General features: G+C 43.3%; 8 protein-coding genes across 11 annotated transcripts in view; 1 reads left to right on the forward strand and 7 right to left on the reverse strand.

Moving 5' to 3' along the window:
- Positions 1 to 6,033: 6,033 nt before the first annotated feature.
- Positions 6,034 to 10,534, reverse strand: nr4a1 (nuclear receptor subfamily 4, group A, member 1). Its single transcript, XM_086159733.1, has 7 exons — positions 10,450 to 10,534; positions 8,817 to 9,618; positions 8,601 to 8,730; positions 7,735 to 7,898; positions 7,456 to 7,658; positions 6,763 to 6,941; positions 6,034 to 6,429 (listed from the first exon to the last, which is right to left on the reverse strand). Exons 2-7 carry the CDS (start codon positions 9,606 to 9,608, stop codon positions 6,173 to 6,175), a joined length of 1,725 nt encoding a protein of 574 aa, XP_086015859.1. The 5' UTR covers positions 9,609 to 9,618; positions 10,450 to 10,534; the 3' UTR covers positions 6,034 to 6,172.
- Positions 10,535 to 33,850: 23,316 nt separating this feature from the next.
- tamalin (trafficking regulator and scaffold protein tamalin) lies at positions 33,851 to 44,874 on the reverse strand. Its single transcript, XM_086159734.1, has 8 exons — positions 44,488 to 44,874; positions 42,208 to 42,260; positions 40,896 to 40,950; positions 38,509 to 38,611; positions 37,288 to 37,381; positions 36,034 to 36,100; positions 35,256 to 35,322; positions 33,851 to 34,782 (listed from the first exon to the last, which is right to left on the reverse strand). The coding sequence occupies exons 1-8, from the start codon at positions 44,689 to 44,691 to the stop codon at positions 34,292 to 34,294; spliced, it is 1,134 nt and encodes a 377-aa protein (XP_086015860.1). The 5' UTR covers positions 44,692 to 44,874; the 3' UTR covers positions 33,851 to 34,291.
- A 2,012-nt stretch (positions 44,875 to 46,886) lies between these two features.
- On the reverse strand, positions 46,887 to 73,904 carry dgkaa (diacylglycerol kinase, alpha a). The gene is made up of 24 exons (XM_086159434.1): positions 73,779 to 73,904; positions 61,114 to 61,213; positions 60,720 to 60,796; positions 57,355 to 57,484; positions 57,106 to 57,180; positions 56,978 to 57,027; positions 56,822 to 56,896; positions 55,632 to 55,748; positions 54,454 to 54,571; positions 54,246 to 54,334; positions 54,036 to 54,155; positions 53,560 to 53,658; positions 53,324 to 53,410; positions 53,111 to 53,184; positions 52,960 to 53,034; positions 52,475 to 52,560; positions 52,223 to 52,312; positions 51,067 to 51,227; positions 50,911 to 50,975; positions 49,610 to 49,700; positions 49,336 to 49,522; positions 48,088 to 48,205; positions 47,884 to 47,944; positions 46,887 to 47,778 (listed from the first exon to the last, which is right to left on the reverse strand). The coding sequence occupies exons 2-24, from the start codon at positions 61,187 to 61,189 to the stop codon at positions 47,698 to 47,700; spliced, it is 2,202 nt and encodes a 733-aa protein (XP_086015560.1). The 5' UTR covers positions 61,190 to 61,213; positions 73,779 to 73,904; the 3' UTR covers positions 46,887 to 47,697.
- Positions 73,905 to 78,469: 4,565 nt separating this feature from the next.
- Positions 78,470 to 85,009, reverse strand: rnf41 (ring finger protein 41). 2 transcript variants are annotated; one of them, XM_086159805.1, is made up of 7 exons: positions 84,911 to 85,009; positions 83,334 to 83,435; positions 83,111 to 83,226; positions 82,295 to 82,566; positions 82,039 to 82,174; positions 80,903 to 81,006; positions 78,470 to 80,793 (listed from the first exon to the last, which is right to left on the reverse strand). In XM_086159805.1, exons 3-7 carry the CDS (start codon positions 83,198 to 83,200, stop codon positions 80,439 to 80,441), a joined length of 957 nt encoding a protein of 318 aa, XP_086015931.1. In that variant the 5' UTR covers positions 83,201 to 83,226; positions 83,334 to 83,435; positions 84,911 to 85,009; the 3' UTR covers positions 78,470 to 80,438. The 2 variants fall into 2 exon arrangements, with proteins under 2 accessions (XP_086015931.1, XP_086015933.1); XM_086159807.1 differs by having other exon boundaries at positions 84,935 to 84,995.
- Positions 85,010 to 96,855: 11,846 nt separating this feature from the next.
- Positions 96,856 to 111,415, reverse strand: ankrd52a (ankyrin repeat domain 52a). Its single transcript, XM_086159808.1, has 28 exons — positions 111,225 to 111,415; positions 110,537 to 110,620; positions 110,335 to 110,413; positions 109,501 to 109,571; positions 109,089 to 109,289; positions 108,914 to 109,001; positions 107,496 to 107,638; positions 107,190 to 107,402; positions 106,303 to 106,381; positions 106,094 to 106,208; positions 105,452 to 105,534; positions 105,221 to 105,338; positions 105,033 to 105,101; positions 104,144 to 104,284; positions 103,400 to 103,462; positions 103,198 to 103,309; positions 102,717 to 102,788; positions 102,427 to 102,628; positions 102,228 to 102,315; positions 101,942 to 102,059; positions 100,064 to 100,283; positions 99,870 to 99,957; positions 99,714 to 99,797; positions 98,883 to 99,028; positions 98,682 to 98,764; positions 98,499 to 98,581; positions 98,033 to 98,124; positions 96,856 to 97,416 (listed from the first exon to the last, which is right to left on the reverse strand). The coding sequence occupies exons 1-28, from the start codon at positions 111,249 to 111,251 to the stop codon at positions 97,145 to 97,147; spliced, it is 3,234 nt and encodes a 1,077-aa protein (XP_086015934.1). The 5' UTR covers positions 111,252 to 111,415; the 3' UTR covers positions 96,856 to 97,144.
- A 1,539-nt stretch (positions 111,416 to 112,954) lies between these two features.
- Positions 112,955 to 117,355, forward strand: coq10a (coenzyme Q10A). Its single transcript, XM_086159810.1, has 5 exons — positions 112,955 to 113,459; positions 114,612 to 114,761; positions 114,853 to 115,045; positions 115,856 to 115,957; positions 116,051 to 117,355. The coding sequence occupies exons 1-5, from the start codon at positions 113,323 to 113,325 to the stop codon at positions 116,216 to 116,218; spliced, it is 750 nt and encodes a 249-aa protein (XP_086015936.1). The 5' UTR covers positions 112,955 to 113,322; the 3' UTR covers positions 116,219 to 117,355.
- A 3,596-nt stretch (positions 117,356 to 120,951) lies between these two features.
- cs (citrate synthase) lies at positions 120,952 to 133,501 on the reverse strand. The gene is made up of 11 exons (XM_086159809.1): positions 133,343 to 133,501; positions 129,419 to 129,469; positions 129,030 to 129,137; positions 128,510 to 128,575; positions 126,927 to 127,058; positions 125,966 to 126,154; positions 125,628 to 125,827; positions 125,282 to 125,411; positions 124,459 to 124,560; positions 123,486 to 123,695; positions 120,952 to 123,026 (listed from the first exon to the last, which is right to left on the reverse strand). Exons 1-11 carry the CDS (start codon positions 133,391 to 133,393, stop codon positions 122,856 to 122,858), a joined length of 1,410 nt encoding a protein of 469 aa, XP_086015935.1. The 5' UTR covers positions 133,394 to 133,501; the 3' UTR covers positions 120,952 to 122,855.
- Positions 133,502 to 135,602: 2,101 nt separating this feature from the next.
- LOC147227080 (inactive dipeptidyl peptidase 10) overlaps positions 135,603 to 142,146 on the reverse strand; it is a 40,204-nt gene continuing 33,660 nt past the window's right edge. For all 3 annotated transcript variants that reach the window (XM_086159812.1, XM_086159811.1, XM_086159813.1), the window contains 10 exons: positions 140,115 to 140,233; positions 139,950 to 139,997; positions 139,531 to 139,629; positions 138,672 to 138,738; positions 138,399 to 138,593; positions 138,253 to 138,307; positions 138,049 to 138,148; positions 137,882 to 137,940; positions 136,806 to 136,878; positions 135,603 to 136,688 (listed from right to left, as the gene is read on the reverse strand). In XM_086159812.1, the coding sequence (XP_086015938.1) occupies positions 136,471 to 136,688; positions 136,806 to 136,878; positions 137,882 to 137,940; positions 138,049 to 138,148; positions 138,253 to 138,307; positions 138,399 to 138,593; positions 138,672 to 138,738; positions 139,531 to 139,629; positions 139,950 to 139,997; positions 140,115 to 140,233 (1,033 nt within the window). In that variant the 3' untranslated portion in view covers positions 135,603 to 136,470. The remainder of the gene's footprint in view (positions 136,689 to 136,805; positions 136,879 to 137,881; positions 137,941 to 138,048; positions 138,149 to 138,252; positions 138,308 to 138,398; positions 138,594 to 138,671; positions 138,739 to 139,530; positions 139,630 to 139,949; positions 139,998 to 140,114; positions 140,234 to 142,146) is intronic.

The raw sequence follows: 142,146 nt of genomic DNA on the forward strand, positions 1-142,146 counted from the left end.
GGGCCGTGAGGGTTGGAGGGAGCTAAATATAAAAGAAATCAATGTCTATAAGAAATAAATGAATAAACGTAAATAAATAAATGTATTAGTAGCCACTTATCAGCTTACTGAGGCTCCGGTTACTTCTCGTTTAGCTGTGAAATAATAAAAAAAAAGGATTGAAAATAAATTGATTTAATATATGTTATTTTCTCAAAAAGGACCTAATTGATTTGTGATTGAGATATATTTTTTAAAATTGTATTGAATTTCTAAGAAAACAAAGTTGGGCAAACGAAAAGGTTTCATTCTTAATGTCAAAACGCAATGTTTTGAGCATTTGTTTGTTTAGTTTTCCATTTTATCAATGTAATATAACAAATGTTATGTTGATGGCATTCATTATTTCCGAGACCTCAGCTCTATAAGAAAACCAGAATGAAAACGATCACAGCCATGGCACATTGACAGGGACGACATTTATATGTATTTCTATTAAAATTTACTCAATAACAAACTGAATGACCTCGGAGCATCAGTTGAAAGAGACTTTTGAAGAGGCGGTCTGTTTAGTGTTCGGTAATAATTAAAAATACAGTAAAAAAAATAAAACTGTTTGATGCAATTAAATGCTGAGGCTCTCTTTGGAAATGATGAGGATGGATAACATCAACACTGAGATGGTTCGGCCAAATAAAGAGGAGGGATAGTGAATATATTGGTAGAAGGATGCTGGGATTGGAGGTGCCAGGCAGGAGGTCGAGAGGAAGACCAAAGATGAAGATTTATGGACGTAGTGAGAGAGGATATGAAGTTGGTGTGAGAAAAGAGGATACGGAGAATAGTGTGAGATGAAGGCGGTTGATGTGCTGAGTGACCCCTGAAGGGAAAAACCAAAAGGGAGGAAAGAAGATGTCTTAATGCAAAAGGATAGAATGAGACTGTTAAAATGAAACACGAGCAGTTCAACTCAAGTGACCTGATGTGTTCTCTAGATATTAAAAGTTTACAACAGCTAATCAGAGCTGCTGTTAAACGGCGTCATAAATAAAAGGAATACATTCAAATAAACCACAGGGGCTCTAAATCAAGCAAATACAATTTCCACCGTTGGCAAAGTCCGTATTTTCGTGTCCAATCAAATTAGAGGCCCATACTGCTTTTTCTTTCTATTTTGTAAGGCATTAAACAATTTCCTGCCCAGATGCCCAAATAAAACCACTTTCCCCCCCTGGATCATTTCAATGCAGCTATTGATTGCAATGAAACATTGATTGAAAAAAGCTTTTCCCCTCATTTGGCTGGAAATCCAAGGCCAAGTCCATATTTGCACTCCAGCGACATAAAAAGAAACCAAATAGCTTTAGAAGGCCTTGTGCCCAGTTCAAGGCACTGCCAGGGAGAAAAGTACTGTAATTCTACTTGACAAGTCACAAGAGGAACTTTTTTTCTGCCTCTCTTAATACAACAGTTTCACTAATTTTATCATTTGGCATGCCAAGGTGTTTAGTCCCGTCTTCAGAATGCATGTATCGCAGCATGATAATAGCAAACATCCCAATCTCCGTTTCGATCCCGATCAACACACGCTGACGTGATTTTTTTCTTTTTAATCATCCAGTATTGGCCTCTGACATATTTCTCAGGTAGGCTGACAATATCGGCAACTCGTGTGTTCAAGATTCGATCAGTTTGCTGCATCTAAACTGCCGCCTGTACATGAGTTATTTTCAGTAATAATATCTGATTTGGAGGTCCGTGTCGGCAATTGATAGCGACACCCAACAATTTCTCGGATGATTGGCGTTTAATATATATATCGCATTTATATATATGTATATCTATACAGTATAAAGGCTGTGTTGACAAACGTGACTATTGTGGAAGAATTTGTTTCACCAGAGGCACCAAGGGAAAGGCTTGGTGGCACCCCAGAAAAAAAAAAGCTTTTATTTCGGTGACTGAATTTTGGAGAACTCAATTTTATGTTTCCCTCCACGAAGCTTGCAAAGAATTGCGGTAGGAAAGTTTTTTGTTCCCTCTCCTTTTTTTGTGCAATTGCAAGAGGCACCACGACTTTTGTCATGCTGTTTTTGTCATTTCCAAACATCCAATCCCTTGTCAGCTTTTATCAAAAGCTGTAGGTGGCAGGAAACAAACTGATAGGCATGAAAAGTAAACCGACAACAGGCAAATCCATTTCCTGTGTGAGAGCTGTTTTGATTTGAAACACAGAGACGTCATGCCTCTTTCCACCTCCATTCGCCCCCCATGACAACGTATATGTACTTATATTACAATGCTGTTATGAACCCTGTGAAGAATATAGATACTTTTGAGCAGACATCATGCTTATTGACTCAAAAGAGACAAGGACTCAAAATAACAAGAGAGACACCTTTTAAAAGTGATCAATGCACCAGTTTTCTGATCATTAAGGGTATGCTAAAGTGCTAAGCTACAATGCTAACACCCCTGCAGATTTGGTTGATGATCAGCGGCAGCATAAAATAACTCCTAAATGCTCATTTTCGTTTTTGTGCAAACGCCGTGAAAAAGGTTGGATGACCTACGACATTTTCTGGTTTTCCACCAATCCTTTTTGATTTCAAACGTTCGTCTGATTAAATAATTCATAGAGAAGAGCTTTGAATTTTAGAGAGGGAAACTTTCTTTTATCCACGTCCTGTAGCTTTTTCACAGATAGCTGAATAAAGTGAATTGTGTCTTTTTTTGCGAATGACGCGCTTAATGGTTTCGCTGCGCGCCACCTTTTGGCGCTGGTTCAGGACGTGTCAGCGGACTTTTAATGTCCTTGTTCGTTTGTCACATTGCAGGACCCGCCGAAGTGTGACCCTCCTGAAACTCGTCACGCTCTCTCTGTCCGCTGAACAGTCTGCAAACAAGTCTCAGGCACGCGTCCCTGGCTTGTCGCCTTCAAGAGAAACCCAAGCCTCTCTGTTGGTCTTATTTTATGAATGTGACATTCTCATATTCTCGCAGACAGAGGAGTCCGGTACAATGTGTGGTGGGCGGTACGGCCTGTAATCCTGTAAGTCTATCTGGAGCTTGTGATCCTCCATTATCACTGACATTTCATTTTTAAGTTGCTCTGGCTCTCCCAGTTTCCACTGCAGCACGGTGGGTACATCATAACCGGGTCACAACACAGGTTCTGTAATCAGAGTGATTCTGACTTTGTCCAGTTGTCATTGTTGCATAAGTTCCACATTTGTGAGGTGTATATTAGGCTGCATGACAGCACCGGACAGAGGCTTTCAGAATTTGTAACTCAAGAGAAGCTGCTCACTGCCTCAGAACATTGGTTGTGTAGACTCTCCTAATTCAATATCAAAGTCCATTTGATATGACCTTGGATCCAATCAGAATAATGTCGAGCCAAGAGTAATACATCTACTGGATTTCATCTGAATGCCACCGAGCATATTGGGGGAAACCACGTGTGGAACTGCAGCAGCGTCTTGGTTACAAGCGGGGGATGTGTGAGCGGAGGCGCTGATGATCGGGAAAAATTCTCCTTCCAAAACCACCTTGATCACATAACTGCTCATGGAGCCATGGAGAATCTTATCTAACCTTCCCTCGGCCTCTATCTATCAACCGAGCAAACAAAAAGGGGCTAAGAGAGGATCCCTGATGCACTCCCACCTCCACCATGAACTCTTGTCACGCCTGCAGCAAACCTCACCCCAGTCTCACAGCTCTCATACATGACCTGCACCAGCATAAGCACAACATACTTCTCTGCCACGCCAGACTTCCCCATACTGTACCACAGTTCCTCTTTCTGCACCATGTCGCTTTTTTTTCTTCTCCCAAATCTACAAAGGTGCAGTTCGGCAAATTGTAAATCTGTAGTACTTTTTCTTTGCATGAAACCATACTGTGAATAGTCACTTCTACTCTGAGTCTAGTTTCAATTACTCTTTCCCATACCTTAAATACATAGCTCGGCTCAACTCTGCACGTCACCCTTGTTCTTTGAAAATGGACACACTTCTCCATACCGCATACTCCTCCAGATTCGCGTGTTTATTTGTCGGATGACCTTCCTGCAGCAATACCTCCACGTTTATCCCGTCTTGGGGAGAACACTGACTCGAGCATCTCACATTTCTCAATTAACAGGCCCGTCTCATCTAATAAACCGATCGGCTCGAGCAAACATTGATTTCAAACTCTTCTGCAAACAGAGCAGGTTGTGAAAAAGCAAGTATGAATAGCAATCATCTTATGACATATCCCCTCGTCCCAACCTGTGTCTGGAAACCCCCAGCAAGGATCTTGACCCTCGTCTTTGGTGTACAATCAAGACAGAATGTTCTGCCCCTACCATATGCTCCTGGGTGATCTGCAGCCAGCCTCCCATCTCCATAATTCATAAATAGTCCCCTGCCCAGTTTTATGGCAGCATTTTTGGTATTATTTACTTGGACCAGAACACGGTACTGGCACATGTGGTACTGACACATGCATGGCAGGGTGCCACCGTACAATGATGAAGTAGTCTGAGTCACTTGAGACCCGGCAGGGAATTCCACTGGTTTCTAAAAAGGAATCAGCACATAACTGGGAGGGAGGTGGACAGAGATACAGTTGGGTTTCTTTTTTGTCAGCGCCAGTTTCTCATGTGTTGCCAGGAGAATAATTTACATTTGACTCCGGCTTCCAGTATGCTAGCACAGCAGGACACTGAGCGCCGCTGCAGATAAACAGTACACCGGCCTGCTTAATCTAAAAAAAGAGTCAGTTTGTGTCACCGTACAAGAAAATAGAAGTGCACTTGTAAACGCTTCATGTAATTATAGATCAGCTTTAACTGCATGTGCTCCTCTGAATAATCACCACAAACAAGTGGTAATAACTATAAAACAGCTGGAAGTTGCAGCTCTCCATTTTATTCCGTGTTTACCTGCAGTAAAAGATCATATGAAAAAAATAACAGCCCACAAAGAGATTTACATTTCTCTGGACGGTCGGATACAGCCGATATGGCAACGATAAGAGATTCAATGTCATTTACAAACCAGTGTATAAGACTGAACTAGATGATACACAGTATGTAGCTGCTCAATATCTGTTCATGATACATGAAGGATGCTTTTCTGTTGTCTTGTAGGTTTAACCTAATACTAATATATCATTTGGAGCCCAACCGATCTATTGACCCACCTATGAAATAGTATAAAATCATTTTAATGGATTTGTCAGCAAGGATTGCAAAACAAGTTTACGCATTAATTTAAACTTTTAAAAGGCTAATTTATATGTAAAATACATGAGTTCTTTTTTCATGTAGTACACTCCCAGCAGGTACCAGAAATCGATGGTTGGATTTACGGACCGGGAAATAAAAATTCAATGCCAGTGGGCCCCCACAGCAGCCTAAAATAAGGTTTGATGCATTTTCTGTTATTTTTGCATATCGAAATTTCACTGATATTCATAAAGTCACTCTGGTTTTCATTTTCAACCAAGATAACACTAACTACCACAGGGAGAGATAAGTCAATATCAGAATGTTTTACTTACAAATAATTGACACCGGTTGTGTCAGTGGGGTGTCGATCGGGCTCTATCGAAATGATGCAAGGGGTCAAGCTCGTGATGCTGAAGGAGTCAGCGAGCGTCTCTTTGGAGGCAGGAACAACTAGATGACCGATGTCTGGTGACATCATGACATCATTCTTTTTTTTGGGGGGAAAATGCTGAATCACATTCAGATTTGAAATGTAATGTACCATCTGCCACTATAATAAGTTGTATCACAATAATGCTTTGCAAAAAAGAAAAAAAAAAAGTGCAATTTACCATCATTCAAAAAATAGAAACAAATGAAGACCGTTGATCTTAAATTGTTGGAGACATGATTTGGGTTGAGTTTGAAAAAAAAAAAAAAATCTTCCCTTAATCAGAACCATTTCCATTCATGGCATCTCGTATGTAAACAGTCATCATTTGGTCCATGAGCTGGCCTGTCTGGTTTCATCTGGAGACGTCACACACTCCTGGGGAATGCATATGATTCTCCCTTATTGTGTTCACAAGTTCAAAGATGTTTTTTTTTTTTTTTGGTTTTGTTTTCCTGTGGCGCTCTATGATCCTCCACTGTCCTCTTTGGTTCTCACATATCAAGTTCAGAGTTTATACCAAAGCCTAACGTTCCGGGCGATCAAAAAGGGAGCGTATCCATGAAGATTTTCTCCACGAGCGGCGGCGGGGGCACTAGATCTTCTAGTTTAAGATAGAAGATGCGCTGGAGACCCTGAGTGCACAGTGTCCGGAGCTCGGGCAGCTTCCCCAGCAGTTTGGACAAGTAATTAGGACCCAAGGAGGTAGAGGCGCAGCCGGAGACATGATCCTTCAGGCTGGTTATCAGCTGACTCTGCATGTCCTCCACCCGTTTTGTATCCTTGAGACCGTGTCGATCTAGGAGGGTAAGCAATATGTTCAGGGTCTAACAATAATCATATACAGTATATATATATATATATAGAGAGAGAGAGCCCATAAACTAATGTTGCCCACGTTAACATCCCAATAGCATTTAGCTGGCTGTTACAGGTTGTATTCTCTAGATGAGCTCACATTGCATTCAGTTATACACCTGTTGTGTCACTCCCTCTGTTGCATAACTGTCTTCATATGTCCACACTAGTGAAACTGGATTCCCCCGTTTAAAAACCGTTGCCCGGCTGGATGAAAGAGCTGCTGCCGCCTCACCTCGCCTTAATGTGTGTGAGCAATGTTAAAAGCCCTTACCGGCGATGATCACCAAGGCCGCCAGGCAGGAGAAGGAGGAGACGTCGAGCTTCATGCGGTGGAGTCCCTGGGAAAACTCCATGATGGAGCTGATCCACTCCCCGAAGCCTCGGACGCACTGTGTCTTGTGAAGGACGGCACCGTTACAGAAAATGAGCTTGTCGGTTTCAGGATTTGATCTTAAACGGGAAAAAAGAACATTTTAATTGAGATTTATGGCGGCACAGCGGTTCCTGCAAGAAGGTCCCTGGTTTGATTCCGACAGCGGTCCTTTGTGCAGAGCCTCCATTAAGGTTTTCAAAAGTCATACAACAAGCCATTTAACTGTAATATTGTGTGACATGATACTATGGTCCAGACAAACAAAGTCTTAGTTTTTCATTAACATGCTTCTCAGGAAAATTGCTGTAGAAACCGCATTTTTATTGACTCACATTTAAATACAAGCACTGAAGTACAGCACCTTAACAGTCAGCAATTAATTTATATGAGAAAAAAAAAAAAGAAAAATCAACCAAGGATAACTTTGGTTGATTAACTATTGTGTAAGAAAATAAAAAAAAAAAGCATTTCTTTCATTTAGAATTGTCTGAAATGTAATATTTAAGCGATGACTTTGCGCCAGTTTTGAATCTTTTTACCGTGACTTTATGTTTTTAGTAGCCTGGCCTGAATGTCTTGTCCTTTACTCACCGATACGCAAGACGCAGGATGAAGAGTTCCACAAAGGCCGACTCCAGCAGCAGCTCTTGGTCTTCTGAGCAGAAGTCGCAGAAGCCCGGGATGTTCTTCGCCCACTTCCTGATGACCTCCATGGAAGACGTGAGTAATTCGTAGAACCGTTTGATGTCGCTGGCGTCCTCTTTCTGGTTCGGACTGACCTCTGCGTCGTCGTACTGCAATAAAGACCATCGGATAAGCTCCAACTGGGTCGACTCTTTACTTGGCGCAAAGAGGTTTTTCTTTTCTTACCTTGGAATAATCCATTTGCCCAACGCTGGGGTTGGAGTCTATGTGGGCCCTCACGAGGGAGGCGATCATGCTCACTGGAGACACGCTGGACGCCACGTCCTGGACGACCTTTGGCTTGGAGGGCAGGCGACCCCGTCGACCTTTCAGGCTGTCCGTCCTCACAACTGGGAAAAGCGCGACATGAGAACTGAGTAACCAGACAGCAAACCACCTGTCAGAACGCTCGATGTCCTTTTTGGGGGGGAAGCATCCAGTAGCACCAGCCGGCGCGGGACAACAAAGACTGAGATTAGCGAAAAACTCCGTATGCTATTTATTGCACTTCAATTGAAATTTACCATAAAGGGATGCAACCCGATGCTGAATTAATAGACTATTAAGAGGAGAAGGAGGAAAATAAAATACCTACAATTCTGAATTTTAAAAAGATTCGAGCAAAAATACTCAAAAGAAATTGATGATCCGGATGTCAGCCATAAATTTTACAACAGCCATTATGAAAGTCTCCCGCGTCCGCTCATCCTGCCGCATGCCGATAATCATCGGTGGGATTCGCTGGAGTCGTCACCACATTCAAACTGTTATTTGTGGCCCGATCGGACTGCTCGTTTTAGGAGTAGGGGGTCTCTGATCTGAACCTCGGACCCCGACTACTAACAGGAGCAAAGACAGGGTTGATTTATGGCATCGGTCACTACTTCCAAAGCTCTTCAAGACACGGCATGACAATATTTATCTTGCTTGTTGTCCGACAACCAACGAGCACGAACCCCCGTCTTTTCTTAATATAGCAGAACATCAGAAACCCACCTTTCACATTTTCCCTTCACTCAAACGCCTCTTTCATTTAATTCCCTCTGACTCACCTTCCCGCACCATGCCCACAGCGAGACACTTCTGGAAACGGCAGAACTGACAGCGATTCCTCCTCCTCTTGTCCACAGGACAGTCCTTATTGGCGAGGCAAACATACTTGGAATTCTTTTGTACTGTGCGCTGCAGGAGAAAAAGAAGAAATTGCTTTAAAAACACGGGTCCTCAGACACCTGAATTGGGCAAAACCGAAAGCCAGATTTGATTACCTTGAAAAATCCTTTGCATCCCTCACAGGTCCGAACCCCGTAGTGCTGACAGGAGGCATTGTCCCCGCACACGGCGCAGCAACCCTCATTTCCGCACGGGCTTTTCAGTTTGGGCGATAATCTCCCGTCCAGCTGCTCGTTGCTGTCTTGGCTACACGTCTGATCGATAACCAGGGTGGGAAAGGTGAGCGCAGACACGCCGGGATCACTCAAGGTGAACGGGTCCTGCTCTTGCACGTGCGGTTGACCCAAATGGGACACGTCTTCCCCGGAGCCCGAACCAAATGTGAAGAAAGATGGCACGTGAGGGACCGAGGTCTCGTCGGCGGCCCAGTATCCGGGACTGGGTGAGAATGCGCCGTAGGCCGAGTCCCAGGCGGACACATGCGGAGTCTGGAACCCGGGAGCTGAGGGGGACGGGGCGGAAGCGGAGCTGCCAAAATAATCGGACCCACTCGGGGAAACGGCCTCGTCCGAGTAGCTCAGCATGAACCCCCCCTGGTAGCAGCCGTAAACCTGGAGATCGTCCAGCTTGAACGGGGTCTCCTGGCCCGAGGACGGGGCGATGTGGGCCGGGGTCGCGGTGAACTGGCAGGAGTAGCTGTCAAAGTTGCTCGCCGGGGTCCCGACCAGGGAGCCGATGCTGGGCAGGGAGGGGGCGGAGAGGTGGTGGTCCAGAGGGCTACTCATATCCATAACCATCCTGGAAATAAGGTCTGTGTTTTGAAGCTCAGAGCTGCCGAGGACGTTCTCGTAGGGCTGAGATCCATGCTGGGGGTGAATGCAAGTCATAGCTGCTGGACTGTAAGACACAGAGACAGAGACATTAGCATGTGGGTGGAGTTTCGGGTTTGGTCCAGAGTGGATCAGCAACTGGCACGGATCTCAGTGTTCTTCACTCTCTGTTTCTTCCCGACCGGTCGAGGCAGAGGGTCGCCCGACCAAAGTTTCTGCACGGGAAAGGGTAGCTTTTCCTCATCCTAGCTTTCTGTCAGTCATTTTAAAGAGCGGTAGTTACAGATCTGCTGCTCCATGTGGAAAACCTCAACACATCACAGCTTTTTGATTTGGCATCACATAAATAAATCTGACTTCACATTATGACACATAATATACTTAATTCAGCAAAGAATTCGGTGCATAGATATTTGTAAGTCATTTATTTTCTATATGAACTTTGGATCAAATTTGAGTCACTGAAACACCAGCAGTAGTATAAGGGTCAGGTATTTACCTGGTAACCCACAATAACAGTTCCATGTTATCTGTTTTAATTTTTTTAGTTGTTTTTTTTGGGGGGGCGATGCCATCATGCACACCGGTGTGCACATCTGGCCCACCAGGTGTGGAGAACCCTCGGTCCAAATGGTGCCAAAACAAGGTGCACATGGCGCAGCTGTACTGGGGGAGGGGGGACACCTTTCCCAACTCAACTTCTACAAACTTCTCTCCTTAAGAACTTAAAACACTTTTCTCCTCGCACCTTTGCATTTTATTTCACAACCCAAACAAACAAATATGCAAGGCGCGTCGCTTCTTGGACTCACCGAAGCGACTTGCGTTAAAAAAATAAATAGAAAAATAGAAAATAAATTTTTGAACATTAGATGAAATCATAAAAATACTCGCTTACCTGCGTGGCCCGGGTACGAGTGTGTGAAGCTGCTGAGGTCCACGAGGCGATATTTTCCCCTCAGTGTTCCCCAGCTGAGCAGCAGCCTCCTGGAGCGGCACCTCCGCTTTATATAGCGGCTGCCGCTACCCATGACGTCACGAAAGGTTTCCGTACAAGAACGTTGGGTGGGCGGGGAGATTTCCACTCATCAGCCAATCAGAGCGCCGCTTCCTAAGAAAACTCGGCCGGTGACGCACTACGGGATTCCGTTGACGCGCGTCGAGTGAAGAACCGTAGCATTGTCCTATCGACTGTCCCTCTCTCTCTCTCACACACACACACACACACGCTCACGCACACACGCACACATGCACATTTTAAATATGACAGAGATGAGAGAACATGATAATTCGAGCAGGAAGAAGTCTGCCCCCGAACAAAAAAAAAAAAAAATCTACTGTCTCACTTGCAGCTTCGTTCCTTTTTTTCTTTTCTGTTTCTTTTTTTTTAAGTTGCCTTAGCATCGTTGAACGATCCCAGAGCCCTGGTTAATCACCGTGGAGCTGTTTTACATTTATAAAATGTGCTTGTAATTAAGCTTTGCTGCTTTTATTTTTCCATTCACCACTCCAGTGCAACGTTGCACACGGTACACACTACTGTACCCCCCCCCAGCGCGCACACATACACACACACACACACACACACACAAAAAGGGAATCATTCATTATCACAATTACATATCAGAATCAGAAATACTTTATAAAGGCCCAAGAGGAAATTGCTTTTTGTTACAGTGGCAGCGCCGACTCAAAGGGTACAAGATGAAAAATATAAGCATCAATATAAAAACACATAAAATACGAATACATATATCTTATATAAAAGTTTGTACAAGTATATTTACAAAGTAAGTAAAAATAGAGATGGTTATAGATACATGAATTATAGATGGTTGTGTTGATGCGTCTATCTGTGCAAGATCAATTTCACCAGGGAGCATCTGTAGTGCATGCTGTGAATAGTATAAATTTTAAAGTTAAAATGGGCCTAAAAACAACAGGGATCAAAATCAAGCAGGGAAAGTAATTCCATATGCATTCCACTATTTCAAAATATGCACATAAATAATTAAAAAAAATATATATACACTTGTGATGGCTTTTCTTTTGCGTATCCCAGATCAAACAACGTCAAAGTATAATTACTGTCACACATTTCGTAGCGAAACGCGTGGCTTTGAATGACACCCGAAACAAAACGCCTACTCGAAAGGTATAGCTTGTGGTTTCACGGCGAGAGGCGGCTTTGAGACCAGTAGGTCGAGGGATGGTGACGTTCTGATAGTTTCAGCTGTGGCAAAAACAAAAACCGCCACCTTTTCTTTTGGTGAAATAAGCATAGTATTGTTCAAGGTACATTTGAACCAGAAAAGGCTCAGCTGGCCAGAGGCACTATGGCACATATCCAAAAAGTCGCCAAAAAACTCATTAATTCTTTAAAAATTTGAGAGAATCTTATCAAATGAAACAATGATGCATCAGATATAAACACATTATCGGTAACTCTGCATTAATTTAACATTTCACCCAGAATTTTTTCAAATTTATGCTTTGAACATGGTGACATATTTATGACTATCTGTGCATATCTAGGGAGAAATACGGGTATACTTTATTGCAAGACAGTGTTTGCTAACTAATAGAAAGCAAACTCTGGTTCCCAAAGGGGTGGAATGCTATTTGGTTGGGAAAAAAAGAACAAATACATATAAAGGAACATCTATAATCGTGTTTAAAAATGAAAAAAAAAACAAAAAAAAAAACTTGCGGGTAGGAAAGATAATTTACATGCACACACACACACACCTAAAAACATCCAGAAAACAAAAACACAGGCCCCCCTTCCCAGAGAGCTCCCTGAATATCTCCGACCCAAGCCACGTCCCTTGCCATTCTCTATACGCGCGTTGGGCACCGGGTGAATGCCAAGAGGGCCCGCCGTGACATATTTCCCCTCCCCGAGTGTAAAACGGATCCTTTTACAAGAGTGGAAACCATTGCTCTGGGATCCAGAGCCCATCGGTGTAATTGATTTCCCCTCTAGTCGACTTCGGAAGAGACAAATGATGGCGTGTTTGCATCTGCGCGAGGGGAAATTCTGCTCCGGTGACTATGGCAGGCGGCGGTTCATGTTTTTAATGCGGTTTTGGTGTGCGTTCACCAATATGCCGGCCAGCCAGATCTTCATCTCTCCCCCCACAGGGATTTCTCCGAGCCCGCCAAACCCCCGTCGGAGGGCCGCTCATCCATGAACGTCGCCAGTGACCTCTTTCTGACCCCCTCCGGGAGGAAGAGCTCGTCCAGAGAAAGCAGGCCTCTGAATTACTGGAGACATTCAAGTGTGGAGCTGTGATTATGGAAAAAGTGAATGTTTTAATAGGAACAAATCAGCAGCAGCACTGGGATCTTTGTGCTCGCTGCCTGTTCAATGATGATCCTCCTCTTAGTTGCCATCTGCTTCCAAAAAAAAAAAAAAAAAAAAAAAAAAAAAGGCTTCTAAGCCGCCGGTTGCCGACTGGAAACTAATCACCCTCTCATTGAAGGTTTTTTTTTTTCCTCCCCTCGTGAATGACTGTGTCTCTGTGATGTCATGCCAACACTAGATGGGCCTCCCCGCTACACAGAAACTGATTTCACTGGTTATCTGATCTGGATTATCAGATACAGCCTCTTCCTGCCGAAAAAGAATCACTGTGTGACATCAGCCGGCCCTTTCTTTAAAGGGACTCTTTGGATTCACGTTGTTTTGTGGGAGGACATCGCTAGAATGCTAATTAAATGGCGACTTTGTGTGGAAACAGGCTGATTTGACTCAGTGCGTGTGTGTGTTATACACTGATATGAAAGATTTGAGCCCTTTGTGTACATCTGTTCCCACACACACACACACACACACACACACACACACACACACACACACACACACATTGGCACATCATGTACTTGTTATGTATTATCACATGTGCCATGCCAGGGCTCCACCCACCACCTGTTGCTCTGTCACTGTGCTATTTTTGAGCTGAGAAGATGTTTGTCATTGTGGAGAAATCCTCTAGTTCTTCTGTCCGGACGCGTCCTGCCGAGGAGGCATGCCTGCGTTTCACCCGGAGGTCCATTAGAGCTCAGCGCCGCGATTGAGCTGATAATGGATATCACGCGCCAACTGCACTACATGCAAAAAAAAAAAAAAAAAGATTATAAATAAAGGCCCGTGGGTGTTTTCTGGATGATTTTATTGTCTGATAATGGCTTTTCCTTGACGTGCGACCTTATCCTGCGATGATTTGCTACCCAGAACCATCTGGGAAGGACTTGTGGAACCTGTTTGCAGAGATATGGACGCCGTTCTCGTCTCTGCCTTTGTCCATACTTCGGCCTGATATTTTTGATGCAGCAAAGCTAAACTGCGCAGCCTGCCATTCTTCAGGTCGCCCGAAAACACTCGTGGTAGATATTTTTCGACACAAATTGTATACAATCGGCTTTTTGCGCACACTTTGACATCAGACCCCAAGATGGACATTTGTCATGTTTGGTTGGACGTAAGTTGGGGCATCGGGTTACCATGTTATTGTCACGGTATCTCGGGTTTCCCATTTAATTTAGAAAACCGACAACAGCTGACGCTGATAGCTCATTGTTTTTCATTTCTGGCATCTCTCATGCATTCACCCGTCATACTGCTCCTATTCCGAGTTGCCCTGAATTACAGTGCTTCACCATGTCGGATTGGCCCCTCACCAGGGGTCAACCTCTCATTGGGGTTGTCCAAACAGCTTACACACCAGGCATACCTCTGGTGGCCTCACAACAGGCCATCAACCTTCTGACACCGCGTGGGCAACCTGTCTTTAACCAAGAACTGAGGGGTAAAACAAATAAGCACCATGACGGCAACAGCCATAAAGTCGACCTCGTTGGAACGGCGCTCAGAGATATTGGAAGAGGTGCCAGATTATTTTAAGATTAATTCAAGTGTCATCACCCGATGCAATTAAAAGTCAGTGAAATAAAGTCTGTGACGCATCATTTTGCAAACTGAGCGCTTTATCTTTTGGTACCTTTCGTATAAGCTGATGCCCACAGGCTACACGCCGGCTTCCCATTACAAGAGCCCCCGGTTGTTTCCCGGTCCACTTGGGATGCCTCTTCGGGCATCTTGGCGCCGCTGGTAACAGTAACATGAGCGAGGGCAGGTGACTCGTGACGCGACAAGAGGTGGAACTGTCCTTGCGGGGGGACGAGTGATGTTACAGCGATAAAGCTGTCAGTGTCTTACGTCTAGGTGTTAAAGCCTTTTGAAGGAAACCCAAAAGTACAGACCGCGATTACAAATCTGCACTCGTGTCCCTTTATCAGTGCACGATATTAACCCGGTATCCTCGCGAGTTCTCTCATTTCGCTAAGTCCCAGGGGGCACGTCCTAATCTACAGCGGCGGTCCTGCCAGGCGCCCACCATTGTTATTTCCTTATGAATATCAAAGCTACTATAATCGCGTCAGCTATCACCATATAACTGTTAGCGCGACTGCTATTATTGGCATGAAATCATTGGTGTCTGTCCCTCCCAACACTCATACCCCCCTGTCTCTGTCACACTCTCGCTGTCTATCTGGCCTTCCTTCTCCCTCGCTCTCTCTTTCTCTCTATCCCAACCGGTCGAGGCAGAAGGCCCCCCCGCGTTGAGATAGGAACTGTCCAGGTTACCCTGTAAAAATTTAAATCATTTTAAAGAGAGTTGGTCCAAACCTTCTCTACATAGAAAGGGTCATGAGACAACTGTTTTGCGGTTTGGTGCCAAACAAATTAAATCTGACCAGACTTAGAAATGCAAACTAGAATATTGCTCCTCTAGCAAGGTGACAAAAATTGCGAAAAACAAAACAAAACAATTCCAGGCAAGCCTCTTTTGTCGCCGCAAGATCAAATATCAGCCGCAGCCCTCGTAATCTGCACCTGCATTCAAATAAAGCAGAACCCACGCTATCGGTGTCCCCAGAGGAATTACCTGATTTCATTCCTGATGAGATACAAAAACCGTGTCAGGCTCATCACACCTACTTTTTTTTCTTTTTCCAGCTTCGCCGCTTTGGTTAATGCAAAGTGTCATTCTCTTGTATGGTTGCCGTCCCTCCTTCGGCATCGCCTTGGTAACTTCACAAAGATGACGCAACGACGGGATCTCTCTGGAGGTGCTACCCGCTCACGCCGACACGTCGAGGAAAAACAGCGAAAATGGGCCGCCGAGTGCGCAGAAAAAATGAGAGACGGAGGGCACAAAGTGAATTTATAGTGTCGATGGGGGTGTTGAGGGTGAGAAGAGCGGCCTTTGAACTGCACACACTGGGTTTTTTTTCTATTTCTACCCAGGTCTGGTATCTGTGTGATAATATATACATGAGATCCAGCTGCACAAGGCAATATTGGCCTCTACGAACGGACCGTGGCAGGACAGATAAATTTGAGACCGCACATATTATGTGCGTGAAATATCAGCCCCGGCCTGCGGGAGGGCCGTCGGGAATTCCTCGGCAAGGTGACCGGGTTCAGCCTCGGCTCCCCCCCGCTCCCCGGCGAGGATTGAAGACGCAGGTGGTCTAAGTGTGAAAACTGTGCATTGTTTTCAATTCTGCAACATGTCGTTCAGTCACGCTCGCGTGCTTGTGTGAAGCTGTATTTGATTCCACTTGTGTTTTATTTATATCTGCACTTTATCTAATATTTACTGTTTACAGCGTCAAATGTATACACTGAAATATGGAAACCACTGCGTGATGTAATGTAGCGCAACGGTGCAACAGCATGCTGGAAAACTCTATCCTAATTGAAAAAGTTGAGCTTTTCTCAGGGATTCTTGATTTAGATATCGCTATATGATGTTTGAATGACAGTATAAACGGTTGCATGTACCTGTAGAGTACAATATGCCTCTGTTTGTCCCACAGTGGGACAGTTTCACATTTGCACAGCGGAAAATGGACGGTGCAGAAGACGTAGTTAAACAGTAGCATAAAAAAAAATCTGAAAATCTGAAAAATATAAACACTCGTGCAAAAATGGAAACTGGCAGCGAACAGCAGCCGCAACAGCAGCAACATCTATGATGTTAAATGAATAAATGGATGAATAAATACAAACACCTGAAAACTAGGGGGGTAAAATGCCCCTTTTAGACATATATTTATCACATGGGGCAACAGAGCAATTAATATTTGGTATTAATAATTAATATTTACATGGTTGAATTACCCCATATCAGACTCTGGCATATTAAGGCTCGTGAGTGACATCCGACCCATTTGCTTTTTTGTCAGGCCCGCCAAACTATTTTCTTTTAATATTTTAATAAGTATTTTCAATTAATATTGAATTTAGAAACTTCTTATTTTTTCCCTTTGTTTATTTTTGTATGGATGATTACATACAAAATAATGTCTGTACACTTATATGATAGTTATTGATTCTAAAGTTGAAGTAAAATGCCAAAATATCTCAATTGCAATTTTCATTTTGGTTCAATTTACATGATACGTATTTGGCCCGCAGAAAAATCTTTTTTTTAAAAGAAATGTGACTCGCCAGCCAAAATAATTGCCCACCCCTGGGCTATACGGTGTGAACGAGAGGGTGAATGGTTGAACATCTCAATATGTATGCGATTGACTGGCAAGCAGTCCAGGGTGAACACCGGCCTTTGTCCGTTGCCAGGATAGGCTCCAACATCCCAGCGTGCCCGAGTGCAGGATCAGCGGACTGGATAATGAATGGATGAGTGAATTAATTCTCACATTATAAAGTAAACTCCATTGCATTTGTCTTGGTTCACAATTAAAACGTAAGAAAAAATATAGTGCTAGCGTGAAGAATGTATGATATATCTAAAAAGCTGCTTTCTAGGTGACCGTTTGGATGGTATTCCAGGCTTGGAGAAGACGACTCGAAAACCCGAACGTACCAAAGCTGGAGACGCCGATCCATCAGACGCACTGGAGCGGATTAAAAAATCTGGGTAAAACCTATCAGGACCAGGAGGGCAAACCAGGCAAGGAGCTACTAAACGAAAAAACGGGGAGTCACTCTTGCAGAAATACAGATGGACCATATGAAAGGAATGCAAAGTCGCAGGAAGCACGGCGGCAGGAAGAGGAAAGGCACACACAACCTGAGAACAGGAGTAAAAGTCCAGAAATCGGGAGAGAATGGTTTCAGGATTGTGTGTTTTGTTTTGCGTCCCCTCCCGGAGGCCTCGGCTCTCCCGCCCTCCCCGCACCTGCTCCTCATCTTCAGCCGAACCCTCCTGGATGCCATGCGCGAATCACCACTTGGCTATAAGGAGCCAGCTCTGACGGGCCGCCTGCCAGGTTGTTGTGCCACGCCAGTTTTGGATTATGAGCCAGATTTCCAGCCTAGTTAAGGTATCGGCCACACATGTAGGGATATTTTTGCACCCCTTGGTTTGAAACAAAAACTCCTGTTCACATGATCCCGGTTCTTAAAAATATCTCTGTACACATGTGAGTCTAACAAGTAGTGCAAGTACAATGACCGGCCAGTAGGGGGCGATGTGTGTGATTTCGGACAAGAAATTGACGGGGGGGGGGTTAGTACCTGTTACGCCGCGTCCTGGATCCTCCACCTGTTAACCAGCCTCACCTGTTATCACATCCGCCTGCCAGACCCCGTTCCGGAAAACTCCCCCCCTTGCCAAGCTTCGTCCCCTGGAAATCCTCCCTCCCTAACCCCCCGCTTCGCTGCCAGACTGCAGCCAACTGTCGGTGAACTAATAAAAGACGTTCTGTTGTCACCCTACCTGCCGCCTCCTTGTCTGTTTCTGCTCGCTGGCTTCTACGTGAAACGATAACACGCTTTCAATATTTTCTGTAGGGGTTATTTGTTTTTCAATTTGTTGGGAATGAAGGCCTCCAAACTATTAGAGGCAGCTGAATTGAAATGTCATTTTTTTTTTACAGTGCAGTAATCCCTCTCTCTCTCACACACACACACACACACACCCATAGTTGGGTGTTAGTTGAAACCCTAGACCCCCCCAACACCAACCGCTCACACTCAGCCCGGAGCCACGTCTTTCCAACAATGAAGCCACAAATCGAATGTTTGATTTGTTTTCTAATTCATCAATGAAAAGTCCGTTCTGCTGACGGCGGGGAAACTCCGCCGCCGCCAGAAAGCAAGAGTGGTCTGCCACCCGCTGGCGAGGAGGGTTAAAACCTTTGGGCCGCAACTCCCCGTTTACAAATACTTGTCCTAATGCCTGGTGATGTCCCCGCTGAATATAGACTTTATTTTGTTAGCTGCGACCGCGGGCGGGCTGCGACGGACCCTCACATCACTGCACCTGCCCTGGGAGTGTAAAATGACCAAAGACTGTAAATCTGTCCCACAGGGGGGCCCTCGTGACGCAGCCTCCGGATGCTGATCGCAAGAATTCGTTTTCTCGCGTGTGAAATCGGTGTCATGAAGCAGGGCTCCGACTTCTTTTGAGTTTGAGCTCATACACATCTGCTGACGCTGCCAGAGATAACCGAAGTCTTGCACCCCCGATCGTAAACAAAATATCACCGACTTAGACGGGGCCTTGACATCAGCGAATGCATGCATGCATGGAATACATTTGGGAGGCTTAATCGCACCCGTGGCCATTATAGACGATCACATGGCTGGATCTGAATGAGCAACTGAAACTTCTGTCAAAGGTCAGATTTACGAGCGCTCGTAAAAAGAGGATTGGATGGCTCGGGGAGGCAAAAGCAAAACCCCCAGGAAGCGATCGTACGTCGCGTCTGCATTGACTGAAGCCTGCGAGACGGGGTTTTTGCCATCTGTCAGCAGAGTTAATGCTAATTTAGCCCGACTTAATCCAACCCCGATGAATGGCCCCGTCCTTGCTGTGTGTTCACAACTTGTTTCTGTCGCCCTCGAGTGGAGAAAAGGTCTGGTTTACCGTTTACCGGCTCATCACTTGCTGAGACAACTCCCCCTGCCTTCTGATATCACCATGGTAACATCAAGTTTAAAAAAAATAATAAAAAAAGAAGTCACTAGATCAGGAAACCCGGAGGGGAATATTTTCCGGGAATGTCTGCAGACATTTTGGACCGGATTTGTACCGAAACGTGGCTCCGATCTGAAGGTCTTAATAAGCCTGAAACATTCTTAAGTGAATTTCTTCTGTCTGATCTCTGTAAATTTAGCAAAAATGGTCCCAAAAAAGGAATTCACAGAAAAAAGGGGGAGTTTAAATGAAAGGCTAAAATGGTCCCAGCCACCTACGAGTCCCACTTGTGACACTCAGTGTGTTCCGGTCTGGTTGTTCATATTTACGTCTCAATGTTTAATTGCGAAAAGGGAGAGTTGAGTTGGCGAGGACATTTATAGCGCTTTCTTTTGTTGTTTGCCTTTTTTTTTTTACCCCCAAAGTTGCCAAATAACAGGAAGTGGAGGCCGTGGAATGTATCCGGAGGCGCTGTCCTGCCATGATGAAAGCATGACTGGGTCTAATGTGACTCTTCCCCTTTTTTTGACCTGACGCGTGACACAGTTTTGTATCACTCTCACATTCCGCCGGGAAGCTTAAGTCCCCGCTGTCCTTATCGGGTTCCGCTCTCCGGCCCGGCGGATCAGACGTCGTACGTTTATCACATCTTGTACCTAAAACACATAAAAATACGAGATCCCGTTTCAAAATTCCAAGGCAGGTGCAAACTTTTTTCAGAGCAACCACTTCGGCGATGTTTCGGATCAAACTCTTAGGCAACTTAAATGTGAGGCCGGAGGGCCGGTGGCCCGGAGGGCCGGAGGGCCGGAACAAGTGATACTTTATGTCGCATGCTTGCGGTGACTTCAGTGCTCCAAGATTTCTGCTGACCAGTGCAGAAACAGGAGGAGGTCACGCACTTGGCGCCACTTGGGACCGGGCCATTAAAATTGACTTTTGATCCCCTCCCCACCCCTCCGGAACAGAATGCACAAAACATGAAGAAGACGGTTCCGAACAGTACGCGAGAGTCTTACACGGCAAACGAGGCTTCGACATTATTGAGTTTGGCGATTTCACCCAAGGGGTCGCTGGAAGTACGCACCTACCAAAAGGAACACCAAAATAAGTCGGCCGCTACCTGAAACGAATGGAAAAAGACGGACCGGGGAAATGCTATCAGTTTTAGGCCGTAGCAGAGTCGGCCCTGCATTCTGACTGGTGTTCAGATGTCGATATTTGACACTTAGTGGTCGTGCACAAAGAAAGTACTTTGTTAGGTTGTCAACGGCGAATGCTTGGTAAGCTCTAGGCAACGGGGCTTCCGGATAAACAGAAACAGATTGAATCAACCCTAACGCAGCATTTGTTTTCATCATTTCTTACAAAACAGAACAACTCTGGGCGGCAAAAGGCTTGCATTTTATGGAAAAAGAGAAAACGAGGATGTGGAAATGAGGTCCTGAAACTGGTATTCGTGTTGTTGTTGGAAAATGCTGCTCACTACTGGACGGCCCGGGGCCGTTGCGCAAGACGAGGTGCACGAAGTTACATCTGGATGTACATCGTAAATAGGAAAGTGGTGGTAACCTTGTTTGGTCTGGACGACCGGGGCAGGTTCGTACTTGGGGAAAGAGCCGGTTTATTTACGTGTTTCGGCCAAAACGCCAATGAAAAGCAGCCACAGCAACTGACGTCCCAGCCATCACATCCTACTCTGTCTCTATCACACGCTTTCTTTTCTATCGCTCCATCCTTCTCTCTCTTCCTAAACAAGCCAGTCAAGGCAGAAGGCTGCCCACATTTAGGTGGGATATTAATGATAAGAATAAGAATGAGAATGAGAATGAGAATGAGAATGAGAATGAGAATGAGAATGAGAATGAGAACAATTTTATTTATCCTGAAGGAAATTGTTGTGCCGGAAAAATATAACAATAATAAATAATAGTACAAAAGTGTATAAACAGTAAAGAAAAGGGAGAATAAGAAATACAAATAAACTATAAAGGGTCTTAAGTAAAAAGTGAAAACTATAAAGTGTCTTAAGGTCTTGAGTACCAAGTGAAAGATAAAGAGTGCACAAGAGTATGAAAAAATATTGTACATGTAGCTGTTATGGAATGCTGCGCAGTTATGAACATATACACAGATAAATTATTACAATTTACAGTAAGTGGGTGATATTTTTTTTTTTTTTTAAGGTTCAAGATTTTAAGATTTCCTGGGGCTGAAGGGAGAGGAATTAAAAAGTCTGACAGCCTCAGGATCCATCCAAGCCTCTTCGCTCAAAAAATTGGGTTTCTGTCAATCGCAGGAAAGAGTGTTGGTCCAGACCTGCTCTACGTGGAAAGAAAAAGAAAAAGAAAAAGATCTAAAAAAAAAGAAATCTGACCTGACATGTAAACAGGCTTTTCCCTCATTTTGGAAGCCAACTAAGAAAAGTGAAATTTCTGATTGACGTTTCGTCCAATTTTAAGGTCAGAGATTGAAAGTGAGGTGAGGATCTGTCACCTACATATCTTGGCCACTAGAGGGCAGCATCCGGGCATCACTGACCCCGTGGGGCCGTGGGGCCGTGGGGCCGTGGGATCGTGGACTGACCGTCCCCTTCCTCCACTAGGAGGAGCCACAGGTTCTTAAGCCTGTTCTCGTCAATCTGCTGTTTTTCTGGCACCACGTGGCTTACATTTACTCATGTTTTCATATTTTTGTTTGTAATCCACCATGCACGGATCCCCTATCACTAAAAACCCTGGAAAGATAATTAGCAAGATCATGTCACAGTATAAATTGAAGTTACTAATAATATTACTTATACATTGAGGGAAGAAAATGTACAAATAGAGAACGTTGAGCGCAGAGAAAAAATGCGAATATAATCGTATTGATGGAAGGGAGACTATGAAAGTGTGAGAAATGATAACCTGGAATTGGTATATCTCGTGCTCAGATTTGCATTCTGGAGAATAACCCTTTCTACAAAACCGTGGTGACGCAAACCTCGGCTGTCACTTGAGACATTTCATCACGGGCCCTCGCTTTGAATAATGAGCTCTGTCTCCACGCTTGTCTTTGTCACACAGGGGGGGGGACAAGAATGGCTTCTGTCATCCGTTTGTGGGTCAGAAGAATGTCCCCCGTTTGAGCCTTCCCACTCTCACATTCCTCCCTCACTGGCTGCCCACACTGGGGGCCACACACACACACACACACACACACACACACACACACTGGACCGGCTGCACCGGGCAGTGGATGCTCGGGGTCACGGCGGGTCTGCATGGGTGGATTGTAGGAGGCTGATAGGACCCGGTTCTCCTCTGCAAGCCATCACTGATGCACCCCACTTCAAAATCCAAATATTCACCAAATAGCTTGTATCTTAGCTCATCTAAGGGCTGCCGTGGCTCAGAAAGGTATCGGCTCAAGACGCTGAACTCCCCCCCACAGTCGTCCCCAGTAGTCTGGCATCCTGGCTTCCCGGATCCAGATCACCTGACTATTGGGCGCACTTGTCTATGAGCCGCAGGTGGACACTTTGTAACATGAGATATGTACACAGATGTGACACAGAAACTTTTTTTTACTTTCAATTACCGTATTTTCCGCACTATAAGGCCCACCTAAAAGCCTTTAATTCTCTCAAAAATCGACAGCCTGTCTTATAATCCGATGCGCCTTATATATGGATCAATATTTGTTGATTATGGCTACCGTTGTCAGGGGGAGTCGCCGAAAAAGCAGTGGTAAAAACAGCAAAGGGGAATTCCAGTCCCGCACCACTTGTGTGTGAATAAAGACCCCAAAATGGCACCTTTCAAGAAACACGCTTACGACTCAAGTCGATCGGTCACGCAGTAGAACACAGGAATAGAGCAGCACCGAGAGAATTCAACATTAATGAATCAATGGTACGGAAGTGGAGGAAGAAGCAAGATGACCTGCGCTGAGTTAAGGAGACTGAACAGTTTCCGAGGAAACAGAACGAGATGGACTCAGTTTGAGGACGAACTCGAACAGTAGGTTGTTCATGCCTTCAATGAAGGCAGCAGCGCTAGCTAGCGACATAAACATCAATGAATTTACAGGCGGTGCTTTCGCTTTATGAAACATTTTGAACTGTGACAAATGGATTTGGAAATACATTGTTTTCAACGAAGCGGCGCAAATACCGGAAAGGGCTACCAGTACATACGGTACTGTATTGTGAATGCACTAACTTGTTTTGGGAGTGAACAGAGTTGTCAGAACGTTGGTTTGTATTCTATTAATAATGTTTGACAGACTATTTTGTTGACATTCCCTTTGGCGCAGCTTCATCTGGTGGATGCATAACGCAACCTCAGCTTCTACAGTAGTTTCTATTTCTCTGTGCCTTATGATATGGTGCGCCCTATATTTGAAAACGGTTTTTAAACAGGCAATCCATTGAAGGTGCGCCTTATAATCCAATGCGCCTTATAGTGTGGAAAAAATGGTAAACGCATTCTCTGCGCTCAACGCAACGTAACATCCACGTTGACATTTTTTTCGAACAGTGCCTGTAGCACGGCTGATGAAAACATTTCGAATAGATAACACAAGGAATAGTTCATCCATCCATCCACTTTGTCACGATTTCACGATAATTTAATCGGTCTGATGTGACGAAGCCAAATGTTTTGGCAGCAAAACTCCATAAATTAGTTTTCAAAGCATGTGAAAAAAGTAGCCACTTATAGTTCAGGACTTACGGCAGTTCAAATCCAAGATTTCAAGTCAAGCTCAGTTGCTCAAGCTAAATGTACGGGCGTTTTAGCTAACATGTCTGCTATCCACACCAGAAAATAACCGCTATAGTTTCCAATCTCATGTGATGTTTCATCAGGCATCCAGCGAGGCGGGAAACTTCCCGTCATTGGTTTGTTGACTAACGATATGAGCTCACAGCCACGACTTCTTTGACCTGACAAAGGCTCTTAATGACTAATTTCCAGGTTTTCTTGAAATCCTCTTGTGAGAAAGTGCAACAAGTCACATCATTTACCTTCTAGATTTTAAAAACGTGACTCGTACTATCAATACAGATCCATATTTCCGTACTTTACTCTGAACTTTACTTTACTCGGTTTTATTTACTTTGTAGAAACTTGTAGATACTTTGTAGATACCAATGTAGATGCCAATTTCAAGGTTTTATTACTTGCTCCAATCAGTTTTGAATTTCTTTATCTTTTTTTTTTTTAATTTTTTTTTAATGTTTTGCCACTTTAATCTTGTCCGGTCCTCAGATTGATATCCATGATGATTATCTGCTTGTTTTATTAAATTAAACTTTTTACTTCAGTGCCATGGAGAGACCTAAATAAACAGAGAAAGCAGTAGTAATTGCGCGAACTGCTCGTGTAAAGCATTCCCTGTTACTCTCCGCCGTTGTAGGAAAACAACTGGAAACACATGTGCGAAGGGGAAAACAAGATCAAACGGGAAACATCTCGTTATTATTCGCACATTGGTTTAGCATCTCCCTCTCTCTGTTTTTTTTTTTTTTTTTTTGCTTTTTTCACGGGATGTCGCCGAGGTCACCGCTGCCGACTCTCAGCAGAGGCTCTGACGAGGGCGGGGGAATGTTTTCCGAAGTCTCACAGGAAAAGGAGGCAGGAAGCCTTACGTGAGGCCCCCGCCGCCGGAGCCAGAAAGGAGGAGGCAGCGTCCCGACGACCCTCCAGGAACTCCTCGCAGACCCGAAGGCCCCTGCCGCCCCCCGGCAACTGGACCGCCGGTGCTTTTGTTTTGAGTCGTCTCCAGGCCTGGGACACTTGCCATTGGTGAGTCACTCCTATTGGCTGACTTTGGCCTCTTTTCATCTAAAACTTCTGTTTTTCTTCTTCTTCTTCTTCTTCTTCTTCTTCTTCTTCAATGAATTTCCTCTTGTTTTTCCAGATACAGTCGGCGGATGAAAAAAAAAAATGGTATTAATGTCTTGGAGTTTCCTGGACTCGCTCAAGGTCAGAAGCCAGTTGTTTAAGAATAAGCGGAGAGATTTGATGAGGAGGTTCGGGGCTGATTGCACTGATGCCGAAGAAATCCCTGAACAATACGAGGCCTCGCCTTGGAGCACCAGACAGGGATTGAGGGATTTTACAGAGAGCGGTGGAGAAATGTCAAGCATTACAACCACAGCTGCCACTCAGATGGAAATGGATAAAAGCTTCGGGCGGCTGCGCTTGCGCTTGGACGCTTTTTAATGAAATTGAAATGTAGCAAATCTCACTTGTGAAAATGCTAGAGCTCTGCACGTCGAAAATTCCTGCACTGACATTAGCTTAGCTCGGTCTATAATTTCCCATGCCGGTGTCCCCTCCCCCACCCCTCCAAAACATGATCCAAACATGTCATTTTGTGACATTTGCGTTGCTGTTGTCAGCGTTTCAGCGTTTCCGCCGGTCGTGTTTTTAACTGACCCGACGGTCGACACTCACATTCAAAATCTGATATACCTGGAGGCAGAAATCACCTTGGAGAAAATGTAGTATTTTTCTCAACGTGACACAGCTTCAGTCTGATTTGCACACAACACAACCTGAATGGGAAAATGACAGCTCTAAAAAAAAAAGCTGAATAAAATGGTTTGGTACTTTGTACATGTGAGGTGTACAGGTACAGATCCAATCAACAACAAATGCATCAAGTGTGACCAAAACACTTCTACTTACATGTTCTCTGCTGCTGGACACTGCGACTCTCAACTCAATGAATCAATTCAAGTACTGAAGAAAGCACAGAAATGCTAGCAAGGCTTGTTTGTGTGCTGTGTGTGTGTGTGTGTGTGTGTGCCTCCCTCTTATTCTGCACCTGCAATTGATTGAGGGTCAGTGTCACTGTGACATTTTCGCTGGTAGGTAAAGGGCCTAAAAATATGAAGACCTTGCAGCTTTACACCAGACAGCATTCACCCATTCACACACACCGATGGCAGCAAAGCTGCTATGCAAAATGGATGAAATGTATAGTTAGTTTCAAATATCTGTTTTGGATTGTCATTGGACGTCATAAGGTTTGTGGGGGTTGTCATGAAACTTCATGTCTATAAAGATGTCAAAAAAAAACCAACTTGAAAACATTAGTTTAGACAGTGTTGTATTAGAAAAAAGGGGCTGGGGATTCTTGTGACCTTTGACCCTCCCCCTGCGAGTTTTACTGCCGGCTTTTTTTTTTCTTTTTTTTTTACTGCCGACTTTAAATGGCTAATTATCGCGTAATTTCACCATACTTTTCACTCCAACTTTCCACAACTATATGTCCAAATGTTGCTTCATCCAAGGGTAATTTAGTTTGTGGAATAATCCACTCATGCATTCATTCATTCATTCCTAGTCACAGTAAATGTCAAGAATATACTTCTATAAGTGCATCTTACAACTAAACAATAGTTTATGCTCTAAAAGTCATCTAGAATATTTATATGATATATTCATATCATATATATATATATTTATATAATATTTTCTTCGGCAGGATGTGCAACAGATGGTTTGACACAAAAAAGGTATCAGCAATTTTGCAAGTTGATTTTAAATTAAATAGCTAATACTAGATGATACCAGCCCATTGCTTCCATTGTTAGCTAACATTACACTGCACTTTTTACCTTCAGATAACTGGGCAGAAAAGACAAAAATAAAAAAAAAGCAAGGAAATAGAAACATGTTGTGAGATGAACTGTAGTCAAAATGTGATCCAAACCAAGAAGTAGAAGAGGACAAAGGGGGAAAAAAAAAGAAGCAGCAGCCAAGAAACCGCAGCAGACAAACAGACTTCCTCCTTTTCCTGATGCGTATTAAAAAAAAAAAAAATTCCCATTGCTCAGTCGGTTGAGCCAATTTTTGATATCGTCATTTAAATGTCACTGATCCCAATAGAAACATGAAAAACACACTCATTCGAGCAGGTGATTCATTTCTGCCGTCGCTGAGAGGCGAGGGGGGGGGGATCGCGTCACATTCAATTTCATAGACGCCACCAGTCAAGATCTCGTCGCTTCGCCTGTTTCTAAGGTCATTTCTGTTATAAAGTCAAAATGAAACCTGGTGTGACGTCACTCCCACCACCACCACCACCATGACCACGCCAGATAATTCGGTCTGACTGCAAACATGATGTTTTCTGGGAAGGCAGTATCTCTGGCCTCCATCCTCTCTCTCTCTTTCTCTGGTTCTCTGCTCTCCAGGAGGCCAGCTGGCTCTCAGAATCCTGGTGAGTCAACATCCTCTCGCCTCTTGGACAAACACTACAGCCTCACAGCATTCCTGAGGCCCCGGACACTCCCGCTTCCATCCCTGAACCTCCTTCAAGGCACGCCACGCACGTTTTCGCTCGCCTCCTACCTTCCCACCCTCGACGTGGTGGGAGAACCGGCCATTTTTGTTTATTATCAGAAAGTAAACACATGACGTCCAGCATGAGCCGGTTGCACCGCTTCCTCCTTTTTTGCAGACAGGATGGACTTTCTGCCACCACGGGCGTCTGCAGCTGCGCACGTTGAATCAGCCATTTCATGAATCTGTAGATTTCTGTATTTCTGCTTCGGGTGATGTCTTCTTCAGTGTGTGAAATACCAGGCTATCCCCCCCCCGCAGAGTTTCTGGGAAAAAGGTTTCAAGTGGAGGACGCGGTGCTTCGAGATAAACCCCACGACACTTCCGGCCATTGTCTTTGAGGACTTTCTCTGTCTTTGTGAGCACACATGCCCTCGCGCTCACAGCTGTCAGCAGTTTTATATAACAGACGCTCGACGCTTAACCCTTACGTTCAACAGAGCCGCAAAAACGACAACTGTTCCTGTGTATCCTTGAAAACCGGGGCTTCCGTCACAAGTTCCCCCCATTCTATTACTTTAAATTACAGGTTTAGACAGTTTCAAATGAAATATAACATATATCAGATATGATGCAATAATAAAAAGTGATAAGATAGCCATTTCTTTAACTGACCAATCAGAATCGCGTAACCTGGACGTCCCGTTTTGCTTAATGAAGCTGTTTTCAACCGGTTCCACAATCTCCTGTGGAAACACCTGAAAAGCTACAGTACACACCTCGGACCAACGGTTGGTGCTGTGATTTTGGGATGATTTTGCATAAAGCTACTCATGCAACAACGATTTTGAAAAGATTCGGAAATAGACTCGTGGAAAGCAATCATCTCCCATCTGCTTACATCGAGTTTCAGTCCACTCTGATTAGGACATCCTTTGCCGTTTCCGTTCATCCACGCCGTCATCAAATACCATCTCTGCTGCCAATATTGCTTTGCTGATTGTTTGTCCACCAGGTTTCCTGTTTCTGGTCTTGTTGGAGCTCATCAGTTGGTTGTTGATTGTGTTACGTCACCGTAAAAAACTGAAAGACTTGCAATAATATCAAAACGTTAGATATTGTGTGTCGTAAAGCAAAGACTTGGAAAATATTGATCTAAATTATTGATTACCACCATATACTTAGAGGTCAAGATGAAGGAAGCGCACGGCGACGACAGTGAAAATGTCCTTCTGCCTTTCAGGTTTTGGTCTGCGAATGAAAATTTCGAGGGTAAGCGAGCAATCGAGTATTAACCAAACTTGACTTCTATCATGTCGTCCTCCATGGCCGTCCCTCTGCTGACCTTCCCAAACTACAATATAGGCTGAAAAACTACAAAATATTCAAATTTCAGCTGCCACGTCACCAACAGCTCCAACCTCCCGACCCGTCACCAGAACCGAGCGCCCAACTTTCTGGGGGTTACTGAGCCTTTTTGCCGCCGCCGCCTCCTCCCCTCTGGAAGTTCCTGGATTTGGATTCTTTGCCAACTTTCAAATCAGCTGTTCAAACCTGCTTCTACCCAGTTCAGTCAGTGTTTCTATTGTATTTTCTTCTATTTTGATTATCTTTTGCTGCATTGTAAAGTATCTTGAGGAGACAAAAGAGCACAAAAGAAATCCTACTTATTATAATTAGAGTAGAATAGAACACAATGTGCCTTTAGTTGTTTATAGATTATAAATATTATAATAAAAAAATATATATATTAATATCATGATAATATATCACTAAGTGAAAATAGTAAATTGGGAAATATAGATAATGAAAATTTAAATAATTTTTACTATTATCTTACAGTTATTAACAATTATTATAATTATTTTTATGGACATTAAACGACAAGATAGTTAAATTTCAAGAGAAGAATTTCAAGAGAGACTGGGAGTGACAATAGAGGAAATAATGGTGCATCAAAGTTTGGGTTCAGGTGTAGCAGGTTGGGATGTTTCACTTCACTGTATCAACGGGATACCGCAAGGCCCTCAGTCGCCACGGTAACTGCGCATGATCTCATCTCCATCCCAGGGACATATGGCTATTTGATTGAAAGGTCACAAGTTTAAACCTCAGGAAATAAATTGAGGTTCACGAAATGTCCTCTTGAACAATAACAGAACCGAATCTACGTGTTTGTGCGTGTGTATGTGTGCGTGTGCTTGCATGTGTGTGTGTGTTTGCGTGTGTGTGTGAGACTATCAACTGGAAGGAAGCGACAGCTGGTCCCTTATCAGACTGCATGTTCTCAAACATTATAAAAGCATTATGAAAAAGAGGAACCAAATAACCGAACATTCTCTTCAATGCCTTTTGTTCACAGAAAGCAGACACACACAAACACACAGCACATGTTTTCGCATCTCGTGCAAACGTTTTTCAGATGGAAATTAAAAAAGGGGAAAAAAAAGGCCCGACTTGAACATCAAAAAAAAAAACCGTTTCAACTGAATTTTGTTTTTAGACCTGCCATATTAGCGATGCTTTTGAGGGCAGGGCGAAGAACACCGGGCCGCGTACCGCGCAGTCACATGTGCCTTCGGTTACGAGGAAAACTGTCCCTCCGAGATGTTTGACTTTTGAGTGAAAAAAGAGCAAATAATTCCTTCATTCACCCCCCGTCCCTTCTTGTAAAATTCAGCGAGACGGCAGCTGCCGCGCTCCCTGCGCGACATATGAGCCGTGTCCAGAAATAAAATATTCAGACGCAACTTTCACACCTGTTACCCAAACAGGCAATAAATGTACAAGTGTGTGTGAATGTGGGTGTGTTTTATTACACGCGTGGGCGGTTTGAAGTCATTCAAGGTCTCTCTCTGGAGACACGCGAGGCGCTGCGAGGAACTAGAGGTTCGAATCCCCCCGCAGTGAAACCGTGAGACGCTTTCAACTAAACGAAACGTAACCCACCCCTTAAAATTAGACAAGGAATTATCTTTTCTTTACTGTGTAATAGAAATAGTTGTTTTCCAGGCCAGTCTTTGATTTAGCAAAAGATAATTTGAGAAAAAACTGTGAATTGACGAGATGAGACATTTAAATCAGGAAATATTCCCTCAAAATTAGATAATCATGAGCATGCCGAGAAGAGATGGGATTGTCGGCCTCCGGCATCTTTGCCTTGGTGCCTGAATGGAGTGCGACCCCCCTCACCTGACAGGCTATAAGTGAGTGTTTCTTTAGTGGATCACGATTTAATTCATTCATTCGTCATCGAAGGCGCTGATCCTGCAGTCGGGGGGCGCTGGAGCCCATTGAGCGAAAGATGGGGTTCACCCTGGATCGATCCCAGCGCCACATGCAGAGACACAGAACCGTTCGCTCCCTCATTCACAAATCATATGGAGACAAGCTTCGGTTCACTCTCTCATTCAAATGTCTGGGCAGTTTAGGGTCTCCGGTGAACCCGTCGGATGGATTTCCGCTCCGGCCAAAGAGAGACAGAGACCAGTTTGGCCGCTGTCGTTTTCTTTCGGTCCTCAAACCACAAATCTGCGGAAATCGTCCTCAGACTCTTTTTCACGACAGTTAACCTTCAGGCGTCCGACCAGATGCTCCGCCGCGTGTAGCCAGATGCAACATTAGATCACCCATTTTCTTTAACCTTGCGTGTTATCTTTAAGGTGTCTTTCCAGCACATTTGTCACAAACATCCCGTGTCTCTAGAAAAATCCTTGCGGGGAGAAACCCCCTTTCCAAGCCAGTTCCGAAGTGATTCATCGACCTCCGCCCCCTCTCGGACCCCCTAACCAACCCATGATTTACAACTCAGACTTTCCATCCTCAGTGATGTTTTCTGCTGCATGAACATCAGTTTCTCAGGTAGAGATTAAAAAAATCATGATTAAAACTAAGAAAGTGCGGCCTGTGTGTGATCATATCACCAGCACATATATCAAGAAGCTGCAGGCCTTGGAGACCAGATATGAAAAGCTTCCGCTCTACTTCTGAGGAAGGATCCATTTATTCGATCAGAGCTGGCAACCCCCCCCCCAAAACACACACACAAACACACACACACACACACACACACACACACACAGGCTGCGATGCATGGCACGCTTCAGAAACAGCTCTTCAGCCTGTTACACTCAACATTGCCGAACCTGTTCTCCTTTGTTTGGATGATTTAACGGCTGCATAAAGTGCGTGTATTTGTGTATTTGTGTGTGTGTGTGTGTGTGTGTGTGTGCTTCTCTCGCTGACTTGTAATTGAAATGGCAAAATAACTGATGCTGTGATCAAGATCTCTAGTGTGTTCAATTTTTACTTATTTTTTGCCATGATATTATGTCTACAAAAAACAGGAAGATTGTAATCTCTAAAATTAAGTGTTCTCCTCCATTACGATACTTTTCATCTAAATATTTTTTTTAATGCTTTTTGAACCTCTGGGTTAACATTAATCTGCTCTCTGCTAAATTCAGTTGTTCAAAGTTGTCATTCTGAGATGCTTTTTTTTTGCCAAAACATGTCACATCAATGCACCGTTTCTTCTGCCTTTGAGAGCGATCTTCTATTTACAAATAATTAAAATATATAATGTTATATAATTATACACCTGATTACACACATATAATCAGGTGTCTTGGCACATTTATGCATATATATTTTCCTTTCCTTTTCTGGTCTAGGTTGCCTTTTTCATAGCCATTAGGTATGAATAATTTTATTTTTTCTTCTTTCCTTTGGGGAACTCCCTTCAGAGGTCACCACAGCGAATCATCTGCCTTAATCTAACAATTTTTCTGCACTCTTCTCTCACACCAAATAGCTTCATGTTACATTTATACACACACACACACACACAAACACACACGGATATAAAATGTTTTGATATTGCAGGTAGAAAGTTAGAGCTTCGTAAACATCCCCACAGGCTGATCTTGCATCGCATCGCCGCCTTGGCCAAAACCGAGGCCCTTTTGTTTTTGATTTGCGGAACAAAACAAGGGGCGTAGGGCTTGTGTGGAAAAATGTAACAAGTAAGTAATTCCACTTGTGTCAGGGAAGAAGAAACTGAACTCAGTCACTGAGACGCTGGCCAACACTGGTGCACAGACAAAACAAATTCATCTGCCTTCGGTCAACATTGGATTTTTTTTATCCAGGGGGCTGACATGCAAACATTTTACCAAACCCCCAACCTCGGCCCCAGCTGTGTTAATTGCCGAGCGCCAACTGTCGGCTCTAATGGCCCTTTCACACATTGTTTTTTTTTTGTGTCCCATCATCTTGACTAATCATCCCCTCGTTACACAGCCCATTCTCTCGGACCCGGTGTTTCAAGCAACGACGAGCTCGCGTAACGACCCCCGCCTTCCCCCCTTTTTCCCCCAAACGTTGCCGTCCCCAACACATGAGCACATACCATGCCTCACCATCATCAATGCTCCTGAAGCGCAGGACAAAAGGGATCAACGCTGCCGGGCGAACCGAGAGAGTGACCACCATGACCTCACGGGTCAGCTGGGAGCCAGGAATGAAAAGACTCTGAAGGACTCCCCCCCCCCCCCTCACACACACACACACACACACACACACACACACACACACACTGAGACATGGACAACTGAAGCTGCCATGGGAATACGGGAGTGTGGAAGAGGAGGAATCAGCATTTGTCCGCAGTAAACTGAAAGAAAGCTGGTTGTGTTTGGAATTCTGGGTCATGCCTTTCTCTCAACATTCTTCGCTTCCCTCTCGACAATAAAGTGTGTCAGAGACGATACAACGGCCTTCTTTCTGGCTACCTTGCGCCGGCAAAATCCCAAACCACACTCCAACCTCCAAAACTCCCAGCGATAACATTCTTGAACTTGTGGAACTATAAAGGCTTTCTATATTTAAACCCATCACATGCAGTGGGACGCATCTCCACCGGGAAATTACAAACACATTGCGTGTACGCTCGAGGTCCGGGTGCTAATTTAAGTTTGGCAGCTACGATTCCCACAAAACAGTTGTGGCTTGTGGAACAACATGGCTTTTCTTGCAAGTTCTGCACAAAATATCAAGCGTATAATCTGAAAATGCCTCGTTTTATTTTCTGGAACTGTCTCTTTGGCAGTGAGGGAGAAAAAATAAAATAAAACGGTATCAGTCGGAATTATATAAAGTAGGTATCAAACTTGTCTCTTATGAAATGTGCTTTTTTTTTTTTTTTTTGTTGGCGACGGCGCTTCACTTATTGCGGAAAATCTGGAAAATCCTTAACTCGCTACAGGACAACAACAAAAAAACAACCTCCAACATAAAATAAATAAATAACTTAAACAACAGAGAAAAACAAAAAAAAAGGTATGTACAGCTTTGGAACAGAGGGGGCCGCTGGAGGCAGCCGGGTGCTCATTGGTCGATCCACTCAACGGCGGAGGGCCGCGGGAACGCAGCCTTCACACTTTGGTCAGCGCTTGCGCTTTTTTCTTTGGAATTTTTTTTGTCTGGAAAAAAAAGCATCCGTTCACAGTTTGCTCTCCTCCTCCTCCAGCGGTCTGTTCAAGCCGGGGATGAATTTGAGGAGGCGCCTGCGGAAGCTTTTGGGTTTGGGCTTCCTCTGCAGGGAGTTGAACCCCCCCTGCTTCTCCTCCGGGCCCAACGGCGTGCATCCCCTCATGTAGCTGCGCGTGCTGGCGCTGCGGGTCAGCTGCGTCTTGGCCGACGTGAAGAGCTCACTGGCCGGACGGAGACGCTGCTTCCTCTCCTGAGGCTGCTGGCCCAACGTCTTGTCTTCGACGGCGGCGGCGACCGGGTCGGCGGCGCCGTCGGCCTGGTACAGACAGGTTTGGTAGAGCGGATCGTCTTCGGTCGCCGTGCTGAGGAAACTGGCGCTGCTGCTGGTGCTCCCCGTGCAGCGTAGGGCCCGCTGGGCGGCGGGGCTCGGGGCGCCCAGGCTGCCGTAGATGCCCGCCGACTCCAACGACTCGTAGATGGCGGCGTCGCTCATCACGATCCCTGCGGTTCAAAACACCGCGGTTAGAACACGTGTGACTGAGATTTACTGACCTAATTACTTAAACCCGACCTCAAAATGACCCCGGCTCATCAAAACGAGAGGGAACGTGAGGCAGAGGGGATTTTGGAATAAAACCAGAATTACTGGAGCAGCTCCCTGGTTTTAAGAGCTGCAGTATGTTTGGCTCAAGCGACAGGAAAAAAAATCTGAGGGGGAAAGCAGAGATGTAATCTAACTTTTTCTTTTTTCTTAATTAATTCTAGATCTGGGATGGAAAACAAGCGGCCGATGCAGAGCCACACTCTTGGCGTCCATCCTTAATGATTTAAGATGTCAGAAGTTGTGCGGGGATGGGAGGAGTTGGTTGGTGTTTGCCTTTTCTGTGAGCTTAAGCCTCTGCACCGGATAGAACTACAAACAAACATGGAGGGTGTGTGTGTCTGTGTGTATGCTGACTGGGAGGGTCACCTACCGTGAACCAGCCGTTGCTCCTGCACCATCAGCGACCGATATTCATCCCACTTCTCGTGAAGGGTTTGCTGCAAAGAGAGAGAAGGACTTTAATGGGACGGTAGAGGAAAAACCACCAACGGGCGGCCGAAACGACACATGAAAAGGGCGCCCGGGATCAGAGACGTGACGTTACGAATCATTGGCGCCAGTTGCCGGGGAGGATCCAGCGCTTCATTGCAGGTGAAATGGGCGGAAAAAAAACTCCTTCTAAGTAAGTTAGAATGAACGAATTACTGTGTGCGACAACGGGGAGCGGCAAGACTTAAGAAAGGACGATTGTCCGGGCGGCGGCGTTTCATTAGAAAAATCCGCCGCCCCTCAAGTGCCTGGAAAGCAGTTTGCTTTAGCCCCTTAATCTTTAAAAACGCCGGATTAGTATCGCAGAGAGCCGGCAGTGTCGCGGGCGGTTTTCGTGGATTAGAGAGGCAGACAGCTGCTGTAATCTCCAAGGGGGGGAAGCCGGTCCTCCGGAGGCACTTAACGGGCGGGTTTTTTGGAACAGCCCAGAGTCAAGAATGTCTGCAGGAATCGGCGACTGCCGGGCAAAACTGACGATGCAACAGGTGGGGGAGACAGGTGTGATGGGGTGGAGCGGGGGAGGGGCAGAGGCTATATGTGGCCTGCGGCAGACTGTGTGAGAGCGAGAGGCATGTGCGCACACACACACACACACACACACACACACACACACATACATGAAGAGTGACCACTTGAAAAGAAAGAAGAAGAAACCCCACCTTCAGATACTGCAGCCGGGCCTCCAGCTCTGCTTTCCTGATGGAGTCGCTGTAAATCGTCTCCAGCCTTGAAGTGGGGGGAAAAAAAAAAAAAGAAAACCAGAGGCGACCGAATTAGCGGGTGTAACAGGAAGCGCGTGTAAAAACTACAAGAAAACTTCCAGCGCATGAAAGGGCCTTTTTAAAGAGCCGGGGACGGGCGGCTGTTTTACGAGCTCGGGACGCCGGAGCTCAGCCCGAGCTTCACCTCTCATTTTCTGTCCATGGAGTTTTAACACGGTGCTGTCAGTCTGTAAATTCTCGATGCGGCCGGCCTCGCCACCAGCGCCGTTGCTCTTAAAGCTCCCGGGCGAGGACTCGCTAATTGTCCTTTTAATCTTTACAAGCGACGGCGGGAGGGCGAGGGGGGGGTGGCGTGGTTCGAATTAGGGCGCCCACTTACGATGCCGCCACGAGTTACACACGGTGGAAAGTCAGAGAGAAAATCAGACAATAATCACGTTTCGATATTTTTACTTGAAGTACAATGGAAAATAGTGGGAGTGACGCACTTTGCTGATTGTACGTCTGTAACTGGCTTGCTACATCCACTGAATAAGGAAACAGCAAACATCAATACAATGGGTTACTGCTTCCCCTCACGACAAGAAGGTCCCCGGTTCATTCCCGACTGGTGGCCTCTGCATGTGGAGTTTGCGTGGGTATAATGGTTGTATGGCTCTGCGTGCAGTGTGAAAGAGGGATAATGGTTGTTTCATTTCTGATGAAATATGAGTGAAAGGATACACTTTTTTTGTCTATAATGTTTTTCTGTCTCTATATGACTTGCGAATGAGACAGTGAGAGGTTGTTTGTCTCTATATGTGGTCCTCTTGCCCAATGACAGCTGAGAAAAGCCCCAGCCTCCTGCAGCCCTGACTGCAGGATGAATGGTATCTGCAAATTTGGGAATGAATCGATGAATGAATGAATGAGTGAAGGCAGCGTGGATAATCCCAGAATTTCAAACTGAAATTCCTGAAAGCTTGAAACAAGACATGCAGTCTTCTGGTCCTGTTTACATGTTTCACACTTTGCAACTTACAAACGAAACTTCTGCAATTGCTAAGTTTTGCCGTCGGGCTCTCCATCCCTCGTGAAAGTGCAACTCACGATGACACTGCGTTTAAAACCAGGGGGCAAACACAAAAGTCATATCGTTGCACGTTAGAAGAAAAGCGCGTAGGTTGTGGAAGCGATGGCTTATCTCAGTACCTGAGTGTGTTGCCGCAAGCTTTGATGAGCTGAACAATGTCCTTGTGGCGAAATCCCTCCACGGGGGCCTCGTTCACACTCGATATGGTCTCTCCTGCACGTACGCACAAACACAGACACACACACAAACTTGGGTTTAGCAAACAGCCATCAGGATGCACTTCAGTCCTTAGTGGCTTGTTTGATTTTGAATCGGAGCTCGCCATGTGCGGCACAAATGTGTATTCGTGGCGCGCGGCTCTTCGCCGAGCTGCTCTGAACATAAGAGGAACCCTCCGCTCGCCGTCCGAACCCCTTCCTGTGTGTTTATTCAGGAGAGCTCCGCTTTACACTGATTAGACACGGTGTGAAGATTCGTGCGCGTGTTATTTTTGCGAAGGCTTCAGGCCAACACGCCGCCATTCCTTTTCTCGGGAGCCCCACCGCCGCCCCGAGCCGCGTTCCCGGCAACAATGGGGCCGAGCACGAGAGGAATTCACGGGAAGTGAAACTGCATTTGACATACACAAACTGGACGGGGGCGAGAAAAAAAAAAAAAAAAAAAAAGCAGACAGCCGCATAATGGCGGGTGAGCAGTCATGAGTTTGAAAACCAGAGACAATTTAAAGGAGGAGAGCGGACGGGGGCATGACATCGAGCACAGAGGCTCCTCTTCTCATCCAGCTTTAAAAAGAAGAAGGAGACGGAAATAAAAGAAGCCTCTTTCCACATTCGATGTCGCCTCGCGCTGCACAGTTTTTTAGCTCTCAAGAGGGCCAAAAGGGAAACCATATAAAAATAACACTTGCGCTCCATCTGGCACGTTGGTGAGACAAGCTGGCAAATATGTGTCGGTTTGCGCAGCGGCTCCCAGACTGGTTTGTTGACTGGAAAGTGATGGCGGAGGCTGTTTGAGGGCATTCCTGCTCAGTTTTGGGGGGGAATCAGCGGGGAATGCAACAGGGTTCTCTATCTTGTTTCGCTGCTCCAACGGGACGGCACTTCATCGTCTACTTTTTTTGTTTGTTTGTTTGTTTTTTTTCAAGCTCGACACTTGGACAATATGGACACTCTCCATCTGAGCGAAAGCAGAAGTGGCGGGGCTAAACCGAGATCCCCGCCTCACGCTTACTTCCCCAATCATGTCTATTTCAAAAGGTTTTCCAGGCTATTTCAGGGAAATTGGGGAACAAGAGGAGCGGTGAGACGACGGCGGCGGGATGACGATACGACGCGACTCACCAACTCTCAGCCCCGCCAGTTGCGCCGGACTGTCATCGTGCACCTTGCACACAAACGTGCACATCTCCACCGAGTTCTGGTCCTGATGGTGCAGGCCGTATGTCTGAAAGAGACAAGAAGGTTTATCTGTGAGAGCGGCCGCTGCGTTGTCTTGCACAATGCGACGGATGTCGGCCGGATGAAAAAAAAAATGCAATGCAGATGAACCGTGGCTGGATGGTATCGCGCCGGAGATTAGGCGCAAACATGCAAAGCGACAGGGCTTTGCTTAACTGATATGACGAAATGAACATGACTGGTGGAAGTTTTCTCGTGTTGTAAGAGCCACAAACCACAAAAAGGGAGAAGCGATCATGTCTTTTTTGCGTTTAAAACCGTTCCATAATGTGCATTTAATTTCATTCTAGTCTTAAAAATGAATCAATGAGACAGAAACCCTACCCTCTCCTTCCCACCATCTCTTTGTTTAAAAACAGTTTGAAACCTTTCTTTTTGAGAAAGCTTATCATTAGCCTCCTAGGCTAGCCTCTTGTTATGCTGCTGTAGGGACATCCCATGATGCACTTGTCTCATTCGTCCCGCTCTCCCTATCCCGTCTGCGCTCACGTCCCTTCATCGATGCTCTTGTTTTCCATCTCTCTTTCTACCCCAACTGGTCGAGGCAGAAGGCCACCCACATTGAGTTCTGTCCAAGCTTTCTGCGTGGGAATTTTGGGTTTCTGTCAGTCATTTTTAAAGAATGGCGGTTCTACAGCCTGTGTTGTCTTTTGGCGCCATATAAATGACCACACTACTTAACATTCAGTTTTTCTCATACATGTGGTGAGTTGTTTTTTTCTAATTAAAATTTGCATGAACCAACTTGACAGGAGTATTCTTTCAGCGAAAATACCGCTGATGTTGATTTACTTTTTCCTGCCGTCAGTGTTGAGTCAATATTTAGATATTTATTTGGGTTGAATACCATCACACCACCATTTACTCACAGGCCGTTGTAAAGAGGAAATTCCTGGATCCGCCGTTTACTTTTCTCTGCCCTTCCGTTATGTAAAAGACTCCGACCCCGCTGTCGGGTGGCTGCGTCAAAATGCCACAACATTCAGTTGCCTCGGTAACCCCTGTGTCACTTCCAGTTGCATTTGTAAGCGCTTCCTCCTTTCTGTCACGCCAGGATCCCTCTGCCGCCATAGATAACCCCCTCCCCACCCCCCCGTCGGTCAGCTGCTCTAAACCACCAAAATTCCGGCTGTCGAGCTTTTCCATCTCTTCCTCTCAAGTGTTCCGATTATATTATTCCTATTATCCGTTCTGAAAATGGATCCGGCTTGGACGAGCGCGGCGATTAAGATCTGCCTGCGTATTTGCTGCCGACCTCAGCGGTCCGATAGACAAACATGTAACCATGCAAATATTATTATTATTACGTGCTCGGCTCAGTATTTCATTAATGCAGCGGGCGGCGGGGGAAGAAAACCGCCAGGAAACCCGAGACTCCAAATACATCTCTCTGCTGACGGTCGGACGGGGGCCTCATGATCTCACTTCCTTCAGGCCACAGGCAGGCAGGAAGGGCGGAAACCTCCATCACAACCATAAATAGAACAATATATCTTGTCAATGCGGCGCTCGGCTGTCAGAGACTCCAACTGACCATATAGCTGTGTTGATTTAATCCAAAGCACTGGTGAATGTTTGATGTTTTTTAATACTTCCTTATCATTTATTTTGGGGATTGGTAAAAGCAGGTTGGGTGTCAACACTGGCCAAATTTGTCCTCGTGGAGACTGAACCATCGGGTCACCATCGAGAGCTGAGAGGGATAGCGAGCAGTTGATTTAGAAATCCAATGAATATACGACGCTTGAACAATTTTCATAAATGACATGCATTAACCTTGATGTCTGCCTCTGCGAATCCAGGGTCACCAGGGTCTGCGCGGTTTCCACGCCGCGGGAGATGTGGTTGGATCGCCACTTTATCGCTTCGGCAAATTATTTAAGGAATGGTGTCGACCGGGGGGGGGGGGGGGCTTCAAAAACAACAAGAGGCATCTGTGTGTGCGAGGGATCTGTCTGCCCGCCGGCTGCGAGTGCAGCAGGTATTGCATGGTGAGTAAAAAGTGCTCCGGCCTCAAGTGCACATGTCTGGAAGGAAACCTCGTCTGGAGTCATGGGACAGGCATTGAAGCGAGTTATTTGACTGATGCGCGACCTTTTACCCCTGTCAGCACGGATTAAGAGATTTACAGGCGAGGATGTAAACGCTCGGGTCTTTCAGGGGTTTTTTATCATCTGTTGACAGTGATGCGGCCTATCGGGGGGAGAAATCCTGTTAAATGGCCCTCCAGAGGGAGAGAGATCCCACTCCCTCCTTGTTAATCCTCTTACCTGGATCTCAAAGCCAAACGTCTCCTCTTCTTTCTTCTCCAGGGCCACCACCTTCCTAGATGAGAGAAAAAAAAACATGTCATAATATTTTATTAATTTATTTTAATATTATTTACCACTTTTATTTTTTCTATTTACATTGACTCTTTTAAATCTGTGTTTTTTGTGAATGTCCGTGCGGCGTCCTTGAGTGTCGAGTACAGCACCTCTAATAAAATGTATTGTTATTACTATTAGCGTGTCAGAAATTCCCGTGGCGTATTTGTAAATGCGAGCCACTGGGTGTGACATTATGGGTAGATTCCAATAAATGTCTTTAACATTGACGTGTAGTCACTGCGTGACATAAGACAGGATGAGAGCGGCGGCGGCGCTGAGGAAACCATCGGCCGTCAGCTGAGACAGCTTATGTCATTGAGTTGCAGGAAGTTTCAGACAACGCTTTTGAAACCTGGCGCTGGAGCAAACGATGGGAGATAATAAGCTGCGGCTGAGCAACTGGACTAAAGACTGGTTTTGTCACTGCGTGGTGATGCCTCGGGCCGTATCAGTTTCACCAATCGACTCCAACGGGAACGTACAAAACAGACACCACCGAGCTTGACGTCTTTGCTCCCAATGAGGAAGAGGAGGAAAGAGAATCTTGCCTTTCACAAGCTGGACAATGTCGTTGCGCAGACTTCAATTTGAGAAGCAATAACGAACTTCCTAATCAGACCTATCAAGTTCTTACACTTGACGAACAAGTTGAACTTCCTAACAAAACAAGTGGCTTGCCTTTGCTGTTTGCTATTATGATGCTTCAATTTCTCTTACATGGTTGAGTTGGATATTTGTGATGTCAAAGACGCCATTCTCTCACTCTCTCTCCAAATAAATGAGTTCAAATTCATGAATCCATTTCAAAATAAAAGCCTATGTTGAATATTAAACCCCAGGATACTGCATTCTCTCTTCTAATGTGCGCCTTTATTTGAAATGCACATCTCGGTGATGCCCCTCACAGAAGTCCCTCTGTGTCTGGAGGGACATCCTGGACGTCATAGAGGAATATTGAGCGTGTGTCTGTGTGGGTAGGGGGGTTCTGTCAGACCCCAACGACGTCAATGCAAAATCCTGTACGCAGCAGGAAATGTAGTCCATGCAAATTCACGGGTATCGAAGCATCACAGAACATTGCCTTTTCACCACAAGAAGAAGCAAAACCCCTCTCATATTTGGAGTGAAACTTCACCTTGAAAGCTGTGGGAAGATCTGAATGTTTTTTTGCGTGTTTGTGTAGGTGTGTGTGTGTGTGTGTGGGGGGGGTTACCTTTCTGGTTCTGGTGAGTTAATTTCGGGTTTCCACTTCTGCTGTGCTCCAGCCTGCAGGGGAAAAAGATAAAAGTCCATTTATCAGTTAGTGTGTCAGTCACCTGCTTCACCCCTGCTCCCTCCACAACTTCTTTACTCACACACGCACACTCACGCACACACACGCACGCATGCACACGCAACCGGTCTGTTGAGTCCCACGCGGCACACACATGTGCCAGTTTCCCTTTTTAAGTTACAGAGTGACTTGCATGCCGACTCTTTGTTTACCTCAAGCCCTTCAGATGATCGTTTCAGGATTCGATTTCACAGCGAATCAGCTGCACCTCTGGCTCCAGAATTTTTTTTTTCTTTTTTAAACACCGGTGTGTATTAAATGTAAAGTTTCTTTTGTTTTTGTTATTTCAAAAAGGGGGGTTCTTGCAAATCCCCCGGCTTGCAAAAGACTCCCCATAAGACCCTGCGGTGAACACTGGGCTTTATGCTACAATAACCTGATTGAGGACGTGTCAACAGCAGGTCAGCGTCCAGCTCCACCTAAGCAAATAAGGAATGTATCTGTCCAGAAAGGGCTACGCCAAATTACTTACAATCAATTCGCCTCTGTTCCGACTCAATCATTTTCAAATGCTGCCCCCAGTGAAAGGGCTGCTTTGTGCCTCCATCCTCTCCACGTTGCAAAATGTTGCTTTCTTTATGTCCCAACACTTACAGAATTGTCACGCACCCTCCTCAAAGGGCGCATTTATTCCCGTAGACCCTCAGAGACAGACGGGGTGGAGTGGGGGGGGGGGGTGCAGGCCAGAGCGGGATCTCCATCCCTGTGTGCGCACAATGCACTGTTGTTGCCGGCGCACGCCTAGACCTAGAGCTGTGGCTCCCTTTACACTCCTGTGAAGTGAGCTCTCCTGCCAGACTCCAGGACAGGAAAAGGGGGGGGGGGGGACAAACTGCCAGGAAAATGCTGTCACCTGACCTCACACGCCAGCCGTGCAAGCGCCACAACACTGTTATGCAACCAGCCTGGACATTTTTTTGTGGCAGATACCAATCCTGGTAACTGGTATTGGTATTTGAATACTCATTGGTATCGAGGCTCGGATTAATTATCGTCACGCCGTTTGTGTCAACACATCATACCACTGAACAAAAGAGCAGCGTCAGTGCCCAGTGCGGATAAACAGCATAGATAATAAAAGAATGAATGCATGAATGTTGAATGTTGTGAAGTTCCAAATTGAAAATATCATTAACACCCATTTATATTTTCAATGTAAACTACTACGACTACTACTACTACTACTACTAGTTGACATTTACCTTGTTGACTGATGTTATTATGGGATTATGTCCTCTACTGGCAGTGCAAAAGTGCAAGAACGATACGTGCATTTTGAGGGTTTGCTCAAGGCTATCATCACAATGAAAATAAGTAGTTTGTTTTAAACATCAGCGTGGCCCTGGGACTTTTCTTTGTGTGTTTTTTTTTTCATATTAATTTTACCACTTAAGTCTACATTAACAATGATAAAATACTAACTGAAGAAAAGGTGTCTTCACTTCCAATGGATCCATCTCGGTATCATTTAACCCCTCTGACATTTTCACATTCATTCACCCGTACTGATAAATAACCACGGCGCAACCTGAAGTCAGGTGTGTGTGAATGACGCCGCTGTTGCCGCTGGTTTGGCCCACAAGTCAAATAATCAGATCAAAAATGCTGGCAGGGGTGAGGGAGCCGGGCGGACCCCACCTGAGGAGCAGCATAAAGCCGGTTCAGTCTTTGGGTGGTCCTGCATGGTAACTGATGGCCCCCCCGTTTAGGAGGACACATAAACGGCCTCCAGGATCCTGGACTTTTTATGAGGGGGGCCAAACTAGATCTGAACTTGAACATCCCAGACAATAAAAAAAAAAAATGCATGCAAAGATGATACCCCCCACACCCCACTTCTGAAAGTCAAATTGGACCTGTTTTTTTTTTAAATATACCAACATGTCCTGTGTGTGGTGTGTGTGTGTGTTTTAATTACCAGTTTACAAACCGAAAAAAAAACTCTCAACTCTTAGATGCTGACATTATATTGAAATCGATAAAAATATGCATTTTTTAAAGAGAATCAACCCCCCTCATGCAGTATTATTTTTGAAAACAAACCACGTGACAGGAATAGACTTGGGCGCACGCGACTGGAACGGACGAGATGCCCCGGTCCGTTGCGCGCTCCCGCCGGCGGCGGCGGCGGGAGCGCGCACCGGCCGCCCGCCTTCTCACCTTCTTGACGTTCCGGGGCAGCGTCCCGCCGGAGTACGCCAGGGTCCGGTAGTTGTAGACCTCCGAGGAGCCCGGCGGGAGGCGCATCGTCCGGCAGCTGTCCGACTTGGAGGAGGGGAAGTAGATATCACCGTCCTGAGACGCGGGTCCGCTCTCCGGACCGCCGCTCGAGGAGTTCACCTTCCTCAGCCGCCTGAACGTCATGCCGAGAAAAATAGTAACTTAAAAAAATGAATTAAAATGGTTTTAAAGCAGAGAGTGGGAAGTCTGTGAGTGACGAACGGGAAGACACGGTATTTTGTGTGCAGCTAAGTCGGTTTGACTTGTTTGAGTGTTTGTTAGGAAGCGGCGGTGGGCGGAGCTTCCCATTGTGAGGGACCGACTTGCATCCTCGATGACGCGTCCAAGGCACACTCGGACATTGCAGCATTAAATATACAGAAGAACTTCTCCAAAAAACTGAAGAACATTTTTATTTTTAATGCATTACATAATAAGTCCGATAATTTATAAACACAAATTATTTTTCCAGTTAGTATTATTGTTTAGTAATAATTATACATGTTATTAAAGGTACCGTATTCAACGCTCGAGGACACCGTCCAGACATACACAAAATACAGATCCAAAAGAAAGAATGAAAATAAAAACAATGAAAGTAAGAAAGTGGTTTTATATATGTATCATTGCAAAATATCGCTGTGTCTGCACAATGACAATTAAAAATCTTGATACTTCATTGATATATATATATTTATATTTGCACATACACATATAGATAGTTACACATAAGAATAAATGAACTAAAACTCAAACTTTAAAATATGAGTCCATCAAAGGGACAGCACATGTACAAATTTTGGAGATAAAGTCAGAGAGGCCAGACTGAGATGGTATGTTCAGAGTACATAGCGAAGATATTGGGAAAATGATGCTGGGGGTTGGAAGTGCCAAGAAGAAGGCCCAGAGGACGACTAAAGAGAAGATTTATGGATGTTTTGAAAGAGAACATGAAGTGAGTTGGTATGAGAGGAGAGGATACAGAGAATAGAGTTAGTTGGTGAAGGTTGAGTCGTTGTGGCGACCCCTGAAGGGAGGAAAAGAACTTTTAACTGTCTGCATACAGCGTGCACGTTGTGAGTTTGCAAACCCAGAACTGCGCTCGACGTCTGTCGATCAGCACTTTCTCAACTTGTCCATCCCCTGAACACACCTGTTTGCATTTCAATTTGTAGTCTTACTTTCAACGTGCACATCCTGTTAATACTCTCTATGTTTCTTTGCAAAAATATGCTTACTATTTATTGTTTGGGGTTTTTTTTTTTGCTGCCTATCTGGCTTCACTATGGACAACAAGTGAGAATTTTATTATACTGGGAAACACATTTATAAATGACAATACACACTTTGAATCTTTGAAGTTAATTCTGAGATAATCAGAGTTGAGACAAGAAAACAGCAGTTTCCCATGAAAAATGCTCAGAATACCTATAATGCATTCTTATATATGTATTTTTTTAAGCGCTTGTACACATTCAGGTGGCACATTTTGGAGCTGAGTAACACAAAGAAACACAAAGTCGAAAAGTATTGCTTTTTACAAAATTTTAAAAAGCATGTCTAAAAATCAGCGCAAGAAACCATTAGAATTAGCAAGAAGAAAATAGGGTAGACATCGATGGAGGTTCTCAGTCACCCAGGCTAAAGTTAATTCTTGTCGAAATCGCAGCTGAATTTCTTTCCTTGAAGACGTTTCATCTCGAACTAAATGAGAGGAATGAGAGGATGAGAGGAATTACCAGAAGTCAGGACTCCATCTGCAGCCACTTGTGTAGTATTTTAAAGGTCAGATCATTGATGAAATAAGAATAGTCTTCCATTTAATTTGCTTGAACATGTGCTATTCAGGTTAAATTAACCAAAACTAATATATTTCAAATCAACAGATGTAGGGCCACATCAACGCATCTGTTCTGTTTCCTATTTGACACAAGCCTTTGAAGAGAGCAAACAGCTTTTTGTAGTTTCCCAATAAAGTGACTCACCAAGTTGAAGTTGAAAATTAGTCCGACTGCATTTGAAGGCAGCATTTTTCCCTCGCAGGCCGACCACTAACTACAGGGTTTCCACAATACAGGACCGAAAAGATACTAAAAATGAATGAAAAAAATGTTAAAAGCTCCACGGTTTGAAAAATAAACCATACAGAAAATAAAATTAATTTATTTTTATCGCTCATTTCATGCTTTGAAACTTTTTTATTTTTTAATGTCAATTCACAGGATCACGTAGCAGTCACATTTAGACAAATGCTGCCCCCTTGCGATTGAATACCAGTTCACAGGGAATTTCGTGTTTGCATAAAAACACAACAAATAAAAGCAAAGGCAACACTAAAGTGCAGATAAATTGATTTATTAAAATCTTTACATATTGTGTTAGTTCAAGCGTCCTGCCATCATGTCATGACATCCTTCCCATATTCTGTAACATGACTAATATGGCATTTAAATAATAAGCTTTACATGTATTTAAAGTGGTTCGAAAATACTATTTCCAATCCAACAAAACAATTCACTTAGAAGGTAACATCCCAGTGCATACACACGCACATGCACGCACACACACACACACACGCACGTACATACCTAGTTTAGATACGATTTTTTTCTCATACATCCTTCACTCCTGGTTCCTCGTTGGCGAGATCCTGCAGTTTCCTCGCACTACTTTCTAAAACTTTACGACCACAGCTAAAAAATAACAACGATATGGTCTATCCATCGCCTGCACAGCTCTCAGTTTGTTTACCTACTTACACCATAACCACAAAGAACAGGCTGGAAAGGCACATGAAGCTCATACCATCCTAACCCTACTCTCAGTTCCTACGGAGCAGCATTTCTACTAACTGAAGCGTTGAGACACAGGCGGCCAGAATGTTGAATATTATTACAAACACTGAGTTGATTTGGTCAAAAATATTGAGGCCACAATGCAAACAGAGGCTTTTGATACCAAGCCATGCTCTGGTTACATGTTTCAGCAGATCCTTTCAAGCCTGTATTGCAGTACAATATATTCTACAACAAGCACATTCAAACTGCTTTCTTATTTAAAAAAAAAAAAAAGTAATTCCTCTATATACATGAAAAGAGTGTGTGCAGCTGCTTCAGTTTATTACATTTATTTTTTTTTAAATCTATCTAATTATTTGTAGTTGAAGAAACCAGATGATTTGGCCTGAGGAGCCATCAGCATACTGGCTTGATTCTTGTGTGTGATTTGAATCTGAAAAGGAAAAGAAAAACAAAAATGTGATCGCAGGCTACAAAATGGGTTAATACTTAGTTACAGTTATACAGTAAGGCAGTAATGACAGCTAATTGTTTGTACCGTGCAGGGAGGTTGCATCCAAGGTTCTCCATCAATCTGCATTGGTAATGCCTTCTTTGTCCTGGAGGTAGACAAGTCCATCAGGTGACCGTTCCAATAACAATCAGGTGATTAGAATACCATAAAGAGCTAAGCAAGCCGACGATGGCCCGGCAATTAAAGTCAACAACAAGCCTGGCAGGCCTGGACAAGTCCGGTCATCACCTGATGGTGAGCTGGGAGGTTTTCGCCAGTCTCACGGCACTCTTCAGGCCAGTGTAGATTTGACCCATCTCCATGGCGCCCTCCAGGCCCACCACCTCCAGTCGACGGTCGCTGAGATCTGAGCGGGGAGCACAGAGACACGGGCGGGGATCAGCTGCGGACAAACGCGGATGCCTGTCACCGCGTAATAGAGGAGATCGGGCTCGGGTATCAAAATCAAAAATTAACCGCAGAATGTTAACGTCAAAATTCGAAAGGCAAGTAATACGTGACTTCTCACATGAAAAATACCAGAAAATAAAGGGAAGAAGCATTTTCTTAAACCACTTCTAACTCAAAATCTATTCAAACTTCAAGTTATTTCGAGATGTATATTCTTAATACAAATAGCTTCACCAAGCATTTACTGTTACTGGAGCTGCAAGTGGTTTCCGGAAAGAATGCGATTACATGGTACATTATACGGATAGATCTTCCTCCGCAGTGAGTCGAAACCCGGGCAAAAGTCCAACCTGCGGATCTGCATCGTGGTGGCAAAGGATCTGCAAACGTTGCAGCCTCTGATCAATGGTTCCCGCCCGAAAATATATTGATCACCGTGGCTTTAAATCAGTCTTCTAACCATCCTCCACCCCGAGGGGTCCGATAGCTCGGCCGTAGACCACTTTTTCATGTCACTTTTATGTAATCAATATAAAAATAAGATCCTTGCTACATGTTAACTGACCATTTAATGCATAAATAAAGCTTGACTGACTTTTCATACCGCTTTACTTAAATATTACTTTTATTATTCTTTTGATTACGTAGTATCTTTGCCACTCCGCGCCCCCTTCTGCAACTTGACGTTAAGACTAACCATTTGTTTTTATTGTTATGATTCAACAGCTTTGCTGAACTCTGGCGTTGCAATGACAATGAGATTTATCTGATATTTTATCCCAAAAATCAATATGTGCGGGTGCTTTGTTTTCAGAGCAATTGGGGGAAAAAAGAAAAAAACGATTTTTATTGCATTGATATGATTTCAGCTTACTTTGATGCTACAAGTCAGGATGAAAAATGCAAGATTTTTAATTCAAATGCTAATATTATTTTGTGTGTGAATTAAAAATCTGTGTTTCAGTAAAGCTCTGCAGGTGTAGATTCCAGTACAAACACGCTTCCCACGTTTTTACGCAAAAGCACAAGAAGCCTCATTCTTTCAGAGTCATATCGGAGTCCTGTCCGAGGTCAAAGATGAATTACCTTGGGATGTAACCTTCAGGATTTCTGGGTCGATGATCACCTCGGGCTCTTCCTGACTTGTCACTCCCTTCGAATCCATCTTTTTGGTCTCGCCCCATAGATTTGAGCCGCCGTGCATGCTGGGAATATTCAGGACGGCGACCCCCTCCAGAGACAGGACGCTGAGGTCCAGAGGGGTCCCGCAGCACTGACCGAAAGAGAGCGGAGGTTTCAAATAGGTTCTCGGAAAAACACGGGGAAAGTTGGACGAGTGTGTCGTCGCCGTGGCTCTCACCTCGATGGTCAGACATTCGTTCAGTTTCTTGCAGGAAGCGGAGATGGTTTCCGAAGTGGCAAATTCAAAATACCACAGTTTGTTCTTCATCCTGGGGTAAATAGATCATGATGGTCATTGAAACTAAACGCTAGCAATGAAAAAGTACTTCAACTACAAAACACTGATAAAATGAGGCTGTATCAAATAGACTAATGTGTTAGGAACTTTTCTTTTACGCTGGAAACTGTGATCATTATAAATCCGGAAATCCAAAGGTTTCCCCTGAGAGAAATCCACTCGATTGTGTTCGTTGGGAGAGTATGGCAAAGAAAATTATGCTTAAATCAGCAGAATACAACCAAAATGTCATCCAGAACTGTACTTGTTATCAAGAGGTATAGTTCACTGTATAAAACATTATCAAATAGAAAGATCAACAACTTATTAGTTAGATTACTTAAATGCCTTCAGAAAACTATGATTACTTTCCTCAGCCTTTTTATCAAGATTCAAAATTATTCAAACTTCATGTTCTTTTCACATTTGAACGCACGTGAGTGTCTGCATCCCTGCTTTTCATGAGCCCTTAAATATAAAGTGGAATTAACCAACCTGTCATTACGCTGGAGACACACTTGTGCCGTGTATCTGTTTCTAGACATTTTCCGGACCTAGATGGCCTAAAAAAAGGCTTCGTGACATTCCTTTTTTTCAAAAAAGGCTCCAGAGGGAGGAGCGTCACCGGTTACGAGATCAGCCACAGCTTTTAAAATACAGTGAAAAACTAGGAGACATAGTCAACACTTCCTGTGCGGTCGGTGCTGCTGTTTGCACGTCGCTCCCGCGGCGTTCGCACATCTGCCCCTGTGTTTGCTCTGCGTTTGTAAATCAACGCGAGCCCTGGAAACTACAGTGCGTTAAGCTCCTTTTACACACCATCCGTGAAACCTGAAATTATCTCGGCTTTAAGCAGATGGGCTGTTAGTGTGTATGTGTGAAAGTAAATGTCAGAGTGAGTTGGATCAGACAATAAACGGTCTTAAACCCAACCTCCCACTCACTCCCACTGCAAAGGCCATGTTATCGCCGATCCAGCCCATATGTTAAACGTCGCTTTCCATGCTGGATTCACAGCAGGGCGAGAACGTCAACCAGTTTATCATGCGGCAGTAGCAAAGCAAACACTATCTGCTGGTGAAAAGGGTCTGACCCTGAAAATTCCCCCTGCTGTGTGCTACATGTGAGAAAGGGTCTACGCACACTGGACGGATTCTCCATAAACAGCAAGGGGGATAAAAGCGGAAAAGGCGGCTGCAAACCTGCTGTTGAATTTTTGCGGGTGTTTCTCCCTCATGGTGTGAAACCTGTGGGCGATGGACGCATCCTGTCAACAGAAACACAATGATGATCATGATGAAAAATCATCTGGAAAAAAAAAAACAAAAAGCCATGAATGAAATGGTTTAAAGACGTACAACTCCGATTGAGAAGTAGTTGTTGATGATCTCGTATGGCACCGGGTCACCCTTCTCTTGGTTCTCGTCGGTGATGACCTGAACGCTCCAGCGGTCCATCAGCACCTGGGAGCTTCCCTCGATGTCTTTGAGAATTCGGGTCAGGTCCTCACCGTCATAGCCTGTGAAATAATACATAAGGACAGCATGACTAAATGCATCCTTGCATTATACATAAAAACATACAACATACAAAAATCAGCAATAGTAATATACACACTGCAGGACATCAGTTGCATTCTTCGCAATGAAACTATGTTAAATGGTACCATCCTCCTCTAAATAAAATTCTGTACTTTTCTTTTCATATTGTATGTTTTGTTTATTTTGCGGAAGCACATGCTATCAGAAGATGCATCTCCTGCAAAAACAAGCCTATTTTAATAGTGTTGGCAAAAAGATAGCACACTAAAGCAACTTCGAAAACAAGCTCGAGGGAGGGATTATAAAACTTTAGCTGAAACAACTAGAAAGGAAAAAGCTAAAACTTTTGAAAACTTGAAAAACACCAGCTAGACCAATAAATGTCTATGGTTGAGCTTTAGCTCCACCTAGCTAGTTATAAGCATTTCCTATTAGTCTGGTAGTAGCTGCCAGCTGTGTTGTAGCACAAATTAGCCATTAGCATTTTAGCAACATCTTATCATCCATTAGACGTTTGTTAGCACTTGTTAGCCTGTGTTTTAACTCCACCTAGTTGGTTATTAGCATCGCTTAATCGTCTGGTGGTAGCTATGAGCTGTGTTGAAGCACAAATGTACCATTAGCATTTTAGTAACATCTTGTCATCCATTAGAATTTTTTTTTAGCACTTGTTAGCCCATGTTTTAGCTCCACCTAGCTGGTTGTTAGGATCTCCTGTTTGTCTGGTGATAGCTGTGTGCTGTGTTTTACCACAAATGCACCATTGGCATTTTAGAGATATCTTATCATCCCTAGACTTTTGTTTGCACTTGAATTATTAAAATCTGTGAATTAGCACCTGCTGTAAACCGCTCAGCCGAGGCCTCAGTTAGCTAGGTGCTAACACATAGCAGCAGGCGTACGAGTGAACGCCTACGCGGCGAACCATGTGACATTTTCTTTCATTAGACATAAAAAATGGTGTATTTCTCACCTCCGCCCCACCGCAGACATCGAGCCAGGTCATTTCCTGTGCCCAGAGGAAGCACTGCTACCGGAGGCCTCACCAACAGTTTAGCTTTATCTGATAGAAAGAAACAGATCAGAAGCAAAATACGTGCAAACTGATACATAGCTTAAGGGTCACACTGAATTCATTGTCAAAACATGTGATATCGTTATATTATCTTTCACAATCATATATTTTGGCACGGCGTTTGGTTTCACAATCCATAAATAACCGTACCTATTGCGTCCAGAATCCAGCCCACAGTACCGTCCCCTCCACACACCAGGATCCGGTAATCCTGCAGATTCCTGAAGAAGCTCAGTCTGAACAGGGAAGGTGGGAGCAACAACAGCAGAGCAAGTCATAAATCTAAGAGACTTTAAATGCCTGGTCTGTGTCATTTCTGTGCTTTTATCAAGAATATTGTTAATATCACAAGCCTGCACCATAATGAAGTTATCCAGGCTAGTTAAAAATTTCATTCGAACCTTTAACTATTTTTTAAAAATAATTACAGCGAATCAAATTTGATTAATTTTACTTTTTTCCGCTTAATTTCTTGGTCATTTTGGCTGATTTAATTTTTTTTTTAACATATTTCTCGATGCTCTTTTTTTTTAACATTTTATTGTAATTATTATTATTCCAAATTTTTAGTGAGCTTTTACTAGTTTTTTTGATGCCACATGACTGAATGAAACAGCTGTATTGACCCTGCTTACCCTGGTCCAGGCCCTCCATTGGAAAGGTTGTAAACCTGCCGCGGGTTTAGCAAGTACTGGAATTTACGCAGGACTCTGAAATAGAAAGAACCAAACTAAAGCATGGAGATTTTTGAAATGCACTGATGCAATGTGCATGTTCGGAGCGTACCTTTCTCCCTGCTTTCCACCGCTCTTGGGGTTGACAAACACTAGAAGGGGATGGGTGTTGGGCACAGGGATTATCTATTAGGAATAACCAGAAAAATACTGTTATAATGAGAATGGACTGTTAAAAGGACATCTGAGTTCATCATAGCAATTGAATCTTGTCAAATGAAGCCACATTAAATTTCTCTTTGCCCGTCAGCAAAAGGGACGGTACCTGAAGCACTTGACCGTCAGGGGTCGTGTTGAGCTCGCTGTCGTCCGTCGAACCACTGCAGCCGTTCTTCACATTGTTTGGTCTCTCCTTCGCAGAGGACATCAAAAAAGGCCGAGGTGAATTAAAATTCTTCAATCTGCTTTCCGTGCAGAAGAATTCACCAAAAACCCATGCTGCGGCCTGACTTTAGTTTCCTGCTTTATTGTTTACACTCTGCACATGCATCATGACTGCACCTTTACAACAGGATACACGGCCCACGGAGGCAGGATATGGTCTCTGAGCGGCCCACAGGTGCACTCTGTCGGCTCTTGGTCTGCACATGCATCATGACGCTGGAAAGAAATGTCACTTTTGTAAAATTTCCAGCATCACGTTAGAGTTTAGGAATGTGTTTTATGCTTGTTTCTACCAGGGCATCAACTAATGGGCTCTATCGTCAATTTAACACATGATACCGGGAGAGGAATAGAGTCGAGGGGTTTGGAGTTTATAATCGTAGTTCTTTCTTTTTTTCCTCAGCAATTTAGCTTTTTAAAGATTCCTCTCAAAATTGCGTGAAAATGCTGTCGGATTAATATCGGTGGCAGAATCACGCACAAAAATCTATACATTTTTTATTATAATAATCCAAAAACATCTAAAAGGACCCTGGAAAAAGCTGCAAAACTACAAAGAAGTGAGTCCGTCGCTGAGGGAAATATTTCCTCACCATCGTGTGGCACCACACACAGTGTTTGGCTGTCAGGCCTTGGAAGCTCTTGATCTTCTTCTGGCATTTATCACACTTTCTGGAGTCACAGTTCCCACTCACCCAGTCATGTGCCGGAACCTTAAAACGAGGGGGGAACTGTTTTAAGTTACAGCGGGGAGGTAAGATTTGGCGACCGCTGCTAATGTTGCCATGGCGACACAGCCATACCCCGGTTTCTTTCTTTGATTTCACGTAGGTCCGGGTGCAGGGGGCAGGATTCCTATTAGCGCAGCGTCCGTGGACTGTGTACTTACAGCCTGCAGAACACAAGTTTCACAAGAAAATAAGGAACCGTGGAACACTGGAGGATCCCTGCTCGGTTGTTTTAAATTCTCTTGAAACATGTCGCCCTCCTGTGGTGAGTGCAGGTACTCACAAGTGCAACACAGCCCTTGCTTCCTGAGGCCCAGCAGCATGCTCTGGCACACGTTGCAGTAAACGGGTTTGTTGAAATGTTTCATCCTCCAAAGGTGCTGCCCATCCGTCTGGGTCATCTGGAGCGTGACGGTGGAGTAATTGAAGGTTGAGGGGGAGGTGGAGTAGGAGGAGAAGAAAAAGCATTTCGTGCTTTTCAGTTCCCAGCGCAGCTGCATTGATGCGAGTTGAGAATTTCCGAGGACATTTCGTGAAATGTTTCATTATTGAATAAGCGTCTGTCCACACAATGTACTGCAGCCCGGGCCTGAAATTGCTTCCACACCCACTCATGACTATACTTGTCTTAACGAGACGGACCCATTATGCAGTATGCGGTCTGCACGTGTCATCGTGCGCCACGTCGCACCGCAGATATGGAAATCAACATTGAGGAGTTCCCCACGCAAGATTAAGAGGTTGTTTTCAGTCTGTTAAAAGAGCAACCAGCAAGGGCTCTGATCCAGATTACGGAGGAAAATGCGCCCTCCTCCTCTTTCTCCTCTACCCTTCTCCAAACACGATGCATCATCCTGTCCTTTACAGCAGAAGGGGAAGCACAGCAACTGTGAAGTGGAGGGGCAGGGGCCTATTCATGCACCCCAGGCATCCAAATGACCAGTGGTGGTTGTAAATAGCCTGAGTGGGAAGTCCCTGGTATTGTTACAGAGGCCAAACCCAGTTCACGTTTTTTTTTTTTTTTGCAAAGCCACAATGAGCTGCCAGAGGTGCAGTTCGACAGATTAAAAACACGGCGAAAACATTACACGAAGGCCTACATCCTTGATTTGTAATCTCTTTTTTTTCAGTCAAGTATGCTGTAAGAGTTTGGGATTTTGTGCTGGTGGTGCGTTAAATGCGGGCAGATGGACATTGTGCCGAGTAAATGGAAAACAGTAAAGCGCTCGATGGTGCAGAGTTTGCATGAGGGGATGACATTACCACACCCTTGACTACTGAGTCTGCAAAAAAAAAAAAAAAAAAAAAAAAAAGGCTGTGGCGGCGGAGGGGGAAGAGGGAGAGGACCGCAGGAGAGGCACACCAGGCCAGGGGGGTTCACGGGGCGATCTGTGTGACACGCACGACAAAAAAAAAAAATCCTCGGCACAATCTTGTTAAAAAATTAATTGCCGGATGTACCTTCAGACCCAGCAAGACCAGCAGGGGGACGTTGTTCATGCCTCCCTCTACCCACTCCTCCAGAGACACCGTCCCGCTACGGTCGGCATCGATCGCTGTCATCATGTCCTCCAGAACCTGAGCAGCAGACGCTTCGTTGTTATTATTTAACCAGGACACACAATCGCATGACTTTATTAAGCTTTTTAAAAGTAGAAGTAGTAGCAGTTAGTAGTGTTTACGGGCATTTTTGACGTTTGGTGTTTAATACCAAATATAAGGGAGCCAGTAATTTATTTTGGGATTTATTTTTGGATTGCAGTGACTGCTAGTTCTGACACAAAATTTCTAGTTCTAGTTTCTAGAATTACAACCCTTCACCCTCTCATTCACAAGTCTGAGCAATCAAATTAACATATATTATTTTTTTCCCCCGACAGGATAATTAAATTGTCAAAGCAGCATTACAGGGTAAGAAAGTGAGCAAATAGTAATAATTGAGAAGAATATTCAAATAGAGGATATGGACCCAAATGAACAAGACTGTGTACAATATAAACAATAAAAAACAAATATAAAAAAAACATGAAAAGAAACAAAAGAAAAATGCATTGTGCAGAGAATGGTTAAAAGGCATACAGTAGGAGATGTGGGTAGTAATGAGTAAGAAGTCCTGGAGAATGTATAAATATAATAGAAATATTGCATGGATAAGAGTGGTAACTGGAGATGGAGGTAGTGCAAAATAGGGATGCAGGTTGTGGGTTGGTGACAAAAAAAACAAACATTTTGGGACGCTTGTGAGCAGCATCAACACTGTGCTGCAGGCAGAGAAAAGTGCTTATTTGTTTGTTATATTGAACTAAAAAAATTCAAATTTAAAGCACCAAAATAATCATAATAATAAAAAATGACCTCATAAAACTCAGCCATATGATAAATTCATTTCAATAAGAATTACACGACAGCTTCTAATAACAACAATAATGGGCTGTCACGTTTTGGCAAAGGCACTTCATTCTTGCAAATGGGTAACAACTTTGTGCACATCACTGTATATTTTATGTACCGGTAATATCGTGAAGCACATCTTGTCAAACGGCACTTTTAACTGCACTCGACTCTCAGCGACGCGGCCTCGACTCCAACGTGCGCAGAATACGAGCGTTTCAAAGGTCACGCTTTAAGAGGGGACGTGTTCTCGTGCTTACCGGCCTGAGCTCCGACACGTCCCACCCCAGGTATTCGGCCGCATGCATCATCTGAGCGATAATCCTGTCCACCTCCTGGAGATAAGAGCGATATCTTACTAAGATAATCCTGGATTTTTTCATTTATTTCTCAAAAAGACAGTCTGCGGGACTCACCGAGCTGTCGAGGACCCCGTTGCCGTCTCTGTCGTAGAGCTTGAAAGCGACTGAAAATACAAAATGAAAGACAAATATGACAGCGTGTCAACATTCCCGTGTGTTATTCCAGGGCGAGGAGGCCTTACATTCCAGCTTGTCTCGAGGCTGACCGTCCTCCAGGAGGGAAAAATAGCACGAGACATCCTTAAGAAAGACTTCTTCTGTAGGAGAAGAGAGAATAAGGGGTGAGACCGTGGACATCCTACGTATTGTATCCACGTAAACGCCTGAACACGGCCTTGTTGCCGTTGATGCCAAATAGGCCACTGTAAAGTCTGATAAGGCCCTGCGGTGAAGTAGCAGGGAGATTGTTGATGTGTGTTACATAATCTCACTGGCAGCGTCTTCCTGGGTGGGTTCAGAGTTTTGGAAGGAACAGAAGAGTCGCTGGCAGAGATCCACAGGGAAGTCCTCCACTTCTAAATAGGTCTTGAGAAACAGACGGAAGCCTTCTTCATTGATGCACTGGAAAACAATGAGTGGCAGAGGCAGGGGGGAGTTAAAACTCACTTTTAATGACGTTACGGCTTCCGCACACACGTGGGGGGGCGATCGCTGTTGTGTGTCCGTGACGCCACCCTGCAACCTTGAATGGATCTTCAACAAATACAATCTGTTTTCCTTTTTTTGTTTTTGTTTTTGTTTTTTCCGCCCTTCCAAGCAGGACTCTGACTCCAGGGGACTTTGATTTACAGGTGACAAGTACAGGATTAAACCCCACCTCCTGCCCAAGGTCAGCTAGGATGGGCTGCACACACACACGCACACACGCACGCACACACACCCTCAGAGGCCCTGATGAGCAGTAAAGATAATGAATGAGTGCAATGCTAGTCTGCACCCAGGCAGATAGATATCCCTTCTTATAAACTTTGCTCTGGTTGAGACAGTTATTGATCAAGGTGGTGCACGGTGGTGCACGATGGTGCACCAAACATAGCGACAGCTGGGATTTAACCAGGTTATGGTTAGGGCTTGGATTTGGATCAATATGTTAAATGAGGTAGATGTGTCATGGGATAACACAAGTATGACAGCGGTCCCTCACAGCGACTTGCCATATTGTTAATATTTTATTATATTGCAATATAACACTTGTTTTATTGTATTAAATACATTTTCTAAATAAAATATAATTACTTATATAAAAATCCAGTTGTGTCTATGATTTTTATTCCTCATCCATACAGGCCTCTATATGATTCTGCCACGTCCTTACATAGTTGACATTTGTGTGTGTATGAAGAGAATTCAGTCAGTGTTGTTTACGGGAACAGCCTTGCATAAGTTTTGTGTGGGTGTGTGTGTGTGTGTGTGTGTGTGTGTGTGTGTGTGTGTCATGGCCAGCCTTGACATTTTTTAATTATTTTGCAACACCACTTTTCCCATCGGTGGGATTACAAAAGGAAATGTAGACATTTTATTTAATTCCCACTATTTATTTTCATTGGTTGCTACGAGATTACAGTGAAAAACAGGCCCCTTTTGTTCGCGTCTGAAAGGCGAGTGATGAATGAGAGGATGAGTGTGGAAAGATTAGGAAAGGCCACGGCGACTGGGGTGTTGGGGGGGGAGGGAGGGGGGTCACTGGCCAGTTTGGTTTGTGTGAATATGATGTCAGTCGTACAGCCTCCAGCGCAATCTCACGGAAAATCTGTGCGCGAGACGATACTTTTTCCGCCGCCATCGGCTAAAAACGGCGAACGAGAGGAATATCCTTTTTAGAGGAGAGGCAGACTTCTCGGAGAATCCCGAGGTTTGGTTTTTTTTTTTCATTTTCCTTTAATTTGTCGCTGTCAGTGTCCACACTTGTATTCGGCAGCCTGTCGGTCCATCTGTCTGGCCCAGTGTGTGTTTATCCCGAGCGGAGGCTGCGGCAGACGAGCAGCGCCGCCCCCGGATGCCGGAGAACCCGACTCTTGTTGACATTCCCGGGTTCCCGGTGCAGAACTGAACGGACACGGGGGCAGAGCTGCCCATATAGCATCGGTCTCAAAACTATACCTTAAATCAGTTTGCTGCGAAAGCTTCGTGGCACTTGAAGGCTGTTGTTTGAAAATGGATAATATGATAAAAAATATTCATTTATGATCTATTCGGCTTATCCTGCGGTCAGGGTCGCTGGAGCCTATCTCTAGAGGTGTTTTTTTTTTCGCATTTAGTGACAAACGACCAGCCACTTATTCGTTCATGTCATGAATGAATGAATCGTCCCACAGACGTCCCGCAACTATTCACTCTTTCATTCATAGGTCTGAGCAATTTAGGGTCTCCAATGAACCTCCTGCATGTGTCACAGTTCACTCATTCATTCACACATCATTTAAAGACATACAAACATTCACTTATTCATTCGCCCGTGTGGGAGATTTTGGGTCTCCAGTGAAGCTCCTGCATGTTTATGGACTGCGGGAGGAAACCGGAGAATCCGAAGGAAACCCACATAGACATGGGGAGAAGATGGAGGCGCTCCATGGAGGAACTGAACCAGGGATTGGCTCGGAGGCGGAAGGGCTTAGCCACTAACTGTAACGCTAGCAAAATATAATCTCCTGCAAAATTACACATCTGCTGTAGAAGGCAAATATATTAAACATGACTTTTTTCATCTATTTCTCAGCAATTTTTTAAAGCATTTTAGGGAATTTATTTGTAGGGAATTTATATTCACTGATTTCGTTTTCCGTTGTGTTAAAAATGTTGCAAGGGACATTTCTGGAATTTTTTGGTATATTTTATTTTTCATGATTTTATAGATTACTGTCATTTCTGAATTATAAACTTTTTTCACACATTTTGAACACTGCAGCTTAAACAATGATGTGGCTAAATTATGGATATTTGGGGGCTTTGTCATGCTGCCAAAACATTTCGCTTCGTCACATCGGACGAAATTAAATTATCGGGAAATTCCGAGTCTGTTCAATTCCGACGTTAATGGTTTTAGTGAGCAGGAGGAAGACGAAGATAGCGAGAGCAGGACAAAACGGGGATAGAAAGTGAATGAATGGATGGACTTTTCCTTGTGTTATTTACCATTAATCTTTTTCATCAGCCATGTTACAGGCACTTTTTGGAAAAAAAAGCATTTCCAGTACATATTTGTGGATGTTACCAGTGTGCATTTAATTAAAAGTGTAAAAAAAATGTTTCTGTGTCACATGTTTCTGTGTAAATATCTCATGTTACAACATGGATACCTGCGGTTTATAGACAAGTGCGGCCTACATGCATACACATATATTTATCTATTTTTGCCAGTGCGGCTTATATTCAGGTGCGCTTAATAGTCCAAAAATGATGGTAGACTGTGACATATATAATATGTCCAGCCCTGTAGATATCGTAAAATATTTACATATTTAAGGCAACTATATTCTGGACAGAGAGACACATTATTCACCGTCACCGCTCATTTTCCTTGTTCATTTTTTTTGCACCCACCATTTGCTGCTTGGTCAATTTTTACAGTCGTGACCCATTTGCCAAGATAATTCTAACCCTCTGAGTGGATGTGATCGATGGTTCGGGGTCTGATTAACCATCGGACGGCAATTAGTATCTCCCCGGCATTCATAAATCACAACCTAATTTCGGATGAACTGCTCCGCAGAGAGCAATGATATGGATTTGACGCGGGACCTCGTCGCTGACAAGTAGAGAGGCATGATGGAAATAGCGGGACGCCCCGACCTCTCACCTCTCCGTGTCTGTGCTTCGCCAGGCGACCATCTGCGTCGAACTCCTTCAGCACATCTTTCACCTTCAAGCTGCAGTCTGAAGTCAAAGCACACTGAGGTCACCGTTCCCGTGACGGATCCCCCTGATCACCCGCTTGACTTTCAGTGACGACACATGAATTTTATTATTGATATTTCTAAAGAAAAACTACATTGGAGTGCGGTTTATTGAAAAAAAAAACAAAACAACAAACATATACAGCAGATTGCTTCCTCCTCTAGATAGGAGAAACCATGAGCGAGTGTAAATGAGTGTGTGTGTGTGTGTGGGTGGAAGTGGAAATGGAAGTGGAGGGGGGCGGGGGGCGCCGAGCGCCGAGAAAGCTGCTCGCCTGCCTGCAAGTCTGTACTCACATTCGATGTACTGCTGTAGCTGGATGAAATCGACAGGGTTCAGTTCCTTCACCTCTGGGTTTGTGGGGGTGGACATGGTGCCGGCTTCTGCACGAACCGCCTGAGCACAGGCGAGGGGAACGGTGAGACGTAGATGGGGAGAGAGAGAAAGAAAAAAGGTGGGCGCGCGTTAGCCTGCCTCGGTGTCAAAAATAAAAGCACGGCTGCCGGCGTCAGATAGCATCTTCCACCTGGCAACGATGTCTAAGCGGGGAGATTCACGCCGCATCTGAAAGTTTTGGGGCGACGCAGACGCGGGGGAGAAAACTCCGCGTCTGCTGCCGGCGGAACGCGTTTATTTGGAGAGCATGACCAGGAGGACTCTCCAACAAGCATAAGAGTGAAGGAAATCGCCAAATATTTCTCTGCTCAGCTGCGTTTGCGAAAACACATCTCGGCTCCAAGGCCTGCCAGTGAAAACCGGGCGCTTGGAGAAGCACGAACTCCATTCATTTTCCTCCGTTGGGATTTTTCGTAAAGGCGTAACCGGCCGAGGTGCAGAGGCAGCAGGGTTACAGGGTAACTGGTGATTTACACAAGATCGTGCTCACGATCAATGCAAGGATGAGTCGAGGATTCACTTGTGCGGCATTTACCTGCTCAGAGCGGCAAAGGCGTGCAGGAGAGTCACGCGGAAAATTAATGATGTCTTTTAATGCTGCCTTATCAGATGCGGCTAATATGACACTACTGCTCATACCGGTTCACTTTTCACAGCACAAAATTGGTTTCAGTGGAATTTAACCCTGAAACAAGAAAGCTGTGGTTGCTCTTGAGCTTCAGGGTGTTTACATCCTGACACGAATGGAAGCAGGTGTTGGCGGGTGTTTGTCCAATCAAATCCAGCGTCAAACTAACCCAAATCCGTAAAAAGAAGTGTGAAAATATTTCCAAAAGGAACCAAAAGTCTGGCCTCCTCCTCCACGTCTGGGTTACAACAGCCGGCAGCACATGACCTGCCCCTGAAAAAAGGTGTCAAGCGTCTGCTCGAAAGTATGTCAGGCTAAATGCGCCCACGACAGTTTGACTCTGGGGATTCCTATCGCCCGACATCTTTTTCCATCCTCTCGCTGGCCCACATTGGATTCATGACACGGGGACGGAGAGTCGGGAACGCAATTCAGGGTTCAAATTAGGCAATCTCACGAAAGCGGTTTGGCAGAGAGGATCGGAAAATAAGAAACCGGTTTGTCGAAGGGCCGGTGCCAGCGAAACTAGGTTCCGAAATGTCAAATTTCGATTTGCAGATATAGCTCGAAATCCAGACGAATATCACAGAGGCCGAAGATCCGGCGCTGGAGTCAGGGAGCGTGGATGCTGAGACGGTTTGTTTTGCTAAAGCCATAAGAGGAGGGCGATGGCCACTCACAGGAAAGCAGGCAGACAAATCTACAGATCATTAATCCGCGAGTGAACAGGAGGAGCTGGCCGGTGAAAAAGAAGTTCTCAGCGAGAAGGGAAACACATGGCACATGCAGACGTCCGACTGCTGACTGGTGTTTGGACAGCGGGAGGAAGAATCCGACGAGAATCAACGCAGGCACAGGGGTGGGGGTTTAAATAACGTGTCTAATCCTCACAGAAAAACGCCGATCGGAATCCAATCGGCGACCTTCTCGCCGGAAAGCAGGCTTGCCGACCGATGTGGTGTTCAGCCGGTGAAAACTTTAGGACGTAAAGTCGCACGCAGTCGTGCACTAAAAGGCGACCCCATTAGGGAGTCCGGAAAGGGATCGTCTCTCCCCGGCACTCACACAAGCGAGGCATTTTTAAGTAGCCTGCTAATTGATGGCACGGCCGTGGAGACGGGAGGGGCGGCAGACGGCCGTGCGGAAAATGGAGAGGAAGCTCTGCGGCGTAAACAACATTAGGATCTTCATTTATGAACCACTTAGGAAAAAACTAAGTTTGTCCCCTTTTATGGAACCTTTTCAAAGTTATCCTTCACAACTTTCCTGGACTAAATATACCACAATCATTAGTTATGGTTTCATCAGTTCTTCTCCAAGACTTTCACGGTGCCAATACGACCACAGACACATAAATGCATTCAGTTTTCAAAATAAAAATATGCTCAGGAGCGAGATCAAAATACAAGGAGCTGCTTTTTTGCTTTACATGTTGGAATATAATAATAATAATAATTTTCTTTAAGGTGCCTAACTCAACACTCATGGACACCATACCATATAAATATACGCAAAATACAGATTGACAAAAAACAATAAATAAATACCTATGCATACATAAACACACATATATATATATGATTATGTATATGTGTGTGTGTATATATTCACATAAAGAAGAATGTGAATAGAATGTGCCTTCAATTGTCCCACACAGCAGAAAGTGAATAGCGCAATAGAGGTAGTTTGGTTATAAATATTATGAGTTAAAAAAGAGTAGGGTACAAGTATCTAAAATTACTGAAAACATAATGAAAAATATAAACACTTGTTCAAATATATGGAGAAAAAAGTAGCAGCAGAAAACAGCTCCTACGAGCAGCGACATGATTAAGTGTATGGACGAGTAGATGTATGAATGAATGAAGGAAATTAAGGTATAATACGTCAAAGCAGAAAGTAAGTCACATTTTACGATCATGAAACGCAATGTCGATTTAGAGAAAGTCATTATATTCGATTTAGAGAAAGTCATTATACATTTTACAATTATATTGTAAAACTGTAGCGAATAAATCCAATTTCAGTGATGGTACAATTTTGATAAACGTCTGAAAAGTCCCGAGGTCTGGTCTCAGACCATCAAGCTCCCGCTCCTCTCCGGATCCGGGACGCTCCGAGGTTCTCGGAGATCGGAGATAATGCCGAGGGGCGAAGGCGACCGACTAGGGCCTTTAAAAGTAATCTGTAAAAATCTGAAAATCAATTCGGGGAGCCAGGAGTGACCTAATCACGTCTGGCGGCCGTGTATTTCTACCGCCGGGGAGACGATGAGACGATTCCAAGTTGAAGTAGAAAGCGGTCGTCCAACGTGAGTCAGACAGAACACAACCGGGAAACGTTATCTAACTGCTGATTTAAAGCAAAAAAATAATAAAATTCCAGTGTAATCGATCCCACAGCAACCCGTCGCAACTCTTTTTTTTTTTTTTTTTTTTATGGGGGTGTATTGTTCAGTCTCTCTTGCAAACAGTTCCGGTGCAGAAATACGTGACATTTCCAGCTAAGTGCGACCCACTACAAACAAGTGAGCAGAGAACCTAAGAGGGTGAAAAAAAAAGAACACCTGCACACGGGTGGGGTGTTGTACTGTGCAAAGCCGCACGCCACACGCTGATCACGCCTCCGTCTCCGGCGTGTTGGCGTTGCTGCTTAGCATGTAAATGTTTGTAAATTGCACTTGCGTTACACACACACTTACACACAGGTGTGACGGGCGCTTGGAATTGTTGGATTCTGAGCGAATCCTGGTGAGTCAGCGGTGAGGCAGAGCTATTTCTGCACATCTTCTCGGGTTCCTGAACACTGAAGGGGAAGTCTGTCGGCGATCTGTAGGAAAGTTGGCCTTTTTCAGGGAAATATGCGAAAGTCAAAGTCCTTAAAAGTCAATTCGTTGAATGGAACGGGTGATAAATTTTCACTCTAAACCAACAACGTTCGACCCGGTGGCGGCACTAGAGAAATAACCAGAGGTAGATGGCTGCATCTACGGCGGGGATAGAGATGCTAAGATTTTCTTTGGTAGTGAGGAGGATGGAGAGGATCAGGAATGAGTCCAGCACATGTTAGATGAGAGAGGAGGGATGAGGAAGATCTGGGTAGAAGGAAAGAGGACGTGAAGTTAGTTTGAGTGAGAGTAGAGGATGCAGAAAGAAGAGATTGGATGGAGGCAGGTGGTTGGCTGTGAAGCCTGAAGGAGAAGAAGATGGTATGAAAACTACAATATTACTACAAACTACAATAAAACTACAAAATTCTGCTTTAGCACTGTTAACATACCGCCATTTTTGTAGCCCTCTAAACGACACGCAATAAGACCAGAAGATGGTACGAAAACTGTAATATTACTACAAACTACAATAGAAATACAAAACTCTGCTTTATCACTGTTAACATGACGCCATTTTTGTAGTCCTCTAACGACATGAGATTAACTGGAAGATGGTACGAAAACTACAATATTACTACAAACTACAATAAAACTACAAAGCTCTGCTTTATCACTGTTAACATACCGCCATTTTTGTAGCCCTCTAAATGACATGCGATAAGACCGGAAGATGGTATGAAAACTACAATATTACTACAAACAACAATAAAACTACAAAGCTCTGCTTTATCACTGTTAACATGCCGCCATTTTTGTAGTCCTCTAAACGACACGAGACAAAAACAACCTCGACTTTTACCCTGGAAGTGGCGATGTGAAAGATTCCTTGGATTGAGGAGGACCAGAGAGGTTCGCGCTCAGATTGTCGTGCACGGTTGCCTTCTGCGGCATCCATGGATGTACAACTGTGTGGGTTTATTTCTGCTAAAAGCACCTCAGTAACAAGAAACACTGATAAAGCATCCGCTGACTTCCAAAGCCAGGTCTTTCAGCGCACTGGGGCTTGAGAATCGATGGCGGGTTTGGCCTTTGAATTCTCGAATGTGTTTTTAAATAAAAGGAAACTTAAAACTCGGAGGTGCTCGGTATGTTATCGATTCGAATGAAGGGTTGGTCCACAGCTGCTGCTTTGCGTTTTGTGTTAGCATGTGTCATGTGACTGACGCCATCCTCGTGGTTCCCACAGTCTGGCCACATTATGATTTTTTTATCACCGCCCTTCATCATCCTGTGCCAGGGTCTCCTCATCCATCCGGAGCCAGATCCTGGGCCAAGCCCCGCCCAAGACCATCCTGATTGGATTACAGAACTACAAACAAGCTAAATAATGAAGTGAGTCAGATGTCTCTCCCCGTGATGACACGGCGCTAACATAATGTGGACAGATAATTGGCTATTTTCAGACAGGCGATCGCCAACCGTGTGGAGCGCGTGTCTCTTTCGACTGACAAAACCCACGATCGCTGATATCTGCGAGCCGCTCGGGCTCAATATTCGATTCAGAATGAAGCAACCTCATGGCGTCTCGGACACGGACGCACCAGCGAAAGCGGAGAAACCTCCGGAGAAAGCCTGGGGGAGGGGATCCTGCCCTTTGCAAATAAAATTAGAGTATATGATGAGTATAACGGGATGCATATCGCACAAAAATTAGCATCCGGGAGCGAGACAGGCGTGAGGCCTGATGCAGACCTGATGTATGAAAATGGACATTAAATGAGAAGGTGGAATCATGGGAGGGAGGGATGCGCCGCATTATTACGTCAGGATGGTTTGCATTTTGGTCGATGCCATTGACTATTATGTCCAATGAAAGACATCCTCCGGGGACCGCGAAAAAGGTAATTACGGCTTAATGGCCACCATCCATCCGACAGAAAACAGACTGACTGACAGCGAACTGATAGAGCCGTCGCGATATCCATTAACTTCTGTTTAATAATACAAAAATCTCTGACATTGATCGGTTGCCGTTGGAACAATGACGGGGAATTTAGCGTTATGCAAGGACAAGTTGGCCTCACGTGGAGAAAATCGGTCTGGAGTTTAAATCCCGGACAAGTCTGAGCCGGCCCTGGAGCCTTTTGACTCCCAGCAACCAACGAGACCGGATTATAAAACTTGTGAATGTTTGGGGGTTTATAACATTTTGTTTTCTGTTTAAAAAAACAAAAAAAAAAAATCCAACTGTGGGCGAGAGTGGCTTCGAGGACTTGAAGTAGTGAACACAAGTTGGGTCGCCAATGGCTTTTTCTACAGTACGACATGACTCAGAACCCTCACCACATACTTTCTTTATTTTTGTTACTTGCTCATCTGCATCTATTTACATCCATTTATCCATCCATTTACTTACTCTTTGCATGAATTTAAAAAAAGAAAGAAAGAAAGAAAGCAGTCTTTGCAGGCCCGAGTCAGGAAGCACTTCCCGGATGTGAAGAACCAAAGTTACACCAGAACCGCTTTCGTCCTTTGCTCGTGTTCAGTCAAGTCACGCTGAATATTTGACTTGGATCCAGGTCACGTGATCGGGTCCCCTACTCTGGTTTGTTTGGCAGCAAAACTAAATCTCCGGTTGGCGTTCTCGTGGCAACGGTGCCATTCTTTCCCGGGGCGGGGTGGATCGACTGAAACTAGCTTGACGTGTCTCAAGTCTTGAATACGCACATTTTGTGAGTTTGACACCTGGTGTGGAAAAACTGTGTCGGTCATGAGAGCCAACGCAGTGTGTGAGTTTGTGACACACTCTGAGTTGTCAAAACAAATTTGATGAGTACATCTGAAATATATTCCTCCTTTCTGTTTTCACGGATGATTTATTTTGCCATCACGGAACCCTGAAAGGTCCCTACCCAATTTCCCGCGGCATCGCCGGCCAGATTTGTTTATGAAGCCGATCAGGAGACGGATCGCTTGCCACAGCCCGAAAACTGCCTGTTCTAAAAATACACGCACTAGAAATCGGCGTGGGGATTACTTGAGAGGATGTGATTTTCCCTTCCTCATCGCAGGCCGCCGGCTTTAACTCACCGGACATCATCGGTGAGTCCGGTGAGGCCCCCGCCATCTCGGTAATGCGATTCCTCACTTCCTGGGTCGATAATGTTTTGCATATACGAAGCGGAGCAGGGAATCGTGCCGGGCCAGAGCGCAGGAAAGATGCTCCGCCGGCTGCACTTAAGAGGGGAAGAACCGTGATGAAGGTTCTTCCCCCTCCTGATACATTGGATGGGTTTTGGAGCAACAAAGAGCTGATTGAGGCAGTGATCGGCCTGCGCAGTATCTCAGAGGATATGGAATAAACAACTCACGGTGCTGTGACACACATCTTGACCCTCGGCTCCCAGGGGCAGCGCTCAGATCAGGACCAGACTTTCTCTCCAGAGTTTTTCTCAACCTCACAAAATGTCCTCCGACATCCTCCGACATCCTCGACCCGAAGGCGTTCGGCAGGCCGAAAAGCGAATTAGCGGGAAAAGAATCGCGTTTGATGAGCCTGTACAAGAGAATTTAAACTTTTCTCTCTTGACAAACGGCTCGATTTGATGACTTAACAATTACACGAGTAAACTTTCACTATGTACATAATATATAAATAATTCCATATATTCTAATACCAACCTACAGCTTTGAGGTCATTACTCTTATTTAATGTTGGCCCTCGTTGGTATAAATATTTCAGGGGGCCGCAGGAACGTGTTGTTAAGTCTTAATAAGGCTCATGTGACCTGACGCCACCGGGCCGAGGATCTGAAAGGTCACGTAGTCGCGGTTAAGTTAAATGTTAAAGCCTTTAAGAGGCAAGTGTTTAGTTTACAGCACTTTGTAAAAACAGGCGCGCGGCGTAGACTCCGTCTCATCGGCCAAACGCACCGCGTCATTTATTTAAAAGCGAGAATCTGTTTGGACAAACTGTCCGGAACCAAAATAAACGCCACTCCAAGCTGCGGAAACCCGCGAGCACGAAGCCACTTGTGGTTCTTGTAACAGCCGCGAGGAACAATCGAAATGTTAAAAGTGGTTCTTGGTATAGCGAAAACCTGCAAAAGTAACATTTATACCCCTGTGAGCCTCTGAAAACAATATGCAGTACAAAGTATGGGGCTAGGTGATATGATCTTTTACTATATTTCCAGATATTGATCATCGGGATTCATGACTTTCCTGTTACCTCACATCACCTCTGCTCAATACGTTCATTTAAACAGTTTTGGAAATCATGGAATTTAAATTTAGAATTGAATTTGAAAGTTTTGTACTGCGGTGCCTTCTGGGACGTAATTGGCCAAGAGATACGGTATGTAAATGAGGACCGGGCAGTTTGGGATACACACCAAGGGCGTTCTGTGTAAGAGGGTTTGCTATGTGGTGGGTGGTTGTTCAGTTATGTAGGCGGTATGTTGTAATCGTGTTTTCAAATGCGAGTCAAAGCCAGTTGAATAGGCTTCAACCATAGTCCTGTGTTTGGTGTTTAAAATGTGTGGCTTACAGAGCTTTACGCCTGCCTCACCAAATCTAAAAAGCGAAAACCTACAGCTCTACGTGACATATAACCAGTAGAATGGAATAGAATACAATGTGCTTTCAATCGGTTCACGGTGGGGAAATTTCGGAAATTTAGATTTGCACAGCAGAAAATGGGCACTGCAAGTAGCAAAGTTAAAACAGTAGTATCAAAAACATATCTAAAAAATATGGAAAAAAAATGAAATACATTGAAATTACATTACATTAAAATGTGTTTACCAAAAAATCCCAGCAAATTTGCAAGAAAATTAAAAATGGTCTGAATTTACTGAGGTGAAGTAGGGGGGGTTAAAATACAAATTAAAAAAATCAAATTTGCCAGGAAATGAATAAAGGAATGACAGGCCGAGTTACAGAATGATGAATTGATTAGATAGAAATTAATTCAAAATGATTTTTGCAATATGAAAATATTGCGTTACAGTTATCTTGACTTAGAAGTGTGTGTTCAGGGGGTTGAAGTAAAAACATTTAAATAAAAGTGGAAACGGTCAAACTTCTCCTCCCTGCCTTTCCTCCTTAAGACTTTTAATTTTGGCTGGAAAGTTATATTCTCATTAAATATATTTCCTATTTAAAAAAAAAACCAGCGAAAACCCCGTTTGTTTACAAGTAGGGAGTGGGGCCTCAGCCACAGGGATGACCTTTGCCCTTTCCACAGCGGATACATAGCGAACCCGCGCATGCGCAGACTGGCCCCTGGCGAGCCCCCGCGGTCTGGAAAACGCTCATGCGGCCGGAGGATAACTTCTGGGCGGGCGGGGCAGTCGTTCCCTGCGGTCACACGCGTGGGTAGCAGACGTGCGCCGTTGCTATGGAAAGAGTTTCCCCGCATCTGCCGCACTCTCCGTCACAGCGCTGCCACGGGTGAATAACAGGTGGGTGGAGGGTTCGCCGCTGTGAGTCTTCCCCTCGCGGCTCCACCTCCTCCCACACTGTGAGCTACGTTTGGCCTTCGGCGACAGAAGAACAAGAAGAAAAGAGACGGATGGTCACGGGCTGAATGGCATCCTGAGTGCACGCGCCAACATGACTCATTGAGCAAAGTTGCGTAGAGTGATGATGGTGGGGAGGTGTGGGGGGGCAAAGGAGGAGGAGACCGTTACTTGATCTACACCTTTTGGTTCAATGCACGATCAATATCGGATCAATATCAACGTCCACACCACTCAGAGAGAGAGAGAGAGAGAGAGAGAGAGAGAGAGATACCACATATACATATAAATAAAAAGACTGACATCTATTGATCCATCTATCCATCTCTCTCTCTAAACTTATAAAATATTTATACATACAGTATATATTGCACACACATAGCTGCAACTAATAAGTATATTATGAATGTACATATGCCGATAGTAGCTTGTATAGCTCATAAATATATATATATTGTATATATAAACATATTGAGACATATATATGCACATTGTGTGTATATACAGTAGCCTTTGTATTGCACAGAGATAACTACATCTCATATGCACAAAAAGTATGTGCATATCCATATATATATGCATATATTAGCTTACAGATCTCGTGTATATATATATATATATAGCAACAAATATATTGCAATGGTATATCTTGCGCACACATAACTACACCTTGTAAGCAAAGTGTATGTTTGTATGCAAATATTAGCTTTTGTAGCTCATAGATATATGAATACATTGACATCTACATATACATACAGAGTGTATATACAGCATATATTGCAAACATCACTGGCCATCTCATATGCACAGAATGAATCTGCATAGCCATACATAAATATGCATATTTTAGCTTGTAATGCTCATATATAGCAATAGATTGACATCTACCCGTACTGAATATACTGTATATATAAACAGCTCACGCATAAATATACATCTCATCTATGCACAGTATGCATTCATACACAAATGTATAAGCCATATACTTTTATGGCTCATATATATCAAAAAAGATTGACCAATGCATATACGTATTTGTATATATATATATGTATATGTATACACACACATATATACATATAAATGGATTATCATTGGTGGTATTTCAGCCATTTTGATCTACAAGTAACACTTGGCTGGAGAATTTCATGGAGGTGTTAGGAATAATAACCGCCCCATGGCCCTGCTCATTCCAAAATTAAAAAATAATGAATAAAAAGATTTTTTTTAAATATATATTTTTAAGGAGGAGTAAAATTCTGCATCTGGATGTAGGCATTATATCGGTTTTATTTCTTGAGAAATGATATCGCTGCCACAAGGGGTGAAACTTACGCCGACGTATTCAGCCGAAAAGGCCCGGCTGAGGTCGTTTAATGTCATGAAGTGTCACGGCGACGAAGGAGGCGGCGGATTGCCGGGCCTCACCGTTCAGAAGAGCCGACGGCCATGTGATGGATATGAGACTGAGGAGGAGCGGGGGAGCACTCCGGAGATGCAGCGCAGCAAACACCGATTTTCAGAACGACACAAAGGCAGTGAAATCACATGATGAATCACTGACTTCTTGGAAAATATAGAGGAGGCGTTTTTTTTGTTTTTTTTTCACTCCGAGGACTGCCCGTCACTCAGACTTTCAGAATATGACTTATATAATCGCGTTTTGTGGAGGCAGCCTTGTTAAGCGGGCTGCATTCAAGATTGAAAGGAATCAAAAAAAATCCTGATGTGTTCGGCCATAACGTTTTCCCTCTCAGATCGATACAATACCAAAAAGACTAAAGAGGCGAGCGGAAATGTTTAGGTGCAGGTGCAAAAGTGCAACATGGCTTTGCAACAAAGCGGACACTTTCAGGAAACAGTCAAAATGAGCATTCACATTTTTTGTCAGAACTTGCAGGTAAAATGAATAACGTCATTCTACTAAAGCAAAATTTCAGGACACTTTTAAAGAAAATATAATGATTCTTTGTCCCAAAGAAAAGCTAATGCATCTCAGAGAGGGTCAACCAAAGGTCAGATCTGGAAACCCCAGAAGCAGTTGAACACGTAGTAACCTCAAAGAGCTCTTAGCGACAACCCAACACAGGAAGTTGGAACTAGGCCGGACAGGAAGAAGCACCCATGGTATTTAGAGAAGTGGCAATACAAACAAACAAAAGAAGATGAAATTTTGGCATGGAACAGAATTGCAAATGTAGGAGAACCTGAATTGTCATCAACTCAGGGGACATCCCAGCAGGATGCAGAAACAATTTCACCATTTCTTATTATTATTTATTTTGCGGCATTTTCTCTTACATTATTTTATTTTTAGATTTTTTCGGCAGGCCTCTACTCAGATATCTGGCTGATTTTTTATTTTCAGGTAGTTGCTTTTTTTCTACTTTTATTTGGTAAAGCCCGGCTGACTTTGGGGAAATTGCTTTTTAAGGATTTTTTTTTATGTTATTCTTCTCCATTTCGGGGTATTGTCCTGAGATTTGTGTGTGTTGATGATTACCGCTGTTTATTAAATTAGTCAATTATTCAATGGTTATTTTCAAACATAGGTGGTTTTGATATTGATATTTAAGAGCTATTTTTGCTGATTTAATATAAATTTAATATGAAATTGCACTGTTGATTTGATATAGATGACTGACAGCAAATCATTTTTTTTTTTATAAATGGCTTAAAATAAAAAAAAACTTTTCTCAGAAAAGCATCCAGGTCCTTGTGTATAAAAAAGTATAGGAAAAAATAAATCTTCTGTCACACCTTCATGGTGCTCAGTAAAGGTGTCATCTCGGTTTCCTTGCAAACAGTGACTGGTAGTGAAAATCTGCAAAGCTTTGGTTCAGGACGGAACCGCGGCGTGGGACGCGCACACGCGTATGCACACAGCGAGTGTTTTTCTGTCTGCAGGTCTGGGTTTGCCAGCGTGTTCACCGTCCGCAGCCAGTAACCACACGCACATACATACGACTGCCTTTCGCTTCACACGGTGTGTGTGTGTGCATTGGGGTGCATGAGCAGGGCCATTGGGGTGCGTCCAACTTATTTCGGACGGCGGATCAGATAACTCGGCGAAACCTCGTAGCTGCGGGAAAAAAAAAGAAATAAATACTGCACCTTTTACGCGTATTAAAAATACACAAGTACTTCCAAGTAATCCCTCGAAGTAACACTGCCTCCAAAAAATGGGGGTTCTCACACACACTCCTCACACCGACAGATCCATCGCTCCAATCTCGAAATAGCCCAGCATGGGAGAACGTGTAACTTAAGATGTGTGTGTGTGTTTTTATTTATACGACTATGATTAATAATAATAATATTATTACTGGTGTTGTGTGCTGCCGGTGTGTCGTTAATTTCTGTCGTCACCTTTTCACGGAATCCTACAAAAAAAAAAAATCCATCGCTTGCTCAAACGATGCAAACGATCGCAAGAAGAAAAAAGAAATGCCAAATAAAAAGGGAAGAAAACAGAAACAGCACGGCTCTCTCTCTCTCACACACACACACACACACGTACGGACACACTGCAGAGAAGGAGGCACCGCTTTCTCGAAACTTGAACCGAGTCCGGATTTGTTTTACCTTTTTTTCCGCCGCCGCCGCTCCTCCGTGAACCGTCGAGCTGCTGGTCCGAGTCCCGCCCGCCGGTGGAAGCGATCTCGCCGGGAAGTTTCGCGGAGTGCGGGAGGGCGGGCGGCGGCGGCGGCGGCGGCGCGGACAGCGACTGAGGGGAGGGAGGAAGAGGGGAGTGGCTGATGGAGCAGCTCCGCCCCGCCGCTCCCTGGCCCTTCCCCCCGGCGGCGCGCCCCGCAGGAGAGCCGCCGGCACCCCGGAGGAGGAGGCGGGGGAGGGAGGAGGGGGATCCCGGTGCGGGGGAGGTGAGCGGCTCCAGGGGCGGATCGGGAAAGAATGAGCCCCCCGCCTCCGGATGGAGAAGCTGAGGGGGGGAGTTTCTCTTGTATGGATTTTGATTGACAGCCGGCTTAAAAAAATACAAAAAAAGGTTGCATAATCAACAAATAAATTATAAATTCTGGAAGATATATTCCTCTGTTCATCAAGTTGCACTGGCTACCAGTAGCTGCCAGGATCAAGCACAAGGCCCTGACCTGGCATTCAAAACCACCTCAGGAACAGGTCCAGCATATCTGACCGAAATAATAAGACCTTATGTTCCCGTCAGAGAGCTGCGTTCCTCTAATACAAACCTTTTAGCAGTACCTTTTGCTCGCTCTACGCGATCTCAGGCAAAACTGTTCTCAGTTCTACTACCTCAGTGGTGGAACAAACTTCCGGAAGCAACAAGACTAGCATCATCTCTCTCAACCTTCAAGAAACAGGTAAAAACTTTTCTCTTTCAGGACTATTTACTGCGCTGATGCTTGAGCTGCCCCAGATCAGGTTAGGCACCAAGTTAGGCTATGCTGTGTGTGTGTGTGTGTGTGTGTAAAAAAACAAACAAAAAAAACAACCCAGCTTACTGTTCTGTATATTTCCTGTGCATCTTGTATTTGCAAGTGTTATTTGCAGTGCTTATGTCCTCTATTGTAAGTCGCTTTGGATAAAAGCGTCTGCCAAATGTAATGTAATGTAATGTAATATATTACAGGTAGACAGGGGTCGCCACAGCAAATCGACCTTCTCCATCCAACACTACCTTCATATCCTCCCTCTCACACAAACTACCTTCATATCCTCTCTTGCTACGTCCAGAAATCTTCTCTTTGGTCTCCCTCTAGACCAGGGGACAGGAACCTTTTCAACCGGGAGAGCCACAAAATCCAAATATTTCTTAATATATTTCATTTAGAGCCAATATAGAAGTACAGAGAAGGCCAGAGGGAGCTGCATTGTGTTTTTGTAGACCTAGGAAAAGCAAATGACAGGGTGGTAGAGGAGTTCTGGTATTGTATGAGGAAATCTGGAGTGGAAGAGAAGTATGTTAAACTGGTGCAGGACATGTATGCTTGCTGTGAGACAGTGGTGAGGTGTGCTTTAGGGGTAACAGAGAGGTTCAAGGTAGAGGTGGGACTCCATCAGGGATCAGCTCTGAGCCCCTTCTTGTTTGCAGTGGTGATGGACAGGCTGACAGATGAGGTTAGCCAGGAATCTCCATGGATCATGATGTTTGCAGATAACATTGTGATCTGCAGTGAGAGCAGAGAACAGATTGAGGAAAATCGAGAGAGGTGGAGGTATGCGCTGGAAAGTAGAGGGATGAAAGTTAGTCGCAGCAAGACAGAATATATGTGCGTAAATGAGAGGAACCCGGGTGAGGCTACAGGGAATGGAGATAAAGAAGTTGGAGGATTTCAGGTACTTGGGGTCAACAGTCCAGAGCAACGAAGAGTGTGGATAAGACGTGAAGAGAGTGGAGAAAAGTGTCAGGGGTACTATGTGATAGAAGACTGTCGACTACATTGAAAGGAAATGTGTACAAGACAGTGGTGAGACCAGTTTTGCTGTATGGACTAGAAACTGTTACAACGATGAAAAGACAGGAGGCAGAACTAGAGGTTGCCGAGATGAAGATGTTGAGGTGCTCTTTGGGAGTGACCAGGATGGATAGGATCAGGAATGAGTATCAGAGGAGCAGCACATGTTAGATGTTTTGGAGAGAAGGTCAGAGAAGCCAGCCTGAGATGGTTTGGTCATGTACAGAGGAGGGATAGTGAATATATTGGTAGACGGATGCTTGAATTGGAGCTACCGAGCAGGAGGTCAAGAGGAAGACCAAAGAGAAGATTTTTGGAAGTAGTGGGAGAGGATATGAAGGTAGTTGGTGTGAGAGAGGAGGTTACAGAGAATAGGGTTAGATGGAGAAAGTTGATTCGCTGTGGCGACCCCTGAAGGGAAAAGCCGAAAGGAGAAGATTTAATTGAGAGCCATATAGTATTTTTAACGTATAATAAATTAAATATGTCTTACTTGTAATACGACCTCCAGTGCTGCATGGTTTTGTTTGAAGTGCCGCTTTACATTTGACCATTTCATCGATGCAATTTCATCATTGCATATTAGACATATCGCAGATCCTGCTCTCTCCACAAATGCAAATTCCTCTTTCCACACCGCCTGTAATGCACGGTGGTCACCGTCTTTTTTTTTCTTTTCGCCATCTTTTCTGTTACAAGGGTTGATGCGGATAAACTAGTTGGCTATCTGATAAAATTGATTTCTTCACCTTTACAATTACCCTGATATGCTCGGAAGTCATTGGTTCCCAACCCGACCAACGGGTGACCCGTGAAATTTATCTTCAAAACTTATCTGTTTACTTTGAAATGACACAGTATTATGAAGAAATATCACGAGTATTTTACAATCAGTTCCAAACTGATTTTTTTTTCAACTCAAAATTGTCTGGGGGCCGTATGCCATCAACGGAGGAGCCATCTATGGCTCACGAGCCATAGGTTCCCGACCGTTGCTCTACACCTCCAATTCCAGCATCCGCCTACCAATATATTCACTCTCCCTCCTCTGCACATGACCCAACCATCTCAGTCTGGCTTCTCTGACCTTCTCTCCAAAACATCTAACGTGTTGTTCCTCTGATGGACTCATTCCTGATCCTATCCATCCTGGTCACTCCCAAAGAGAACCTTAGCATCTTCATCTCTGTGACCTCAAGCTCTGCCTCCTGTCTTTTCGTCATTTCCACTCCCATCCAGCATCGCTGGTCTCAACACTGTCTTATACACTTTTCCTTTCATTCTGGCTGACAGTCTTCTATAGCCTGACACTGTTCTCCACCCATTCCAACCTGCTTGAACTCGTCTCTTCACCGATAATTTATTAATCCATCATTGGGAAATTTAACCCACCATGGATGAACCATGTCCGTTCGCACCAGGGGAGCAGTTAGCGGTTGCTCAACAACACTTTAACACATCCGGAGGAGCCGGGAATCGAACCAGGAATGTCCAGATTCCCAGGATGATCGCTTTACCTCCAGTGCCACGCCCCTTAATATTGATTCTTGTAAAAAAACAAATCGATTAATTATTTGAAATCAAGAGAAGAATTCCCCCTAAATGCAGCAAAAAATGGGCAAATAAATTTCCATAAAATACAAATAAAACCAAGTACCAGGGGCGGTACCTGCGGACAGAGAGGCTGAGGGGGCCCCCCAGTTTTCTCTTGCACGGACTTTTATTAATGTATATTACTGCTTTCAATGTCAGTTTAAAATAAACTTAAAAAGGCTTCACGTTGAAAAGATAAATTGTAAGAAAAAAATCAACAAAAATGGACACAAAAAAGAATTCTGCAAGATATTACAGGTAAATTAGTAATGGTCCAAATATCACTTACTATCAGGTGGTAACTGATTGAAAATAAGGTCTATTAATTATCTGGAATCAAGAGAAAAATCCACTCGAAATGCGGCAAAAATAATGCCTAAATAAAATAGCATCAAATACAAATAAACCCAAAATGCTGATGACAAATATCTATATATTTCAGGCGACAAATATATATATTTCTCATCAGTTTTTCTATTATATATCCCTCACAACAAAAGAATTCAGGATCTAGCTTTTGATGGAAAATAAATCTTACAAACCAATGTGAGCATGAAATCTGTAAATTAAATAAATGAGCAGAAAAAATCTCTCGAAATTAATAGCCACTTTAGCTGATAACCAAAAGTACTTCCACTTCAGGATCACTCAGTACGTGCGGATACGCCTGACGTTCCTTCACCTTTTTGAGGCCGGACCTCGATCTCCACCGTTCCCGGCGTTTTCCCCCTTTGGGTTTGTGTTTGCCAAAAGGATACCCCCCGGATACGTGGTGGGACTGGAGGCGACGTCGCAGCAGAAGCCAAAATGCATCCCATAGTCATCTGTTCAGACAATAATGGAGGCAGATTACTCACCGGAGCACATGATTTCACATTCCGGTGACCACAAAGGGCTGGGATTAGGCTGCTCAATGAGGATGAGGAGGGCTAGAGGGCAGCGGACGTGGAAAACACGTGGGCGTCCAGTCTGGGATCCGAGCTCTGCGGCTGAACTCTCTTCTCTCGGAACCCGGGTTCGGTTTTTGCAGCCGCCCTCGTTCCTCGAAGCACCGCAAACTTTTCTCAAAAACAGATGTGGCCCTTCAGAGAGGAAAAGGAGAAAAGAACAGAAACAGCTACTTCCTGCGGATCTCTGATGACATGGTGTGGTTAAAAAAAGGAACTGCTTTCCTCTATTTTTTTAAATAAAGCTAAATTTAAACATGATCCGATCCCAGAGAGAAACTTACATTCTTTTGGGGATGAAATTGAACAGTTTTATTAATTTCTCGCCTGTACGACACGGTACATAGAAGACACAAGATCCCCCCCCCCCGCGCCCCTTCTACGGGACCCCCTCCCAAACAATAAAAACAAAAAACAAGGAGAATAACAAAGGGCACAATGCAAAATATTGTGTTTATCCCTCTTCTACGCTTTGATAGCGGACATCTGGAGTCTCGTCCTACAACGGATACGAGTGACATTTCACCTCTAGAGAGCCACAAGAGTGACTCGACAAATATATATATGTATATATATATTTTTTTTTACAATCTCGTAGCTGAAATCTGAGCAAACATACACGTGCTGACAGAGCGAGAATGTCGATGATCAAAACAGATAAAAGTGGAGCGGTTGTGATTGGTCAGAAAAAAGCCATGAATGACCGTTAAATCCCCAAAGTTCAAAAAATACACTTCAACTCGACCCGACAGACAGACTATATACATGACCGAGGCAACGGAGATAACATCAATTTCTTTTTTTTTTCTCTTCTTCTTCTTCTTCTTTTTCTTCCAGCCAGCAATAAACTTTAAATGCACTTTATTAAAAAAAAAAAAAAGAAAAAAATGAAAAAGAAAAAGGCAGATCTCCGTTAAAAACCAATGGTGACATGTTCAAGCATCTTTGTGTAAAAAGGCAACGCAATAAATAAAACAGAAATGGCACAGACGGTCAAGACAATGTTAAAACGAGGAAAAAAAAATTTGGAGAAATGATTTCACAGGAAACTTAAAGCGAGCAAACAGTCTTCAACGGCTGCAGACAGAAACACCAGCAGAGGATCACAGAACTAAACGAAAAAACTAAAATCTAATTACAGTGGGAGGAATAAGAGAATAACATCTATAGTTCAATATAGTATTTGTATTTACAAGTATTTGTACAAGTGACGACACAAGACGCTTTCTGACCGGAGGAATTTCGGGGTTTGAGAAACCGCAGAGATTGGAATCGGTACAGGTTCCCGAAAAGTATATTTGGGTGATGCTAGTGTTCGGCCCATGGGACGTTATCGACACCAATATGATTCAACCATAAGGGGACTTCTTTAACCGATTGCTTCCCCGTTGTCTCTTATTTCATCATTTCTATGATTCGCTTAAGATTGATTTCTTGCCGAGTCAGTCCCGGGCTGCTGTTTGCTTTAACTCTTGTGAGTCGTCAGGTAAACATCTTGCAGACATTCTTCCGATACCCAGGTGAGTGCTTCCAAGGGTTGTATTTCACACTAACTGTCTGTACTGCCGCATAGCTCAATGAGTGTCGTGTCACCTGGGGTTGTCATGGATATAGTGATATGGTGAAGTCATGCCAACACCCTGGCCGACTGTGTAATTGCAGAGCCAACTGGATGCCAACCATACAATTCTCCACTGATGATGGGGAAAAAAAAAATATATATATCATCTCCTTTATTGTCCATCACAGAAACATCTGTTCACGGGTCCTCCGACTTGAGTTGTTGTTGCAGTGCGTACAAGAATGACGCTGTGCACGAATTACATCTTGCTTGAGCATTTCTGCTTGTGCAAAAACCATCCCAAAGAGAGGTCGTAGCTGTCAGGATTATCCTCTTCGGCGAAGCGGGGATGGGGCGGGGGTGTTCCAGGAACTGTCCGGTCAGAAAGGGCCTACTATCGTGGGGGTTCAAGTTTAGCACTACATTAGGACTTGGAGCAGAACAATCAGATCATATAATGCACTAAATATAAACCTTGTAAACATTATGTCTCGCCTTTAACCATAGAGATCAGTCAGAGTCAGATTCTAATAATTTGTCCTTCCTTTAAGGCATTGGTATCAAGCTTCGGAGTGAGCCTCTGTTAGGTTTTTTTTTTTATTTAAATAAGCCAGATTTGTTATTGGGATTTTCTCTCCTGAGAGGAAAAACCCTCCTCATCACAGCGACCCCACATGTCTCAGAGCCAGCTCAGCCTGCAGTCCAGTTATAAGATCTCCTCCACACCGTGAGCAAAGATCATGACCAGCCCGGGCTCCAGGATCATATCCTCCCCCATATGCTGGTTCTCGCAGGCCATCACCACCACCGCCTGCTTGCCAGGGATGCGCTTGGCAACATAGTTCTCGTAGTAGCGCCTGTTCATCTGCCGCGTCTCTAGCGTGGCCAGTCCCTGCGGCCAGTTCCGCTCGTGGGCGTTCTCGATCAGGTCATTGACGATGGAGAGAGGACAGCCGCTGTCGATGAGGGAGCGCTTGATAACCGTCTGCAGCACAGCGTCGGGCGTGGAGATCATGCCGCCCCAGCGAGTCACTCTGGCCGGCTGCATGGAGTTGACCCACCTTCGCAGAGGAGGACAGGGGATATATCAATGGTTAAATCAGGTATTAGCCGCTGCCGCTTTTTGGCTTCAATCTGATCTGGCAGGAGAGGAGGCGGGAGCCCACTTACTCCAAGATCTCGTTGTACTCGATGCTCTCCTCCAGGTTTTGCAGGTTGGGGTTGGCGCTGCGGATGGCTCGCATGTAAGCTTTTAGCAGCTGAATGTCCCGTTTCTATGGCAAATCATAGGACGATGAAAACGCAAAAGTACAACTGACCGAAGGACGAGATAAATGGACAGAAATAATCAGCTGAAGCAAACGTTAGATTCAGGCTGATCTAATCGATCGGCTTAACTTTGTCCTAAAGGAAAAGAATGACACAAGGACATTTATGCATTATTTACAACTTGAAATTGTGGCCTCTGTATATCATCTCTTTAAATTTCAAAACAAATGAATCACTCTATGGTAAACATCTTATATGTTTCCCCTATTTCTAAGACACTTGTAACTATGATTAGACACAAACAATAGCCAGTTTTCTTGACTGTCACTAATTAGGCAACAAATCAAACGATTTACTGTTTTAATGATAATTTCCATGTGAAATTCCAATCAGATTCCAGCCAGATTGTACCCAATGGTTAAAAAGGTGACTAAAATAAACAAACTAACTATAAACAATCAGGGATGTTTACAAGAAAGAGGGCGTGGTATCTCAGGAGAGGGGGTGTCATGAGGAATGCGTTCCTCTCCAACCGGAACGGGATGGAGATGAAAGGGTTCCTTTATGCAAAACAGCCAACCTCAACACTTAAATTGGACTTGTGAGACTTTAGCAAAGAATATAGGCAAATAAGCTTCAGTAAAAATCTTATCCATGCTGGCTTCATCCCAAAGATATTTGGGAAGAGAGGGTTTTTTTTATAATGTGTATCATTAAATTCAGATGGCTTCTCCAGCAGGGCATTTTATGCCTGGATACTAAAAAAGGCCCAAGATCAAGTCGAAGAGCCTGGGAGAGTCTGGTCTTGTTGCCTCTTTTATTCCTGGGTGTTTATTATATGCTCATTCTTTTGCCTCCATCCCTGTAAATCAACACATCAGCTGTCTTCCCTTCCCAAAAAATGCTGTACAGGCTCCAAAAGTATTGTATTTATTTCTGAGTATGCTGAAAAACCTTTGTCATATGGCAAATCAACCATCCGTGGTAACCATGACAACCAGAAGAACAAAAAATAAGAAAAATAAAAACGATCTTACTTGCTCGCCCAACTGATGCTTATGTTCTGCGACCGTTTTCTCCAGCTCGGAAATCTTGGTCTGCTGCTGCTGAACGACACTCCGCAGGTGTTTGATGCAGTTGTGGTTCGGCAGCTCATCTTTAGGCATCTCAAGGCTGTCGGGCAGCAAACAGTAAATAGAACGCAAAGTGGACGAGTCCTGCAAAATGCTCAGGCAAAATGACGGACAAGGCATTCCACATTGACAAACATCTGCCATGTTCCGGGGATCTTACCCGCATCCGTCTTCACAGTTGACGGGCCTTTTGGGGTTATGCTCGCAGTCCTTGAGGTGTGACTGCAGCTGGTCCAGTCGTAGTGTGGCGGTGCAGCCGAAGCTGGCATTGTCACAGCTGATCTGCAGTTTGGACAGCATGTTCCGCATGATGCGGGGCACCGGCCGGAGGTGAGCGAGCGTCACTACTGTGCGGTCCACAGGACAGATCTGCTGCTGGGCAAACCACTGTGTTATGCAGGCGTTGCAGAAGGCATGCTCACAGTGTGGTGCCTGAAATGGAAGTGAGATTTTTTTTTTCTAATAAGTTTGACGCAATTAGGAAGCATCTAAACGGCAGGAATTAATGACCAGGTATTTTTGCGGCTGTTTACATCTGCTTCATTAAGATGTCCATATCTATTTTCTTTATTATGGCCTTCTTAACATATGTATGCAGAACAATTGAGAAACTGTTTTTTCTCTGAATCAGAGAAGGCTCTGATACAGAGAAAGACCTAAACAACTGGCCAGGAAAATTTCCATTTTTGCTCCATTGTTCCAGATGACATAGGTGACATAGGCAGATACTGTACTTGCATCGATGCATAAACGAGGCGTGGAAAAAATAGATTACTTGTGCTTTTTCTTCACATTAAATATTCAAAGCATTTATTGTCAAATGTACAGTGTAGAAATGTGTTTCCCTGTGCAGTGAAATTCTAGTTCGGGGTGAGAAGTTCCCTGACAGTGAAACATGTCCATGATACATGTGTTCAGTACCGTCTAGAAAGTCAAAAATACAACCGCGTCAGTAGAATGGCAGCTTTGGACTCACCTGGACTGGCTCTTCAAGCACTCCACTGCATATAGGACACAGCAAGTCTTCATCCACCTCCCCTTGGAACCTCGTAACGTCGTACCCCATGGTACATTACTGGGACAGACAACCTCCTACGCCAAACAGAGCCGGGACAGTTTAGTTTCTAAACAAACACTGCGATGGGGAAACATCACGGTCAACATTTCACACACAGAGGGAGTATTTATTTTGGGCATACCTCACTCATAAACCGCGTCAAATGCTTCCATTTGGCGTTTGATCTATTGTTGACAGGTTACATCGATGGCAGGCTGCACGCCTGACAGAGGGGACAAAGGCGCTGCAAAACAAGAAATGTCACATCATTGTGGCTTAGCTGCAGGCATATTTAAAGATCCCCTTGTATACACCCTTAGATGATGAAGATGGCTATGTTTGGACTTGAAAACTGACATTTCTCTTTGTGCCCACGCACCCCTTACTTGCACACACACATACACACACGCACAAAACCACCAAACCAAACAGACATCTCTGTCTCCACCTGCTTGAGAAAGAACTGATCACAGGCAATTTGCAAACTGTTTGATCCCTGCTGTCTAACATGTCTCTCTTGTAATTCCTCTGAGAGACCCTTCACCATAGCAAAAGTCTGATATGGATGTTCAATTTGTCTGCTTCCAGTACTGCGGTTATGAATACTACAATTCACATTCTTCAGCTGTCTGTAAGTGAATTCTCAGGATCCGTTAACTGGAAGTTTCAAGTTTTCACATTTGGCTTGTATCTAGTGACTTTTGGGCCAGCGTTGGCTTCAATAATTGTATGAAGCCAAAATAAAAAAATTGTAGTTTTAGCAAATCATTTTGCTTCCATATGTGTGTATCAACAAGTCAAAGACATGTTGTGATGAACATGTTTCTGAATAACGCAGAAATGCTCAGTTAAAACTTAAGCAAACAACTGCCGGAAGGAGAGCAAATAAACAACGTGGGAGTTTGATTTTTAAATAACACCAGCCTTCATTGAAAATACATGGAGTTTACTATTCGAAGAAGCAGGCTAATGCACTGACGCTGAAAACTAATTGGTAATTCAATTTAGCTGTTCGAAGGTACAGATACACCGGAATAAAAACTAAATCCATCGCACGAGCGTATTCTGAGCAGATAGACTCCACTAACCTGTATAATCGACATTTAACCATTTATTTTGCACCATTATCCTCTACTGGGAAAAACCTCTCGCGTTCCGTCAGACGATGCCGCCGTCTGACCTAATTCTCAGCAACAAGCAACACACCGGTCCGGAGGCGATTTTTCACATCCCCCCCTCTGACTGACACACACACACACACACACACACACACATACACACACATACACACACATACACACACATACACACACATACACATACATACACATACACACACACACACACACACACACACACACACACACACACACACACACACACAACGTATGCCTTGCAAAAAAAGCTATCCAAACTGTAAGCCCCGCGGGTGACACACGCCTATATTGCGAAAATAATGCGTCTTTTAAATGCCGTTTGGTATTTAATAAGCCACATCGTCGGCCAATTTTATTTAGCGGTTGAACTAAGACAGCAGCAGAGCTAGTCACGATATGCATGTAGCCAAAAGTGGCTAACTAGCGGAGTTAGCTACGGTAGCGTCAACGGTCGTCATCGAGGTAAGCAGACAGAGCTCAGTCTTAGCAGGGGGGAGCAGTAAACTGTTTATTTACAATTAATAAGCTGTCCTAAAACAACACTTCCGCCTGCCGGTCTTACTTGAACATGTAGCAAATGAAATACCGGTGACGATTTGGATGTTCTTTCGAATGTCTTCCCACAGGCTGGCTAGTCACGTCCTGTGCTACATCCTACGCTGTCTGCGTCGACGTCACCACGCACACGGGACGCATGCGTGGTGACGTAAATTGTGGGGATTTCGATTGGCCTTTAATTTACCCGCTCGCTGTTTATTAGCGGCCGGCGAATAACGGAGCGGCCCACCGATTGGCAGTCAAAGAAATAAGATAAAGAAATAAGATAAAATAAGATAAGATAAAATGACATAAGACAAGATAACATATACTTTATTGAGCCCAATGGAGAAAAAATCTTTTGTCACAGCAGCGCAACAATGACATATGAATATAAATATAAATAAAAGTGACAATTAAAAGATAGCAAAAGAAATCCACAAATGAATAAACAGTAGAGTGAACAACAAGACAAGACAACAGAATGTAAAAGACAGCAAGGGTAAGAACAGACAACCACAACGCACAGAAAAAGAGTGACAGTAACAATGACAAAAATAAACATGATGCGAGTGGAGTGACACCAAAAAGGATTAAATAAAATACACAGTGCGCACAGAATGTCAAAATACTTCAGGCGGAAAAAAGGAGAAAAAAGAGGTTTGCTAACATGGTGCAAGAATGGTGTTCAATTTCCGATGCAGTCTGGAGCCGGTTAACGGTCAGGGTTTCAGACGGCTGAGATGATTCTTCTTTTGAGTTAAAAGTGGCACCTCTATTTAGATGCGTAACCGGATGCAATGGTGACAAATGTCCCAGAAATCACGCGAGACTTTGGCTGATGACTCATCTCAACTTTCTCCCTCGTTCGCGCGTTAGACTATGACGTCACACCAGGGCGCCACGTTAGAACCCCATATTGTGACGTCATCGACGTAATCCCCATTCACCATAATCACCATCACCCTAATTGTTGTTACTTATAAACAAAGCAAAAACGTTAAATGTAATCAGTTGAATCATACACATCCTGTATTTATAATTGAAAATGAATCCTCTAACTTTCCTTTCAAATGCTCCCTCGTGTCGCCAGAGAATCTGCCTCCATCCGACCTTCTCCATTGCATCCTCTTCTTTCACGCCAACTAATCTCACGTCCTCTTTTACTCCGTACACACACACACACACACACACACATATATACATATGATATTTTTGTTGCATTATATATAGAAGCTGTGGGTTTTTGCCATTTCGAAATGACATGGCGGGAGTTTAATTCCATCTGCCTTTTATTTTGAACACCGGGATTAAACTGTTTGACAAACTCACTTATTACTTTGCAGTGACAAAACATCCAACGACACATCTGCACCATAAGGTATATAAAAACCTGCTTTACAACAGTTTTAACAATCCAGTGGTCCACATCCCACATCTCACAGTTCTTGCCTCAGTCACATATCCAGTGTCTTGGTGAATCACATCTAAGATTCCAAGACACAAGATTTCTGATTAATTTATAAAGATAAAAAAATATATATATCTGAGAAAAATTATATAGCAGGATGTATCTTGTATTGCATACGATAACAATGTATGCAATAATATTACAGGAGCCTGTAACAGCACTGAGAAATAGAGATTCATTTCACAAATGATCCATTGCTCTTCGAGAGGCTGCCATTCTTCCATTAAAATTAATTCTGTCAGGTCGGTCTGGGTTGTTGACGTGGTTAGGATTGTTCTGATTTCCCAATTCAGCAAATTTTCTTAAAGCGATTCATTTTTTCCAAATTCATTTTTCTCATGTGGCCCAAACCCTAACCCAATGACACACACATTTCTTTTAATTACATGCAGTCGGCTTCGTTTAGATCTCCCGTTTTCGGGAATTATAATAAGATCAGACCATCACACTACGAGGATGGATAAATAAAACTCGGGACACCAAAAATATTTAGCAATAGCACTTTATTGAACACAAACAACCCTAAGCCACAATACTGAATGACAAGACCAATTGGCTGCAGCAAACATTTTATAAAATAGATTCAGGTTTAATGTCACTAAATTGTTTTTTTTTTTCTTTTAATGTCAGAAAGACAGATGCAGGTTTTTCCAAAACAGTGAATGATCCTTTACATATTTAACATTTTTGTAACAAATTATCATTCACATGTTCACACGAAGGAATAACAAGGCAAAGTGCTTTCAGGATTGCATTGTCGAAGAAACAAAACAGAATAATGAATGGCTTGAGGTTTAGGTGAGGTGGCGGGTTAAGGGTGGGGACGGGGAGTGGGGGGTGGGGCTGGTCCTGTCCTGGAGGAGGGATGGGGTTGGTTTGTGTGTGTCGGGGAGGCGGGGGAGGTGGGGTGGTTTGGTTGGGGAGAGGGTGGCCCTGGTCAGAAAACCTCAAACCTTTCACCTTGTCCTGTACCCCTTGTAGTCAAACTGAATGTAAAATGCCAGGGCAGTGTGGAGACAGACGCCTATGTAGCAGAATTTGGTTTCGGAGAGGACAGATGGATTCGAAAAAGGCATACGGCTCGAGGGCCTGGCGCTTGCCCTCGACACTGAATCACAAATCCACCGTTCATCGTCCTTGTGACAACCTGTGATATCTAGTCTAACTGCAGGGCAATCGATGTTTGACCCAGAAAGAAGCTGTAAACGTTAAAATGATGTGCGCTCTTAGTGCTCGGAGGGGGAACGTCTCATCGTTACAAGCACGGGGGGTTAAAGAGTGATCGGGTTGGGGGGGAGAAAAAGCCAATGTGTGGTTATTTGTTTCCTTAAGATGACTCCTCTGACCATCTGCCACTGCATCTTAAAGGGGATAGACTATCATCGTAATCTGCATCATAACATTGTCTGGCTTCACATTCCAGTGGTGTTTTGTCGTATAAATGCTTCTCATAAATATTTTTTTTTTCCAACGTCAAACAGACATATACACATACAGCACAACCAAGCACACGTTTTATGTATAACTACCATTGCTTATGATAAATCTGTATTCCCGTACTGGTAATTTTTACTTTTTTCAGGTGGAGAGACAAACGATACTCAAGGCTGCAAAACAAGGAGGTAGGAGAAATGCTACAGAGAACAGCAAGTGATGCTAACATGATCGTTTGCTTAAATAATTGTTAGATGCATCAGGCCTTGACTTCTCGAACCACGTTAGTGCACTGCTGCTATTCCAGCCAGCGGTTCAGGTGCCGCTCGTGTACCGTGCCGTCGCTAGTCTCGGTTTTGTAAAATCGCGAGTAGAGCCAAATTTCGGATGTTCCGTAAATCTCTCGAAAAACGTCTCGGGGCTCCTGATGCTGACTGGGGTAGCTGCTCTGGAGATTTTACACAACGGAGAAATCTTACGCCTGTTGGGTTCGAACGAAATTTTTTCGAATCGAAACCTTTCATCCCCGGAAACCGGTTGTCTTTTTTTTTTTTCCTAATCGACTAATTTCAACAGAGTAAGTTCATTGGTCCTGCTGTCATCACAGGTCTTGAGACCACACTGCTGGTGATGGCATTGACTCCTTTACACACAGTAGAGTAGTATATTTGCAGATTTGTAAATGAGGTAATCAGCGTTAGGCTAAATAGGGAACCCTGTCATAGACACACACATGCCCACTTCATTCACCAGCAAAGCAAACAAACAAAACAAAAAATAAGAAAAAAAAGTTCTCCTCGATCAGAGGGACAGGACTGTGGAAATTGAAATCAACTTTGGAATGTTGGGTGGACAAGCCAACTTTTTAATATATTTTTTTTTTTTTTGTGAAGGTGCACTGTGAAACTATTTGATTGTAACTCATCACATGCCCTGATTCAGAGTCCTTCCACTCACGATAAGGGCTCCTTTGTATTTTCCCAGATAAGCCACTCAAAGTAAAACAGGCGACCTATTTTTATTTTATTTTTTTTTTTAATTAGCAATGAATTAAGGCTGCCTCAGCAGCAGATCAATGCCTGCTTCAAGTCCAGTTGTGAAAGGATTGTTAATAGCTTGTGAGTTGCAATGAGGTGGCAACATCTACAGTGAAGCGGACTAAACGTAAAAACACCCGCGCACGCACACTCACACACACACGTACAAAAAAAAAAAAAAAAAAAAAAGAAGGGACTATCATTTCTAAAAAGTCACAGAACATGCAGTATACATCCTTTCCTACAGTAGGCTATTCCTTTATAGCACATTCAAGGGGGCTCCTAATGGACAAATCCTCTGATATGGCTCTGCTTTAGAGTTATCAAGCTCGGTGTGAGACTACTTCCATCCTGGGCTCACGGAGGGAGCGAGTCAACAAGGTGCTCCATCAGAAAAAAAAAAGAAAAGAAAAAAAAAGATTGCTGCCTTATTTCACCTGCGCAAATACTTTTGTGTCATTCAAATTTGACGATAAAAACACCGCATAGTGTTCGGAACTTTTTTTTCTTCCACTTTCCGTCGCGTCGATACATTTCCCCACCCCGGACATATCCTCTGCTGGTGAAAACAAACGGCACTTTCAAGGGGGGAATGTTATTCTCTAAAACCACAATCACAGGACCTCCGAGTAACAAATTCTGGAAACACATAGGCTATACAGTAGATATAAATCTCATGAGTTTTCTTTGACTGTACAAGCTTTAGGCTACACGCTGAAAAGGGAGGGACATTGAAAACAAATATAAGGCATTTCATTATTCCTTTTATCCGCATACATCACTGACAGCAGGTCTAAATTTTTTTTTAACCTTTTCTTTTTTTTTTGTTGTTTTTTTTTTTTTTTTTTCAGAAAAAAACAAAACATTTCATTCAAAGAGGAAGAGGATGCATATACATCTACACATGCAAATGAACGTGTCTACCGGCTAGGAACCAGAATTCAAGGAATTAAGGTCTAAGTTCAAAACTACAATACCATAAAAGTCCATCCACGAGAGAGAGAGATAGAGAGATAGAATAGAGAGAGAGATAGACGGGAAAAAAATATGCACCTACTCGTATTGATCAGCCAACCTGTGCACAGTCCTTCCACAGAGCAGGCAGCTTTTTAAAAAAGTCGGATATCGATCACAGTTTTAAGAATGGAATATCACGCACTCCACTAGCAAACGCCACCTCTCTGAACACAAACAAGAGGACCGCCAAAATCCTTTATTTGCTACAGACGGGTGACTTTTGGTGTACAAATAAAAAGGAAAAAAAAGAAGAGCATATTAAATATCTTTTTTTTTTTTTTTTTTTAAAACTGAGGAAGCGATGATAAACAAAAGGTTATTGCACTTTTTATCTTTTGTCTATTTCAAACGAGGTCAGCTCAGAGAAGATGATTCATGCCTTTAACGTTGTAGTAAGACAACAAATGTTACGTCGATTCTATAGTATGATCACACGGTTATTAACACTGCACACAGCTACTACTGCAACCCTACTTGTAGTCAGTCTACCCTAAAAATAACACAAAAAATTCTCCACAATCAGTTTCGCAACACAGTCACAACAAACAGCTTTGCCTAAATGTAATCACTTGATCTTGAATGCAGGAGCCGCATCTTTTTTTTTGTTTTGTTTTTTTCTTAAATCCTGTCTGCGTTGCTAAAACGACAGCTGCTAATCATCGCAGATTGCCAAAGAGTTGAGAAGAACAATTGGGAGAAGCTCTGAAACTCCGGACGACAGTCTCTCTACAGTTCATGTATTACCGACCATCAAACCTCACTTTTTTTTTCTGCACACGGGGAGTCTGATGTTGCCCTCCCCCCACATCGTCTGCGCCTAAATTTGGTCTATGAGGCTCCTTTTGCTCGGCAGTGTCGGGAGAGCCGACTGAGCCCCCGCGGTGCCTTCTTTGGATTTGTGCTTTCATACCTTTGATCCCCGTCCGTTCAATGTTTAATGTGCCCTTAAAAAAATAAAATAAAATAAAATAATAATAATAAAAAATTAAAAAAATAAAATAATTTAAAAAAAAAAACGCATCCGTATGTGCAATTTATTCTGCCACCCAAGGGGAGCACTTAGTCGCTGGAGATGCGCCTCAAAAAAAAATTCAGACACGGGAGGAACTCCGATCGCGTTGGGCTGAAAGAATTATCGAAGGGAATATGAGCCTATCTACTGTCATCGAGTATATTCAGTGTAATTTCATTTTCCCATTATAAGGCTTCTGGGAAATACAAATGGAAGACCGTACCTTTCGGTAGTAATAAATAAAAGGCACCATGCCACCACTGTGCTCGATAATACACAGGTCCTATAGATGGGGGAGTTGGGGTGGGAGGCGGGATTAATGACCCAGTGTTCAGGCAGGGAAGGTGGTCATACAGTAAAATTGTATTGTTTTGACTTAGAGGTAAAGTGAAATAGCTACCTTAATTTCCCCGACTTACATTAGACTTTACCCCATGACTTGCACCAGATAACAGACTAGTCTGTTGGTTGTAATGAAGAGTAACCAAAAAGAAAAAAAAACAAAAAACAGGGCACCTCTTGCTCTTGCAGATTGAAAAAAAAAAAGGGGGGGGATCTCGTGCATGTCGCGGGGCTTCCGACACGCACATATTTGCAGTCACTCACCCCACACCGAACTACGTGAGAAAAAGATAAAAATAAATACACGACTGGCATCGGTTAACATGTGACGAAAAAAAAAAAACACCCCAACGAAACCCCACAGAGGATCAATGTCAGCGTTGTCACACAAAAGATCACTGATGAGGTAAAACTGCAGGTCCAATAGTAAAGTACAAGGTGCAGGCGGCTGCTCCTTTGTAAGGTAGGAAACATCAGACATCTGCCGACATGAACACTCCCGCCAGGATACATTTCTGAATTAGGCTGGTTTAAGCAGAATTACACTACCCACGTCAAGATGGATCACGAGATTATATTCATCTATTTTTTTATACTCTTTGTTAGCATAGCTGTACAAGCATTTCTAATAATTTTTCATTCCGTTTTACCTTTTTTTTTTATTAAAATTTTTTTTTAAACTCTTTTTGAGGTACACCATTTCGATCCCCAGTGTCATTTTGCTCTGACTGACAGAGAAGCCAAAGTTGATTGTTGACGAGTGAATTCAGAATTCATTCATTCACAGTGGCATATATGGCGATATCTTTAACCCTCTCAGGACAATCTCTGCACCGTGGCAACCTCGAGCTATGTGCTACCTCAAATTGATTCGTGTGCTTCTCGACACCCGGGGATGTCTGCGAGACCCCGAAAAAACTAGCCAGCAATTTAGCAATTCACCCAAGTTGTATAACTATACAGGTGATGCGACTCATCAGGTACTGCCAGGTATCGATTCCTTTTTTTTTTCTTCAGCTTTTAAGGCAAAAGGTTCAACAGTGGATCAGAGAGTTGAATTGAAATTTGCCATTTATCAGCATTACTTCAAGTAAGAACCGAGACATCCATAGAGGCAAATCAATTCTATACTGTATACACCATGCTTTTTTTTCTCCTTTGTGGACATCAAAAATTGATTTTCTGGTAACACACACACACGCGCACGCACACACACACTCATAGATTATAAACCATCTTTTACAAACACGCTACCTAGGGATTGCTTTGCCAATACCAAAGGGACTTCTCGTGTTATTCAAAAAAAAAAAAAAAAGTCCAATTATAAAATCTACCAACACCAAGTTGTAACAGAATACTCGCATGTAAGTATTAATATCCCATGCAAACATGAATTCTTTTTTTTTCGTCATTATCTAATTTTGCGAAGAGACATGCAGCTTTGAAAAAACTTTTAATATTCCTGCCTACATCTGAATGAGTTACTGACCGAGTAAATATGATTTATGTCTAAAGGCAAATAAAGGTTTTCTATGGCACTAAATGGGTGTAGCTTAGGTGCATTTTCTTTCTTTTTTTTGTCAAATATAGGCTATTTAGGATTATGTGTGATCATATCCGCTGTAGACGGTTCGTCTGGTCTTGTTTTACTGTACTGTAAGGCAATCTCAATGAAATGGATGATATATTCATCTTATTCTTTGCTTACGTGGTAGGCTACACTCCACACAAATGTAGAGAAGTGAGGGTGATACAACACAACAGCAGGCCTATAGTCCAACAATAATGCCGAAAAGAAAAGAAAAAGGAAACAGAAGATATCCAGCCCATCGATGCAGGAAGACTACTACACATAGCGTATAATATGTAGTGGAATTAGGTTATTACATGCTACCTGTATAATCGTATCTATGCGAGTCAAATGAAGAGCAACAGTTTCAAGGCAGGAGAAAGCGAGTCGTCCTGCTCCAAACTGACCCTACATTCATTTCAGTCAGAAAAAATTCATGGCTCAGATTTGATGGTCAGACTGTAAACTGCTTGAACAAATGCATAAAATCAATCGCTGCTTTACTGAGAGGTTTGTTTTTCTCTTTTGCTTTTGCCCCTCCTTTGAAACATTTTGGCAAACAGGCATTATTAGTGACCAAAGATAATAACATCTAACCCGCATTGAAATCTTCCATTGGCATTTATGCTATGATTCAGTGAAGTGGCCTAAATGGATGGCAATGCAATATTTGTGCTGCACATGATAAAACACACTCTCTATTGCTACAATTGGACCGTTCATTGCTTTCCATATCTGACTCGGGTGTATTGTTTTATGCTCTGTCAGTTAATCATGACTTTATCAAAATTGCAATCTGCGCTCAGTTATCACAGCTACACACACGCACGTAACCATGCACACACATACAAAGCATGTATAAGAATACTGTGATACGACAAAAGGATTCAGTTACAACTTGTACAGTTGTAGGGTGGGGGGGGCAATGGCTCCGTTTACTGGTCACATAAGGACATCACAAGAAAAAAAAAAAAAGACAAGAAAAAAAAAAAAAAGAAAAAAAAAAAAGAAACATCCCTGCCAAAAACAGACGGGTCTGACAGCACCTAAAGATGGCAGAGTGTGTGTTGAGTATTTTGAGGTGCCTGCCTGAGGTGTCTGTTGAATCACTGGACTGACTTAGAAGTGACCGGGGGCCAGAGGCTGTACTGCTAACAGTAGAGTGGTAACGTTACCGAGTCACTTCTTTTTTGGGAGGGGCAGTTGCCCGGGAACAGATAACATAAAGAAAGTCAGCGGGCAGTGGACACTGTCCCTAAGAGCTTAGAGACACTTTTTTTTCTTTTAAATAAATGCATTGAACATAATTTTGTTGCAGCCTTTGCTCATCTTCCGCAGCCCTCCCTTCCTGTATTCAGCAGCAACACACATGCATGTAAACACAAGTACATACATTACATCTGCTCTGTTTTGCACACTTAGAACCTGAATGTACTAAAGTGCGTGCTTGACTAATTAAGTGCTGTGGGATTAAGGTTTTATAAAGAAAAAAAAAGGGGAATTGAAATTGTGGAAAATCCCATCCAAAATAAACAAAAAAAAAAAAAACAAAACACATCATAATCATCCTGCTAAGATCTGATTGGATTAATAAATTCTGCCTGCTGCTTCAGCACAGATCCTGAGATTACAAAACAAAACAAACAAAAAAAAAAAAGGTACCAATCCCCTCACGTTTAGTTTTATAATAATACAACTAGTCTCCAGAAGTGATCGGGAGAACAAAAGCTGGAAGGAGTGGGGAAGGGGGTGAGGGAGGGGAGGGTCACCTGTTAGTTCCATTTCAGCACAGCCGGTAACGGTCCTCAGCTGAAACGCTAACTTCAAACCGATGGCACCTCTGAAATGGGAGTCTGCGTCAGATTCTAGTAAAGTAGAACGTGGAAATGTCTCGTGGTGGGGGTGGGGATAAGGTCGGGGGGTGGTGTTCAGCGTCGAAGCCTAGTATAGGTCCTCACCTCTCATCCAGTCAACTAATGTGTGCAATTGTGCCACTTCATTATCGGTGGATATGAAGTTCATCATGCCAATGAAAAAAACGAACAAATAAAAAATAATAATACAACAATCTGACTCAGTGTCGTTTAACCACAAGCAGATGGTCAAAAAAAAAGGAAAATAAAGAAAAAGTAGCATAGATATAACATCAAAAAGTCACAAACAGCTCTAGTGGTCCGATACAATCATCTTTAGTATGTTGAGTACCACAAATGGGATGTGGAGACAGTATAATTGAATGCCAAGAAGAAGTACATATTTGGATTTCTGTTCCTGATATCTAAACAGGTATTGGCCGAAGCAAAGATCTCAATCTTCTTCCTCAAAGCCCCCCCTTCCCTCCCCCCTGACTTCAAGGAGGGATATCAACGCCCAGGTCACTGGGGAATTCTGGGACGTACAACGTTTTTCAATGCCGGGATTTTTTTTCCCCCCACTTGATGCCAACGGCATAACTGTGGTTTAATGCTGTCTATCAAACAGGTTGTAAAAGTTGTATCCGTCTCAGGGGGCTCATAATATTCTGCCATGACGCAATCCAACTGAAATGGTGTGTTACGGAAGGCATGGGTCAAAAGGCATTTCAATGAGATGCCGTGAAGGCAATCCAGTGCATTTGTGTTGACACTGACAGTAAAATGCCCAGAACACACAGAGCCATTCGTCTAGTCTTTAGGTAATCTTTCATGAAATAATATAAAAGGAATTTTTTTTTAAATCAAAAAGACATTCCAGGGAAACAAAAGCCCTTGTGACAGTGATTGTCTATTCAATAACGTTAACGAAAAAAAAGGCCAAAAAGAAAATATTGCTTGAAAACTGCCCAATGAAAAAAAACAGCAGACATGACTCTGACCTATTCGAATCGATGACCACCGAGAAGTTGAGATGTCAGGTGTCTTAAAACGCAGTCAGAAGAAAAAAACAAACAAAAACAAAACTTCCTCTCAGTAAGCGCCCGACTCCGCGCAACGCGCCTAGAAATCTGAACCGACCGTGCACGCTTCTTCCGATAATCAGGCCTGTTTCGAACTCTGAAATCTTTTTTTCCCCAAACGAAAACAAACAAAAAAAAAAAATCTAAAAAGAAAACACTGTTAAAGAGATGGGAAAAAAATCAACTGAAATGGCTTGTTCATTTATGTGCTCAGATATATGATGCTTTGATGAGGTGTTGTTGGCAGATATTACTAGTAAAGCCTTCATCTAGAGATAAACAAGGCCTCAGTCAGTCACTATCCTACAGTAGTTCTCTAGTCCTACAAAAAGAGAACGTTAGGCCTACGGACCCTGGGTGAAGATGAAGCAGCTGCTAAACGAGTTGACGAGGTATATCAAGATCTATTGTCTTTCTCTATACAGTACAGTTCATCTCAAATAAATAAATTTATAGCCATAGTAGTGTTGATCAACTTTGGTCATAACTTATATGCTTAGAAACATTCTAGCTTAACAAACACTTACTTAGCATCTTTAAAACATCAAGTCAGCATTAAGAAGTAAATTGATATGCTGACGCCGGCGCGGCCCCCACACCCACTTCGGAGGGCGGCGCGCCAAAATATTCAGCAGCATTACCAAATTATCTTAAAATGCCAAACGATTATAGGCCGTACGTTTAAAGTACACTATTGGAATCTTTGTGACCCTTTTCCAAAATTTTTTTTTTTTTCGGATTGTACTGTAGTACACAAGCATTGCACTCTTAAGCTAATTTTAGATTATTCATTTTTTTCCCTTGTGTGGTTCCTTCATAAAAATCTAGGCTAACGTACAATCAAAAAACAGACAAAAACAAAGGAGAGGAAAAAAAAAAGGAAAAAAAAAAAAACAACCTCAAAGAAACTCTTTGATCATTCTTTTGGGAAGGCCGCGCCTCCTCCGCAAGGTCACCCAAACGGATATGACTTTTTTACTGAGTGATATGAAGACGGTCGCGGGTACTTTCATGCTCGTAGATGTCGGTTATATAATTGTGTCAACATGGTTTTAAAGGGTTAAAATGATTTTTGAGATGGCCGGATTGCTAGTGTTCGTTTTTCGGATGCCACACTTCATCCGGGTGACCTTGCGGAGCGGCCGGCCTCTGTGTTTTTTTTTTTGTTTTTTTTTTCTCTTTAAGCACTACTAGGAGATGGAGGAATGGGGGTCTAATTGCATATTAGGTTTTGACTGCACCTCAAGAGAAGACCAAACACTCACGCACACACAGACGCACAAACACACACACATACACAAGAGAATAGATATGTGGGTGGGTGCTCTCCTGGTCCTCTGGGGCCCTGTTAAAGGGAGTCACCCCCTGGTGGTGATGATGGTGATAACGGCTGGCTGAGGTGGGGAGGGGGAGAGAGAGGGAGGTGGGGGGCAGAGAGACCTCACTCAGACAGGCACCCATCCAGGCCGACCGGGGCGCCGTGACGATCTTTGACGTAGCCGTTGTGGAGGCCGTTGCTGGGCAGCGGGGCGCAGGCGGCCGTGATGCCGCAGTGCTTCAGCAAGTTGAGACCCGGGGAAGGGGAGACGGTGGGTGAAGAGCAGGAGCAGGAGGAGGGGTCCCGCTGGGGGAAAGGCTTCATGGTAGACAGGATCAGAGCCAGGCAGTCGGCCACATCCTTGTTGGGAGCGCAAGCCAGAGCTGGGGTGTGGCCTGGATGGGGGGGGGTGACAATGGTACAGGCTCTAGATTAGCAAACATTATCCAGATCCAGATCTAGATTCCACTGAGCCTACAGAGTTGAGCTGGCAGACAACAGTCGGGGACTATGGCATGGAACAGACTTGAGTTGAAAAAAGGATTGTTCAAAAAAGTTTCCATGAAATGTTGTTACGTTCACCTGCTGGTTTCCAAGAAAAAGCAGTGAAAATATTCAAATATTACACAATGTTTGGTCACTCGCGTCTTAATAAATTCTCTCCATCTTTTCCTCGGCATTGGGCCGTTCTTTTTATTTAATGAGCTAAATCCCTGCTATGTCTCCTCTTTTACACATGTGGACTTTCTCTTTGGATTTGTTTTTCCAGTTCTGTTTCATTCTGGAAAACATTGAAAATATGCTGAAATTTAAAAAAAAAAAAAAAGGGGGCTGATATAACCTCGAAAGACTTTTTGACCTCCGTTCAACTCTCACATGTTGTTACCAGATGTTTGTTCGGACTCCTGAAATTAGTTAATTGTCCTGTTTCGTTTGTCTTGATGTTTTCTTTATCAAAAAAAAAAAAAAAAAAAAAAAAAAAAAAAAAAAAAAAAAAAAGGCCTCACTCACCTTCTTCATCCACAGCCAGCACAGTGGCTCCTCTGCTCAGCAGCGCCTGCACCACTGTGGCCAGGCCGTTGCGAGCTGCAAGATGGAGGGGCCTGGGGGGGGGGGCATTTCAGATTCAGATACAGATTCCGGCAGATTCACATCAGCTAACTAGACTTGGCTGGAAAATCACAAGCATTGCTAACATTAGCGACTATTGTATCTGTTCGAACCTCTCAATTGGCCACCACAGAATGAAAACAAAGGCGTCGACACGGCCAATGGGAGAGGCATTTGTTGCGCAAGAGGTAATTACATCAGTCAAATAACTAAAAGGTTGTGAAGATGTTTCTACATTATTATTAAAAATAAATGATGCCGGGATACCGCATTGCCTTTAAGTGCCTCCAGGCAAATGGATTGTCACAATAATTTACCCGAGACCCGTTTTTAATTGATGGATAGAAATACGTGTCTTGGTTCTTACATTTGCAGAGCACTGTTGGTGGCATTGATGAGCGTGGGACTGTGGATCTCCCCCAGAATCAGCAGGGCACACATCTCGTGAGCCTGTCACCACACAATCTTTGATTAACTTAAGGCTTATTAAAGAGAGAACGATATATCAAAAAGAGAGGGAAATGAATCTGTGCGACATAGCGACGGTCACCTTGCTGCAGGCCAGGTGCAGCGCGGTGTTCCTGTTCTCGTCCAGCAGTGTCAGGTCGGCCTTTGCCCGGTGAAGGAGAATGGCTGTGAAAACAAGGAAAATGATCAGTTGCGGTAGATGCGGATACACCGCTGGCGACCGCAGTAGGGAGGCAAGCACAACGGGCCTATTCAAAGGGTAGCGGGGACGGGGGGGACTTACCCACGGTGCCACTGTGCCCTTTGTCAGCAGCTACCATCAGAGCAGAGCGTCCACTATTGTCCACGGCGTTGATCTCTGTTCCGTGGCGAAGCACCAGCTGAAGCCCTGCAACATCCTCGGCGAATGCAGCAGCATGTAGTGGGGTCCTGCGGGCACACGGAGGCGGCAGCACCACATTGCTGTGTCAGTATTAGACTTTAAGAGTGTTTAAGGTCCCAACTTTTAGATCCTGCTGTTAGGGTGATTCATCAGCTGTTCATATGGCCTGTCCTGTCTTAAAGGCAACATCGAGAGAATACACACTTTATTGTTCACGACTTTATAGGGAACGGTTTTCTCTCAAAATGAAACTTATTAAAAACTTCTGCTGATGAGAAAGTTTTGAGTCCCAATCGCCTGGATCGTTGTCCTCGTTTCTCTGAATTGGGCTCGTTCAGCAATTTGTTGTGAATGCACTCTTGTATTTATTTATTTGGTTGGGACAGTGCACGTTAATGAACACACATGAGACATTCATGTAAACACACCACTCCGGACTGTAGCCATGGGCTCATTTGCATCCGTTGTCCCACAGTTGCGCTCACAAACACACTCTCATTCATCCAGGCCTATTGTACATGTTTTTAGTGGTAGGGGAAACTGAAGAACCCGGAGGAAACAGGATTGTTTTAAACTCTCTATGAACACTAAATGAGGAATCAGTAAAACCTGCATATTTTCAAAAGGTCTGCAAGAAATTACCTCCATAAAAAAAATTAAAAAAAATCTGCAGAATTTACAAAATACATATTGCTAAAAGTATCATGCTGTGCACTTTTTCTGGAGGCTAACCTTCCTTTGGCATCTCTGATGTTAATCATGTGGACCCCGGCAGATTCAAGAAGCCGCTCTGCAGCGCCGCTGTGGCCGTGCATCCTGTGAGCAAGAACAAGCTTGTGAATATACACATTGTAATCTCGGAACCGCGACGAGAGAGAGGTTACTCACAGAGCACAGTGCAGGGGGGTGAAAGGGTTTCCCTCTTCGTGGATAAATGTTTTTAATTCAAGTAAAGCCTCCAAACAGTCTTCATGCCCTGGGAACAAACACCGCTCAATGTTACAGGCAGTGGATGTTGGCGTGAGTAATTATAACAGTTAAGCTGGGGATTAGCCACTTCCAGTTGAGCAAACTGAGCAAACCTTTGTAAGCAGCCCAGTGTAATGGGGTGTATTGTTTGTTGTCCAGCAGTTTATCTTGCGTGTCTGTTGCCATGACAGCCTGTACCAGACCGGCCAGGATCTCTGTGTGGCCTCTGGATGCGGCGTAATGCAGCGGTGTCCTACCCTGGCTGTCCCGACACAGTGCAGAGGCTTTGTGCTCCAGCAGGGCTGTCACACAGTCGTCATGGCCCAGCACCGCCTGGACAAACAGCGGGGGACGAGGAGGGGAGCAGCCCCAACACGTTAGCTCATTCGTGAGGTCATAAAATGAAATATTCATCAAAATTTGGTCCACTCCTCTCCCCTTGGAGCAGCAAACCAATCAGAGATTTTTTTACTCCAATGCTCTTGAATTCAAAACCAGGTCCTCTTACATACAGTAATACTTTGAAATAAGAGTTTAATTGATTCCGTGCCCAAGCTTGTTACTTAATTTGCTTGTAAATCAAATTAAATTGCTTCGATGAAATTAATTGAGACACTATTAAGCCGTTCCAGCCCCCTATTTTTTTAAAAAGGAAAAATATGCTTTAGAAGTAACAAATGAGCAACAAAAATTTTGTCCATAATAGGAGATATTGTAAAGAATTTACTGGTTCTATAAAGTGTATTTACCATTACGATGAGACAAAGATGCCGGCTGGGGCGGAGGTTGGGGGAAGTTTTTCATTTGGTACTCCTTTGCTTAAAGTAAATAACTCGCTGCACACTTAATGCTACAATGTGTTGCCAAAGGTAACTTGCACACTATGCTACACTTAAATCTCTGAACTCAATTTAGCAGCGCAGTGAATGTTTTTAAAATGATCAAATTGTCCCCGACCAGCTTTGAATCATTCTTCCGATGCCTCGTCCGTTTTCATTCCCGCCATCTGCTGTACAAAATCTCCGTAAATGTGTGTTGCCTTCTCACAGACAATGCTTTCGGTCACAGTACCTCAACTTCTCCGCCCCTTCAAGGACGAGTTGACAACACGCACATCTCACAAATGTTTTTCCATGATTTATGCTGATCTAGTGGTGCACAGTGTGTCCAACTTTTTTTTTTAACACAACCTCAGTTATAGCGGCGGCCACATCAGTGTCAAACGCAAACGCTTATCCCCCTTGCTTATAAAAAAAAAGACATGGCGACAGCTTGTACACACTATTAGGTAATAAAAAAGAATAAAAAAAATTAAAATATTGCATGTTTCCTAAATCCACAGATAGTGTCCTTAAATTATGTCTGCAACAAAAAAATGACCTTAAAAAAAATTAAAATATTGCATGTTTCCTAAATGCACTGATAGTGTCCTTAAATTATGTTTGCAACAAAAAAAAAATGAGCTTAACGTCAAAGAAGACATAGATGGATCACGATGAATTCTCTTCTATGAAGCTGAAACTAAAGAATTTATATGATTTATGGTGAAACGTAACCCACAACGTTCGGAAAAAAAAATAGCTGGGGGATTCAATTTAATGGTTTGAAAAGAGTGACTAAATGTTACGACTCTTGGATTCGCTAAGTGAGGAAGCCGTGTTTGGATATTTGACCAACTGATTCTACTGATAAACATTAATAATGTGGAAAAAATTGTCTATCATTATTCATCATCTTGGCAGAGTAACTGGATCCCCGTAACTTCTCTGAAAGTAATGTGATGGAGACACTTAAGTCCAGAAAATTTCCTAGAAATTGGAATTTCTGAAAATGTGACGGTGATAAGACAGCTACACAGCTAGGCTTTGAATCTAATTGGTGATTCTGAGAAAGCAAGAACTCAATTATCAAGCAGTGGCCCGGATCCCGCCATTTGATCGCGTCTTGAGTTTTTGGCACGCCTATTGCTCTGCTAAGTGTCTCTGACTCACCCCTCTGTGCAAAGCTGTGCTGCCCCTCTTGTCCTTGGCATCTGGCAAGGCACCCTTCACCAACAGGAAGTGAACGCAGTCAGTGTGACCTCCTAGAACAGCCAGCATCAGAGGGGTCCTGCAGACGAGGGGGGGGGGGGGGGTGACACAGCACAATTCAGGAGGCTTTTTTTTTTTTTTTTTTTTTTTTACTGAAGGCGTAGGGAACAAAAACGTGATTTGGCATATTCCTGCAACGTGAAGCCAGGAGAAATGTTGTCATGGTAACACTAAGAGAACCACTCACTGGCCAAATTTGTCTGCAACGTTGGTGAGGTCCCCCTCCTCCCCATATTCGATCATCATGCGCAGGCAGTCGGAGTGACCGTTTGCAGCTAATGAAGAGTGAGAGAAGGAGGATTGTTTTGCTTTTCTCATTTATTTTCCCAGAATAGGATGCCCTCCCCTCGGGGAAAACATTTATCGAGGAGGGCAATAGCACGCACCTGCAACATGAATTGGAGTCCACATGAGACGGTTGTCATTGAGGAGACAGGAGGCTCCCTGAGCCAACAGCACCTCAACGCAGCGGCTGTAGCCTTTCTGGGCCGCTAGGTAGAGCACAGAGCGGCCTGCGGCATCTTGCATATCCACGTAGGCAGCAGTCTCAGTCAGCACACGCAGCGCCTGCCAGTGACCACGATCAGCCTGCGGGGAGGTTCGCGACTGCGTCACGATTAACCAGCGTTTGGGGTCTTGGATGAGCCGTGGGTGGCAAACAGCGGGAAAAACTTACGGCAAGATGCAGGGGGCTGACCGGAATACTGCTTTCGATGTCTCCTAGTGCATTAAAGGACATCTCCAGGAGCTAAGAGATGAAAACAACAAATGTGTTTACTTTGCTGAGGAAGGAGACGAAATGCAGTCCGCATATCAAACATTAGCATCCGGACATTTGCAAGATGTTTGACCAGGCTGCTTGGAAACAACACAATATAAACGATAGATGTCAGCCACATACTTATTGTTAATGTGATAATAATTCAACATAATATCGACAATCCAGAATCAACAAAGAACATGCTGGAACCCTCGTATCTCCTGACATTAAATCCATGGAACGCCATTCTCAAGTAATGATGGATATGTCCCATGTGACCAATGCGTGGGACTCAAGCTTGAATAATTTTCATCATAAAGAGACAAAGAAAAAAAAAACAAATACAAAGGGAGACAGTGAGAGATGTTTTTTACTGAGCAGAAACAGAACAACGCACCAGCTCCAGGTTCTGCTTGTTGCCATGATAAGCTGCATAGTGAACAGCACTGTAACCCTTTGAGTTGACCATCGAAGGATCCGCACCGTTGTCCAAAAGATGCTCCAAGCAGCTGGCGCACAAACAAGAAACATGTTTGGTTAAGAGTATAATAAATAGCTTCCATCCATCTAGGGCGGAGGAGCCAGGGGCGATGACTCACAAGTACGACTCCTTTGCCTCGTCTTCGTCGTTTTGATGGTTCCCAGAAAAATGACGATCAACTCTGAAAAAGAAGAAGAGCTTCAGTTAGATATGGTTTTCAAAATTTAAAGTAATAAATCAGATGTTCTAATGATAAGAATTTCATTTTCAGTGTGAGGGGGATTTTTCCAGTTTGGATCTCGATCCCTTAAATGGATTCTTCACATCATTTCTAGACAATTTGGTCAATTTTTCTTAGATTTAAATAATTAAAAAAAGAATTTGCTGATAAATTATTAGCATTCTAATCAAAATATTCCATGAGTAACTTCTAGAAAAACAAAATATTTCTAACCAGAAAAAAAAAATTGGTGATTTCTATCAATTAAAGTGAAGGTTATTCTCACATCCATCCATGACTAAATGTATATTTAATAGAGAAAAATTATTTTAAGACTCCATCCAACTTTGACAACCCTTGATTTTAAACACTGTGTTGGAAATGCAGGAGCATGGTATCTCTGAGATTGTGAAATCAGATACTTGGAACATTTAATTAGATTTAACATTTGCAAATCAGGAGATCGAAGAAGATAAGGAGGCGTTAACAGAAAGACGGCTCCTTGTTTAGTGTAATTCCAGAGTTGATTTCTCAAGCAGCTACTGGCTTTTAGGACAGTATATGGACGATTGTGGCTGCTTTTTCCTGCTGTGGAGAAAAAAAAATTGCAGATGGTGAGCATGCATGTGTGTGTTTTTCAACCTGCTGAAGGCTTGAGAGGCGGCAGAGTAGTGCAGGGGAGTACAGCCTGTCTGGTCAGGCTCGTTGACCTCAGCGCCAGCGCTCACCAGGGTCACAGTGCACTGGTACCTCCCATTAGCAGCCGCATAGTGCAACGGTGTCCTGCAGAGGGACCACAGCTATCATTTCAGTTCAAAATACATCTTGTTACACAATCAGTAATTCATTCCAGGCGTGGACGAGTGTGTATCACCATACCTCATGTCAGATCGACCGCGTGACCCGGGCATAACTAATTATTTAATGATTTATTTATTTTCTTTAAAGCTTGTGAAAAGCGCTATTGTGCAAAAATTGAATTATTCAAATGATTCAGAGTGAGCGTCACTGACATTATAACAATTTGGTTGTTTATTTTTGTTTTGTTTTTTTACTCACTTCTACCTTCATTCCAGTTGCTGTCAGACCATATAAAGCCTCAAATATGCAAATGTTTCTTTAAATGTAGCAGTGTTGATGCTGCTTGCAGGCATCGCCAAACTATTTTTTGCACCACCCACAAAACTGTTTAAGTGCAATATTTATATTTAGACATTTTCCAGAACAACATTTTTTATTACTCACATCCCCTACTGTACACCTATTATTTCTATAACCATTCCCTGCATAGGGCATTTCTTTTATATACCTTTTTATATTCTATTGTATATATTTATATTAACGGTCTCTGTCTATTTGTGTCTACATCCTTTATATGCATATTCTTTCAATTTTTACAATTTGTTCATTTTTCTATCCTATAATGCTGCTGTGATATTTCCCCATTGTGGGATCAATAAACTCTAGCTTATCTTAACTTATTTTACATGTGTCAAGTACAATTATTTGCCAAAGACGAGCTCAAACTCACCTTCCCATTATGTCCCTCTTATTCAAGTCAGTACCGCTACTTAAGAGCAAGTTTAGACATTCAACATTTCTGTAAACAAAGAACAAACAAAACCCGGAGGAGACTGATTGGGTGCAACAGATGAAAAAAGCGAAGAATATTGCACGTAATCGGAATATGCCGGTGCCAGGGCAGATCGCACATCTCACCCTCCAGAGGCAGCAGCGTGTAGACAGGTTCTCCCAAAGTTGTCAGGGGTGTTTATGTCAAACCCAGCTGAGAGTACATGCTCCTTACTCATGGATGAAACTATACTATACAGCTGACCTGCGGGGCACCAAAAAAAAAACAAAACAAACAAAAACAAAGCTGAACTGTAAGTGGCTGGGACTGCATGCGACGAACGGATGGCGTGCGAGTTTCGGGTCGATCGGTCAAACCTGAGGAGAGTAACTTGCGACAACAGTCTGAAAACCCGTACAGCACAGCTAAGTGCAAGGGGAACATTCCATGGATCCCACGTCTGCAGAAGAAAAACACAGAGAAGAATGTAGAGTCAGAAACCAACCTCAGCCAAATTAAAAACAACTGGATGAAGGACCAAATATCAATGCTTTGCAATTCACACATATACATATATATATATATATATATATATATACATATATATATATAATATTTTCTTTTTTTCTAAACATAGATGATTATCATACATAATTCCACAGTCTACGTCCAAGCATAGATTACTGTCAGATAAAATCTCATTTTGTGTCACGCCTGTGTACTCCGGGGATTCACTGGATGGTTTTCCAAATGTTTTGGGGAAGAAACCATATAATACTGTAGCAATTTCAACATTTTGATATCAAAAAAAAAAAAAACATAAAAAAAAAATCTAAAAGAAATGACACAACAAGTAACATACAAAGTCAGCAGGATATCAAAAATAAATGACCAATATATGAATAAATAAATGAATATCGGCAGGTGGCACAGTAATATCCATGCATAGGCGTGTATTACGATACGAATATTGTGAATATCTTAACATGTATCCAGACTGTGGTTCTGCCACGGCGTACCTGGCCGTGTCTGCTCCGTTGGTCATCAGAGTGCTGATAAGCAGTTCATGGCCGTACTTAGCAGCAACGTGGAGAGGAGTATTGCCATACTTATCCACACAATCGATTTCCCCACCTGAGGTGACACAGGTGGGAGGGAGTGAGCCTGAGGGCTTGGCAGGGGGAGAGAAAAAAAAAAAACCTCTTGCCTTCCCCAGTTCATTCGTTACCATTTTGGATGAGGATCTGAGAGCGCGTGAAGCGTCCGTGAATGGCTGCCATGTGCAGGGGGCTCTTCCCTTCTTTGCTCTGTGTGTGTGGGGGAACACAAAGTATGCGCGTTGGGTAAAAATACACGCCATTCTCAGATTGTGGTGGATTCACATTTCACAGGGAGATGAGACTCTGAAGGAGTTCCAGAACCGACGGGCCGTCTGAGTGCAGTGCGCTCACCAGCTGGCCGATTAGACTCGAGTGTGACAAAAATAACAACCTCAAAGTGAATTTTCTGTGAGTGGCGACATCACTTAGTTTGTCTAAACCTGCTGAGGTACTTAAACACCCCCTGCCCCCAAATAAGGATGAAATACCCTGCTGTTTTTCCATCTGGAAGCCAACCACTGACTCTAACTCAAACATTAAATTGCATGTGTACTCCCTGTGAAAATTCCACTGAAAGTGGGGTATTTAAAAAAAAAACAAACAACTATCAGCTGGAACGGCATCAAAGGGGTTGATTGTAAGAAATCCTTTTCTGGCTTCTGAACTTACGATATCTGTTACTCACTCCAATCAGTTTTTAAATTGAGATTGAAGCTATTTAAATAGAAATTAACAATTTTTACATCCAACTGATGATCATCTCCGAGGCAGTGCTCATGTTTTAATCACCCGAGGGATGGTATTTTAATATCCAGTGGAAAATTTTGGTAAAAATCACATCTTCTATAGCCAGCGCTCTCCTCGACAGGACCCCAATCACAAACAAAACAGCAAGACTTTTCTATTTTTTTTATATGCCAGTAATAACTGACGTATAAACAAAGTTAAGTATCCTCTCGCTATAACTGATTTCATTATTATTATTATAATTGATAATAATGTAGACAGTAATAACCTGCTGGTTGACATCTGCCCCATTGTTGACCAGCAACTCCAGACAGAGGGCACCGTTGGTGGAGACGGCAGCCAGGTGCAGAGGGGTATAGCCACACTTGTTGGGCTGGTTGACATTGGCTCCGTGGTTGACCAGCTCAGTGGCCACGGCCTCCTGACCCATGTAGCATGCCACGTGGAGCGCCGTATTCCCGAAGCCGTTGGGCTCGTCAATCTGGCAGGGGCGGCGAGGGAGAGACATGTGATGCAAGATGAGACCTGGGGTCTGACAGAGGGATTCAGGGAAGGTCAGCATGGAGTGTCTCACCTCTGCCCCCATCCTCAGCAGGTATTTTACAATTTCAATGTGACCGCTTGCAGCCGCGGCGTGGAGAGGAGTGTAGCCCTGCTTGTCCTTGCAGCTCTTGTCTGCACTGCGGGACAGCAGCAACTTCACAACCTCCACATGCCCTACACGCATGGCGAAACAAAATAGGGGGGGGGGGAATAAAAAGATAAAAAATAATCAGAACACATTTTTTTTTTTAAAGCTGGCATGACTTGGAGAGCGATGAAAGAAAAAGAGAGAAAAAACAACCATTGGTCCATTCATGACAGGAAGTTTGTTTTCCTTGTGACTCTGTTGCGAGGTTCATGGAGCTGCCTCTCTTCGATCTCAGTTAAATCCGATTTTAGTAGATACTTAATATTACCTAACTGAAATGATTTTTTTCATATTAAAAATTGCACTTCTGCGCTTCGTCTTTGCTAATTTAGCATTGTTTGCTGAGAGAATGCAGTGAATTAATTTTCAAACAGTCACCTTCAGAAATCATCAAAATCACAAGCTAATTTTGCCAAGAATTCAACGAGGAGGAACAAAATGTGAGAAGAGCAGAAATGAAACCTTTTTAAAAAACATTTGTAATTATATTAATTGTATTGCAATACCGACCTGATGTTTGGCCGTTGATATTATGACAGAATTAAAAAATAACAATAATTAAAGCGTGCAATGCTGAACAGACAATTTGTTTGTTTATAATTCCTGTATCACATTATTTCCTGGTTGTAATCATATTCATTTTTTTTTCATGTATGGTATCAGCCGGCTCTACCAGAGCTGGGTATCGGCGTGTATCACCGAATCTTATTTCATGCTTTTTAAAGAATTTTCAACTCCAGATGCGTTTCTTTATAATAATGTCAATCATTTACACCTGGAATAGATTTCACACAGGAGCACAATAGTATATATGACGTTCTGAATGATAATGGCACTACAGAATCACATATATCTCACTTTGTGAATAATGATTAGTGCATATTTCTTTTTCTTTAGTTTTTTTCCTCTAAGTTTCAACTCTGGTGTTGTAACTATGTGCAGCATCAGAAAACCGGCTGTAAACAATAGCCAACTAAAAAGTCTTACGCTTGTCAATCATCACCGACCATCACACAATTCCGATCAGAATTATTAAATGTTTATCTAGCCTCATGAAAATGAATTGAGAATAACAATGTGTTTTCCTATCAAGTTTATTTAAATGTTAATGCCTCTACACTGAATGCCTCTCTAATGGCATCTGAATTTAATGCTTTTTAATGCTATTTAAGGCCCTAATTTTTACCAAATCTATTTACGGCTTTTTAATGACCTGCGGAAACCCTGCAGACGAGCTCTTCATGCTTGTTGACAGAGTCGATGTTTTCTTCAGAACTGGCAGCAAAGTAAACTTGGCTCACCCAAGTAAGCAGCACAATGAATCGGCTGTCTCTCCTTCTTATCGATGGCACTCAGGTTGGCCCCTTTGTTCAGCAGCAGCTTCACCATCTGCACGAAAGGCAGAAAAAAATACATCGCCTCCAGGACGAAATGTGAAATTACTGTGAGAGACGGCCGTTCTGCGCCACATCCTACCTCCTGGAACCCGCTCTGGGCTGCGTGGTGCAGGGCGGTTCTGCCAGTGCGATCCGCCATGTTCAGGTTGCTCAGCTGGGTCAGCAGGGCCTCTGCACAGCGGGTGGCGCGATTGGCGGCAGCCACGTGCAGCGGCGTCTGCCAGAACTTGTCTCGTGCGTTTGCCTCTGCGCTGCGCCTCAGCAGCAGACCCACTGCCCTCTGGGGAAGAAGGGGAGGAAGCCGCACTGGCTTAGAGCGTATATCAGATCTGCAGTTTGCTGCGTTTTACCCACCAAGCCAACGTTACATTCTGGTGCAGAAATCTGAATGCGATCTTTGTGGATGAGTACACAATAGAATTAGAGGATGACTAAGAGATAATTAGAGTGGCTGAAATGGCAAAAAGGGAATGAATCCCATGCTTGCTTACTTCGTTCCTGGAAGCAGCCGCCCTGTGCAACGGGGTCAACCATACATGGTCTTTAGCGTTTACACTGGCACCTGAGACATTCGGAGAAGGGCATCAAGCATGATTACAGAGTCAGGATGAACATTGGTGAAGAGGCAAAGACTCTGAGATGCACCAGGCTTTTGGAACAGGTAACAAATATTAACCTTAGAAATACCCTTTACGTATTGAGTACATTACAATTACAAGCGAATTGTAATAACAGTAACAAAAGTACAAATGCTTATGCAACAAAAGTGTTGGTTTTATTGGTCATATTCTACAGAGATGCTTAAGAAGAGGGAATTTCAACTCAGGACTGTGAAGTAGACGATAACAACCATCTAAGAACCAAATGCATACGAAAGAGAGACGTGATAGCGTATTTATTTCAGATGTTTCCTCTGAGGTACAAATTACCATTAGATTCAGACTTAAATCGCACATCCGATTCAAGAACCCAAAAATATCCACATCAAATGCTCCTAATAGGCATGACTACCATGACTGTAATATTTGGGAGTTGGGAAGACGCGGGATTTTGGTGAGTTACAGTTAATAACATTTATGCAAATCAAACGACTGACGCTAGACATCCCAACACTGATTTCACAGCCAAATTCAGCCAATTCATTTCATTTATTTCCCCATGAAACCTAACATAAGCATTCGTTCTGGTCAAGACTCCGATCGAGAGATTAAAAACAAGACAGCAAATGCGTGGACTGGGCTCCGAAGTGAAAAAAGTGTTCATTTATACCTGCACCCCCCTTGCAAAGGGGGGTGCAGGTATGGTAGCTGCTGCGGGTCACTCACCTGATTCAATGAGGAGGTCCATTATATGGACGTCTCCCACACAGGCAGCAGCATGAAGTGGCGTGCGGCGCTCTTGGTCCTGTGAGAAAAGGTCATGCACATTGAAATGTGTTGGAGCTGATTTCAAATATGTTAAAAACAACATGCCCATCGTGATCCGAGCCCGTTGGGAGCATCGAAGCATAATGCATTCCGATCATACCAGTGCATTGACATCCTCCTTTTTGTGCAATAACAGTTGAACTTCTTCAGCATTACGATTGAAGATGGCCTGGACCAGAGGAGGCTGCAAAGGAGAGATGCTGGTTAGAAACGGACTCCGTGCTTGCAAATGCACGGAACGACGCTTCGGCTGATTCCGCAGGGGGACTATTTCGCTATTACATCACGCCGTGTTAGCTCGTCAAACACCCCGAATTTGATGTTTTTCCCCCAACGTTGTGAAACCGCACAAAACTAAAGCAATAGGTGTTTAGGAAAACACGTTTTACTTCTTCTACCCAAATAGCGGAGGTTTCTTTTCCCTCCAACAATTACACCGAGCCCCGGCCGAGGCCTGTGTTACAGGCCCAGACTTACCTTCTTACGTCAGCTAGCTAGTAGCTCTTTGTAGCTAATTGTGCTAAAACCCAGAACAGGCCCAGACAGGAGCAGCAAAAATGCATTCGATGTCGTGCGGACCGAGGGGGGGTTATTAGCAGCGAGGGCTACTTTCTTCGAATAAAAACGCCAGTTGATGGAAAAAAATCACAGCGAAGCACCGATTAGCTAAAAGCGAGCACAATACAATCTGCGAATAAGACGTAGTGCGGTGCGCACAACAAGCAGGAATTCCCCAGCAAATAGACTGCGCCAGAGCACAAACACGGAGCGCTGCTCTTCAGCCGTACCTGGTCTGCAATGTTGAGTACTCCCATCTCCCAAACTCAGCCAGGACGGAGCTCCTTCATGAGGATAAAACTTCGAGGTATATTGCGGCGCGCTACTGTGTCCACTTTTTAGACTACACCCATTGCTAGGTTGCAAACAGAAATGCGGTCTTGATCTGTCACTGTTGTTGTCTGCATCCACTGTCTGGGCTGACGATTTGGCTACGCCTGTGCTGGTCCGCCTACAGGCGTGGCGGTCCGTTTCCCAGCTTCTCGGTTGAAACAGCGCCACCCTGTGGTGAAAATAGTACATTGCATAGTAGCGTAAATGAACGGAGCGGAAAAAAACAGGTTACGCTTGATGGTTAATATCTCGGTTGCTTTTGGGGTTGTTTTACGATTGCATACGTTGGTTTCAAATTTTTCAAATTTATTTAAAAAGTGAAGCAGGAACTCACTAGTTTTCTTATGAAAATGCTCTTCAACTGTAATTTTCTATCATCTGTACAATTCTACATGTCATTTATGTACATAGTTCCTGTCCAGAGTCTTAATAAATTTAATGTACATATTCATTTGTAAAATATGTTCAGAGTACCCAATCTGTAAATCACTTGTGAGTTACGAACAAAATAAGCCACGTACATACTGTTAATTTATTAATTCTTTCCGCTTTTCCCTACAGGGGTCACCACAGTTAATAAACCTTCTCCATATGACCCTAATCTCTGTAACCTCCTCTCCCACACCAACTACCTTCATATCTTCTCTCACTACGTCCATAAATCTTCTCTTTGGTCTTCCTCTAGACCTCCTGCCTGGTAGCTCCAATTCCAGCATCCGTCTACCAATATATTCACTATCTCTCCTCTGTATACGACCCAATCATCTCAGTCTGGCTTCTCTGACCTTCTCTCCAAAACATTTAATGTGTTGTTCCTCTGATAGACTCATTCCTGATCCTATCCATCCTGGTCACTCCCAAAGAGAGCTTTAGCATCTTCATCTCTACGACCTCTAGCTCTGCCTCCTGTCTTTTCGTCATTGTAACTGTTTCTAGGCCATACAGCATCGCTGGTCTCACCACTGTCTTGTACACCTTTCCTTTCATTGAAGCCGACAGTCTGCTATCGCATAGTACCACTGACACTTCTCTCCACTCATTCCGACCTGCTTGAAGCCATCTCTTCACGTCTTTTCCACACTCTCCATTGCTCTGGACTGTGACCCCAAGTACCTGGAATCCTCCAACTTCTTGACCGCCACTCCTTGTAGCCTCACCGTTCCACCCGGGTTCCTCTCATTCACGCACATATACTCTATCTTGCTGTGACTACCTTTCATTCCTCTACTTTCCAGCGCGTACCTCCACCTCTAAATGGCCAACCTTATGGCCCTTAAGGAGTCCAACCTCCAACTCGAACTTCTGTGTTACCCCAACAGCACAGCACACCACTGTCTCACAGCAAGCATACATGTCCTGCACCAGTCTAACATACTTTATATCTGCACAAATCCAGGGATGTAATCGATCAAAAATCTCACGTTGTAACATCTAATTTTCTTGATTCTATATGAATATAAACGAAATGTATTTATAGTAAGTTTGACTATATCAATAAAAAATGCAAAAAAAAAGCGCAATACGTTCTCGTATTGGACCGCCAGTCCACTAGGGGGCAGCAACTCGCAACAGAAGTCAATGTTGAACGGGCAGCTGAGCAGAACAGTTCCGCCCACATCTATGGTTTGTCCCACCGGCGTTTTATTTAGCAACGGAAGGTCGTCTGCGACTCGGCGGCATTTGACATTACGTTTCACTCACCGTAGCCCGAACACATGAAATTTTCATCCTATTCGTGTTTGCGACTTGGAGCGATGTGAGTAGCGGTGTCGTTGCCGGTCGCGTTTGTTCGGGACTCGTTATGAAACGATGCTAGGTGGCTAGCGTTAGCCAGCAGTACTACTGTAACGACCGGTTCGTAACGTCATCTAACCGCATGAAGGGTCGCTGACTGGGCAATATTAGACGACTAATTGGCGCTAATTGGACACCCCCACACCCCAATTCGGTTCCGCAGACCCAGGACTCTCTCCGTTTCAGAGCCGAACCGGTTCTATGGCAGCCACCGCTAGCGCCCGGAGGCTTCCCATGGGTGTGCGGACGTTCAGCGACTATCTCCAGCTCGCTGCTGTGGGCTCATCCCGCTCTGGGCGAGCGACGCTATCGAGGGGATGCGTGCGACAGAACATCAGGTAAGTATCGCGATACGCGGCCGGTGTTCCCGGTGACTGACGTCACGACTCAGTAGGAAAAAGGTCACAAGCTAATGATAACCCAAGCATGCATTTGCTCATGTGACATTGATATTCCGATCGCAAATATAACCTGGTTGTTAAGAAGCGAGAAATACGATTTCCTTAAAGTGAATAAAATTTGGTTATATAGAAAAGTGTTGTTGTCAATATGCATTAAAAAGGTCTGTATATTTCCGACAGACTTTTTTTTACATTTTGGGAATACGTTTGATTTGAGGGTTTACATAGCAGACCCCTTTTGAGGTTGTTGTTTTTTTTTGTTTGTTTTTTGAGATTGCGTTAACTAAACAATTTTGGGGAAAAAATCTGCAACAACACATGTTTATATTCTGTTATTATATATGAGTAAACTGCCCAGCGTTTTACCCAGTTTTTTCCCATATTTATCTTTCACTTATCCTGTGGGAAATTAATTGTGGCAAGATTAATTTTAAATCATCAATGGGTAGCTGGGCTTCCTAAATGAGACATAGTTCATGAGAAGTTAACTAAATAGAAAAGAATGAGTCATCAGCGTTTTATTTCTCTTATCGTTTTCACTTCATTCTCTCCTTTTGACATTTACTGCTATCACGTCACATATGACATTGAAAGCACCTTGTCAAAATATTTTGAACTATTTATCGCTGATTAACAAGATATGTCAAGTGTTAATGATTTCAGCTTCAGTTAATGTTTTTACAGGAATGGCGGGTTCATTTTATAGTGGTCAAATATTGGGCACCCTTATGACAATGACAGTGATTTCTTTGTACGGCACTGTTCAGATTAAAATAATTCCTATAAGGAATGGAATTATGACTTTAAACTTGGTTTTATGTTGACATGGCAAACTGATTAATGTGCATTTTTCAGTCATGTGATCATCGCAGTCGCATACCGGAACACACAATGCTCCACGTACAAAAAACTAAATCTATTCATTTAAGATCCACACAGAAAATCCCAGCAAACTCGCAACATGTAAACCTCATGTTTTCCAGCTGCAGCACAATATGTGGACTCAGTGACAGCTGGAATGTAGTGGGCCCTTTTTGTGCTTGTGTACTCATTCCAGAAAATGGCTCATAGCTCTTCTCACTTTTGTAGACACCTATCATCATGTGGCATTTTGATGACAAGGACCCCCAGAGTGCTTTGCCTTCAAGACTGGGACACAATGGCGGCCGTTTCCCAAAGCAGAAACTTCATCAGCCTCACCAACAAAAGGAAGGAGTACTCGGAGCGTAGGATACTGGGGTAATTATCCAGTTCGAGCTGGCAACGGCGACACCCGGGTAGTAGGTTGTCTTTTTAGCTTACCGATGGAGTTACCAATGTCTCTCCTCAGGTATTCCATGCAGGAGATGTATGACGTGGTAGCCAATGTTGACGAATACAAACACTTTGTGCCCTGGTGTAAGAAGTCCCAGACCATCATGAAGAGGGCAGGCCACGCCAAAGCTCAGCTGGAGGTGGGATTCCCTCCGGTGGTCGAGAGATACACGTCTATGATCACTAATGTCCGGCCTCATCTGGTCAAAGTGAGTACAGCCTGAATCTTCCAGGGGCATGTGAATTACAGTTACAATGTCAGTTAGTGGCCCTTTTTCACGCGACAATAACATGCATTTTTCGAAGCTACGAAAACGGGCCACCATTTGCCAGCTAGCGAGTGTTGCAACTGCAAAATTTAAAAAAACAGAGTGTAGGATGCTACTAAGACATCTCTGAAACTCAAGGAATGTGGATCTACAGATGGCTTCTGATGAAAAGCAGATGTCATGTTTAATGTAGCATGTAAGGATGATAATGCAGAAAGTGCCACCCTCAGCCGCCATGTCTAACACGACCCTCAGACTGTCAAACACAGCTGAGGAATGTACGGTACTTTCAACAAGCCAGGGGAGATGCATGCATTTTACAAATGTAAAAGTACAAAATAATAGTACAGACATTTATATTTCACAGAAATACATTCTAGTTGGAAGGGGCAGTGGAGACAAATGCAAAGTCGGCAGTGTATCTGCCCCTGTGTCTCATATTCCTGTATGTACAGCTGATTGGGATAAAACCCCTTAGTGGTAACGGAGATCTTTGAAACAGAGAGAAGGCCTAAGTAGGAGGCTGTCAAAGAGGAAGGGTGGGGAACATTATGTATGTCTCCGCACCAGGGGCAGATGGAATAAAGCCAGGCGAAATGTGTCAGTTTTGTCTGTGGTGTCGCTTCGCTGCGGTGCTGTGAAGGGCCCGTCGTACAGACACAGGATCTGTGATGCTGTGATGGCCTTTCTGTGATTTATGTCGGCGGCGCTGCGTTCTCTAACAGGCTTCTTTCTTTGGGTTGACATCAGGCAGTGTGCACGGACGGAAAGCTGTTTAATCACCTGGAGACAATATGGCGCTTTAGTCCTGGCATCCCTGGCTACCCTCGCACTTGCACCGTAGACTTTTCTGTAAGTGGCCGCCAGATTGTTCGTGTCACTGGATGTCGTATCAGCACGCGACTCATCGGATCTTTTTTTTTTTTTTGTGTGTGTCCAAAACAGATATCCTTCGAGTTCCGCTCCTTGCTGCACTCCCAGCTTGCCACCATGTTCTTCGACGAGGTAGTGAAGCAGAATGTGGCCGCGTTCGAGCGCCGAGCCTGTAAGCTCTACGGCCCAGAGACTCGTATCCCACGGGAGCTGATGTTTCATGAGGTGCACCAGACGTGATCTTGGCCGCAACGCGTCCTCATCTGGCCTTAAAACCATACAAACCTTTAGTTCTTCCCGGCATCCTGTTTCCCACCACCAACCCGCATGATGCTGCCTAGTCGCCCACCACTTCCAACTTCCCACCAGTACATAGACATTGAAGCGGCTCCTGAAGATTTAGACATCCAGATCATGTAAGCAAAATGTTGGTTGTGCTGATTACTCTTCTTATTCCAGCTTCAGACTTTGCCTATTGTCCTCCTTCTGTTAAGTTGGTCCACTTTTCTGTCTACCTCCACTCAGGCGATCCTTCTTTTAACTGAAGGAAGTCACCATTTTTCATTCTCTTGCTGGATTCAATGCACAGATCTCAGATCAACTGCAACATCACATAAGAAGTCACAGAGTTAACAATTATTTTTAATAAACAACACAGAGAATGAACTAAACGCGCTTTTATTTTGTATTAAAGACACAGAAGACAAACTGCAATCCCAACATCCGCTGTGAAATGCCACAAACAGGTAGATCACAGCGACCTCAAAGCTACTATCACACTGACACGCTGTGTTCCCAGTTGGCTCATCCGATTTGAAGTTTCTGGGAAACCTATACTTTGTCTTTTACATCAATTTCACATCAAAGTATTAATACGGTGAATGCAGAGAAAAACCTTCGATTACTTTTTAAAATTATTATTTATTCAGCCATGATTCATGCATCCATGCCATGTTTTGGGGGTCAGACTGTAATGTTCCACATGTGGGACATTGAGAGAGTGTTGTGACCCAATGTTGCAACATTTTTGCAAAGAGAAAAAGTTCTTTTAGGTAATTGAGTTGCCTTGTTTTGTGCTGTGAGGATTGTTTTTTTTGCGCGAAATTGAAACCAGGTTTGCCATTTTTAAAATATTACATTATTTTGTAGCCCAACAGTATTTCCACTCAGATTAATGTTTTTTGGGGGGTAATGACTGTGTGGTAATAGACTTAAAACAAACATAGCACTCATGTTTCACGTCTGCAGGGAACAGCTATTTCCACAATCCACTGATCTGTCAACTACTCTTATTATTTGCTTTGTCAACAAAAGATGTGAACGTAGAGAAAAGTCTGTCACTCTGCCGTCATTTCCTGAAACTCTGTTCTGTCAAACCAGCTATCAGATTCATTCTTTGCTCTTATTCCACATAAAATGGGATTCTGAGTCAGACACTAGTCATGGTAACACTCATTCTGATTGGATACTGTGAGGCACTCCTTCAGATTCAGACATCTCTGATGCATCGGCCCATTTGAGGAATTGATGCGCTATATCCAAGGCCTCATACTGTCAAACCCACCATTATTACATTAGCGATAGGTGATGCGCTGTGAGTGAACAGCTGCAAAAAGAACCGCCAGAAGTATTCCAGTGCGTCACAGGACTGCGGTTCGAAAACAATACAGGTGTTTTGGAAAAAGGATGACAACCAACACCTCCTGACTGCGTTCAAGTCAATCGGAATAGTCAACAGCTGCCTTTTTTTTTTTTTATTCACCACATAAACAACTAACGCCGACTATTTTCAGCATAGGTGGTAGGTAAAATGTGAATTCAATTCCTTTCACTCTATCAGCTCATTTTAACTGCCTGAAAATGCCTCAAAACAAGGTTGTTTTTTTTTTTTTAATCTTTGGCAAATCAGCTGATCTCTTTTTGGTAAGACATTACTTGAGTCTCAGGAACCACAAGTGGTTTGTTGTAGACGTTGTCGAGAGCAACCATCTTTTATTCCTCTATTGAGTGGTCATTCCTGAAACACCCCCCAGTTGGATGTGACTCATCCACATTTTTTCTAATCCCAAAATATACTGTCGGGCTACAAAATAAAGCTTTCAGCATGATCTTTCATAGCTTTTGTACCGTTTTAATTTTGGGGACGTTTTAGAGTCTCTTTATAATGCATGGATTTAGCCAGTGGAGATAAATAACTTGTCATCTTCTAGCGCTTCTGTGTTGCTGATTTTAAAGTTGCCTGTCATTTTAACCCGTGGGGGAGGGGAAAAAAGGGCTCGTAAAGTGATTGTATTGGACAAATTTTCAGAGTTGACCAGTTCCTTCACACTACCAAAGACAAATAGAAGTAAACTATTGGTGGGTTCGACATAGGTGTCGTTGGGTTGACAGTAAAGGGACGGCCAATGATCAATACACGAGGAGTGTGTATTCAAGCTACTTAAGCCAGTTATGCTATTGCATCCCAATAATCATACAGGTCCTAAACACCTATGAGTGTTTCATTTGTGGCAGTAACTTTGGTCCTGTCTATTTCATGGCGCAATCGGGCGATCCAGTAAGGAAATGTTTTCTTAACGTTACATCACCTCCGAGCATGCGGTTATTTTTATTTTTTTATTTTAATTTCATTTTTTGTGACAGATGTACAGATTTTCTGTTTAATCACTGATGGTGGTGGTGCTAGTACTGTAAATACATTGGGGGGGGGGGGGGGAGTCACAGAACCCACCAACTGCAGGGTGAATATTTTATATAGTCCTATACAAGCACCTTTTAATGTAACGTTGTATTTCCATATATCAGACCCTTGAGCTAATAATTAGAGCCTGACTGCTCTGCTGATTGCTCAGCTTGTTTTTCAGTTATTAACAGGGTTGTTTACGTTCTGACTCTTCTATGGAAACTTCATGCTATCATTATTAAAAAGACCATTTAGTAATCCTTTCGTAGAGGGTCGTCTGACACAACCGGCTGATAGAAGAGATTGTGTTATCAGGTGAAACCACGCAGTCGATGCGGTTTATACATCAGCTCAAATTTAACATCTATCTGAATGAAAGTTTGGTTGAATAATAGACCTGCATGTCAATTAATTATGTAATGTAAAATATTTAATTTTATTTTTCCATTAATACCTAAGTGTCAAAAATAAAAGAACAATCATGATCAGTCAGGCTCTAATAATGACGGAGACACATGACAGTCATAGACTAATGGAGTTGCTTCGTTAGAAAATGTTGCCATGATTGTGCAGTTCAGTCACTTTTTTTTTTTCTAGCAAAAATGTATCTGTAAATACTGTGGATGCATTTCAGAGCTGTTATTTAAATAATAAAACAACAAAAACACAAGCGGATTTGCTTTTTTTACGTGCCAGTTCATTTTCCGCAGGGTGATTGAAGGTGGACACTGGCCCCCTCCGCCCCCAGAGGCAGCCGGACTGCTAGAAACCGGAGTGGGGCCACGGTATGTGGGCCAGTTATTAATAACGTCAGGTATTTGGAGCCGTCTTCTCCTTGAACTACTCTACGCCTCAGTTGAAAGTCAGGTCTCGACACATCCGTCGCACCAGATATGCAATGTTAGGTCATTTGCACCCCTAGGAAAAAACAAGCGTATTTTCAGATTTTAGTTCTATCTTGAGTGAGAAGATAAAATGATTGGTGCCTTGAAGGCACACAGAGGGCAACAGGTGGATGACAGCCAGGTGTTTTAATGATGCCAACAGTAGTTGTGTTGGTTGGAATTACACCAGACTCACCCGTAGAGGGAGCTGGTGATTCTGACCCGATCCAAACATTTTTGGACTCTTGGTGCTGGATTAAGCTGCTTCACAACACAAGATACTAATGTTTAACAGCAGAAGTGGAAAGTACAAGAACTGAAGTCCTCAGGAGTAATATCTTTGAGCTATTGGATACTACTTTGTATTTCATTGCATCGCGATGCACCAGTATAATGCTAACTATTCTAAAATACACATTTGCAAGCAGTCTGCTGAATGGGTACTTTTGGTACCCATTCATGGCTAAAGAACTTTTTACTTACTGCTTTAACCTGCAACTGAGTGTGTTTAAGACAGTATTTTACTGAAAGTAAATACTTCACTCACAGCAGTTAAATAGCAAGGAACACCAGTTGATTACTTTTTAATTTACCACTTTATACCATTGTAACAAATTAGACAAAAGATGAGTTTTCATCAAGTGAAAATCTCAGAGGAAATTGCTGAAAATGTACTAAACTAATCCCAACCTCAGTTTCTTGTTTGTCTGACGACCAGACAGAGCTGAAGACCCGGGGCAGAAACACATGACGGCTAAGGATATTGACTCTGGAATTCAACCAAGACAAACTGCCGCTGCGACACCGCCTGGCTGCTTTTGTTTACAAATGTTACATGTGTCAAGGCTGGACGTTCCTGAGACTCTTGAGGATCGCCAGTCTGTTTTGAGAACTCTAGACAGCAAAAGATTTTTCATTAGTTTGATTCCACTTCCTGAATGCAAGTCAAAGGACAATATTTACATTACGGGCGCATTGTGGTTACTGCTCCCTCTCTGGGTGGGTTCAGTGGTCCTTTTCTGCTATTTTTCAGCACAGATTATTTTTAACAGTCATGTTTTGAGCAGCGATAGCATGATTTTTTTTATGGAACGATGTCTAATTTAAAAATAGATAAAATTCGACTATGTATATTTTCAAACCCTGGTTTCAGCTGATCACAGATATACAAAGTAAATACACATGACTGAGCAAGAAGGTGGTATTATGAAACTTTCAAGATATGTAAATAACTGGAGGGAGACTGATGGGTATTATCGGTTAACGCGTACGGCATCCATTCATTACATTGTATCAAAAATACATGTTTTAAGGCACCAAGTTAGTTTTATATCCATTTACTCCCAATTAACAGTTCATTTTGCAAAGGCCCTCCAGTTAAATTGTGAGAAAAAGGAGACAAACAGTTGTTAATAAAAACTTTATTGTTTCTTTTTTTTTTTTTTTTTTGGATTAAGTTTCCCAGTATTTGCTCTTGGAAGTTCACTCTGCCCGTTTGACCCGTCCAGCCCCATCCCAGTGTTTCTCTGACCAAGCCATCCGCAATTACATCTCACACACCTTTTGTCTTCCTCTACGATCAAAATAACCACACGCGTGGAACTGTCAGCCGCGGGAAAGAACACGGCGGCGACCAAACATGCCTGACAGAGCCAGGAGAGATTGCGGCAGAGAAGCAATGCAAAATATCCGAGCAAACGGCTCGACTGATACAGCAAGAGTAGTGTTCGGACAAAAACAAAAAAAAAAAAAATGGAGTGTTGACAAACCCGGTGGCAGCTGGTAAAAAGCTGCTGTAGACTTTAAGAGCAAGCTTGAATAATTTAAGTGGAACACCTGGAAAAACGGCACAGACGCAGGCCTGGGAACTGTTTGTATGTACAAGATAGCTGCGGTCTTTTTTTTTTTTTTACCCCTCGTCTTCTGTGATTTGTGAGACTGAACGCTAATACACTGTTGGTAATCATTGTGGTTATTACAAGCAAATGGTCGCACAGAGCTTATACATTCAAGCTATACATATATATACCTATGTACACAAAGTATAAATAAAACCACAAAATGAGAACCCAAAGATGAGTTTTTATACATATTTACCACCGACAACCTCTGTAAAAAGGGACACGATCAACCTTTTTTCTGGGGGGTTAGGGGGTCTATTGCTTAGAAACCAAATCGAGCAAGTGCCTATTTTGGAGTAATCAATATATGAAGCGCTGCAGATGTGGGGATAAATTAACAAATCACACACACTCAGATTTTAAGACCAGACAAAAAATAAAAAATAAATCCCTTACTCTCCGAGTCTCATTCAAGCTTGCTCTTAAGGATTGGCCGCAGGCTGCCGATTACAACACCCTTCACTCAAAGTCATCCTCTTACTGTACAGTATTCCCGACTTTCTACTATTCAGAAGAACCTCCGGGCACGAGGCCCGTGGTGAAAAACAGGAACGCGCATTATCGACATGGAGTAAAGCTAGGTTCATTTCTACATAGACGAGGATTATTTTGATCATAGAGGTCATACAGGTTATGATTAAAACAAAAAATGAGGACAGACGTGGGGAGAGATTGAAAGGGGCAGTATCTTTTAAGTGATTTTCAGGCTTTTCATGAATGTCTTAGAACAGCTGGCTGAATTTAGCTGGCGAGGACCTATCTATTCAAACTGGAGTGTTCACAAACGGGAGTGAAACGTGTGGATAGGCCGGGGGAGGAGGGTGAAATCTGAGGAAATTGCATAGAAAAAAAGTCTTAACTGGGGCAGTTATGTAGATTTTTTTTGTTTGTTTTAATATGCGATGAAACTAAATGATCATGTCGGCCAAAACCAGGCCAAAAGGTCGTGTCAGGTATTTTAAGGATCTTGAAAACAAATACGAGGGAAGTGTTAACTCCCACAATTCCCTTTTAATGCCATTGCCTTTTGGTAGTTCAGACCCCAAGTCCAGAACTGGACTTGCGGGCCGTGCACAAGTGCCTCCAGGGATAATTTTAAGAGAAGCTAACAGACATGTTACATTGTTTACATAGCCAACTATGGGTTATTATGCATGTGTGTTTTTGAATTAAGCTTTTCCACCATCCACATGGAGGTGAAGCGATCGACTAGACACACTTTAAATGCTACTGGGACGATTGAAAAGGCCCTTCTTTTCGTGAAATGACATTAAAAGTGTACTGTCTCTTAGAATCCCGTTGAATTCCTGGGGTTGGGAATGACAGGGGGTCAACTTATGTCTGCCTTCTGATCTGTTCCACCACCTCCCACCCTTCACAATAGCCCCCACCTCTGCTCTGATCGCTCTTCAGCCTGACTTTGCGGCCACCAGTGACATGAGTCCCTCTGTGCTCATGGACTTGGGGCGCTCCAGGGGGAAGCCGAGGGCTCGACTCCACACCAGCTGAGCCAGCACGCCGAGGGCCCGGGACACGCCGAACAGCACCGTGTAGTAATTCATCTCAGTCATACCATAATACTGTGACCGGGGAACAGACAGACACCAATATCAGGATGGGAGAGATACGGACACATATCAAATATTCTATTGCCAATTTTTTTTTCTTCATATCAGAAAGTTTGATCAGATCTTTTTTTTACCAGTACACTCAATGAATTATCTTTTTTTTTTTTACCAGTAAACTCAATGAATTATTGAAAACAGTGGGTTTCACATGCATGCAAGTGGTAAAAGAAAGCCTTAACGCTGGTAAGTGTGCTTGCCCAGCAATAGGGACCAACAAGAAACCGCCTGAAGGTTTGCATATTACTTCAACATGCTTTTAAATCAAATGGAATGCCTCCTGATTCCCCGCAGATATTTTGGCAATACTTCTTACCTAAGCAGATATCAGGATACAGATTCTTTTTTAAAAGTCTCACAAATATTGTTCCCTTTCCTGTTCAGAGTGATGGAAAACAGCCTCATCTGTCTTACCTGCAGCAGCACACCGCTGTGGGCGTCCACATTTGGCCAGGGGTTCTTGGCCTTGCCCTGCTCCAGGAGCACGTTGGGCACGATCTTGTAAAGCTGGGCCACTAACTTAAACATTGGGTCGTTGGGCAGGTGCTTCAGGGCGAACTCCCGCTGACAGGTGTAACGGGGGTCGGTCTTCCTCAGAACGGCGTGGCCGTAGCCGGGAACCACCTGCAGCCAAATGAAGATCGGACCTGATATAAGCACTCCTGGATCCTTATTGTTCAGTCAAAGTAAGAAATAAAAACATTCACATGAGAGGACACAGTATTTTCCTCATTGGGGGACCAATAAAAGATTATCTTAAAAATAAACTACGCTACAATCAGAGAAGCAGGATTGCAAGTAAGACAGATTTGTAATACATGCATATATACATATATAATTCATCAATCACAATCCAAAACTTCTTTGACAATCTGAACATTTTGCCTGCTGTTGAACCGAGCAGAGAGCGAGGATGATGGACGTGATGGATTTAAGTGAGCAGCATTGCACTCATTCGCTCACCTTTAACCAAAATGCACTTCACTCACTTGCAATAAGAACTTCTATTTGATTGGTTTTCATCTTATTTGTTCTTTAAATTAAAAAAACTTTAATGTTGACTGCAAATTGCAAAAGAAATAACAAGAAAGATGCCCGTGATTCATGATCTTGGCCAAAGGTTTTTGGAGGGATTTTATAGTGAAGGAAAAAAAATAAATCAAGTTACGTGATTGGTTTTGATGACTGCTTACCCTGGCTGTCCTTCAGCCTTGGGAATATAAAAGCTTTTTATATAACCTACGATAATCTTTGTAAAAAAAAAAAAACGAAACAAACGAGAGGGAAAAAAAAAAAAGGTGGCTTGTTGGCTGATGCGATCAATGTAACCTCGGTGGAGTTAAGCTCGGTCCAACGGGTAAGTCTGGTTGCTGTGGTGTGTCTTTACCCTGCCGGACTTGAGTGTGTTCCAGATATAATCCCTCATTCTCTCATCAGACACCTCTCCTCCCAGCTCCTTCTGCAGGGCAGTCAACCAAACCAGCACCTCCTGTGGGACCAGGAAGGAAACACGAGATGAGGAATGACTGAATGAAAAGACAAAATCCAATAATCATGAAAGCACAGTATGAGCCCAATGCATCAGAATCAGAAATACTTAATTGATCCCGCAGCAAATTGTATAGGAACTGAACACGTAGGGAGCACCTCCTGAGGTCAGTGGTAATACTACCATGAGTCCCATGGCTGAGTCTGTTTTTTTTTTTTTTTTTTATAGCATCTTCATATTCAGAGACGTCCTGATGTTTCCCTAAAGTAATCCGTCAAACCACAGGGGACGAGAGGAGCCTCTTCATTGTGGAAAACCAGCAAATAGAGCGGTCTCAGATTTGTGGTGTTACTGCCTGCTTTGAAACAGCTTTGCCCTAACTGCTTCCCTGTAGTGTTGACTTGGCCACTGTGTAAGTTGCGCCTGAAGTGACACCTAAGGGTTAAAAATGTCTGACAATGATTTGGTCCCACAGGTGAGCAAACAGGACAACTTCGAGAAAAGCACAGGTGTCTCTAAAACCATTAATGACAGCCCTGCTGTATTTAGTGGGGAAACTGAAGTGCTCTGCAGATTTCAATGATAACAATTTGGGTTGTATTTTGCAAACAAAGAACTGTTTTGAGCACTGATATGAATTCAGTGGGTTGAGTATTTTCTTTCTTTTTTTTTTTTCCACTAAACCGGTAGTGTGGATTGATGCTGTACATCATGCACAAACCTGATTTGCCAGGCCATGAAGAGGACCAGCTAGACCATTCATGGCAGCGCTGAAGGACAGGTAGGGGTCGGACAGGGCGCTGCCCACCAAGTGGCTGGTGTGGGCACTAACATTGCCTCCCTCATGGTCACTGTGAGATGCCAAAGAAAAACAGGCAGCTTAAGAAAACGCTTCTTCAACAGTCTGTGAATGAAGTAGTAGAGTACTAGTCCATTCCTAATATCAAAAGTCTTGAAAGCCATGATTCAATTCAGCAAGAAAATCCCTGATCTTGAACCAATTCATCTGACTTGTCTGATTCTTTGAGATTTCAGACTATTTGAAAGCTTCTGCCTCAGGGTTGTACCTGTGGATGGTGAGGTAGAGTCTCATGAGCTCAGTGAACTGAGCATCGCTGTAGCCCAGCATGTTGGTGAAGTTGTGAGACCAATCCAGGTTGGAGTCGATGGCTCCGATACTGCTGCCTTCACGATAGAGGTTACGGTAGATCTTAGCAGCAATGCAAGGCAGCTTTGCAATCAAGTCCATGGAGTCTTCATAGACAAACTAAAGGTAAAAGCAGGACAACCATATTTAATCACCAACGATACAGGTTTTATTGTGAAGCACCAGTGTATGCAAGTCAGCAAGTCCCCCCCATTCAAAGCAATGGGTTGATGTGCACGTGTGTGTGTGCGGATTCACCTCCCAGTACTTGGTCTTGTGCACGCCCTCAGAATAAGCCCGCGCGAAGCTGCTCTCACTGTTCAAAGCAGTGATGGCAGCACTGAACTGAGACATGGGGTGTAGGTTTGTGGGGAAATTGTCCAACATGGTGACGACATGAGAGGGCAGCGCTGCTCTCTTGGCCCACTCTTTAGATACCCAGTTTACCTGAGGAGTAGGAGCACACAAGATACATTACTGATACATTGGGTTATAAGGACAAAACACAAAGTAATCAATTTTCTCAAATTTGCAGCCACAGCGCCACGGTGGGCATTTCACATGAGCAGCAGATCGGTGAAAATATCTTAAGATAAAGAGCAAAGAAGGCCAAGCTGTTCGAAGCAAAAAGGGATGGCTTAATAATGAGGCCAAACCCCTGTCAATCTTCGGATGCCCATTTGAATCAGAGGGAACAGCTTTAATTTGGTTATGTTCAATTAAATTCAGTTTCATACATACTGGAGCTTGTAATCTTTGATTCTGATGCTCGTATCACTTTTGGCTTCATTTGAATTCTCATATTCATTTGGGTCTCATTTCTGACTTTACACTAACATCTTTTGTCTGCTTTGCTAATTATCATCATCTCAACTGACTTGATCTGATTGATGCTCAGCAGTTTCTACCCTTTATTATGAAAGCGAAACGGTACAGTGTGCAACATAAAAATAATAATAACAACAACTACAAGGTAAATCTGGTGCATCATGCCCTGACAACAAAAGTAGTGATAAGTTCAACATGCACTGATATGTATGAACTGTCACGAGTACATGACAAGGCTGCTAACTTATCCAAACACCCAAGGTGCAGAAATAGATCTGGGTGTTTCTGCCAGAATCTGAGAAGCACTGACAGATGGTTAGCAACAGCCACACAGATGTTTCTCCTAGCAAATATAGTGCACAACGGCCTGCGGTCCTCCACTGGTCCTCACCTGCTCCTCAGTGGGCACCTGCCCTGTGACCAGCAGCCAGAACAGACCTTCGGGCAACGGCTCATCACCTCCTGGAGCTTTGGGCAGCAGCTTCTGACACTCTGGAATGCTGTAGCCACGGAAACGGATACCCTGCGTAACCACAGTGACAAGAGGGAATTACGAAAGTGATGAATATAGGTCAATATAACAAGAACCATGGAGGGATTCCAATCACAAACTGATGAGCCATTTCAGTCATTCAACAGAGAGTTTAGTATATTTTAGCAAATATTTGGTCAGCTGCACGGTGCTCTGGCTTTAGTTCAGAATTTCTCTCAGAAACCAGGTGACATCATTGCGATCAAGATATTGATGCCTTTTTTTTTTTAAATATCCAGCATTCAATATAGCCACACATATTCATATAATATCTGCAATTTAAAATAAGGGAAAATGAACAAAAAACTATTGCAATCTAAGCTTATTTTGTAAAGATTGGGTTATCAAAAGCCAAGTTACAAATCAGCTGCTGGTAGGTTGCCTTGAAATAATTTTTGGGTTTCAATTTAAATATTTAAACAGTGTACAGCATTTAAAACATGCCTGTAACTTTGTATAATGTATCCTTAATTCATTGCTTCTCAAATTAGTGGGGCGTGGTGCCGGGGGGGGCGCACGTGTGACGCCGGAGAACATGATTATGGTGCTCTATGGTGTAGGTTTTTTTGCACCGAGCACGCGGACACACAGCACAGAGCAGGAGATAAGTGCAGTGAACAAACTCAAGAGAAGAAATATTTAACAAGAATAAGAAAGATTGTGAGAAATGGGGATAATGAGACAAAAGTAACCTGATAGCTAATACAAGGAAATATGACTCTTAGCTTCACTTGGACTACAGCGGGAGACAAAGAAAGACCAGTGTGTTTACTTTGTCTATAAATGTTGGCAGCGGACAGCATAAAGCCAAATAAATTAAGGGATCACTTAAAGACATTACACCCCTATTATGCTGATCAGCCTAATAGGGCTTTTTTTCAGCAAAAACGTGCTGAATATTGCCAACAATCATCCTGCTTTGTGAAAGCTACTTTCGTGAACCAGCAAATCTCTCTCTCACTCTCTCTCTCCCTCCCTCTCTTTTCCTTGCTCTCCCTCTCTCTCAGAGGTGTACATATAGCATATAAGTTTATGGACAAATTACACTATTATATACATATTTAACTCAGTCACTGAGGAACCAGCGTCAATCAGACAACTGTTTCAATAATTGATGGATATTTCAGTATTTTTTTCAGCTTTCGATTTTGACAATGTGGTGCTTTACTTGGTCAATGTCATGTGATACTACATTTTTATCTTTAACTTTGGTGGGTAAGACACATGGCCCATTGTTAAGACATCACCTGGGGGTAGAGGATATTTGATAATTGTTCACTTTTTCTCTAAATATCTCACACACCCACCCACCCATCCACGCACGCACACACGCACACACACACGCACGGCTCATTCCAAGTTTTGCATTTTAAATTGATGACTAAAATAACCGCTCACTCTTCAGGTGTCACTTAGCAAGCCAAATTGTGATCAACACTGACCTCCTCAGGATCCAACACAGAGGTCTCATAAACCAGACCCTTCATGCCCCTCATACCTCCATAGACCTGTGGAGGAAGACAGGCATTGCACCATCAGGCAGGGACATTACATACAATGTGTATTATCATTTGCATTAGGAATAATGTATGGGTCTTTTTAGATTAAAAAGGTGGCTTTTTGTGATTACAGAGGATGGATATGTATGTTGAAGACTTGAATGTCTCGTGGGAAAAAACTGGGGTGTCAGACATCATAGCAGGTTTTGTGACTGATGGATGACCGTTCTGTGATACCTTACAGGAACTAAGACTGAGCAGGTCTAGACAGATTAGGCGGGACTGAAATGCCACATCAGGTCTAATCTCCAACTCAGTAGGTTACCTTTATGCTGCTTCTTAACACAATACAGCAGAACCTGGATTAATATTATAGAGTAGACCAGCAGACCCAGTTTGATCCGTAACCGTTGACACAGAATGTGACAATGTGAGGTACATAAATTGTGCTGAGGTGACTCACCATATCAACAGTGATCTGCCCAATGTTGGTTTTGCCATACTGCTGTTTGAAGTTCTTGATCCTGCTCTGTTCTTTCGGAATAAGGTCTGCAAGGACATCCTTCAGATTCTACAAATACACCAAATTTTATCAATGGTGGCCTTGAACAAACCTTGATAAATTAAAACAGACCTCGTGTCAATATCTAAAAAGAATATTGATTTTTGGCTCTGAAGGTTACCAATGTCTATAAATAGTGCTGGAAATAAAGCGCAACAGGTAGAGTATTCTCTATAGGCCTTATACTGTTAAACTGTTCATACTACACACCTACACTTAGAAACACACAACCTTGGTAAAAGAAATGTTTAACAAAGCAGACTGCCTAGAAGATAATTGAATCAACTTACTGTTGTAGAGGCGCTAGCATTTCTGGCAGCCACAAGGAAATAGGAGGCATTCTGTAACACCAAGAAATAAAATGTGGGTATATAAGTATTTCAGCACATAGCCCAAAAAATATCTGAACCCATTTCAGAGAAAGAATAGCATCCTATATATTATTTGAGACAAACCTGCTACAGACTCAAAGTTAAAATTGTGCCTAACATTGGGAGAAAACAAAACAAACAGTTTTACGCAAATGTAACGTTATGTTTGTTTAACAGTAAAACGCAAATTCATTATGTCCTGGCAGGTGAAATGACTTTCAAATTAAGAGTGCAGCAAAAGTGTTTTAATAGCCCTACACTTGAAATGAATTGACATTGATTTGAAAGCAAATTTTTGTAGCCATTTTACAATCTGCATTTGTGCTCCAACTAAATGCTATTATTCTGTGGTAAATGCAAACAATTAATCGGGGACCCAGATAGATATCAAAACTCCCGTTAAAACCACAAATTGTTGTGATAGATGCACTAAATTGACAAAACTGAATTTCGCCCCTTTGTCTCATTCACCATCACATTGAGTGTGATGCTGAACTGCGGGTTCAAGATGTCCATCTGCTCAGCGGCATTTGGCCTACAATGTACTTCATGATAAACATCACTATACCCTATGGAAGCGGTCAGGAACCTATGGCCTTGCAAGCCATATATGGCACTTGCGGTGACGGCATATGGCTGCCAGACAATTTTGAGTTGAGAGGAAAAAAAAAAGAATCAGTTTGGAACTGATTTTAAAATACTTGCAATATTTCTTCATAATACTGTGTCATTTTAAAGTAAACAGAATTTGTTTTGAAGATAAATTTCATGGGTCACCTGTTGGTCGGGACGGGAACCAATGGCTTCCAAGCATGTCCGTGTCATTGTAAAGGTGAAGAAATCAATTTTATCATATAGCCAACTACTTTATCCGCTTCAACCCTTGTACCAGAAAAAGATATCGAAAAGAAAAAAGAAGACGATGATGACCATTCATTCCAGGCTGCGTGGACAGAGGAATTTGCATTTGTGGAAAGAGTAGGATCTGCAGTATGTCTAATATGCAATGATAAAACTGCATTGATGAAACTATAAAGCGGTACTTCGAACAAAACCATGCAGCACCAGAAGCCGCGATAAAAGTAAGACATACTTAATTTATTATACGTTAAAAATACTATATGGCTCTCCCAGTTAAAAAGCTTCCTGACCCCTGTCCTATAGTTCACTGGACTGCATTTCCTAGCATAATTGTCCTTCACGTACTTCTTCTACATTGGGCTTTTCCCCTCAGGGGTCACCACAGCGAATCGACCTTCTTCGTCTAACCCTCTTCTCTGTGTCCTCCTCTCTCACACCAACTACCTTCATATCCTCTCTCATTACGTCCATAAATCTTCTCTGGTCTTCCTCGAGACCTCCTGCCTGGCAGCTCTGTCTACCAATATATTCACTATCCCTCCTCTGTCCATGACCTACACATCTGGTAAAAAAAAAAAAAAAAAAAAAAAAGTTTAAAGCTGGACCACACCTGTCTGTGAGCACTCCCTTTGCAATCCCTGGGATCTGCCTCCTTCTGAGGAAAACAGGCTTTGCAGGTATTACTCACTTGTGAAAATTTGCTGGTGCTTCTTGTGACTGTGCCATTTCCAAATGAATGTACTGCAATAGCTCCGGGTAAACAAAATGCTACTGATCCAAGCATCTTTAGTTATGAATGTAAGTACTGCAGATATCCAAAAAAATAAAATACTGAAATGGCACAAATCACAAATAGTGAAAATGTAGACTACAATTTATCGTTGTACAATAAGAATGTTTTGAAGAACTGATTTGGATAAATATTTGTGAATATGAATCCCCCCCTCAGCAGGTTGCAGTGGTACTCCCTTTTTTTTTTAATTATCAGGGAGATATTCTGGAGTCATATTCTGACTTTCTATTTTCTTTTTTCTTGTCTTCTTGTTTCTCCTGCACCAGCAATGTCCTTAACTAGGATCCATACACACCAAACATATTTTTGGTATGCTTGCACTCCTGATATATTGTAGTCTAGTAATTCAAATATGGAGCAATTTGCTGAGAGTCTGCAATAACCGACTGTTGTAATGAACGGAACAAGAAAAAATTATGTGAGAGTGTGTGCTCGCTCTCGCTCTGATCAGGCCAGCCCAGGTTATACACTTGCCTGCTAGTAATCTTGTTGGAAGCCGGAGACAGAAGTCATGCCTGTCACAGCTTGTCACTGCAATGGGATTTCACTGTCAAGCTTATCTAAAATTTTCGATGAATGAAGGTGGAGTCATGCTGACATCTGGCTCCGAGCCCCAAGGAATTCCCTTCCATGGAACCACAACTAGTCGGGAGATGATATTGGACTAACGAGTCATACGGAAACAAAAAGTGGGATGTTACGGCACCACACACACAGCTGAGAGATTATGTAACAGCTCAGGGTCTTAAATATGGAGCACCGTTTTCACTCAGCCACTCCCAGGGTTCCACAGGCCTGAGGGAAACGCAAACAACTACGTGTGTGGAAGGGCATTAGAGTCAAAGACACACCGGATATATCAGTGGAGTTCACTCTCAGGTAACCAAGAGTGCACACACCACAGCTTGATGAAGGAAACCTGGATATAAAGGACTTGATAAATCGTTGTAAAAAAGTTAATATGCTGAAAAACTACCAGTAATTAAACTATTTTAAGTTAATTTGAAAATTATTGGATTAATTTGTGTAAAATGCCGAATTCCACCTGCGTGACCACAGAGAAATTGGTCATCTTTCTAGGAGGAAAACATGCCAAATGTCTGAATATGGGAATCAAATTGGTATTTAGTTAGATCTTAGGAGAAACTTGATTTCATAGCCAGTGAATGTTATGTAATAACATCAGCAGAGGGATGAAAACCTCTGGGCAAAGATTACAGCTGATAAGAGAGAAAAGTTTAGTGTGGCACAGGTTAGCTGTACATATTTCCAATTAGGAAATTAATAACTAGACCGATACACTCCATTTTGTACAGAGTTTAAGGAGCAACAGTGGTTTTTCATAGCCTAGACAGCTGTCTATCTAGTCAATCAGAAGTGACATCACATGATACTAGGATCATTTAAGTGGAAGTAGCTGGGTTGAGGTCAGTAGGGCAAGATTGCAGGTTAGAGTCACTCAAGGATACTGCCCACATGTTGAGGTAATTGTCTTTATTGATGATTGCAAATGTATCTGCATATCTATGAACACAGCATTACAGAATTACATTTTGGGCTCCTTATGGAGCCGATTTTTTTCCATCAGTTAAGTCATGATAAAGTTGCCTAGATGTTAAACAGACCTCACTTTGGTCGAAGGTGAGACACATTTGATGAAGAGCTGGAAAAGTAGAGACGCTTGATAAATGAAATCTTAATTTGAAGGTCAACGAGGTGGGTCGGATATACATCGAAAATGGACGTTTTAATAGCAACTATGATGTCTACATTTGGTTAAGAGAATTACGTCCACGGTGCGGACAAAGGAGCGGGATGGTGAAAGACTTTCGACGGACAAACTTATCACGGTCAGGTCACTAGGCAATGATAGTTGTTGAAACATGTCCAGGCTGTAATGATAGGCCAAAATCGGTAGCTACCACGCCATCGGCGTCAACCGAAGTGGAAAACAAAGTAAAAGAAAACTATCAGGACGCGTTTTGCGTTTTGTAACTCCTCGAAAACGTTAGCTAATCTTAGCAAGTCTGACTCAACGACATTTCACAATGTGGTTGACAGTGCTAACCCGGCTAACGGCAGCTAGCTTCCGTACGACGTTAGCCGGCTATCCTACCGTTAGCTTTAGAGTCCACTCCGCAGCCTTTATTTAGTAAAAGTATTACCGAGTAGGCGCCCAGTCGTCTTACCTTTGAATTGAGAAGTTTGGGCGCTAGCCTGCTGACGCTCAGGAAGGACATTGTGTCTGAGTCGAGATGTTATTTCCACTTGAGCTGTACAATCAGAGGAGCCGCTGCCAATGGACCGCGGAGCTGCTTGAAGGTGCCCCTACCAAAGCAGAAGGTTGAAGAGGGATTCGGGCCCGCAAGAAGCCGCCTTATTGATTGGTCAGCGGACAGGATCGCTTCAATGACGTTGACACATCTGATTGGCCGGGGTGATATTTGGCGCATGTTAATTGGATGAAGACCCGCCTTCAGACGATGACGACAGCTGTCTGAACAGCGGCTTCTGCTGAAGAGCAGCCTATGATCAATTGGTTCAAGAGGTCTGTTATTTTGGCTGGTCCGCAGCATAAAAACAACATTTGACCCCTTACATGTATGAAGTGACATGAACAGAAAATAAACCACTTATTTTCCCAGCCATCATCGCTTACGAGGGGTTTGCTGTTTCATGAGTCCCCCCATTCAGATCAATTACAATATTCTTTATAGTCTTCTAATTTGCACATTTAGTAGTTAAAATGAACAATGCCATGCTCTGAATCTAACAGCTGGTTGGCTTAAAAAGTAAACTCTCTTTTAAAGAATAGTTGCTCGGTGAGTTTATTTTTTCTGTGTATAGATCCGTTGGATTCACATTCACAAGCAGTTATTGGGGTACAAATACTATAAACAGTTAAATAAATACTATCGTAATAAAAGGGGGCTTCTGATGTGTTTTTTTGCAGGACATCATAATATGCAATCATCACATTCACTTACTTAAAATGACATCCATCATTGCTTTCTTAAAAAAAAAAAACGTAGACTATATTATGTTCATTTTAAAAAGACAAATTGATGAACAAGTGGTTAATAGCAAATGTTTTGTTCCTCAGTTTTCCTGGATTTTTTAAAATTTATTTACATTTGTAAATTCTGAAACCTGTTTCGTTTCCCCCTCAGTTGTCTCTGAACTCTAATTGGGTAGCATTCAGTAGCAGTATACTTAGTGTCAGTGTTGGCAAACACAATGTGCCATAAATTCATCCAGACCCACTTTCCAAAACCTTTTATGAGATACCTTGATCTTTGAGGTCATTCAAAGCAATAACTTTCGATAATATTTCCCATAAATGAAGCTGAAGCACTTTTACAGGGATCAAAGTCAGTGTTCTCTAAGTGTTGGAACACAATACATTTTTTTATTTCCCCGTCAAATTGTTCATTTGAAACACAGCCATCATGATTTATGAAGGTTAAAGAAAAAATCCAAATACAGTACAATACAAAGAATTTTTTTTCTTGCTGTTGAGAATCAAGGGCATTCTTTTCTAAACAAATGCATGCAAATGCATTCCTCTGTACGGTGTGGCGAATGGTTGCTGTGATGGCTGAGAACTTGGACAAAAGAAACATTTAAAGTCTTCAATATACAGTACAAGAATTGAGTAAAAATGAATCATTATAAAAAGAAATACAGACAGATTTCATATGGAGTGGGAAGACAAAAATGCATACATATAACTGAAATTCACATTTCCTTGTTCTCGCAGTCCTACTTTCAATCAGATCGGATCTCGGTTGCATATTTATTATTAATTTTGATGATGCAAGCTACTAAAATCAGCGGGTAAAGTCCAGCTGATGTATTTGGCACACAATTTGTAGGCTTCTCTATCAAAGTTGGCAACGCACTTCATAAGAGACACGCAATCTGATTTTAGAACAGAACCTTGGAGGTTGCTTGGGGCCGACAGGTTGGAAAGGTATAGTTTTGAGCATAATTTCAAAATTTAAAATTCATATTTTGCAGCTTAAACACTGCCCCAGAGTTTTCATGACTTGAAATTGCATAACTCCCAAATCGGTGCTGTTTTGAATATCTTCAGCTAATTGAAGTGTATGCAAATGTAGGGCTGGGCAATACGTCAATATAATATCATGCTATCTTGTAATTTGTTAAATATAAACATTTGTAGCACATCATATACTTGAATCAGGATTTCTTAAGCAGGTATAAAAATCTTATAGTAAAAATCTAATTTTTAGAGGTTTTATCATTCTAAGTCATGTATTGCTTTCTAAGTTGTTCTCCAATTTCACTTAATAGTTTACAAAATAATATAAGAAAGCTGTAGAAGCTGGAGCTAAAATAAATGACCTCCAAATTACCAGGACAGTTCTTTGAAAATAACAAAGAAGACAAAAGTATAATTAAAAACCATTAAAACTGTTGTCAAAATTTTGCTCATGTAAATTTTAAAATGTATAATTCGAAATAGGTTAGAAATTCTGACAAAGATTACCAAACAGATGGCCGAAATTTAGAACTAAACCAGAGGGTTTGATGGATGTTACTGTAAAATGATTTTAGAATTATCTCAGAATATTAGAAATACAATTAATCCACCACATAGAAACTCAGTCAATTGAAATATTTTGTGTATCTCATGTGCGATTTTCCAAATATGGGCTAAATGTAAATGATTTTAGAATTATCTCAGAATATTAGAAATACAATTAATCCACCACATAGAAACTCAGTCAATTGAAATATTTTGTGTATCTCATGTGCAATTTTCCATATGTGGGTTAAATGTACCCATATATTTTTAGTGCTAAATAAGCATGTTGAAAAAGGCGCTTCTGGGTATCGAGATATTGTTTTTGAGCCGTATCCCCCAGCCCTACGCTGACACGTCCTATGGCATCAGTGCGGATTACTGACGTCCTTGCCTCGGTCCGGGGCCGTCGCCAGATTTAGGGAGCAATTTCCACCTGCAAATCGACAAATACAAACGACCCCACCGCCATACAGCCGATACGACATGTCTGAATTTAAATCTTTTTTTGTTATCTTGTAAACGTACACATTTCGTTTGGATGTTGTAAACAGGGCCTCAAGCGTACAGCGGGCAGCAGAAATTATTGTGTGCAACAACAGTGCGTCAAACTTTCCAGAAGTCGTAGGAGGTGATTTGATGCGTTTGGTCCCCGCTCCTGTGCTCCTGCGCCTGCTAATCCGACCCAAGGTAATGCATAAGATGGTTTACAGTCTTCCATGAGTCCTTCCAGATGAAAAAGGGAGGGGGGGAGTCCCCCTCCCCGCCTCAGTCATCTTCCTCCTCCTCCTCCTCTACAGGTTCCAAGAGGATGCTGTGCTTCAAGCAGGACTGGAGGTAGTTCACCACTGTCCTCTGGAAGTGCTGGACGCTCCGTGGCTCCCTCAGGATGTGGCCCTCGTCTGGGTACAGCTGCAGGGAGTAGTTGGCCTCCACCTTCACCAGTCGGCTCAGGAGCTCGGCGCTGTGCTGGAAGTGAACTCGGGCTTTTAGGGGGGAACGCACAAACGCACGCACACATACACACACACACACACACACACGTGAGACGTTAGAACAGAAAAGCCTTTGAAACCGGAGAGGGAAATTGCACGGTAGCGTACCATCTGCGGTTCCATGCAGGATGAGAAAGTTCTTGTCTTTCAGCTTCCCCACCTCCTCCAGCAAAGAGGCCGCCTGAAAAGTCACAGCAAAGCAACGTAAGCTTGCAAATGTAGGTATTATCTACATTTTGCTACCTGGAAGTGATACAACCTCGAGTTTCGGTAAAAATTTGAATAAAAATTAAGAGGAAGTGATATTTCAGTCCGCGTCAATAGTTTAATTTTTTTTTTTTTTTTTTTTGTACTAAGATTTTATTCCTGCATATCAGTTAAATGTAAGTGCCTATAACGTCTCGGTTGAACGTCGCCCAAAACTGCATACCTTGTATCAAATGACCTACGGACGTGTTTAACTTTGAATTTACGATGATAACCTTATTAATTCTATATCAATATATTTATCTATACGGGGTCTTTAAAAAATAATGTTGACAGACAGAGGAAAGCCAAGATCAATGGTAGTCATTGATAAATCTATAGCAGACAATAAAGCAGCGGCAGACAATGAGGCAACGGGAAACTAGGAACAGTAAATAGAAGGAGAAGAGAAAAAACACAATAAAAGCAATAATTGAAAAACTAAAATGATAGTAAAGTAAGGGTGATAGAAGACTTCACATAAAAAGCAGGGTTATAAAAGGTGTCTCTGATTCTTCCAGCCTCACCTCATCCTTATGTTCTTCTGTGACCATGGGAAGGTTAGACTATATTTATATAGAATATAAAGTTTTTAAACTGGCAACGGCGCCAACTGCAAGAAATATATAATGAAGAAGACATTCCGTTTAATGCCAAACCGAACGTGTTGCTAAAGCTGTTTCGGAGAAGTGCTGATTTGACTTCCTGGTCGTTCCGGAGGCTCCCAATTTTGTGGTCCAGTTGAACTTGTTAAAATTAATGAGGTGAACAAATGATTGGACAACAAAATGGTACGATATACAGGATTTACTGCGGGGGGCTCTTGTATTGGACTTCATTAGTTTAGGGCGATTAACTTGTGCTTAAGTGTGCAGCCAAAACTATAAACACTGCTAACTAGCTGAATTAACACCCGCATTGAAGTAATTGGGTCCCACCGAGTAAACATGCTCCTCCTTCGCTGGAAGGCCGAGGTACCTCTCTGAGAACGCAGCGCCTGAAAAGAGCAAGGATCGCTTTTAAAACCCAAAATATCCTGCAGTTTCATCACAATTGCCGCGATGGGCTCATCTTATGAATAATTAATAGTGTAATTTCAACTTACTATAAAGCCTGAAGTCAGTTATGGGAGCCGCGGCGACTGCACATTGAAAGAGCTTGTCTGTTGCTGCTAGCATCTTGAGCGTTAAGTAGCCACCGAATGCCTGCAGGGAAAAGGGAGAAAAAAAAACGGTAATATAAAGAATGAGGTTTTTAAGTGGATAAATTTCGTGAGGATGGGGCAGCTTCGAATAAAAAATAATTTGACCTTGCCATACAGGACCACGCGACGATCATCGATATAAGGTAGTTTCATCAGCAACCTGCGGACATGTGATAAAGCCGATCGGCTGTCAGGTGTCACGTTCGCACATCTTGTTACGCAACATGTCGTCGCTACACAAGTGCACTCACTCCACGACATCCAGGTGATCTTTGACCCGAAGAGAGCCCAGCTTGCGCGGATCCACGACGGTGGTCTTGTGTCCACGGCCCACCCCGCTCCTTCCGTCCACCCAGGCCAAGGCCACATTGTGGGCGCTGGAGAGGACCTGCGGCCAGTCCAGGGCGAATTCCTCCGTTGTCGACTGACGGCCCGGCAACCCGTCCCTTCAGGACGAGACGGACGAGGTCAGATCATAGGTTGCAACGCGGGCAGCTTGCAGCTGTCTGTGCCCTAACACTCACACAATGACCAAGAGGGGATGCAGGTTGGCCTCGTAACCTCGAGGTAGAGATAACTTCAGGTGCAGATCTGAGGGACAGCAAGCAAAGTCAAGGATCGGAGAGCATTTAAAGCTGTTACATGGACATGATTTAAAAAATGTATCAAACCATTCCAATACAACGAGACCCAGGCAGAGCCCAAAGGAACTTTGTCTTATTTAAGAGATGAACAAAGCTGGGAAACAGCATATGAATCAAAAATCTCAAACTGTTTTATTTAAATTTGGACAAAAAAAACTTTTTTTTTTTTTTTTGAAGAAGAAGAATCTATAATCATTCACACCAAAATCCCAAATTTATTTGCAAAAATTCACAGAAAGAAATAAAATGCAAAATTTATCAAACTGGAAAAAAGAAGCTTCACATCAATAATTAAAAATTACATTTGCTGAGTGAATAAACTTAAAAAAAAAAATTAAAAAAAATTTCGAAAAATTTTGCAAATGCAAAAATTTGCAAAGCATTTGTATGAGAAAAAAAACCCTCCCACATTCCTTTTTTTAATGGCAACACTTGCAGTCAGATAGCTCAATAAAGACATAACTCAAGTGTAAAAGAGAGCATCTGGCATGGCATCGGTCCTTGAAGGCAGCGACTCACCCCTAATCAACCGACGGAATAAATTCATGCGTTGTTTGCTAATTAACAACACTTTTCCCTCTGAGGCGGTGGCGGCGACTGCTCCATATTGTCGCTGCTGGATTTGGAGCGAAGCTTAATTACTGGAACATAATCACCAAATTCTATTCATGTGGCCGACACCCAAAAATACCCCACAACGATACTTCTGTTTTTGAGGAGGCGAGGAGGCTCTTGGTACCGTAGTTGTCCGCCGGAAGCGTCCTGAACAGATTTTCGGGGAGCCTCTTGTCCTGCAGAGCTCTGGAGAGGGGACTGTTGTCCTCCAAGACGACGTACCCTGCAGGGGACCGAGACGCAGGGTCATTTTTGATTTTAGTCGCAACATTGAAGAGGAGACTTGAGGTCACGGCTCATGCCTGAGGAAGTGGTACTAGGAGGTTCAGTTAGGGGGCAGTGTTCACAAACGTGACATTCATAGGTCTGGTCTGCTTGAAGATAGCGCCCCTGAAAGGTTGTTTCAGGAAAAAGCTTTATGTCTGCCTGTGTGTGTGTGTGCGCCCGTGTGTGTGTTTTTGTGTGCGCCCGTGTGTGTGTTTTTGTGTGCGCCTGTGTGTGTATTATTACATCATTAGTCAGACGAGGCGATGTAACACTCACTAGAGGGCTCCTTTGTACTGTGAACTGTCACTTTAGGGACTCCTGGGCCTGGGGGATTTTTTTTTTCAGAAGACAAGATTATTAAAAAAAAAAAAAAAAAAAGCAGCTGTGTAGAGTTGTGTGTGTACGAGTGTGATTTTACAATTTTTTTTTTTTTTTTTTTACCAAGGCAGTAGAGGGTGAAGTGCGTTTGATTAGGGCTGAATTCAGCTTTGAAGAAGTGACATCCATCTATGAGGTCACAGGAGATGCACTGGCGGTGAAACACACCGTCCAGATCCACGCTTCCAAGCGAGAGAGAGAGAGAGAGAGAGAGAGAGAGAGATAGGGGTTATTGACCACAATCAAGAGAAATCGGGCCGTTGGGGTTTGATTTGCTCCGGGAGAGGGTCGATTGATCGCGGAGATATAAAGGGGAAGTATCAGTATCTGGAGACAAACTACACAGGCAGTGGACTTTTCAGAAACAAATTGAGTTCAATAACGTTAGACGTAAAAGCTGTTATACAGATGGGACCGGGGCCGGGCTCTCTCCCTCCCCAGCGCAACGCCAACTAATTTGATCCCGGATTAATCACGCAGCCGGAGCCATCTTCACGCCTCCCTGACACTGAGCTCACTCTCCAAGCCTAAAGCTATGCGGGCCAATCAAAAGATAGAGAAAGCCGAGGGGCAGCGAGGAAACAGAGCACCGCGTTTGTCACAAGCGGGACCATTTGTCCGGTCAAGACTCTTCGGCAATTTGTCAGCGGAGACAAATGGATGCTCTGCGCTGAGGACTTTAAAAGGGGATGGTCCGGCCGGTTCTCAGGAGTATCAGGGAGTTACTGACAGAAAGGTTAATGGCACAGAGGTGGAAAATAATAGGCGGGGGAGGGGATTAACAGAAGTAACGGAAGAAACAAACAAGCTGGAGCAAACAAGAAATCCGATGCAGCGCCACCGATCTGACCTTTAGCTTAATAATGTCGGCAGTTACGTATGGATTTTTCTTTTTGTTATTTAATGCCTCCGATCGCTGACTTCAATCATACCTCCCTCATCGTTTTGGACTCTCGCCGTTTTTCAAGACTGTTATGATGTATTTCGAGTGTATGTTTTTTTTTAATTGCACACTTATATCACGTACTGGACTACGATGTTTGCAGATGACACTGCGATCTCTATTGAGAGCAGAGAACAGCTGGAGGAAAATCAATAGAGGCGGAGGTATGCGAGACAAAATATGGAACCCAAGTAGATCTTTCAGGCTGCAGGGAGTGGTGATGAAGAAGCTGAAGAAGAAACTAGGTTCAACAGTCCAAAGCAGCGGAGAGTTTGGACAAGAGGTGGTGAAAAGTGTCAGGTGTGATCAAAAAGAATCAGGGTGGATGGGATCAGGAAAGGGTCCATCAGAGCTGGAGTTAGAGACGTTCTGGAGATTAATTTGGTCTGAGATGGTTTAAAGGGAGGAAAGAGGACATGAAGTTAGTCGGTGTGAGAGAAGAGGATGCAGATGAGAGGGTTAGATGGAGGAAGACGATTGGCTGTGGCGACCCCTGAAGGGAGCAGCAGACTCACATACATTATTATTCTCCATCCTCCTGCTAATTAGAGCATATTTCATTTTCGTTTAATTTTATAGAATTACATTTTAGTGTGACACATCTTTTAACGATTTTTTTGGATCCGTTTCATCATGTGTGACTGATTAAAAGAAATCCAGCGGTGTAAAAGTTACTGTCTCATGACTGAAGCGTGATGCTCGCTACCGAGGGCCTAACAGTGTGTGTCTGTTAAAGACGAGTCCCATGGTGGGAACCGAAAACATGACTTGCATAAAACTTAAACTTGGTACACGTCAGAGTATTTTTAGCCGTTTAAAAAACAGCCCCTCATCTAAAAATGCAAAGAACAAAAAATAAGACAGAAGAGAAATTCAGATTCTCTTGAAAAAACATTTCAGGGAACTAAGGGAAGTTGACATAAACTTACACTTTAGTTTTTTTATTTTTCTTGGATGATACAATTAGAACTACTAAAATTAAGTATAAAATTAAAAAAAATGACTTTTTAAGCAGCTGTTTCTGTATAAAGCCAGCCCCGCGCCATATTAATATCTCAAAAGTTATTAATGAAAGTAATAAACTTTAACTTTGCTCCAGTGTGTAAATTACTGCAGCCACGAAGCTGCTTACAGTGCAGTCCGAAATCAATC

The sequence above is a fragment of the Fistularia commersonii genome, chromosome 14 (assembly GCF_037954325.1).
Source record: "Fistularia commersonii isolate RoL2024-O1a breed Wild chromosome 14, RoL_Fcom_v1.0, whole genome shotgun sequence".
NCBI classification, from domain to species: domain Eukaryota; kingdom Metazoa; phylum Chordata; class Actinopteri; order Syngnathiformes; family Fistulariidae; genus Fistularia; species Fistularia commersonii.

Excerpts from the sequence above, each read along its gene's own strand:
- coq10a (XM_086159810.1), top strand. The coding sequence starts at position 113,323 with ATGGCAGCCACCGCTAGCGCCCGGAGGCTTCCCATGGGTGTGCGGACG. Across the intron at positions 114,762-114,852 it reads TCGGAGCGTAGGATACTGGG|GTATTCCATGCAGGAGATGT; the intron begins GTAATTATCCAG and ends GTCTCTCCTCAG. Across the intron at positions 115,958-116,050 it reads CTTGCACCGTAGACTTTTCT|ATATCCTTCGAGTTCCGCTC; the intron begins GTAAGTGGCCGC and ends TGTCCAAAACAG.
- nr4a1 (XM_086159733.1), bottom strand. The coding sequence starts at position 9,608 with ATGACTTGCATTCACCCCCAGCATGGATCTCAGCCCTACGAGAACGTC. Across the intron at positions 8,731-8,816 it reads GATGCAAAGGATTTTTCAAG|CGCACAGTACAAAAGAATTC; the intron begins GTAATCAAATCT and ends TTTCTCCTGCAG. Across the intron at positions 7,899-8,600 it reads TGTGGGCATGGTGCGGGAAG|TTGTGAGGACGGACAGCCTG; the intron begins GTGAGTCAGAGG and ends CGCTTTTCCCAG.
- ankrd52a (XM_086159808.1), bottom strand. The coding sequence starts at position 111,251 with ATGGGAGTACTCAACATTGCAGACCAG. Across the intron at positions 99,798-99,869 it reads ACCCCCCTGCACTGTGCTCT|GATGCACGGCCACAGCGGCG; the intron begins GTGAGTAACCTC and ends TCTTGCTCACAG. Across the intron at positions 99,029-99,713 it reads ATCAGAGATGCCAAAGGAAG|GACCCCACTACATGCTGCTG; the intron begins GTTAGCCTCCAG and ends GTGTGCCCGCAG.
- rnf41 (XM_086159805.1), bottom strand. The coding sequence starts at position 83,200 with ATGGGGTACGACGTTACGAGGTTCCAAGGGGAGGTGGATGAAGACTTG. Across the intron at positions 81,007-82,038 it reads AGCATCAGTTGGGCGAGCAA|AAACGGGACATTCAGCTGCT; the intron begins GTAAGATCGTTT and ends GATTTGCCATAG. Across the intron at positions 80,794-80,902 it reads GAGTACAACGAGATCTTGGA|GTGGGTCAACTCCATGCAGC; the intron begins GTAAGTGGGCTC and ends TCCTCTGCGAAG.
- dgkaa (XM_086159434.1), bottom strand. The coding sequence starts at position 61,189 with ATGTCCACCCCCACAAACCCAGAGGTGAAGGAACTGAACCCTGTCGAT. Across the intron at positions 53,659-54,035 it reads GTGTGTGGTGCCACACGATG|CGTCATGATGCATGTGCAGA; the intron begins GTGAGGAAATAT and ends ATTTCTTTCCAG. Across the intron at positions 52,561-52,959 it reads AATGGAGGGCCTGGACCAGG|ACTGAGCTTCTTCAGGAATC; the intron begins GTAAGCAGGGTC and ends TTCCCTGTTCAG.
- cs (XM_086159809.1), bottom strand. The coding sequence starts at position 133,393 with ATGTCCTTCCTGAGCGTCAGCAGGCTAGCGCCCAAACTTCTCAATTCA. Across the intron at positions 129,138-129,418 it reads ATGCTAGCGCCTCTACAACA|AATCTGAAGGATGTCCTTGC; the intron begins GTAAGTTGATTC and ends GTGTATTTGTAG. Across the intron at positions 125,828-125,965 it reads ACAAGACCAAGTACTGGGAG|TTTGTCTATGAAGACTCCAT; the intron begins GTGAATCCGCAC and ends TTTTACCTTTAG.
- tamalin (XM_086159734.1), bottom strand. The coding sequence starts at position 44,691 with ATGACGTTCAGGCGGCTGAGGAAGGTGAACTCCTCGAGCGGCGGTCCG. Across the intron at positions 40,951-42,207 it reads AACTCACCAGAACCAGAAAG|GAAGGTGGTGGCCCTGGAGA; the intron begins GTAACCCCCCCC and ends TCTCTCATCTAG. Across the intron at positions 36,101-37,287 it reads GCTTGCGGCAACACACTCAG|GCTGGAGACGATTTACAGCG; the intron begins GTACTGAGATAA and ends CCCCACTTCAAG.